General features: G+C 34.9%; 1 protein-coding gene across 3 annotated transcripts; it reads right to left on the bottom strand.

The window, feature by feature from the left end:
* Positions 1 to 25,746: 25,746 nt before the first annotated feature.
* On the bottom strand, positions 25,747 to 123,437 carry SCN7A (sodium voltage-gated channel alpha subunit 7). Of its 3 annotated transcripts, XM_054257579.2 has the most exons (26): positions 123,159 to 123,437; positions 111,568 to 111,741; positions 103,127 to 103,374; positions 99,752 to 99,869; positions 99,310 to 99,400; positions 97,857 to 97,985; positions 96,301 to 96,392; positions 90,080 to 90,286; positions 89,740 to 89,809; positions 86,909 to 87,050; positions 83,307 to 83,510; positions 73,381 to 73,477; positions 70,882 to 71,120; positions 69,633 to 69,806; positions 66,019 to 66,375; positions 57,020 to 57,454; positions 53,484 to 53,589; positions 52,102 to 52,256; positions 43,047 to 43,220; positions 40,988 to 41,095; positions 36,542 to 36,820; positions 35,226 to 35,279; positions 34,706 to 34,843; positions 32,427 to 32,531; positions 31,853 to 32,123; positions 25,747 to 28,841 (listed from the first exon to the last, which is right to left on the bottom strand). In XM_054257579.2, exons 3-26 carry the CDS (start codon positions 103,358 to 103,360, stop codon positions 27,787 to 27,789), a joined length of 5,034 nt encoding a protein of 1,677 aa, XP_054113554.2. In that variant the 5' UTR covers positions 103,361 to 103,374; positions 111,568 to 111,741; positions 123,159 to 123,437; the 3' UTR covers positions 25,747 to 27,786. The 3 variants fall into 3 exon arrangements, with proteins under 3 accessions (XP_054113554.2, XP_054113553.2, XP_078183583.1); XM_054257578.2 differs by lacking the exon at positions 111,568 to 111,741; XM_078327457.1 differs by lacking the exons at positions 96,301 to 96,392; positions 97,857 to 97,985; positions 99,310 to 99,400; positions 99,752 to 99,869; positions 111,568 to 111,741.
* Positions 123,438 to 144,179: the final 20,742 nt, after the last annotated feature.

Raw genomic sequence — 144,179 nt, 5'->3', positions numbered from 1 at the left:
CAGGTTCAGTTCACAAGAGCTGGCGCCCAACGTGGGGCGAGTCAGTTCACAACACCTGAGAGTTCATAAAATACTAAATGACGGTGTCAGATGTTGACATAAGTATATGGTGCCTTTAAAATTTAAAGGGTAGGGCCGGGTGCGGTGGCTCACACCTGTAATCCCAGCACTTTGGGAGGCCGAGGTGGGCAGATCACAAAGTCAGGAGTTCCAGACCTGTCTGGCCAATATAGTAAAACCCTATCTCTACCAAAATATAAAAAGTAGCCAGGCATGGTGAAGCGTACATGTAGTCCCAGCTATTCTGGAGGCTGAGGCAGGAGAATCACTAGAATCTGGGAGGTGGAGGTTGCAGTGAGCCGAGATCCTGCCACAGCACTCCAGCCTGGGCAACAGAGGGAGACTCCGTCTCATAAATAAATAAATAAATGGTAGGCTTGAATTAAGGGAAGCACAAGGGCTGTCTGGTTGAACAAGTCAATAACCAGTAAGTTCATAATAATATTTACAACTGACCTTCTGTAACTTGGATAGAAAAATTTGGAGCTGTTGAGTCATAGAAATTAACTGACATCATACAATCAATACCAGAATAGGAATAAGAATTTTATTTCCCTTAGTAATAAAATGGATATCCATACTTCTGTCTTTTCCCGAATTGCCACTCAATTTTCAAAACTATAGAAGTTTCTGGAAGAACAAAAAATAGTAATATTAAGACAGTAAAACTAAACAATACAGTACTGGGTACTGAGGGTTTTTTTTAATAAACAAGATTAGAAAAAAATTTTATCTTCTAATATTGGCTGCATGACAATATTATGAAGTAAGAAAAAATTATTGTGTTGTGAAAATAGAAGAATAAAGTTACAAGTTTTTGTGTATATACAGCTAAAAAGTAGGATTCAAAAGTAGAATTTCAAATTATGACTAGAAATAGAACTATAATTTTAAAAAGATGCAATATACAGTAAAGATTATCATAGATTGGAATGATGAGATGGACAAATTATGCATAATAAAATAACTGAACAAAGAGGTTTCCTAAATGTGTCAGCATCTGAGTGTTTCCTGGTCTAATTTGATATGGTCTGGAATTTTTGGACCAGAAAACTTATGTGAAAAAAAGAAAATAAATGTTTTGTCTTGCATGTAGTAGATGCTTAGTAAGTATATTGATTGGTTACTTAACCTTGAAGAATTTTTCCCACAAGATCATAGTCCTCTAATGGGTCCTTTATCCTAACAGTGGTTTTGCTGATAATGTGCTTTCTGTGGAGTTCTTTTTGATCAAAACTACTGTTATCAGCATTCTCTTGTAGAAGTCTTCCACTAGACAAAGGGACAAAATATATGAAACACTAGTTTTCAGTTCTTGGGCCACATTATCTATAACACTGTGATCCCTAGAGAAGAGGAAGTAAGTGAGCCAACCATTGTCTCTGGATACTACATGAGGTTTTTAAACAGCTCAGGAAGAGGGAAACATAAAGAGCCACAAAATAAGAGTTTAATGGACCGAGGGAGCTAGAATAGGTTTGTTAGGGACAGGATACCTAAGATAAAGGAGCTGAACAAAGAGTATACCAGAGATCTGTAGAAAAAAGACCTCAAGTTTCTGCTTGATAGCATTCTGCAACTGTGTGAGAACAGTAATACTCTAAGCCAGAGAAAGAACAACAATCATACATTGCTTAACATCAGAGATCTATACTGAGAAATGTGGCACTAGGCAATTTTATCATCATAGAGAGAGTACTTACACAAACCTAGATGGAATACCTACTACACATTGAGGCTTTATGATATATCCTGTTACTTCTAGGCTATAAATCTGTACAGCGTGTTACTGTATTGAGGCAATTGTAACACAATGGCATTTGTATGTCTAAACATATCTAAACCTAGAAAAGGTACAGTAAAAATACAGTGTTATAATCTGTGGGAATACCAATGTATATGCAGTCCGTCGTTGACTGAAGTGTTATCTGGCACATGACTGAAATGTTAAGCAGCAGGTTAAAAATTCTTGAACTTCACACAGGGATACTAATAACTTATTCTACCCAAAGTCAAAAAATCTCATAACACATGAGATATTGGGTAGACTCCATAAAAAGGTCTTGTTTTAGTAGTGGGGCTGAATTAACTTTAACTAACATTGCTCTGGATTTATCCTAACAAAGCTTAAAAGCAAGGCTTAAAAGAACCCAATTGATTTCAATGTACTTATATGTTAGCCAGAGTAAAATCTAACACATCTCAAAGATCTAACAACATAAAATTCACATTGATTGGCATCCAATAAAAAATAATGACCAGACATGCAAAGAAGAAAAATATGAGTTAGAACCTGCAGAAAAATCAATCAACAGAAACAGATCCAGAAATGATGAAGATAATGGATTTAACAAATTAGGACATTAAATTTTGTAACATTAAATGGGCTATGTATACCCAAGACTAAAGAAAAATCTGAATATGATGAGAGAAAAAGAAGATATAATATACTAAAATGGAACTTCTGCATATGAAAAATACAATATCAGAAATGAAAATTCACTGTATTATAAAGACAACACTCACTTGGAATAATATTTAAAGAATATATATATATATATATATATATATGCTTATATGTTCAAGATAGAAATCAAAGATTCCTATAATCACAAAGTTCATTCACAACCTGTTTTAACAGCTTGACTGCTATTGTTCCAGACTTTTATTTGCCTATATGAATTATACGTATTCATACAGGCAAATGTATTCATATGTATTCATAGAGGCAAATGTATTCATATAGGCAAATAAAAGTCTGGAACAATAGCAGATAGAATAATATATATTCATTAATAGCATTGGGAATAAAATATTAATGTAACATTTGCTTTATAACAATTTATAGGAAGCTGTGATCATTTTTAACTTTTAATAAGTATTTTAATATAGTCACTTAACATATTTGTATTATATTTATTAAGTTAATTCTCAAGGATCAAAAATTTTTTTCCCTCAAAGATATATACTGCCAGGTGCATTGGCTCACTGTAATCCCAGTACTTTTGGATGCTGAGGCAGGAGGACCGCTTGAGTCCAGAAGTTCAAAACCAGCTGGGACAACATAGGGAAACCCCATCTCCACAAAAAATAAAATAATTAGCTAGACATGGTGGTATGTACCTGTGTTCCCAGCTACTTGGGAGGCTGAGCTGGGACGATCAATTGAGCCTGGGAGGTCAAGGCTGCAGTGAGCTGTAATCTTGTCACTGTACTCTGGCTTGGGTGACAGAGTGAGACACTGTTTCTAAAAATAATAATAATTTTTTAAAAAGACATATAAGTAGGTCCCAAAGATAGTTCCAAAACAGAAATTTAAAAATATTTCAGCAAACCTATTGCTAATGATACAAGATGAAATTCCCAAGCTGCTACTCTAAAGGGGATAACAGCTATTTAAATTTATTTATTTCATTATCTTTACTAAATTGAAAGTTTCATTATGTACTATGAAATGGAGTTTGAAAATGTAGATGATTTTCTGGTTGTTTCGATTACCTTCAGATGGAGGATTGGCAAATTTGAATGTGTCATCTAAGATGCGGTGATAACTGATTCTTACCAGATTAGCAGCTTTTAAAATAATGATGGGGAAAGAATCAGTTTGTGGATCAAAGGTTCAGAGGATTTTAGAGGGGCTTTACAGAGGTGAGGATAGGGAGATCTACAGAAACCTAGTGGTTCCAGGATATTCAATGCAACGGTAAAGGACTTGTTCACTATTTATAGAAATCCACATTCTAAATACTAAGTTTCTTATTTAAAGATTCACACACTGCAAGTTTTTATCATAAAAGTAATAATCAGTCAGAGCAGGGGTCCAAATCAGGAACCAGGCCACACAGCAAGAGGTGAGCTGCAGGCCAGTGAGCAAAGTTTCATCTGTATTTACAGCTACTCCCCAAAGCTTGTATTACTGCCTGAGCTCCACCTCCCATCAGATCAGGGGCAGCATTAGGTTCTCATAGGAGCATGAACCCTATTGTGAACTGCACATGTAAGGGATCTAGGTGGTGTGCTCCTTATGAGAATCTGATGCCTCATGATCTCTCACTGTCTTCCATCAAACCCAGATGGGACTATCTAGTTGTAGGAAAACAAGCCAAGGGCTCCCACTAATTCTGTATTATGGTGAGTGTATACTTACTTCATTATATATTACAATGTAATAATAATAAAGTGCACAATAAATGGAATGCATTTAAATTATCCTGAAAACATCTCTCACCCCTGTCTGTGAAAAAAAAAAATGTCTTCCAGGAAACTGGTTCCTGTGCCAAAAAGGCTGGGGACTGCTGAGTTAGAGTTTATCTTTTAAGTCAAAATTAAATTATTAATTAAATTATTGATTACCATTGTTGTAGGATTTTTTTCTAACATTTCTTTCAGCCTAATTTCATTCACTATTTTTAGGTGGCTGTATTTTAAGCAATTCAGTAAGTAGACTCAAGTTTTCAAGGTAGTGAAAAAAAATAAAAAATAAAAATTGCAAAAAGCAGAGTATTTGTATAGTGTCTAATAAGATATATTATATTTAAAACTGGAGGCCTATTTTTAGCAAAGTTTGAATTTATTTACACTCCAAAAGACCTGTTGATATTCTGAAAATATATTGTCATGTGAAATATAAAGAAGACAGGTTGAATGGTAATACCATATAAAAATAATAGTGTATAATAAATGATCAGCATGACTTTATAAAATATTCAGAAAAGTCATAGATTTAACCCTTGAAATTTTGTTTCTTGCCAGTGAGATTAATAACAGTTATTGAAGTTTTACATATACCAGCCATTATATTAATAAACTTTATTTTTTGACCCATTTAATCCATGTAACAAACTTTGTGTTTGTCTTTTGAGAAAAGGTTTTACTCTGTTGTCCAGGCTGGAGTGCAGTGGCATTATCACATGTCACTGAAGCCACAACCTCCTGGGCTCAAATGATTCTCCTGCCTCACCTCCTGGGTAGCTGGGACCACAGGCATGCACTACTACACGTTGTGATATGGTTTGGCTCTGTGTTCCTACCCAAATCCCATCTTGAACTGTAATTCCCACCTGTTGAGAGTGGTAGATAATTATATCATGGGGGCAGTTTTCCCCATGCTGTTCTCCTAATAGTGAGTGAGTTCTCAGGGGATCTATGGCTTTATAAGGGGCTCTTTCCCCTTCATCTCTTCTCTCTCCTGCTGCCATGTGAAGAAGGTCCCTGCTTCCCTTTAGCCTTCTGCCATAATAGTAAGCATCCTGAGGTCTCCCCAGCCATGCAGAACAATGAGTCAATTAAATCCCCCTTTTCCAATAAGTTACCCGGTCTTGGGCAGTTATTTATAGTAGTGTGAAAACAGACTAATATGCCTGGTGAAGTTGTTTTTATTTCTTGTAGAGATATGGTCTCCCTATGTTGCCAAGGCCAGTCTTGAACTCCTGGACTCAAGCAATCCTCACAACTTGGCCTTTCAAGTGCTGAGATTACAGGAATGGGCTACATTCTTTTAGAGGTAGGCAATTTTACTATAATCCCAGTTTTTTTCAGGCTGAACAAACTGGCCCAAGGTCACACAACTAATATATGGAAGAGCCAAGGCGATAACCTAAATAAGTTGGCTCCAGAGCTGTGTGCTTAGGCACCATGCTGCACTATCTCCATAAAGAAGTGGTTCTTCTATGTCTCCAAAAGGCAACATACACATTTTGAAAACACTGGCTACCTACATTGTATTTATAAATTGAAAATAAAATTTGTTCTATGTAGAAGAACAAAATAAATATTAAACAAATAAATCTCTCTGTAATTCACTTATTTGCAAATGAACTTGTAAAGTTGAAATCAAACATGTCAAAAAAGTTAAATTGCATCGCAGTATAATGGATAGAGTATGGAAGCTTTTTTCTAATCTATCAACTACTACTGTATCTCTGGGCATGTCTCCTCATTTCTATGTATGTCGGTTTTCTCCTCTGTAAATAGGAAAGTTTGTACTAAATTATTTTTTATTCCTTTACATACACAAAATTCAAAATCAGTTTCATTCTCCCACCTTCATTTTGGCTAAGTGCCACATTTACTGCCACCTGGTGTTCAAAATAAGTAGAATGTTTTATTATAGGAAGTGATCTAAAAACCCTTTATTAGTAATTTCTTTACATTAGAAGCAATGGGGAAGTCGTGTGTGTGTGTGTGTGTGTGTGTGTGTGTGTGTTTCTGTATTTTTTAGACAGAGTCTTGCTCTGTCACCCAGGCTGGAATGCAACGGCACAACCTCGGCTCACTGCAACCTCCATCTCCTGGGTTCAGGCAATCCCTCTTCAGTCTCCTGAGTATTTGGGATTACAGGCGTATGCCACCACACCGAGCTAATTTTTGTGTTTTTGTAGGGACAGAATTTCACCATGTTTCCCAGGCCTATCTCAGACTCCTGACTTCAAGTGATCTGCCTGCCTTGGCCTCCCAAAGTGCTGGGATTACACTGTGGCTGACCCCGAAAGTACAGTTTGCTGGTGTTTAGACTTAAGATTCGTCTTTAGATAAGGTGAAGAAACCAATTCTGACTGCTTTATATATAATAATTTGCAAGGAGGTAATTTCAGTTAGTAAACTCCACAGATCTGATTCATATTATCATTTATTTTCTTTTTGTTCCTGCTGAAACATATTTTCAACAATTTATAACTGTTTAATGAAACTTTTTTTGATTACTTGATTTTTCTCCACAAATATTTATCTAGCTTTTGCAAAGGGCATGCCTGATACAGAAAAGCCTTTTTTCTAATCATATAACCTTGTGTTATATTCTCTTTTGATTTTAAACAAAAAGTAACAAAGAATGAAAATATGGTATTTCAGAAATACATATGAATTTAAAGCAAGACAAGGCAGAGGAACAGTAGAAATCGATGTAAATATTGGAATTTTTTAAAAAGTCTTCTGAAGTATTTATTATTAAATATAGCATCTCAAATAAACTTCGTTAAATTTCTGAAAATATTTTTACTCCTTCCATTACAATAAAATGGATTGGAGGAAATTCAAGATGGGACTGGTTAGAGGTAACAGAAGCACGGGCTGGACAGGTACCCAGTGAGTAGAATACAACAGGGTAGATGCGCAAAGAGGAAAAACACTGTTTGAGGAGAGTTGAGGGAAGGTAAGCGCCAGCACCAGTGCTGGAGTCACACTCTTCAGAAGAGGTGTGCTCTGGTTAGATGCAGGCCGTTGGTTGTCTTCTAAGGCCTGAAGCAGTGTTAAATGGAGATTATTCCTGAGTGTGGAAGGCTTTGAATAGACACTTGTGTAGTCTTCTAAAGTGATATGAAACGTGAATGATACCTTTAATATCCCCTCTCACTTTTTCCTACCTTCACGAGTTTATTCTCTTGAAAGAACGGAGCAGAAGAAAAGCAAGGCAGTACTAGGTAAAGGCAGATGCGGGGAGAGGTATCTGACAATGGTTTCTGCCTGTTTTGATGAAATACAGACATTCATGATATGAGTACTATGCCAGAACTTTTTTGTATTTCTTTTCTTCACAAAAAATGTAATAAAAGGAATTCTAGCACCTGTTAACAAAAGCCAAAGAGGTTGAGGGCAAGTGTTGGAGATTCAGTGGTCCCTTGGAAAGAAAAGATGATTTTATTTAAGCAAAAAAGAAATAAACAGAGAAAACTTACTTTTATCAGATATTTCTTTTTTTCTTGAAAAATTTATGCTAAAGTCTCTCAAACTTGTTTTTTTCTATTACTACTCCTGCTATTTTAGCTTGAGTCCTATGATCTTTCTTCTAGACTATAGAAACAGTCTCCATCCTGCTCTGTCAACTGCCAGAATTCCTAATTCTAATCAACTCTCTACATTCTCTTATTTAATGAGTGGTTCTCAGGATCAAGGTCAAATTCTTTAACACCCATTCTGATCTCTAGCATTAAGGCCTTTGCTTTTGCACTTTCCTTTGGCGGACCACTCTGCCCCAGCACTTATGCCCTAGCCACCTCTTTTGTCCTTCAGATCTTGGGTATTATACACTCTAAACCATGCTTGACCTGCCAACTATGTGTGAGATCCTCCTCCTCCATCCTTCCATTATGCCCTGAACATCTCCTATCAAAGTATGTGTCACATTTTATTATAATTCTTTATTTGGGCTCCAGCAAGGATTTCCCAGAACAAGTGATGCTTGAGCTGAACTTGGAAGGTTGTTCAAGGATTAATCAGATGGATGAGGTTTGAGGGTAAATTGCAGGCAGAGGAAATATGGTATGCAAGAACAAGGCCCTTTGCAAGTCTTCAGTTACTGTACCAATGAAGTTGAGGGAGCACTGGGGAGAATAAGGGAAAGTAAGCCCAGAGGAGAGGAGGCACGGATGATAAAGGTCTTGATTATGCCCTGCTGAGTTGCCTGAACTTAATGAGGAAAGGAGACGTTTTAAATGTGAATATATAAATTGTTATCATCATATTTTATTTTCAGAAGCCTTATTCCTATTTTGAAAGAAAAAAACGTATTACTCTGATAATGCTGGGAAGAAGGGTTTGAACAATGATACACAAGAGAAAAACTAAAGACCTAAAGAAACTAGAGAAGTGAAAATGGAGCAGTATGGTCAGAGGTGGTAGGTTTTTTGGTTTGTTTTCTTAAAGTAGAATTGAGAGGAAGTAAGTACTTACTGAATTTGGGCAGAAGAGTAGATAGAGGTACATAAAATAGATAAGAAGGTTTTTGACATTAGTGATAATAGATGGCAATAATTATTTCATTAACACTCCCCCCTAACTTGCAAAAGTATTATTACTGTAAGAGAAATAGATGTAATGGTGAAAGATAGTGAGTAAAGTGGTTTTTTTTTTTTTTTTTTTTTGAGACGGAGTTTTGCTCTTGTTACCAGGCTGGAGGGCAATGGCGTGATCTCGGCTCACCGCAATCTCCACCTCCTGGGTTCAGGCAATTCTCCTGCCTCAGCCTCCTGAGTAGCTAGGATTACAGGCGCGTGCCACCATGCCCAGGTAATTTTTTGTATTTTTAGTAGAGACGGGGTTTCACCATGTTGACCAGGATGGTCTCGATCTGTTGACCTCGTAATCCACCCACCTTGGCCTCCCAAAGTGCTGAGATTACAGGCTTGAGCCACCGTGCCCAGCCGAGTAAAGTTTTATACATACTGATTTTGAGACGCTGTGAGACAGCCAAGTGGAAATATTTAGTTAGAAGTTGAATGTGTAGAGATTAACATAATATTGTCATTTAAGAAAACTGGCCAAATATATTATTTAATACCTATATTACATATTTTTAAAATGTAATTTTAACACCAAAGGAGTACATAAAGAACATAATCTCTGAATAGTGTTTTTAACAGAAAAAAATTTATTTCTAAATATGTAGAGAAATAATGTTTATTTACAAAATTTAGAAGTTACAATTTTATTTTACAATATCATATTGTATGTAATTATTTTCTGGACTCACAGTTGTCATATTAGGGATCCATATTTGATAGCAATACACAGAGAAGAGAACAAATATTGAGTATATCCCAGGATCCAGTGTATGCCAGGTAATAAGATATAGAGAAAACTGTGGTGTTTTGCCCATCCCGCTTCAGGAACTATTAACAACAACTGATTCATTTCTTCAGTTGGAAAGAGTATGGGATGCAGATAGCTCATAGCTGAGATTCTCTCTGGGAATTGTCTTTAACAAAAGGAAGCAGCTGCACTCAAAGATGTGACCCATTCTCAGAGGAAGCCCACATCTGATGACTGGTTAATGTGAGTATTAAGGTACTATTCCTTTGATTGGGTGCAGGTTAGAGCTTTCCATGAGTTCATTAAGGCAGCTCTTGCAGGTGCACTGCTGTTTAGCTGTTTCTTCTGCCCAATCTTGTTCCTGCTTTCTCTCAGCTACAATTACAGAGAGTTCTTCCTAATGAACTTCCATACAAATCACTCCCCAGCTCTTCTGTATCAGAAATAAGTTTTTATTGCATAGTAATATTGAGGAAAAGGAAGTCAGTTGCTACATGCAATATCATTCTAGAAAAACTACAGGAGTTTTGCAGAAAATGGTCTCATCTTCTAGCATCTGGCACTATTTATGACTTTTTCTCATTCTATGAAAGAATGAGAATGAAAGGGTTGGAGGCCGGGGGATGAATTGACTAATGGTTAGAATTGTAAGAGCTGTGGGAAAGAAACTGGAAGTGTCCCCCCCCCCCACCGCCCTGCCCTGCCCCATAACTATGGCTGTTTATAATTATGTTGTAGACTGAAGGTATTACTCTCCAGCATGGAAAAGCCAGAATTTGAGGAGAGGTAAAAATTCCTCATTGACTAGTATCAGTCATGGGCTAGTATTGAGAACCTCTTGTCTGAAGATCTTAGTATTCCTTATATTACTCTTTACCATAGACCTTGTAGTGTGGTTAAACCATGAAGTGTACCCCAACTTAAACAATGCACAAAAATCCTGGACTTAATAACACAAACAACTTGCACTCCATGTTCTCTTCAGAGTATTCATCATCATATTCTGTATTAGTCAGTTTTCATGCTGCTGATAAAGACATACCTAAAACTGGGTAATTTATAAAGAAAAAGAGGTTTAATGGACTCACAGTTCCACGTGGCTGGGGAGGCCTCACAATCATGGTGGAAGGAGAAAGACACTTCTTACATGGTGGCAACAAGACAGAATTTGTGCAGGGAAACTCCCCCTTATAAAATCACCATATCTCGTGAGACTTACTATCAGGAGAATAGCATGGAAAAGACCCACCCCCATGATTCAATTACCTCCCACAGGTCCCTCCCATGGCACGTGGGAATTGTGGGAGCTATAATTCAAGATGAGATTTGGCTGGGGACACAGCCAAACTGTATCAAATTCAATGATTCCATTAGGTTGTTGGAAGAAAAGGGATCTGTCTAAAGGTTCAGCCGTCCATATATTCTTTAACTTTTGGACACCCTCAAAAATATATATCTGAACCAGACCCCTAGAGATGTGCCAACTGAGACCTAATTGACACAATTACCTTTTGTGACCTTTTAGGCCATTGGCATTAAAAGATGTCATCACAACCATCAGTCTCATGAGATCTGGAGAAGGAAGAGAAGGGTGATAGAAAGCTGAAATGGTGGCCACTGGCTCATTACAGCTTTAGATGATCTACTCTATAGGTTTTTGGAAGTCATCTTTATCATACATATTTGAAAAATGATCTGTATCATCAACTTGGGTTGGCAAGGACATTGTAGTTCTTGGGAATTAAATACAAAGACTCCCTTTGACTAATTTATTTTCTTTAACATTATTCCCGTAATCACTTGACTTCCTATCCTATTTTTCAGTGATTTTACTGTGAAATATGACTGATAATGAGCTGCAAAATAATGAAATATCATCTTGTCCTGTCCTACATTTAAGTTTGAAATTTCTATATTTGAACAAGTATGTTTAGAGTCAGTATTAAAGAACATCTATTTTTAGCAAGAAGATGAAACAATGCCATGAAGGGATAAAGCATACTGTAGTGTTTTAGAAGGCTAGGCTTCAGAGCAGGTGAAGCTTGTTAACTGCGTTATCATGAGAGTTATTTAAACACTCTGAGCCTTAGTTCTCTCATCATAGGAATAATAGCACCTGCCGTCTATGAGGATAAAGTAAGACTGCATTTATATAAAAACCTTAAAACTGAGCTTGGCACATAATCCTTACCTGCATACTATACTACCTTGATTATTGTAGCTGTTTAGTTGTTTCTCAAATCAGATAACAAAAGTCCTCCAACTTTGTTACTCTTTTTCAAATTTATTTTAGTTATGCTATGATCTTTGCATTTCCATACAAGTTTTATAATTGGTTTGATGATATCTACCATGATATTGATTGGGATAATGTTGAACCTGCAGATTAATTTGGAAAAAAACTTACATCTCAGCAATATTGGATTTTTCAATCCACGAGCAATGTATTATTTTTCCATTTATTTATGTCTTCTCTAAGTCTTCTAAAAAATGTTTTATAGTCTTTAGAGTACAGGTCTTACACAGAGTTTGTCAAATTTATCTCTAAGTATTTGATTTAAAAAATATTCTTGTACATTGAATTTGACATTCTAATTAAATTAAATTTTCAATAATTAAATTATATTGTAGGGAAACATTTTATGTTTATTGACCTTGTAGCTTGCTAAATTCTGTTAAGTGTAATAGTTTTTTCCTTCTAAAAAATTAGTGAGATCTTAGGTGTAGGTAATGTTTTTGCCTGCAAATAAAGATATTCTACATCTCTTCTGATTTCTTCCTTGATCTATGCATCATTTATACATAACTTTTCTCTTTTTTAAAAATAGGGGATTTTCCATATAGCTTTTATTTGTTACTTTACAGTTTGATTTTGATGGAGTCAGATAACATATTCGAATAATTTCAATGCTTTCAAGTTGGTTCACACTTGTTTTATGCACCAGCTTATTATGTCTCAGTTAATACTTTGATTGTACTTGAAAGATATGTCTTTCATTGTTAGAAGAGTGTTGTAAATATTAATAAAGTCAAGTTGGTTGTTGACATCTACATTACTTCTAACTACCTGGGTACTTGTTCTACTAATTACTGAAAGAGAAGTGTTGAAATCTCTGATTAGATTTCGGAATTGTGGGTTTTTTCTTTTATCTCCACTAGTTTTGCTTTATGAATTTTGAAGCTATGCTATTATATTTATACACACTTAGGATTGCTATTTATTCTTGTCAATTTGCCTCCTTTATTACTATAAAATACACATCTTTATCTCTGATAATATCACTTTCTTATAAATCTATGTATTTTCAATTTTAGTAAAGTCAATCTGACTTTCTTCGAATTAGTGTCCACACAGTATATTTTATCCCAATTTTATACTGCTAATCTGTTTGTATCTTCATATGTAAAGTGGGTTTTGTAATTTAAAATTTCTATTTGACAACATTGTATTTTATGTCATGTTTAGAAGTATTTAAATGATGTAATTATTAACATGTTTATCAAGATATAATGTCATTAAAGTCAATCATCTTGTTATTTGTTTTCTATTCTTCCAATCCGTTCCTTTTTGTTTTACAAATTTTTCTTTTTAAAAACAATTTGCTGTTTTTAGGATTTTAATATATTCCCTTTATTGACTTATTAGCCTTTTTCTTTGTTTTATATTTTTAACTATTAATCTATAGTTTTCAATATATTATTTCAATTTATCACAGTCTAACTTTATTTTATTTATTTATTTATTTTTTTGAGACGGAGTTTTGCTCTTGTTACCCAGGCTGGAGTGCAATGGTGCGATCTCAGCTCACTGCAACCTCCACCTCCTGGATTCGGGCAATTCTCCTGCCTCAGCCTCCTGAGTAACTGGGATTACAGGCACATGCCACCGTGCCCAGCTAATTTTTTGTATTTTTTTTTTTTAGTAGAGATGGGGTTTCACCATGTTGACCAGGATGGTCTCGATCTGTTGACCTCGTGATCCACCCGCCTCGGCCTCCCAAAGTGCAGGGATTACAGGCTTGAGCCACCGCGCCCAGCCCACAGCCTAACTTTAAATAATATTATAGCACCTCATGTGTAGTTTACAAGTCTTAATTCAGTATAAATCTATTTCATCAGTCTTGTCCTTTGTGCTATTGTTGTTAAACATTTTTCTTGTATATATGTAATATGTATTACAAAGACATTATCAACAACAGACATTTTTGTCTTTGCATTACACTATTTTTTAAAAGATATTCAAAATGATAAAATGTTTTTTACATTAATCTGCATGTTTATGCTTCTAGTGCTCTTTATCTATTGTTTACATCCACATTTCAATCTGACATCATTTGCTTTCAGCCTGAAGACATTCCTTTGGCCTTTACTGTAGTATAGCACTACTGGTAGTAAATTCAATTATTTTGTATTTGTCTTAAAAAAAATCTATTAATCTTCATTTTGGAAACATTACCCATATATTAAATTGCTAGATATTGGCCCATAGGTCACAGAAGCACTTTGTGTTTTCCTCTCTTTGTTAAATGTAGACAGTTTTTATTCCCACAACTTCAAGTTCATTGATCTCTTCTGCAGTGTCTAATCTGCATTTAAATCCATTCCGTTTATTTTTCATTTTTGATGATTTTTTTAAATCCCTAGGACTTCCATTTGAGTATTTAAAAAACATTTCTAATTTCTCTTCTTCTTATATTTGTGTGTTCCTTTATGTTTTTGTTCATAGTTATACTATATACTCTGTGGTTTCATATTCTAGTCTGCTGATTTCATAGTTTATATTGTAACTGTTTTTGGTTTTTTCCTTCTAGTTAAGAGTCATATTATCTGCTTCTTCTTTACCCTAAATATTTTCATTGGATACTAGACATTGTGAATTTTATAATGGGTTATATTTTACTATATTTCTAAAATATGCCAGGCACTTAAACTATGTTCACATTAGTTTAATGTTTTTGAGGCTTGAAGTGTACTTAAGTCAGCTCCATAGCAGCATTTCATACAGGACGGGGATCCTTAAATGTTTGTTGTCTCAGAATCCCTTCTGTTATGTTTCACAATCCTATGTTACCTATTGTTTAATGTCTAAAGACATTAGTTTCATCCTCTTACCTCGTTTTCTAGTTGTTTACAATGACACAGCAGTCCCCACAACAGTTAATCCATCCTAAATGGAAACAGAACATCCTAACTTTATTTTTAAATAAACTTAAATATATCAAATTTTCAAGGGCTAATATCCAGAATCTACAAAGAACCAAAACAGATTTATGAGAAAAAAAAAACCCATTCAAAAGTGGGTGAACGATATGAATGAACACTTTTCAAACGAAGACATCTATGAGGCCAACAAACATATTTAAAAATGCTCATCATCACTGGTCTTTAGAGAAATGCAAATCAAAACCACATTGAGATACCATCTCACACCAGTTAGAACGGAAATCATTGAAAAATCTGGAGACAACAGATGCTGGAGAGGATGTGGAGAAATAGGAACACTTTTATGTTGTCGGTGGGAATGTAAACTAGTTCAACCATTGTGGAAGACAGTGTGGTGCTTTCTCAAGGGCCTAGAAATGGAAATTCCCTTTGATCCAGCAACCCCATTACTGGGTATATACCCAAAGGATTATAAATTATTCTATTATAAAGACACATGTACACATACGTTCACTGCGACACTGTTTACAATAGCAAAGACCTGGAACCAACCCAAATGCCCATCAGTGTTAGACTGGACAAGGAAAATGTGGCACATGTATGCCATGGAATACTATGCAGCCATAAAAGCAATGAGTTTGTGTCCTTTGTAGGGACATAGATGAATCTGGAAACCATCATTCTCAGCAAACTGACACAAGAACAGAAAATCAAACACCACATGTTCTCACTCATAGGCGGGTGTTGAACAATAGAACACATGGACAAGGAGGGGAGCATCACACACTGAGGTCTGTTGGGGGAGACTAGGGGAGAGATAGCAGGTGGTAGGGAGTTGGGGAGGGATAACAGGGGGAGAAATAACATGGGGAGAAATGCCAGATGTAGGTGACAGAGATGGAGGCAGCAAACCACATTGCCATGTATGTACCTATGCAACAATCCTGGATATTCTTCACATGTACCTCAGAACCTAAAGTGCAATTAAAAAATATATATATATATATGTATATAGAAAATATACATATATATATCAAATTTTCTCAGTGATTGTGCCCCCACAATAATGACAGCCTGAAATTTCATTTTTTTCTCTTCAGCATTAGAATATTTCACTTTTATGCATTAAACCAATGAAGATGAGCAGGGATAACTAAGATATGGACCTCATAACCCTAATAGAGTAATGATTAAGTAAAACTTTTTGTAATCAACAACATAGAATCTCCAGAGCACTGACATGAAGGACTATCTGATAATCTCAGAAAGAAAAAAAAATCACATAAAATTAATATTATACAAGATGTATTAATAACAATATTCACCAAGGGAAAACAATATAAAACATACAGACAACATTATAATGTCTTAGACATGCCTACAAATGTTTACTACATAATAATTCATGATATAGTTATGATAGTATACCATATTTTCTTGTTGATTTGTGTAAAAAGTCAAGTGGCTTATATCTGCAGTATATGATCAGACCATGAGGGTCTTCCACTCTCAGTAGCAGCAATTACGTTTCGCCAATTGTGTTAATAATTTTGACTAATTGAAGTAAATGCACAAAAGCTGTTATATTGTAGGTTTAATGTATAGTCTGTGATTAGGGGAAAGATGCCCTCTATTTTTTCATCTAAAATAATAAAAAGGTAATGTGATCATACTGGAGAATAATGAATGATAGCTCTTCCAGGAAGGTGCCTGGCACCTCTTGACACTTCTCGTCATCGGTGTTAAGAAAATAGACCAGAGTGGATTCATATCCTGCAAGCTATTACATCAGTGGCACAGCAGCTCTGAATACTACATCACAAGCACTTGTCCAGTTATAAGATGGCTTCATCACAGCTGTTTTTGCTTCTTACTCTACAGTGAAATAATTTCTCTGAGTTTTCACACTTGAGGCCTTTAAATGTTTTGTATTTCTGTTTAGTGATAGAATTCTGCTTATTGCTCTAATTTATGTGAGTTTTCCGTAAAAGCACTGCAGATTAGTGCAAGCTAATGCACATGCAATCAATGCCTTGCAAGGCATTTCATCACACTTTCTTCCTGTATAGATCAATGGCTAATAAAGGTATCCAATTACTTCCCTCAGAGTGTATTTGGGAATAGCATTAAGTGAAGGAAGCTTGATATGGTCACCTGTTTATAACTGTACATAATTCATGAGACTTTCCTGTTTGCATAAAATGCTGCAGCAGCAGAGATCCCCAGCAGACCTTGGCTGGTCGTGCTTGGGTTGCAGGGCAGTGGAATCTTTGTGTACACTGGAAGGATTTAGTGCTGCTGTTATTGTGGTATTTCTGCAGAAAGCAATGTGAGGACACAGCAATATATTTAGTAATTTAAAGGTCAAGAGAAAAGCAGACATATTAGAGATAAATATTCATCACTTTTCTAATGTAAAGGAAAAATAAACCACACATCTTCCTTACTCAAACTGATGTTACTATCATGGAATCTTGTTTGTCCGAAACATGTCAGTGCTCCAACTTGATCTAAAGAAGGTTCAGTCAGTAGAGAAAACAAATCATTTTCTCGACCAGAACTATCAAGCATGATTGTTAGAACAATTAAAAAGAAATGTTTATTAAGCAAACCAAGGGGTCTCTTTCACATATGAAACAAGGTGAAACACTCAGTGATCAAAAAGGCATTCCTATTTTCATTGCACAGTTTTATGAGTTCACAATAATTTCCTTCCAGTTTGTTTTTGCTTAGGAATCTTGGAGAGATTTCTACTAAGCAAAAACGTAAAAGTCAAGGCAGACTCAGCAACTACTGCTTATTATACCTATACGGTTAATAAAGAGTCAATCATAACAGGATATTATGTTAGACAGCTATGCTACCTGATAACACTGTAAAATATATTCAGGTTTAGGCTTCAGAGAATGTGATAATCTTAATGATGATATCTAGTTAGAAAATAAAGTTTTATTCCATCTAAATCTCTTATTTATTAAGAAAAATATTGATGAGTTTTAATTGCTGTGTGTGTCCTAAATTGTTTGCAGTTTTGCTCCTCAGAGTGACACAGCATGGCACCCATTCTTATAAGAAACTCTACTGTGGTTCCAAGTTTGTGCAGCATACTCAAAAAAATACAAGCATCATAGGATACACCCTATGATAGATAGTTTCCTTCTTTCCCTCCCTTCCTTCCTTCCTTCCTTCCTTCCTTCCTTCCTTCCTTCCTTCCTTCCTTCCTTCCTTCTTTCCTTCCCTCCTCCCTTTCATCTTTCCTTCGTTTTTCTTTCTTTTTCTTTTGAGTTTAATGGAGAGAAATAAGATTTAAGTTTAAACACTACTACAGATGAAATTTGAGTTCTTTCAGTTTCGGAAACTGCTAAAGGCCAAAAGTTCAGCTGATGCACGAATCAGGGATACACAATTATTGTAGAAAGACGAAGTCACACTCCAAGGAGATCATCTAAAGGAAAATAAGCAAAGGGGCCTGTAAATACTGTAGGCAAGGTTTAAGGAGAAATCAAGGGATTCTGCATCTAAGACTGAAGGGACAAGAAGGGAATAGTTACCAAAATTTCCCTAGAGATTAGATGTCGATGTAAGAAACATTTATAAAAATTGTGACCATAGGCAAAGAATAGAAACTACACCCAGTGCCTGGGGAGGTAGTAAACACTTGGTCTAGTGCTTCCCATTGGTCAAACCCAATCAGAAGCCAGAGGTCAGGAGAACCCATTGGAGCAGCTCTTGTGAGTGAGTATCTAATAGCTTAGGGCAAGGAGAAGAGTGATAAAGAGCAGTCTGGCACAGCGAAAGGAAGGTATCCAATACAGCTGATAGTTACAAATATACCACTCTGACAAATTTCATTCATTTGTCAATCAATGTTGCTTAGTAGTGCTTTCTAAGATAATGAAAATGTAATAAATTTGTGCTGTCAAATATGGTAGACTCTAGATACAGGTTTTCATTGAATAATTGAAATGTTCCTAGTGGGAGTTAGAAACTGAACTTTTAATTTTATTTGCTAATTAATTTAAATTTGAACAGCTACATGACTGGTAGCTACTGATACAGATCTAGGTAATTTTTTCTTCTTTGCTGTGCATTAGAATCAGCTGAAGGACTTGCTAACAAAAGCCCCACTCCCATAATTTCTGATTTAATCTAGACTAGGGCCACTGAATATGCATTTCTGAAAAATTTCCAGACACATCATATTAAAATGTTAGAAACTAAAGGCAGAACAATCTGGAATGCAGCCAGAGAGAGATGGATGATACAGCCAGAGATGGATGATGGTGATAGATGCAGCTGATTCATATTTTCATTAAATCCCACATTGACTTCAAATGTACATCGAGTTGCAAATTGACACTGAAATTCAATCATAGCACATAGGTAGATCTGAGCACACAATACACTGATGTCAAGGAAATGATTCTAAATAAGAAACACAGTAATATGAAATTGTAAAACAAGAATGAGAAGCATTAGCCCCCCAAAATCCTGTACACAACATAGATGTACTTTTTAAAGAAAAATCCTCCTAGATAAATCCAGTTTTCAACTGTAAATGTGAACCCACGGAGCATAGTTTTTTTTTCAGGATTCAAGATGTACATGTGCTTCTTTATTACATGGGTATTACATGATTAATGGTGAAGAGTATGTTTCCAGTGTACCTACCACCCAAATACTGAACATTATACCCAAAAGGTAATTTGTCAATCCTCGTCTCCCTTCCACCTTCCTTGCCTTAGAGTCCCTAGAGTCCATTATCCCACTTTTAAGTGAGAACGTAAGATATTTTACATTCTCTAGTAGCCGTAATTCTTAAAGATTGGCTGAATAGAATTCTTCTATAGGAAAGATGAATAAAAGAAGTCATGGAGCATCAGGAAGGAGAAGTAATAATGCAAAAAACAGAAATTTAGGTACATACAATTAGCTTAATAAATAAGTGCTGTTTGATGATTGGAACAAAATTGTAGCATCATCTGATTCTCATAACGATATTATAAAAATGGGGAAGAAAAGGGACATAAATAGGAGTAATGTTTTCACACTTCACTCAAAAGGTTAAAATAGTGATATCAGTAGACTCATAAAGAGATAGATAGTGAGACAGATACAGTAATACTCAGAACAACAACTACCAAAAATATACAAAAAGATACACTTAAAATCACTATAATTAAACCAGATGAAATTTTAACATATGTTCCAGAAACATGTAGGAAGAAGTGAAAAGAGAAACAGAGGTCTGAGTTCAGAGGAAACAAACAGAAAACAAATAATAAATGGCAATCTTAAGTACTGGTATATCAATAATTGCCTTAAATGTAAGAGGTCTAAATACACCAACAAAAATGGATTAAAATATACACCTCAGCTAAAAGCTGCTTACAAGAAACTCCCTTCAAATTCAATGACATACATAGGTTGAAAGTAAAATAATGAAAAAAATTGCCATGCAAACCTTAATGAAAAGAAAAACAAGAATGGGCTACATTGTTATCTGATAAAGCTGACCTCAGAGGAAATCAGGAAGAATACCAGTCATATATATATATATATATATATATATATGCATCAAACAACAGAGTTTTGAAATACATGTAATAAAATCTTAGAGTGCTGAAAGGAGAAACAACGCAGAAAACTTCATAATTGTAGTTGGGAATTTCAATAGCTCCTCAGAAGGTGGTAAAACACTAGACAGAAAATCAGCAAATATTCTATATTTTTATTATCTGAACAACATAATCAATGAACAGAATCTGATAAACTTCTTGCAATATTTCATCCAACAGTTGCAAAACACATTTTCTCCAAGTGTCCATGAAGCAGTTACTAAGATAGTGTATTCTCTGACCACAATGGATTAAAATTATAAATTAACAACATAAAACAAAAGAAATATCTTCAAATTTGTAGAAATTAAACAGCCCACTTCTGAATAAGATGAAGCCTTAAAGGAAATAAAAAAATACATAGAAGTGAATGAAAAATATTATATCAAAATATGTAGAATGCAACTAAAATAGTGTCAAAAAGAAAATTTTTAATATTAAAGGATATATTGGCTATGAAGAAATGTCTCAAAACGCCCCTGATTCTCTAACTCAAGAAATTATAAACAGAAAAATAAATATAAAGTCAGCAGAAAGAATGAAATAACAAAGATAATAGCAGAAACCAATAGAACAGAAAAATGGGAAACGACAAGAAAAATCAATAAAACAAAAGGCTATTTTTAAAAAGTCAACAAAATTGATAAACTTCTTAATAAAAGTAAAATACATCCCATATTAATGAATAAGGAAAAATTAGGCAAAAATGCCCAAATGATTCCCTTTGATAGGGTTTTGATGTTTGCCCCATCAAAATCCCAGCTTACTTTTTTTGTAGAAGTTAATAAGCTTATCATAAAATGTAAGTAGAAACAGGACAGGTCCTAGAATAGCCTAACTATCTTGAAAAAAAGTAGAACAAAGTTGAAGGAGTTGTATCTTCTTATTTCCAAGCTTACTACACAACTACTGCAATCAAAACAGTTTGGTAATGGAAAAAGAATATATATATAGGTCAAAGGAACAGAGAATCCAGAAATGAACCATTACATTTATGGTCAATTGATTTCAGCAAGGGTTTCAAGACAACTGAATGGGGAAAGAACAATATTCAACAAATGGTGCTGGGACAACTGGAGAACAACATGCAAAATCATGATCTTAGATCTCTTCCTTAAACCATACACACACAAAATTAACTCAGAAGCACAAACTTAAATATAAATACTAAAAGCACAAAACTCTTAGAAGAAAACATAAGAGTAAATTATTACAAACTTGATTAGACAATAGTTTCTCAAATATCTAAAAAGTACAAGTGAAAGCTTGATAAATTGGACTTCAATAATATTAAAACTTTTGTATATCTAAAGACACAATCAAGAAAGTGAAGACAACCCATATAATGTGAGAAAAATATTTGCAAATCATATGTCTAATAAAAAACTGCTATCCCAAATGTAGGAAGAACAGCAATAAAGATAAATAATTCAATTAAAAGTAGGCAATGGATTTGAATAGGCATCCCTCCAAGGAAGATATAGAGATATCCAGTAAACTCATGAAAATCTTCTCAACATAATTAGCCATTAGAATAGTGCAAATCAAGACTACAACGAGAAACTACTTCATTCTCAGGATTGTTATAAAAAATATAGATAACAAATATTCACAAGGATGTGAAAAAATTGGCACCTAAATGTATTGCCAGTGGGAACATAAAATGGTGCAACAGTTCTGAAAACCAGTAGAGCAGTTTGTCAATAAATTAAACATAGTGGTACCAATTTCACCTCTAAGTACACAGTGAAGAGAATTGAATAATGTGTCTACCCAAAAACTTGTACACTAATGTTCACAGCAGTATTATTCATAATACGCAAAATGTGGAAACAACCCAAGTGACAAATGGATAAATAAATTATAATGTATCTACATACTTAAATATTATTCAGCAATAAAGAGAAATGAAGTATTGATATCTGCTACAACATTTAAAATATTGTGCTAAATAAAGAAGCCAGTCACAAAACAAATCACATATTTACAGTCTCACAAGCACTGTATATAAAGAAAATGTGGTTCATTATAGATCATGTAATACTATGCAGCCATAAAAAAGAACAAGTTAATGTCCTTTGCTGGGACATGGATGGAGTTGGAGGCTATTATCCTTAGAAAAGTAACACAGAAATAGAAAACCAAATACTCTATGCCCTCATTAATAAGGAGTTAAATGATGAGAACACATGGACACATAGAGGGGAACAACACACCCTGGGGTCCTATTGGGGGATAGAAGGTGGGAGGAGGGAGAGGATCAGGAAAAATAACTAATGAGTACCAGGCATACTACCTGAGTGATGAACAAATATGTACAGCAAACCCCTATGACACAAGTTTACCTGTGGAACAAACCTGCACTTGTACCCCTGAACTTAGAATAAAAGTTAAACAAAAAGAAAAAAGATCACATACTGTATATTCCATTAATACAAATGGTCTAGAACAGACAAATCTATATAGAGAGAAAGTAAATTAGTGGTTTTCTAGGGTTAGGTGGTGGTAGAATATGGAGTGACTCTCAACAGAGATAAAAATATTATAAACTTAGATTGCAGTGATGCTTGTACAGCTCTTTTAATAGACTAAACCATTTAATCATACACTTTACAAGGAGAATTTCATTGTATGTTGTGTCTCAATAAATACATTTTTAAAAGAATGATTGATAGACAATACAAGCAATTTAATGTATAAGATATATTTTGCTCAGTAATCGAGAAAGCCCACTTTAAGTGTTCTCCCTTTTTTTTTTTTTTTTTTTGAATTTTAGAGACAGGATCTCACTATGTTGCCCAGGCTGGTTTTGAACTCCGGGACTCAAGCAATCCTTCCACCTAGGCCACCCAAAGTGCTGAGATTCCAGAAATGAGCCACTGCACCCAGTCTAAGTGTTCCTTTGAGGTCATCTCAACCTTAACCCTCTTGTGTTGTCATTTTTCTTTCCCTCATATGAACACATCCTAGAATTCAACTCTACCATCTCACGCAATTTTCTGAATGCTTTTTGCATAAACATACAAGTAGAGAGACTTAGGGTTTATGGACTCTATTTTTCATACTTCTATATTAGCTGTTACTTCAGCTTAGGATGTCATTCCTCATTTTCATCATGACCCCCAATAAAATACCATTTACTTTAACACTTAGCTCAAGATTCAGCCTTTCTGCTAAGTTCAGTAAGACTTTCCACTAGCCGTTGATGAGGATTTCCATTATTGGAAGGAAGTTAACAAATGTTCCCAACATGATGTTTTACTTGTCACACTGAGAAAGGACTTTTTAAGGATAAGAACAATCTTACTTATCTCTAAATTTTTGTGTCTAATACCTAGGAGGTGCTCAGCAGATTTTTATAAAAGGAGAAAACAGAGGGAGAAAATAAGAAAAGATAATGATAAAATTGTATATAAATGTGAACTGAGTACTTATGGATCATTTGAAGGTGTGGACTTTCAAATAGCCTAGACTAGAATCCAGGAGTATAGGTTATGCCACCTGGATAGTGAGTAGAACCCAAGGCTAGAGTTGAGATTGAATTCTTTGAGCCAGTGTGTGATTATAAGTAATTGAACATAGAGGTTTCCATACAGATAAAATTATTAAGTATCTAAGCCTGAAAGTTTTAGTTTACCTAACATAAAGATGAAAATTTCCACCTGTGGAGTGAAGACTCACTCATTCACTGGAGTTCTTTATTGACCATTATGTCTAAGAATGCAGACCCAGAATTTATGGAAAGAAACTGTTAAGAGAAGAGAAATTTCGCACTTTGGGAGGCCGAGGTGGGCAGATCACGAGGTCAAGAGATCAAGACCATCCTGGCCAACATGGTGAAACTTCATCTCTACTAAAAATACAAAAAAAAAAAAAAAAAAAAGCTGGGCGTGGTGGTGCGCGCCTGTAGTCCCAGCTACTCGGCAGGCTGAGTCAAGAGAATTGCTTGAACCCGGGAGGCGAAGGTTGCAGTGAGCCAAGGTCACGCCACTACACTCCAGCCTGGTGCCTGGTGACGGAGTGAGACTCTGCCTCAAAAAAAAAAGAAAAAACAGAAAAGAAATTTCAAAACCAAAGGGAAAAATAAAGCATGCCCAGAGTAATTCTGCTCTGAAAAGGGACTCAAGATGTCCAGAGTAATTCTGTTCAGATTTTCTAGCTAATCTCGGCAATAGGAGTTTCAACACCTCCTTGGTTCGTATCTCTTTATTCTGCAGGCTGAAGAACTATTAGCTGGATTTCTAGGTCTCATCTCTGTGGTGAACTCCTCTCCTTACAAGTGCCTCTGTGTTGAATGAAATTGCCTTCTTTAATTGATAAAGTCCTCCTTTTTCTGCAGGGGCCCATGTTACTCACTTCACCTCTGATATCCAACACAGAACCCATTATTCCTGCCTGCATGTATATTACAATACAGGCCCATAGTATAAAAATTATCATGTATTATAACCAGCTGCTGCACAGTTATGTTTCCCCCCAGCAGTCAGTATGCTCTTCAGTCTCAGATATATCTTTATCTAAATAGGATCTGAGTTTACCTTTAGTATTCAGCATTCACAAAATGTTGAATTTTTCATTTCTATAATTTTATCCCTTCTGCCTTCCCTTTTTCCGGGGAATGTCTCTACTTTTAAAATTTCCTCCACCAAGTGAGGGAAAATGAGACAGAGGGAGATGGAGAGAGAGAGAGAGAGTGAGAGAGTGAGTGTGAGAGAGAGTACATTAAGGCTCTGTAACTGGACCTTGTTTAGAGTCCTCACCTTTTTACTTACAAGGTCTCTGCCATATAAAAACTTCGTATCCTTTCTAAACCTAATTTTCTTCATCTATAAACTGAGTGTGATCACTTCATGCATTTTTCTTTCCCTCATATGAACACATCCTAGAATCCAACTAATGTGCAAGAAGAGTAATCACTTCTTCATGCATGATAAATACGTAGGATAAGGCTGGGCAGAAAAGTGTGCTCAGTAAGTGGTAGCTGTTACCATTATCTTTAAAACAATTTCAAGTGTATTAAATTTGTTAATGAAGCACAGTGGAATTTTTGAAGATGTAGAAATTGATAAATAGTAGTGTACCAAAAAATGTCATTTCAGTATTATCTTCCAGAAAGTAAATTCTAATAATATGAAAATATATCTAGTAAGATTATCATTATAATTTTGATAAGGAGTACTCTTTTTACATCTTGTTAATGTATAGGAGCCTCTGGTAAGCATGCCAAAATTTATTTTACAAAATTACATGATCTAAAGAAAGTACAACTGTTTCTATTTTTAAGTCTGAATAAACAAACTTTAATGTAAACCTTATTTTTAAAAAATATACTACATAAAATTGCCAAACTGACATAAAATTAAAAACAAACATAGCTTAATGTGGTTAACAAGTTATATTTATTATTTTCTATAGTATGTAAAAAGTAAGATATGTTGTTAAGACTTCATTAAAAATAATTCTTTACACAGCTTTTGGAAGGTAACTGGCAAACACAGTTTATAAGAAAAAGATACGCTTTTCAACCTAAAATCAGCGTATCATCTTTATGCAATTAACAGAAGCAAGTTATAATTTAATTTAAGTATCTGAAGCAGTTTCCACAGTAGAGCATTCCTAAGAAATAGAAAACTGAGAAGCTTGGATGAAGCACCAGCTATCACATTGTCACCTTTTTAACACTGGTTCCTCACTGGTCCCCATAACATAACATAACAGAGAGCAGGAGGAGAAAGGGAAGGAACACTTATAGAAAAAAAAAAAAAAAACCTGAAATTACACTTGCTTAGGGCATTCCCCAAAGGCATCTTGGTTAGGTTATTTAATTTCTTAGGGGCAGAAAAAGATGATAATAGTTAAGGCTTGAGATCATGCATTCAGAATAAAATACAATTACTGATACATAAAATATACTGAATGCTATATAAAATATTAAAGGATGACATTTAAGTCAATAATACACAGATTTTCTTTCTGAATCTTTTAGGGCCTAGTAGGCACATTGAAATCAATCTTCATACAGTTGAAATAACTCTTAAAATCTCAAACAACATGGAAGTAAATGACTATATCTGTATCAATAAGTCAAAGGACAACTGTCTATGCCTATCTTTAAAAAATAATTTCAATAGTGAAAACTAATGTTTAGGATTTTAAAGTTCTTTAAATATAAAGCATTTTATAGAGTATTAATGTATGTGATGAGATTAGAAAGCTTGAAAATATAAATATATAAGGGAAAACTCACCTGTACAAACTAATGTTATAAAACAACAACCAATTTAAGCTTTTGTCTCCTAATTCATAGTTCTCATAGTTTGAGTGAACATTGTCTTTCTCTAAGTTATAAAGAATTATAAAGTAGAGTGAAAAGTACTTTAAAGTGGCCACAAAATCCTAATTAAGGGTCAAGACACTATGGAAATCCCTGTACATTATAATAATAATGCTCAACTTTTCTAATTCATATTTCAACATACATTTGTCAGATCTTACATATTCAATTTTACATTAGAAATAATTGGTAAAAATACATCAATTTCATAGTAAGGTAAAGCTTGAGTCTGTTAACCTATTACCTATTAGGTCATTTTTAGTAAATGTATACTATCTAAAAAAATAGATGTAAATAAGAAGAAAACACAAAAAATTTTAGGTCACAACTCTCCTTTATGCTTCTTCTTTTATGGATCTGTTCTGTTCAAGAGTCAGAGCTTAGGTGGAACTAGCCAAAGAGAATGAGAAACCAGGAGCCAGAGAACAGTGAAATCCTTTTCATTGCCAGTTCCAAAATAAAAAGAAAACAAGAACAAACAAAAATGAACATAGAGCTTCAACCAATCTTTTTCAAATGCAATGTTAATCACCCCAGGAATCTCTGTGATTGATCTCAAAGACACTTCTAAGTAACTGCCCTCTCCTTCTTCCAATTGGCGTTTGTCTAGGCAAGTTTATGATTTAATGGCCAGTAGCATTTCACCATCACATATCAGAAAATTATTTGCTTATTTGTAAGTAAATCTTTATAGTGGCCACTTGAAGCCCACTAAATTAGACATAAAATATAAAAAGAAAGCCCCTGCTGCTGAGTATCTATATCACCGTTTCCCTTCGTTCCCTAGAAGGTACGAATAATATAAACCACCCAAAGAAAACAAACATGAGATTGTCAAATGGCCACTTTAACCTGCTTTAAACTCACTGCAGCAATATTAAGGGTTGTCTTGATTGGTTAGATATAGTGCTAAAAAGTCAATTTTGCATGAAGTCTTGTTAATACAAGCTTAATTACCATGGGTTGTAAAGAACTGATCATTATCTCGACTTTTTTTGATTTCTTTATTTCTGGTTTAAGCTTTAAATATTTTTCAGATATGTGAAGAAAATTGCAAAGAGGTGGTAAGTGGGATTAGATCTGGCTTTAAATAGGTGATTTTTCGTTAGCTTTGTTAAAATAGGCACCTTCTTTAGTAGCAGGAACATCTCTATCACCATCTATCATATGAATATCTGATGTATTTTTGTCCTTTTGCCTCAAGCGGTAATTTTTGTAAGCACGTTGAATGATGGTTGCTGAAACTGCCTCTTGCTTTCGTTTCAAAGTAGTTGTAATTGGCTCACATGTGATCTTAAAAGGGTTAGCTAACAAAAACCCTGATTCTATCTCTGAAAGAACTTTCTCCATCCTCACATCTTGACCCATAACTCTCTTTGTAAAAGCAAGTAAGATATCAAGGCAATGAATTCTGTCCCCAACAGCCATGGGGAGGTCCAAAGCAATAAGCTGGCCCTTGTTTGGTTTTGCCATGAAAAGAGGAGGATCAAGAGCAGCTGCAAAATCTGAAAGCTTACTGGAGTCTATGTACTGGGTCCTATCAGGATCAAACCTTTTCCATACCTGAAAAAATTTCCTAAAATCATCTTCACTCAAAGTCCTGTTTTTCTTCTTAGAAGCAATAGTTAAAAACTCCATGACAACAACAATATACATATTTACAATGATTACCCATGATATGAGGATGTAACTGACAAAATACAAAATCCCAACAGAAGGGTTCCCACAATCTCCTCTAACTTGAGTCCCAGGGTTAATTTTATCAGGATCACAGTCAGACCATTTACTGTTGAAAATTGCAACAAGCATCCCATCCCAACCAGCAAATATCGCAACTTGGAAAAGACAGAGCATACTGCTGCCAAAGGTTTCAAAGTTAGACACATCATTAATTCCAGCTTCTTTTTTAACATAGGCAAAATTATACATTCCAAATATGGCATAGATGAACATGACCAGGAAGATGAGAAGAATGAGGTTCAATAATGCTGGGAGGGAGAGCATCAAAGGAAGCATGAGATTATGAAACACCTTTGGTCCTTTTCCAAGACGCAGGATGTGGATGATCCGTGAGAGAAGTATCAGTTTCACAAGTGAAGGAGGCACAAGATAGTAGCCTACTGTCATAGGCAGACATAGTCCTGGGGGTGGGAAAAGATAAGGCAGGCTATGCAATTATTCAGATACAATTATGTTTCAAAGACTATAAATTATTTTATACTTAATTGTTTTTCCCTATATTTTATTAATCCTTTAATTATTCCTTCCATTTTACTAATCATTCTCATTTAACAGTTAGCATGTTGAACGTTCAGATCAGCCAAACACCAATTGTATCAATGCTCAGGTATCTACATAAATTTCAAAAATTATTTTTCTGTAACATCATCTTAAGAGTATTATAGATCAAGTTCTTCTGGAATTACAGATGACCTGATCCTATAATCTAGGACAATAGTCATAATTTTTTTATTGCTATTGGATGAAGACATTTAGTTCCATGCAACCTTGATTGAATGCCTAATAAATTTATCACACAAATATGCAAAGATTAATTACATAATTTCTGTCTTCAGAAAACTTATAATTTAGAATTATTTTAAACTGGACATTTAAAATAATTATAAGGCAGAAAGATTTAATTGATAAATATAATTATAGAAATGTCTAGCATTCAGTAATTCATAGATTATAATTTAATTTTTTTATTTCCTAAATAGTACTGGGGCTCCAGCAACTTTAAATGTGAACTGAATAAAAAAGTCTTTGTTTAGAACTTTTTTGTAGCTGTGGTAGTTGATGAGTAAAATATGGCAGTGATTAACACAAGAAATGTAAAACAAGGTAAAATTATAATTACAAAGGTATAAGAGATATTCTCTGGAAGCATCAGAGAGAATGTAGTTTATTTTAAAGAGTTGAGACGGTAGTGGAAAGAAGAATCCCATGAGGCTTCTAAGTGATATGGTAGGTTTGTTGAATCTGGAGGAATCATGTCTCACATTTGTGTTAAACTTGGTCTCTGCCTAAGACAACATTTCCCTCTGATGTTCTATCCTTACCCTATCTCTATTCATTCCCATCACTAAATTTTTTTAACCCAATTTCTTTTTTTTTTCAAGGGTGCGTTTTTTTTTTAATTTTTTTCCTTATTTTTTCTAAAGAAACCCACCTGGATACATGTGCTGAACATGCAGTTTTTTTACACAGGTATATATGTGCCATGGTGGTTTGCTGCACCTCTCAACCAGTCCTCTAGGTTTCCTCCCCTCACTCCCCAGCCTCCAACAGGCACTCGTGTGTGTTGTTCTCCTCCCTGTGTTCTCATTGCTCAACTCCCACTTATGAGTGAGAACATGCGGTGTTTGGTTTTCTGTTCCTGTTTTAGTTTGCTGAGGATGATGGCTAAATCTGCCTCTATCTTGAACACTATTTCCCTTGCAACCTTCTCAAATGCAGGGAGCTCATTTTTCCCCACTCCACTTTCCTCGGGTCAGAAAGAAAAAAATATATATCTTTCTTTCTTTCTAAAGTGATTTCTGGTCACTTTTCCTTCCTATTATTTTTATAAAGAAAAAATAAAATAAGTTTTTGACACTTTGTGGATCATGTCATTCAATTACATCATTTCCTACCACTCCTTGGTTTTATGGTCTACTCATTCTTCATTCATTTTCATTGAAGACTTCAATAATTGACTTACTGTCTCTCATTTCACCTTAGCACCTACTGTCAACAACCCATTTAAAAGCCAGTTTCTGTCTTTGGTCTTCTCACGTTATTACACTCTTCTCCATCATTTTACAAATCCACATTTATAACCACGTTCTGGACCCAGGATACCCTGCCTTCTGAAACTTCAAACTGTTTTCTCTCTGACTGCAATTGCTTTTCCTTTCAGTTCTCTGACGAAGTTCTCTTCATTCTCATAGGACTCTATGAGAGTCCTATGGCATCAATCCTCTGCCTTCTTCCAATCAGCTCCTTCCTGTCTTCATGTACTTTTCTATCAGTTTTTTCTAATAGCTTCTTCTTTTCTGAAGCTTCTTACATTTTCTCAGTACTTAGTTGCATTGTTTCCACTATCAACTGAATGAGTGACTATTTGGAAGCACATCTGGGCAAACAGTTTATCTACATTTTCTACTACACAATACATAGGATAATAAACTCTTAAATATTGTTTCTACTCTCACGGAACTTACATCCTAATATGTGTGTTATCCCCCCTAACAGCAGAAACAGTAAACTCTTAAATATTGATGCAATAAACTCTTAAATATTGTTTCTATTCTCATGGAACTTACATCCTAATATGTGTGTTGGGGAAGCAGACAATCTTCTCTCTATCTGAAACTCTTTGACCCTAAATTCTCTGCCTGGCTATCTCCTTACCTAAAAAGTCTCTGAGTAGATTTCACATCTTGCATAAAGTTTTCTCTTACCTCTACTTACTGATGAGGTCACCTCCTTCCGCTGTGCTGCTGCAGCACCCTGTGCCTTCCCTACCAAAACCTTAATAGCATGGTATTAAAATGCACTTTTTAATTGTCTGTATCCTTTAATAGACTCCAAACTATGTGTACACAGAAATTACGCCTATCTTGTTTACTACTGAATTTTTTGCATATAGCACAATATTTATTCATATAGAAAATAATCAAGTGTATTTATTAAATAAAAGAACGAGATCTCCAAAGTAAGAGAAAACAAGCAATAAATTTATTAAAGCTTGAAACTCTAGTGTGTGTAAATTATAAATAGTTTCAGAGATTAAGGGAAGGAAATAGTAGTGAACTTGAAAGGTTACATCATTCTAAGACATAAAATCTTTCTAGTGTCATCTAGAAAACTAATGTATATTAAAACATATATTATAAAACTAACATATATATGAAGGGGTGACTAAGCAGTCACCTAGTAGCTTGTGATGCAAAGTCTTTGTTATTCAAAAAATATTTTTGAACATCTTATCTCTATCTGGCATGGGTGGTATATGTATGAATACAAATGTGAAGCATTCCTGTTGAAAATTTTTTAAAAATCCCTACCTGTTTTGCTTATTAGGAGACTATATTTCATGAGATATTTACTGTAAGAGTTTGCTTGAATAATATTATTATGAATAAAATTTGACTAAACAAAATCTTACCTGTGATGGAGAAAATAACCACCATAAAATCAAAAATGTTCCATGCAATGGTGAAATAAAAACAACGGAAAGCAATGAGCTTCAGTATACATTCCATGGTATATAAAATAACAAAAATTAAGTTAATCCAGTAGAGAGCAATTTCCATTTGTAGACTATGTTCATCAGTGTCTATCATCATGGCTATTGCTTGGAAACATATAAGAACCATAACGATGACATTAAAAACTTGGCTTGTTACCAAGTCAAAAATGAATCCTTGGAGCTTGCTCTGTGGGAAAAAACAAACAAACAAACAAACAAAAAACAGGTGTAATAGTCCTATTAATGGGATACATATGCCTATATACAGTCTTTGTAACTCTACAGCTTTCTTTTCAAAATATATAGGAGAATAAGTGTGAACCTAAATTTTTGCCAAACTATAACATATAATCAAAACAAACAAAATGACCATTAAAAGCTTTGTCAAGGGACCCCAAAATTTTGTCAAAAGCATTTGTTAGGGTTTTAAAAAGAGATTATATAAAAAACACTTCTATTGAAGTTTCAAAAAATCTAGACATTTTCTTACTCGTGGGTGAGGTATTGGTCTTTGAGAGTCCTCATACATTAGCTTCTTCAGCCTGGAGTACTGTTTCCTCTGTTTAACAGTTATAAAGATATTTGAGCCTCCCAGGTAATGAAAGGAAAGAAAAAGAAATTAAAATTACACTTAATCCAAATTTTCCCTTATGTTAATATGCCTTTTAAAGACTTGGCAATTACTGATTTAATCCTCTAAAAAAGGCTTAACTGCAATGAATGAAATCATGTTTGAACATATCTGACTTTCTGCCAAAAATCCATAAAAAGCACATACAGAATTACATGCCAATAGTGACCAAAATTCAGTAATCTCAAAGCGCACTCTCCTAGAAGATTGTCAACCCTATTTCCACATATGGTTGTATAAAGGGACAAAGGAGAAACAGCAGGAGATATGTGGAAATATTTACTAAGAAAGGTTGAGCTCAATAGCTAAAGGAAAAGTTGGTCTGTGTCTTTTAGTAAGTAGAAATAAACAGAAATAATCATATGTGATCATTTTTATATGACTGTATATTGCTTTATTTTTCAAATACTATCAGAAAATATTTTTTACTATCATTCCAAAAGTACCTTGTGCTTGCTTCTTCACAGCACATTTGAGGGCTCATTCATTTCTGTGTTTCTAGTGCTAATTTCAGTATCTTATGTAATATATGTGAAGTGAATAATGTCATGTCCTAGGAATTAGGAACTATTTCTCTAAATTAGGACCTGGTCACTTAAATTGACAGCAGTCACCAATTCAAAGCCTAGAAGCAAATCCTAGTATATTATCTTACAGGGTCGATACTTGTAGAAAGCTAAAGCATCCAAACAAAATCACATTTTATCACTCAGCTCTCTACTCCTACTTCATTAGTGGAGACTCAAGAGTGATATACAGTAGTCTCCCCTCATCTGAAGTTTCACTTTCCACAGTGCCAGTTAGCCATGGTCAACCACAGTTGGAAATTATTACATGAAGAATTCTAAAAGTAAATAGTTAAATACATTTTAAATTCAAGTGGGTCTGAGTAGTTTGGTAAAATCTTGTGCCATCCTGCTCTGCAGAGACTGGGATGTGAATCATCCTTTTGTCCAGCATAGCCACTCGGTCTATGCCACCCACACATTAGTCACTTTGCAGCCATCTCTGTTATCGCAGCGATTGTGTTCAAGTCATCCTTATTTTAATTAATAACCCCCAAATGCAAGAGAAATGATGCTGGCATTCGGATGTGCCAAAAAGAAGCTGCAAAGTGGCAAAGTGCTTCTTTAAGAGAAAAGGTGAAAATGCTGGACTTAAGGAGAAAAAAAAACAGTATGTCAAGGTTGCTAAATCTATGTTATGAATTAATCTTCTGTTCATGAAATTGTGAAGAACAAAAAACTAATTATGCTTGATTTGCTGTTGTACCTCAAACTGCAAATGACCATGGTGCATGATAAGCCTTAGTCATGGAAAGGGCATCTTAACACGAACAGAAACGTGTTCTGATTTACAGCAATCAGGTTCGGTACTACCCTGTGGTTTGAGGTTTCATTGGATAAGGACTGTACCAGATTTTACACATGCTAAGTTTGATTACATGGCTGAAGATAAAATTTCAACATTAAACTATTCTTTGCTTTGACTTTTTTGGAAGGCTTTCCAAAAGAGATTAGGTACCTGTGTACAATAAGTTGACTTAGATGTCTTTTGAATTCTTTGCATTTGTGGAGGCCCTGAAAGGAGTCTCTTTTTAGAAATGGCATGAAACGTAGTTATTAAATTCTGTCTCTGAATTCTGTCTTATTGGGTTCAAGCACTCCTACTTAGGCCATCCAATTAGGATTTCTGACTCTCTCTACTTCTAGCAGAAAGAGCTACTCTAACTTAGAAAGGTGTCCATGCTGGCTATGATTATGAAGTCTACAAATCTAACAAAGTAAAAGAGTATTTTTTTCTTGAAATCTTCACGTTTGTGAAGATACAAAATTTTATTTACTGTAATTACTTTTTAGCACATCATTATTTTCAAAACATACAGACACTTGTAATTTTTAACTTTTAAACTTGACTGTGTAGTTCCTATTTTGGATTTAGAAATCAATGTAAAGATGAACATTTTAGCAATGTTCATCAGTGTGCAAGAACATTAATCATGATTTTTAAAAATACATGTCAAATAAAATGACATTAAGCTGAATCCAAAGTCAATTATTTGAAGCAGGGCATTTACATATATATATATATGCATGATTTTCTCAGACATTAGATAAACAAATAATATTTATACTTATCTTTATTTTATGCTTGTTGAAATTATCAACAATAGCACTAATCAGCATACTCAGTGGAAGAAATACTCCAAGTATAATAAAGTTGATAAAGTAATAATACATGTAGATGTTGTCTTCAAAACGAGGCTGCATATTTATCTATACATTTAAAATAAGCAAATTATTGATATCAGCTTTTTAAAAAAGGTTTTATAAAACAATTTATAACAAGAAAACCCAACAACACTACCTAAGGAACTGTTTTCATTTTTGCTCTTTGGCAAAAGCATATCACTGCTTTGTTTATTTGAATTTTAAACTTTATCTCATTCGTCACTGGTGCAAAGTCTGATAATCTTTCAAATGGGCCTTTGGGGCCTCAATCATTGTATAATAACCATGGAAGAATTTCATTGCCAATGAAATACCCAATCTGAAATGCATTTGATTTCTATTCATTATAACTGGTGTTCTGTGCTTGAATTACAAAAGTGACTTCGCTTGTATCCTAACAATGGCTTTAAAATGATATTATACTTACTGCAACAGAATCAATTGCTGAATTCATAATAGTGATCCATCCATTAAATGTTGCCTGTAAAAATGATATGCATTTATAAGTCTTATGAAAATTTATACTTCACGGAAAATGAAAAGTAAAATCTCAATCTGTTATTAGTACACTGAAACATTTGATACAGCCTTGCCACACTTCTACATACTGTGTAATTGGGATATTTAATATTTTCATTATTATACCATCTGTTAACAACTATTTCAGGTACTTAGTTTATTTGTAGTTAGTAACAAAATATTTTAAGATAAAATGACTAGAAAAAGATAAATAGAGAAACAGATATATAAACGGTCAATAATTACATGCTGCCATGTGTCATGGTGACTTGTGGCTGCTCTCTCACATATGCTTTTCTGTGAGAGAGATCAGAGGAATTGTTCACCCCCACTTCATATCTGCTAGATATTGAGTCACTGAGTAGCAGTTCCTCAAAATACTAAAGAGATAAAAACAAGTGACTTGGATGGGACCAAAGAATTATTACCTCTGAGAGTTAATATTTAGTGTCAATTTGATTGAAGGATGCAAAGTATTGCTCCTGGGTGTGGCTGTGAGATTGTTGCCAAAGGACATTAACATTTGAGTCAGTGGGCTGGGCAAGGCAGACCTACCCTTAATCTGATGGGCACAATCTTATTAGCTGCCAGTGAATATAAAGCAGGCAGAAAAACGTGAAAAGGCTAGACTGATCTAGGCTCCCAGCCTACATCTTTCTCCCATGCTGGATGCTTCCTGCCCTTGAACATCATACTTCAAGTTCTTCAGCTTTGAGACTCAGACTGGCTCTCCTTGCTCCTCAAGCTTGGAGACAGCCTATTGTGGGACCCTGTGATCATGTAAGTTAATACTTAACAAACTCCCATATATCTATATATCTATATCTATATATATCTCCTATTAGTGTGTATGTATGTGTGCGTGTGTGTGTATATATCCTATTAATATATATACATATAATGTATATACTGTTCCTTCAGGGAATCCTGACTAATACATTACCCTATAACATGATCAGTGGTGGTAAATATCCTTTGGGCCAGTACCTGTATTTCCTCTATTAAATTTTCCTGCATCTCTACTTCTTTCTTCCAATGGGACAGGGACAATATTTTTTTGTCTCTTTAAATGATTCTAGTGTTGTATGTCCCATTACATTTATCTACTAGTTGCTAAAATGTTTTATAACTAAATGTATTAATTTTACACACTTTGTCCTTTGCATTCAACCTACAATATGGATGAATATATAATTAACAAGGAAAAGTCAAAGGTGTACTTACTAGTTGAAGCAGAGAAAGGAAACCATTTCCAACATTATCAAAGTTCAGTTTTGCATTTTCCCATGGCATGGAATCATTAAACAGAAGGCTTTCACACTGACCCTTATTCATGACTTCAGATGAAGGAAACCTTTCTCCACTTGTTGGGTCAATGCATTCATAGAACGTGCCAGCAAATAAGTGTATTCCCATGATACTAAAAGTCAGCCAGATCATCAGGCAGACAAGAAACACATTCAAAGTAGGTAAGGTTGTTTTGATCAAAGCTCTCACAACCACCTGGCATATTTAAAAAAATGTAAACTTTAGATAAGAAATGTGAAATTGATCAGACTGAAAAATACTAATTGATACAATGTCATACGTTAAAAAAAGAACCTAGAAGGCCATATCTAAAGATTTAACAGCCCACATGCTGGTACTGAAATAATCTAAATAGCAACTGAATTATTATTTTAAAAAATACTTTCAAATCTAGATATTCTTAAAATGTTTGTACTAAAAAATCATTAAATGAAAACAGAGCTGATTAGCACAAATACTAAAATACTAGAATAAGTAATTATTTCACTGGCTTAATATATATGCACATATTATATATTTTATATATAATATCTATTATTTATCAAGATATACAATATGTATGTTATATATCTATCTTATATATAAGATACATAAGATATATATCTTATACATAATATGTAAGATATAATGTATCTTAACATATATAGGATATAGATGCTTATTGATATATATTATATATTATATATATCTAATCTTATAATGTATTACATATCAATAAGATATATATCAATAAGCATCTATATCTTATATATCTTATATATGATATATAATATATAATTACATGTAAGATGTAATATGTATTATATATTATACAATATATAATGTGTAAGATACATGATATATAATATATATCAGATATATTATATAAGATATATGCTTATATATGCATATAAAAGACATATAACATGATATATATAAGATATTATATGATATATATGCTTATTGATTTCCTGTATTGTGACAGAAATGATAATTCAAGATAATTGAACTTGTGTGTATGTATGAGATTATCTTAAAATACATATATTAGATTTTAAGTGAAATATAACATGTGAATGAGAAGTCAGGGAAATAAGAAGACCAAGGGATTGCACTGTCAATGAATGGGTGGCTGTACTTCAGAAGGATTCAATCCTCACTGAACCATTTGGTGTCACTGGTGAGTCACTCCAGAGTAGGAGTAAAATTCAAATTAGACTTGTATTCTTGTTACTCCAGTGAAGCTGCTATGGCAAATGCAAATCAGTTGCTATAGCTAGTATCATAGTTTTAATATTTCCACTACTTGTGTTTCTCCTAGCTTTTTATTTTTTTTTTTTTTGAGACCACATTTTACTCTTTTTGCCCAAGCTAGAGTACAATGGCCTGATCTTGGCTCACTGTAACCTCCACCTCCTGGGTTCAAGTGATTCTCAGGCCTCAGCCTCCCAAGTAGATGAGGTTACAGGCACACACCACCATCCTAGCTTCACTTTTTTTTTTTTCTTTTTTTGTATTTTTAGTAGAGACAGGGTTTTACCACTGTTGGTCTGCCTGGTCTTGAACTCCTGACCTCAGGTGATCCACCCACCTAGGCCTCCCAAAGAGTGCTGGGATTACAGGCATGAGCCACTGTGCTCAGCCTCCTTAATTTTATACTTTTGATTTCCCTTTCCTGACCTTTCCTTTCTCACTTTATTCCTGAAGTACCATTGATTCCGTTTTCTACCATTCTGACCTTTCCTTCCGTCAACCATTACTAGATACTAATCCTTTTGCCTATACATTCTTGCTTATGTTCCATAGTTGTCTGTCTTTGAATTAGTATTTTGGCTTTTAATTGTGCTTTTAGTAACACTTTTATTTCTAAAACCAGATCACAGATCTTTTGTTAATACTTTTAAATATTTTAAAAGGTACACTGGTGGTTCTGCTGAAGAAAAGTGCCATGTGTCTTAGAAAATCCATATACATAGAATAAAAACTGTAGATATAGTTGACACATACATTTGAAAAGTAGACAGTACCTACGACCTTAAACTTATTAAAGACATAATCATTAACTGCACATGTAGCTTCCTAATATAATGATATATCTTCAGCGATCATTTACAGAAGTTCTGGAGGTTGACAGGAGGCTTCAGGTCTGAACTTAACTTTGACCTAAGCATGGCTACTGTTTTCCTGACCTTGAATTGTACACAGCCATTGTCTCATTGCCAGTCTAATAAATGTTCAACATTAAATGTTACAGTGCCTAATTTCTGACAGAGTCAGTTACCGTGGCAAATATTTTCCTGCTTTTCTCTAAATTGGGGCAGACAACTTGTTGATTTTGTTAGCTTTTTCTCTATTATGTCTAAATTTATTAAGAAAAAGAATTGGTATTGTCTTTTTTAAAAAAATAAAGAAGAGTTTATTTTATTTACATATTAATTTAGGGAGGGGTGTGTGTGTGTGTGTGTGTGTGTAAATAGGCCGTCTGTAGTTTACATATTAGAATATTCTATAATGTTTTCCGAGCACTAAACTATTTATGTATTTATACTGGAAATGTGGCTATCTTTTTTTTCTTTTTTTGAGACAGTCTCACTTTGTCACCCAGTCTGGAGTGTATTGGAGCAATCTTGGCTCACGACAGCCTCGACCTCCCAGGCTCAGGTGATCCTCTCACCTCATCTCATCGCAGCATCTCAAGTAACTGAGACTATAGGTGCACACATCACACCTGGCTAATTTTTGTAATTTCTGTAGAGACAGGATCTCATTATGTTACCCAGGCTGGTCTCAAACTCCTGAGCTCAGGCGATCTCACCCCTCGGTCTCCCAAACTGCTAGGACTACAGCTGTAAGCCACCATGCCTGGCCTGTTTTGTCATTTTAACTTCAATCTTTTCAAAACATTAAATCACCGTCTTTTCAGCTATTTTCCACTTTATTTTAGTTTAAAAGCACTGGGGAATATCACCACCTTGTGGATCTTCATGACATGGTTAATGAAGTCTGTTTCTTAAGTTATCATGTAAGTTACAATTATTATTTTACATTTTTTATTTCTGAGGTTTGTAAATGAAATTTTATCATAATTGGAATTTTTATGTATTTGCCAATGAAAATATTAACTTCCCAACATAAATAAATCAAATGTAGTTAAGAAACAGATCCGGCTTAAGTACTATTATAATGAGTCAATCAGATATTTGTATGAATTATAAGAATATTATCATCAATCATGAACTAAGTATATATACAAATATAATTAATGTACTTAAGAACTGGTACTTATACATGTATGTATGTATGCAATCATATAAAAGTAGTATTAAAATTTCTGAAATTGTAAATTAGTAGTATCTAAAATTTCTAAAATAAAATACGTATTTTAAACTATATTTCTGTATGTATTTATAGTAATCATTCAAATTTTGAGAGAAAAATAAATATTCATTTTTTTTCAAGTGAAAAGAATTTAAGTGTTATGGTTTCTCAACTAACAGTACTTTAAATGTAACATATAATGTGTCAACTATAGAGATAAAGGCTAAACATTAGTAATTTTCTCATTAGATTCTACCATTGCAATGAATATGTGATATTAGGTAGTAATCGAAGTGCCAGAATGACATGAGAAAAATCTATGTAAATAAAAATACAAAAACACATAATTGTATGATTATAAAATAAAAGGTACATTTGAACATGTTCTGCCATTTCTGTATACAATAGGTAACACTGTATAGCTACATACTTATATTACTTGTGGTGGTCACAGACTCCATTTTTTTAAAAATTATGTTGAGCCTTATGGCTCATATTTTAGGCACCAAAGACTGAACACTGGCCATTTTATAATATTCAATCTATTAATTTTTCTTACATTGTTTAGAAGAGGTTTTAACATGTGAGTGAAGAAGACAGGACAGGTAATTGTGACATTAAAAATAATAAATTTATCTTAAAATTCAAACTCTTCTTTCATTCAGTGAGTAATCACTTAGTATATACAATGTACAATTTTAAAGTTTGTTAACTGATCGAAGTCTTATTTTCTGACAAATTTTTTAGATGGAGACAATTTCATTAATATGCATATGTATATGGGGTAGAAATATAATTTTTAAGCTGTGTTTTCTCTCTCAAATACTAGTTTCCTTAACTTGTCTTTAGTAGTTTTTATACCTTATGAGCAGTAAGAACCTAAAATCTTAATAAGCGTAACTAATGTACTTATTTCTCTCTATTACTAAGTAATGAAATGTAAGGTTTTTGTTGTATTAATATAGTTAAAGGTACAAATGAGAAAACAACAAATCTTGCCAATTTGTTCAAATTTAGTATTTCCAAATAAAAATCTGTAGATTAGCTTTGAAACTTATCTCTTACCTTCATTCTTTCAAATTGAGATAGAACTCTGAGGGGCCGAAGAAATTTAATGGAAATAAGTGGTTGTAGTTCTTCCCGAGTTTTCCCTATTAAGCTAAGACAAAACACCTATATATGTATTTTTAAAAAAGAGTAAATAGGATTCCATATTAATAAAAATAACATGTAAAATAAACTTTGTATTTATCACAACAGAGCTATACAATAAAAACTTACCAGTAAATTTTGAATTATTTTTACATATATTTCAAAATACATAAAGTTATAAGAAATTTTTTCAGTGTTAAAATCACTTTAAAAAAATTAAATGATTTTCTGGTAATAAGGAACATATTTTAGTGAGATAAATAAAAGTTATACATTTTATATTCTTTATGATCAATGATTTATAGTTATATCTGTTTTTTAGTTTGAAATTAGATTAAGAATCAGTTTCATAATTGTAATACAGTAATGGTATGCAGTGTGTTCATTAAAACAAAATAGGAAATATATTTACAAATGCATTTATATACAAATATGGTTAAGACAACATTCAAGATAGGCTTTCAGAGGATAGGCATCAAGAAAGATATAAATATTGTTATGTCAAAAGTATATACATTACAAAAAAGTATAACTAGATACTAAGGTAAAATTTTAAAAGGAAACATATTTAAGATTACCTCATGTTCATTAATTGTGAGTAAGAAGGTAAGGCTAAGATTAACTTTTATTATATCTTCAGATTTTTCTATATTTTTCAAGTCAACGTATATGAAAAATTTCTTTTTCACTTAATTAAAGAGTAGGCTTTGAAGTTTGGGTATCATTTTCATAAGCATGAAGGAATCTGGACACAGAATAACAATGACTAGGAAACAGGAAGTCAAGTTGCAGATATAGTATGATTTGGCTAGAGTGGAAGGCTAATTTTAAAGAACCAACTTAGAAAAGAGAGGTCAGCTATTTTAAATCATTAATTGTAGGTTGAGGAGCTTCTATCATTGTTTATAGAATCAAAAGCCATTCATTCATTCAACAAAATTACTGAGAACCTTCTAATATGACAGAAATTGTTCTAGGCACAGGACTGAAAGGAGAGGGAAAAAGCAAGAAAAAAAATTCTACCCTAATGGAACTTACTCCTTGGGAGAAAATAGACAATAAACAAAATAAATGAACAAATGTTGTAATATTCGTAAGGGATATGGAGATGAAGTAAGCAGACAAACAGAAAGGGAATATTGGAGTGATTGCAGTTTTAAATAGGGTTGTTAAGGAAAGACTTTCAAAGGTTTCATTTTTGCTAAGGCATCAGTGCCAGCAAAGTTCCAGGTGGAAAGAAAAATAAGTGCACAGGCACTAAGATGAAAATAATCTTGGCATATCTGAGGTGCTCCATGAAGGCTGGTGCTGATGGATCAGTAAATAGACCTGGACAGGGAAAAGGGGAGAATAGCAGGGAATATGTTTGGATTACCAGAGATTTGTGGAGCACTGATTGCAAAGATTATTTATTTTACCCTGAATGAGACGGGTATTTACCATAAGGTTTCAAGAGAAGTGACATGCACTGACTTCCATTTCACAACAGTTCCTCTGGTTACCATGTGGAAAACAGAATGAAGGTGTGCAGGGCAGAAGCAGGGACACCACTTGGAATCTATTATAGAAATCTAAATGAGCAATTTGGGGAGCTTGGACCAGCCCAGTACTGGTGAACATCATAAATTGCCTAATTGTGATATATGATTTAAGAGTTGAGCCAATGGAAAAATTAAAAATTTTAGGGTGCTAATATATCTTCAGGATACCGTGCAACAAACTTATATGGTTAGCAGTATATTCAAGGTGATTATTATAATAATCCAGAGATAAAGTGTTGAACTTTTAAAATTTCAAATGAGAAGAAAGTGATCTATGTTTAAGCATTACAAACTAAGAATGATGTCATGTACCAACAATGTAAAGAAAAAGGGAAAGGAAAGATATAATAAATTGAGAGGAAGTGAAAGAGTAAGAGTGAAGAAGAAAAAGTAAATCAAATAGCCTTTTAAATTGTCTTTAAAATACGTACAATAACAACCATGAAGTCCAGCCTGTACCAGCTGTTAGAGAAATAGGCTTTAAAACCATACGCCATCCATTTTAGAAGCATTTCTAGAATGAAGATATAAGTGAAGATCATGTCAGCATATTCTAATAAAATTTTAACTGTCTTCCTCTGATCGATATATATATCTTCAAGAGCCTGTGGGTAAATAAAAAATAAGGATTAGGTGTACATGTAATTTCTAAAAACTCTTTTGATATAGAAGGGAACAAAATTTCACTTCTAATTAGCATATGGTGAGCACTGTCAGAGGCTGTAGGCTCAAGGCCTGGTTCACTCTGCTTGTATTTATTGATATAATCCATAAGTACTATTATTTGACACCATGCCTATGGCAGACATCGTTAATTAATCACAGAACTGCTTTTTATAGAGACTGAACCTGGCTTCATAATTGTTTTAAACAGTGATCCAAAAATCCCCTTCAAAATCAGTTAATCAAACTTAACATAAAAGACAAAATCTTTAGTCATGTCTGACATGGATCTTATCTGTAATTCCAGGCAGCCAACTCACAGATGTATGCCACTTACTCACAGAGAAACACATAGGTTTTTTAAATGTCTTTAGAAATTCATAAGGCTATCAGGTAAACCAGTTGAAACACTGAAGATTGCTTAAAACTATAACCGTCCCTCCAAAGCTTCTCATTTTAATGTCAACCTTAATTTTACTATGGAATATGTAAAGTCTGATCATGTCATTGAAAGGAATTTCATAAATATTATAGCATTGAAAACAGGTAGGCAGACTTTCAGTATCAATATACATAAAACAACAAAAAAGGTAAGCAAGGATTAAAATTAAAACCTACTGTTAAATGGAAGTAAATACAAAATAACAATAGATTTTGACTTTTTTTTTTTTTTTTTTTTTTATTAGATTTTTTTTTTTTTTTTTTTTTTTTTTTTTTTTTTTAATTTTTTATTGGATTATAGGTTTTGGGGTACATGAGCAGAGCATGCAAGACAGTTGCGTAGGTGCACACATGGCAGTGTGCTTTGCTTTTCTTCTCCCCTTCACCCACGTTTGGCATTTCTCCCCAGGCTATCCCTCCCCACCTCCCCCTCCCACTGGCCCTCCCCTTTTCCCCCCAATAGACCCCAGTGTTTAGTACTCCCCTTTCTGTGTCCATGTGTTCTCATTTTTCATCACCCACCTATGAGTGAGAATATGCGGTGTTTCATTTTCTGTTCTTGTGTCAGTTTGCTGAGGATGATGTTTTCCAGATTCATCCATGTCCCTACAAACGACACAAACTCATCATTTCTGATTGCTGCATAATATTCCATGGTGTATATGTGCCACATTTTTCCAATCCAGTCTATCATCAATGGGCATTTGGGCTGATTCCAGGTCTTTGCTATTGTAAACAGTGCTGCAATGAACATTCGTGTACATGTGTCCTTATAGTAGAACGATTTATAGTCTTTTGGATATATACCCAGTAATGGGATTGCTGGGTCAAATGGAATTTCTATTTCTAAGGCCTTGAGGAATCGCCACACTGTCTTCCACAATGGTTGAACTAATTTACACTCCCACCAACAGTGTAAAAGTGTTCCTTTTTCTCCACATCCTCTCCAGCATCTGTTGTCTCCAGATTTTTTAATGATCGCCATTCTAACTGGCGTGAGATGGTATCTCAATGTGGTTTTGATTTGCATCTCTCTGATGACCAGTGACGATGAGCATTTTTTCATATGATTGTTGGCCTCATATATATCTTCTTTTGTAAAGTATCTGTTCATATCCTTTGCCCACTTTTGAATGGGCTTGTTTGTTTTTTTCCTGTAAATCTGCTTGAGTTGTTTGTAAATTCTGGATATCAGCCCTTTGTCAGATGGGTAGACTGCGAAAATTTTTTCCCATTCTGTTGGTTGCCGATCCACTCTAGTGACTGTTTCTTTTGCCGTGCAGAAGCTGTGGAGTTTCATTAGGTCCCATTTGTCTATTTTGGCTTTTGTTGCCAATGCTCTTGGTGTTTTGTTCATGAAGTCCTTGCCTACTCCTATGTCCTGGATAGTTTTGCCTAGATTTCCTTCTAGGGTTTTTATGGTGCCAGGTCTTATGTTTAAGTCTTTAATCCATCTGGAGTTAATTTTAGTGTAAGGTGTCAGGAAGGGGTCCAGTTTCTGCTTTCTGCACATGGCTAGCCAGTTTTCCCAACACCATTTGTTAAACATGGAATCCTTGCCCCATTGCTTGTTTTTGTCAGGTTTATCAAAGATTGTATAGTTGTATGTATGTTGTGTTGCCTCCGGTGCCTCTGTTTTGTTCCATTGGTCTATATCTCTGTTTTGGTACCAGTACCATGCTGTTTTGATTACTGTAGCCTTGTAGTATAGTTTGAAATCCGGTAGTGTGATGCCCCCCGCTGTGTTCTTTTTGCTTAGAATTGACTTGGCTATGCGGGCTCTCTTTTGGTTCCATATGAAGTTCATGGTGGTTTTTTCCAGTTCTGTGAAGAAAGTCAATGGTAGCTTGATGGGGATAGCATTGATTCTGTAAATTACTTTGGGCAGTATAGCCATTTTCACGATATTAATTCTTCCTAACCATGAACATGGAATGTTTCTCCATCTGTTTGTGTCCTCTCTGATTTCGTTGAGCAGTGGTTTGTAGTTCTCCTTGAAGAGGTCCCTTACATTCCTTGTGAGTTGTATTCCAAGGTATTTTATTCTTTTTGTAGCAATTGCGAATGGCAGTTCGCTCTTGATTTGGCTTTCTTTAAGTCTGTTATTGGTGAAGACGAATGCTTGTGATTTTTGCACATTGATTTTATATCCTGAGACTTTGCTGAAGTTGTTTATCAGTTTCAGGAGTTTTTGGGCTGAGGCGATGGGGTCTTCTAGGTATACTATCATGTCGTCTGCAAATAGAGACAATTTGGCTTCCACCTTTCCTATTTGAATACCCTTTATTTCTTTTTCTTGCCTGATTGCTCTGGCTAGAACTTCCAGTACTATATTGAATAGGAGTGGTGAGAGAGGGCATCCTTGTCTAGTACCAGATTTCAAAGGGAATGCTTCCAGTTTTTGCCCATTCAGTATGATATTGGCTGTTGGTTTGTCATAAATAGCTTTTATTACTTTGAGATACGTTCCATCGATACCGAGTTTATTGAGGGTTTTTAGCATAAAGGGCTGTTGAATTTTGTCAAATGCCTTCTCTGCGTCAATTGAGATAATCATGTGGTTTTTGTTTTTGGTTCTGTTTATGTGGTGAATTACGTTGATAGACTTGCGTATGTTGAACCAGCCTTGCATCCCTGGGATGAATCCTACTTGATCATGATGAATAAGTTTTTTGATTTGCTGTTGCAATCGGCTTGCCAATATTTTATTGAAGATTTTTGCATCTATGTTCATCATGGATATTGGCCTGAAGTTTTCTTTTCTCGTTGGGTCTCTGCCGGGTTTTGGTATCAGGATGATGTTGGTCTCATAAAATGATTTGGGAAGGATTCCCTCTTTTTGGATTGTTTGAAATAGTTTTAGAAGGAATGGTACCAGCTCCTCCTTGTGTGTCTGGTAGAATTCGGCTGTGAACCCATCTGGACCTGGGCTTTTTTTGTGAGGTAGGCTCTTAATTGCTGCCTCAACTTCAGACCTTGTTATTGGTCTATTCATAGTTTCAGCTTCCTCCTGGTTTAGGCTTGGGAGGACACAGGAGTCCAGGAATTTATCCATTTCTTCCAGGTTTACTAGTTTATGTGCATAGAGTTGTTTGTAATATTCTCTGATGATGGTTTGAATTTCTGTGGAATCTGTGGTGATTTCCCCTTTATCATTTTTTATTGCATCTATTTGGTTGTTCTCTCTTTTATTTTTAATCAATCTGGCTAGTGGTCTGTCTATTTTGTTGATCTTTTCAAAAAACCAGCTCTTGGATTTATTGATTTTTTGAAGGGTTTTTCGTGTCTCAATCTCCTTCAGCTCAGCTCTGATCTTAGTAATTTCTTGTCTTCTGCTGGGTTTTGAGTTTTTTTGATCTTGCTCCTCTAGCTCTTTCAATTTTGACGATAGGGTGTCAATTTTGGATCTCTCCATTCTCCTCATATGGGCACTTATTGCTATATACTTTCCTCTAGAGACTGCTTTAAATGTGTCCCAGAGGTTCTGGCACGTTGTGTCTTCATTCTCATTGGTTTCGAAGAACTTCTTTATTTCTGCCTTCATTTCGTTGTTTACCCAGTCAACATTCAAGAGCCAGTTGTTCAGTTTCCATGAAGCTGTGCGGTTCTGGGTCGGTTTCTGAATTCTGAGTTCTAACTTGATTGCACTATGGTCTGAGAGGCTGTTTGTTATGATTTCAGTTGTTTTGCATTTGTTGAGCAGTGCTTTACTTCCAATTATGTGGTCAATTTTAGAGTAGGTGTGATGTGGTGCTGAGAAGAATGTGTATTCTGTGGATTTGGGGTGGAGAGTTCTGTAAATGTCCACCAGGTTTGCTTGCTCCAGGTCTGAGTTCAAGCCCTGGGTATCCTTGTTGATTTTCTGTCTGGTTGATCTGTCTAGTATTGACAGTGGAGTGTTAAAGTCTCCCACTATTATTGTGTGGGAGTCTAAGTCCTTCTGTAAGTCATTAAGAACTTGCCTTATGTATCTGGGTGCTCCTGTGTTGGGTCCATATATGTTTAGGATCGTTAGCTCTTCTTGTTGTATCGATCCTTTTACCATTATGTAATGGCCTTCTTTGTCTCTTTTGATCTTTGTTGCTTTAAAGTCTATTTTATCAGAGATGAGAATTGCAACTCCTGCTTTTTTTTGCTTTCCATTAGCTTGGTAAATCTTCCTCCATCCCTTTATTTTGAGCCTTTGTGTATCCTTGCATGTGAGATGGGTTTCCTGGATACAGCACACTGATGGGTTTTGGATTTTTATCCAATTTGCCAGTCTGTGTCTTTTGATTGGTGCATTTAGTCCATTTACATTTAGGGTTAATATTGTTATGTGTGAATTTGATACTGCCATTTTGATTCTAAGTGGCTGTTTTGCCTGTTAGTTGTTGTAGATTCTTCATTATGTTGAAGCTCTTTAGCATTCAGTGTGATTTTGGAATGGCTGGTACTGATTGATCCTTTCTATGTGTAGTGCCTCTTTTAGGAGCTCTTGTAAAGCAGGCCTGGTGGTGACAAAATCTCTGAGTACTTGCTTGTTGGCAAAGGATTTTATTTTTCCTTCACTTCTGAAGCTCAGTTTGGCTGGATATGAAATTCTGGGTTGAAAGTTCTTTTCTTTAAGAATGTTGAATATTGGCCCCCACTCTCTTCTGGCTTGTAGTGTTTCTGCCGAGAGATCTGCTGTGAGTCTGATGGGCTTCCCTTTGTGGGTGATCCGACCTTTCTCTCTGGCTGCCCTTAGTATTCTCTCCTTTATTTCAACCCTGTTGAATCTGACGATTATGTGCCTTGGGGTTGCTCTTCTTGCGGAATATCTTTGTGGTGTTCTCTGTATTTCCTGCAATTGAGTGTTGGCTTGTCTTGCTAGGTGGGGGAAATTTTCCTGGATGATGTCCTGAAGAGTATTTTCCAGCTGGGATTCATTCTCTTCGTCCCCTTCTGGTACACCTATCAAACGTAGGTTAGGTCTTTTCACATAGTCCCACATTTCTTGGAGACTTTGTTCATTCCTTTTTGCGCTTTTTTCTCTGATCTTGGTTTCTCGTTTTATTTCATTGAGTTGGTCTTCGACTTCAGATATTCTTTCTTCTGCTTGGTCAATTCGGCTATTGAAACTTGCGTTTGCTTCGCGAAGTTCTCGTATTGTGTTTTTCAGCTCCTTTAATTCATTCATATTCCTCTCTAAGGTATCCATTCTTGTTATCATTTCCTCGAATCTTTTTTCAAATCTTTTTTCAAGGTTCTTAGTTTCTTTGCATTGATTTAATACATGATCTTTTAGCTCACAAAAGTTTCTCATTATCCATCTTCTGAAGTCTAATTCCGTCATTTCGTCACAGTCATTCTCCGTCCAGCTTTGTTCCCTTGCTGGTGAGGAGTCTTGGTCCTTTCTAGGAGGTGATGTGTTCTGGTTTCGGGTGTTTTCCTCCTTTTTGCGCTGGTTTCTTCCCATCTTTGTGGATTTGTCCGCTGGTCGTCTGCGTAGTTGCTGACTTTTCGTTTGGGTCTCTGAGTGGACACCCAGAATGTTGATGATGAAGTATTTCTGTTGCTTGGTTTTCCTTCTACCAGTCTAGCCCCTTCGCTGTACGACTGTTGAGGTCCGCTCCAGACCCTGCTTGTCTGGGGTGCACCTCTAGTAGCCGTGGCACAGCGAGGGATGCTACCAGTTTCTTTTTCTGCTCTCTTTGTCCCAGAATGATGCCTGCCTAATGACAGTCTTTTGGATATAGAGGGGTCAGGGAGCTGCTTGAGGAGACAGTTTGTACTTTATAGGGGTTTAATTGCTGAGCTGTGCACTCTGTTGTTCATTCAGGGCTGTTAGGCTGCTATGTTTGATTCTGCTGCAACACAGCTCATTAAAAAACCCTTTTTTTTTTTCTCAAATGCTCTGTGTTGAGGGGTTTGGGCTTTATTTTTGGATGTCCGATCAGGTGTCCTGCCCAGCTCGAAGGCAGACTAGCCACTGTTTGGCTGCCGAGGCTCCGCCCTGCTGTTGTGTGATTCGCGCTGTTCCTGCCGGCTCTGCTGTGGTCTCCGCCACGCCCTGCGGCGGAGTCTCTTCGTTGTAGCGTGTTGCCTCAGCAACAGCAGGCTGCGTCAGCAGTGGGCGTGTATCTCAGTAGGGACGGGTTGCCTCGGCAACGGCTGGCTGCGTCAGCAGTGGGCGTGTATCTCAGTTGGGGCGGGTTGCCTCGGCAACGGCTGGCTGCGTCAGCAGTGGGCTTGTATCTCAGTTGGGGCAGGTTGCCTCCGTAGTGGTGGACGCCCCTCCCCCACAGAGCGTCTCGGACCGTCTGCCCGGGATAGTTTGAAATCGTGGTTTTGTTCGTCCCACTGGGTATCCCAAGCGATTTGTCCCTGCAATCCCCTGGGCTGGGCTACTGTGCAAGTCTCGTTCAGTCTCAAGTCCAGCCCTCTCAAGTCTCAGGTTGCCGGTTCAACAAGGCACCCGGACAAGCGCGCCCTGTGGGGATTGCTGGGTAGGGCCGGCCGCCGCCGCCCCGGCTGCCGGCTTCGCCAGGCAGACCTACTGCCTGGCGTCCCGTGTCTTTTTATACTTGGGAGTTTCCCCGTTCTGTGGGCAACAAAGATCAGTCTGGAAATGCAGCACTGACTCACCGTTTGCGAATTCAACGCGGGCTCCAATCCTGGGTTGTTCTCACAGCGCCATCTTGAGTCACATGTCTAGATTTTGACTTTTAATTGAACCAATTATGGTGTAAAAGTGTCCACAAAAATGATAAATATCAAGTTATTTAAAAAATTTATTTTGTCACATGTATTTATTCATTATTCAATTATTCAGGTACATAATGCAAAATATAACAAAAAAGATGTACAAAAGCCTCCACTTCAATGAGCATGGGTAGAGTAGACTTCACTAGACCAACGACCCTGCTGCAAAGAACTGGAAAAACAGTATACAGTTTAAAAAGCATTTGTTTTTAAAGGTATCACAGAGCTGCTGTATCAATAAAAAGCAAATGGGGCCTAACTGTAGAAAGGAGAAGGTGAAGAATATGTTCAGAACAAAAAGATTTGTCATGTAAATTCTAATAAAAATAAAGTTAAAATAAAATTAGGCAAGATACATAACTTAGGATAGTTCAGAATAATACAGAGATCAATACTACAAGTGTACATTTGTATGTCCAAAATAATGAATCATCGAAATATATCAATAAAAATGTATGCCCATAACAGAAAATTTTGGAGAAAAAAAAGCAATCATGATGGGATGATTTAACACATTCTTTCTGTAGCTAATAGAAGAAAAACATCTTTCCTATATCACTAAGGGTATAGTAGATGGGAACAATGGAAATAAGAAACTATAATTGCACCCAGGTACAGCATATGACATATGCTTTTCAAGTACACATCGAACACTGTAGTAGATGTTGGAGCTGCCCACCAAGACTCCTTTACTGGCAAATCTACCTATTCCACAGCGACTGAGTGTTGCTTGATAGCACACAACTGAAGCCCTCTTTGGAGAATTGCCTCTGCTAAACAAGGGCTACCCCACCTGAGAGGCAATGTTTCCACTCCTAGAGGGACCCAACAAAATCAATGGCTGAATGACATAGAGATATAAATGCCAGCCCCTTTGAATCACTCGAGGTGGAACTGTGTGGTGCAGTCTGGGCTCCAGAGCCTCCCTACAAGATCGAGCTGAATCGAGTCTTTTTTGAGGATTTTGAAGAGGCCTACAATAGGGTAGGTGTCTTAAAAACTCTCTTTAAGGTCTACCTCTACCTACCCTTCTGGCCATCTCATGTATAAGTAGAGTCAACTCTCTTCATACAGTGGCCTGGGAAGTACTAAGATTGCTAAGGAAAGAGAAGGATTATATACCAGAAAACCTGATACCTATGCAGGACCTAGAAACATGAACTAGCAGGAAATGGAGGAGCATCCCTGGGAATTGGATCCAGAGAGGGCTGCGTATTAGTCTCCTATTGTGACTGTAACAGATTACCGCAAATTTAGTGGCTTAAAAACAAAATTTTTAAGTAGAAGCATAATATAGTAGTTTTGGCTGTGCAAATTATTAAAACGTTTCATACATGAAACTTCATTAAAATCAGAAGAATTAAGTATCCATTCTATTTTCCCACTGTCACTCACATATTTTGAAATTCAATTATTGCAAAATAATATACTAAAAAGCAATATTAAATTTAATATTGAATGATGCACATGTAAACTTTGTAACAAAGTATAATATTTCAGTTTTAAAACTAAAATCACAGAATTTGAAATTTGGCATTTTTTGGTGCTATACTAAGTATTTTTGGAAATGTAACCCTGGTGTTGACATTCTGAATTAACAGAACTATACCACATTTGTCCCCAGCAAAGGATCAAACACCCTGGCTGCTCACTTACCAGAGTGCTGGTACTGAGCAGAGTAACAAGGCCAATAAAACACTTAAACCAATTGTTCTCTACAATCTTGCAGCAGGTTTTCCTGATGTTCCGACAGATTTTTCCTTTCTTGGATGCTCCACTGATTTGACCAAGTGAAGATGAGTGTCCATAACCTGTCAAGAATGGAATTGGTAAGAACCACAATCTAGAAAACTCATGAAAAAGTAAACACCTGAAACTTTCTATTATGTGGCATAGCAATTATTTATTTACAAATTCTAATCTAGGTAGTCTCTGATTTATAAACATTTAATTTTTACCCATGGTGTAGTGACCACTGTAATCACTGAGCAGAAAAAGGAAAACTGGACTTGTCAGTTTGGTGGTAAGGAGGGGAAAGGCATTGTGAAAAGCAGAAATGACTTGAACATCCCGTCACTCTGGGAAACAGTCTGAGAGTAGATATTCACTAATACTACAAAAAAATATGCATAAATATCCCACTTCTTCTGAATGTAACATTTTGATATAATGCCTAAAAATTTACTTTTTGAAGACTCACATGATGTAACATAGATTCCCGTTTAAAAACACAAATACTTATGAGATGTTAAGAGGCATAAAATTAATTAAATTAAATTAATTGCTTTGATTCTAGTTCTTAGGTGGCATGGAAATGGCAATTTTGATTGAGACTATTACGGAAGTAACCTGGACTGTGGGGTACCTTGTGGGTAGAGTACATGTGTATAGGGCTGCACTCTACACTCTAGCCAAAAGGGTTAGCAAAATGGAAACCTGAGGCTAGAGAAGAGGTTGATATACAGTTGATAAAACAAATAAATGGAGGTAGGTGGAGTTTAAAACCAAAACATTTTATTTTAGAATTTTGGCTCCTGTTAAATTATACTATGAGTAGCACTGTGGCAATGAAATATTATTGATAATAATGATTCCAAAACACATTTTTCTGCTGTAAGTAATATTGAGTAAAAATACATAATGTTCATATTTGATTTTATATTGGTAGCTATACCACTGTGTGCTTTAGAATAAAGGATGATTTAGAAGTAAAACAGAAAATCAGTATAGTTAAAGCAGCACTGAAATGTGTGTGTGTATACACACACACATGCACACATATACCTATATATATTGGAGTCAAATGAGGTATTCTTAGATCTAATGAAATGGGGCCAATATTTAAGTTAGTTATATAAAAGACAGCCTATAACTTTCAGAGGAAAACAAATTGTAACGGTGCCATTTACATATTTAACATGATTAAGAAACATATAAGGCTTCAGTCCATTGACTGACACACTGAATATGGAACATATACGTTTTGACAACTTATAATTCAAATTAGTTTCCCAGCAAGATTAACAAACTTTTCTTACCATTTTTAGGATGCTTTGAACTTTCATGTCCATAGACCATTTCTTCTTCTTCAGAGATAGCAATATCAACTGTACTGCATTCAGATGAGCTAGATTGCTTTATTTTCTAAAAAGTAAAGTCCCACCAGAAAAGTGTGAGTAAAGTTTCATTTATCCACTGTGGCTACAGTTTATTTCACTTTCAGAAGTAAGAAAAAAATTGTACAGAAATAATATTATTAGGTTTAAAAGACTTTAGGCCAATTTCATGACTGATATTAAAATACAAATTGGTACAAACTGAAGTTTAAAAAATATTGTATGATACTTAATTTAAGCTAAAATAACATTTTAGATTAAAACTAATATTTAGTTAATAACACTTTCTTCGTTAAAGATGTGTAGGCTGTCTCCAATTCACAAAAAGATTTGGGGTCCAAAGTTTTCTTGAAGTAAGTCACAAGCATCTCATATATACTATTTCAATTAGATAAGAAGAATCAAAACAAATCATCCCTTGATACTAAAGATAGGTAGATAATAGTGCACTTAGGTTTCATTGTAAATTCAGTCCAGATAGTCTTATGTATGTTATTATAGGATGGGACTGACGTGAATTTATCATATAGTAAAATGAGGGTAAGTCACAAGGAATAGGGACAAGGACAGGCCTTGGAAAGGGGCACAGTCATACTAAAAGTGCCCAGATGCAGAGATTGACTTTCCTTCTCACTCTGCTTTTGACTGAAATTCAAGGCTGGGTAGAATAAGGTGGTCATTGCTTTACACACGTAATAGTGCAAATGGTATTCTTTGCTTTTTTAAAAGTTATTTTCTCACAATGCTTTGTTTTACCTTATTTGAAAATAAGTATGCCATAGATCATTCTTTAAAATCACTAAAATTGGCCAGGCGCGGTGGCTCACGCCTGTAATCCCAGCACTTTGGGAGGCTGAGGCGGGTGGATCACGAGGTGAAGAGATCGAGACCATCCTGGTCAACATGGTGAAACCCCGTCTCTACTAAAAATAGAAAAACTTAGCTGGGCATGGTGGCGCGTGCCTGTAATCCCAGCTACTCAGGAGGCTGAGGCAGGAGAATTGCCTGATCCCAGGAGGCAGAGGTTGCGGTGAGCTGAGATTGCACCATTGCACTCCAGCCTGGGTAACAAGAGCGAAACTCCGTCTCAAAAAAAAAATCACTAAAATTCTAAAGTTAATAGCATGTAAGTAATATTTTCTAATTAAAACAAAAATTAAGGCAAGTGTATTTTAACATTTGGAAGAAATGAATCTTATTTCTTAAAAATTAAGAGAAAAATATTAATCTTTTTTCTTAAAAAAATTAAGAAAAAAAAGTAGAGTGCCAAAAAAAAAAAAAGAAATTATCAATATTTTCTCCTACCTCTTGGACTTATACACAGTGAGTGTCAAGGAAATATAATTAGAAAGCTTTTTATGCTTTAGTCCCTACATGGCCAATTGTCGGTAAATCATTATAGTGCTCAATTAAAGATAAAGAAAGTATCCAGCAGAATATTACTCTTAAACAGATTTTCATTAGTTTTATATATTCTTGTAACTTGTATTTTTTTGTAAAGCAGAAGTACATTGTGGTCACTTTCTCATGCCATTAAATAATCTTCTATCAAAATAAATGATTTATAATTTGAGTCTTAATTGATTTATTATTTTATTTCTAATGAAATAAAATCTATAGCAATATTTTTATTTGAGACTAGGCATTAAGTAATTTAAATGTAATATTTGGCACTCTAAAATTATACATCCTACGTTTATATTTTTAAAGAGTTGTAAAAAGCTTTGTACATAACCCAATTGATGTGATTTTTCCCAAAATTCCTGTGAGATGGTATTATTCTAATTTTAAAAATAAATCTCATGCCAATTTAATGGCATGAGAAAGTGACTATGCTGTACTTCTGCATCACAAAAAAATACAAGTTATAAAATACAATGTGAATTTTGATGTTATTTTTATGATATACACTACAGACATTTTTTTAAATAAAAATAGGCTGGAAGTACAAATACCAAAGAAACAAGAGAGTGTATGTCTAAATTGTCAGATCATTTATAATGTTTTTTGTGTTTTGTTTTTGGCTGTGGGTATATCAGCATCCTAAGCAGTCATGGGCTACATCATCTAGAAAGAACCTAACTAAATATATAAATAAATACATAAATAAATGAATAAATTTTTGTGAGTAATCAATCAACAAGACCAAAAAACTATGCAGCATAAATAACAACTGTAATTTCAATATTTACAGTTATTTTAAGTTACAGCTTTCCTATGTATTTTCATTCTCCAGAATTTCTAAGGAGACTAGCAAGAAGGTTACAGGGCCACTCCAACATGATGTGTTGTGGTAAATAGCAATTTTACCCAGAAATTGATGGTAATCAAAATCTTTAATCAATGTTGAGAAGTGTGCTGAGTAAGAATTTCTGCCTGTTTTATAGTAATGGTATTAATTTAAAAAATAAATGAATTTTAGACTATTGGGCATATGAATTGAAAATATTTCTCTAACTAAAATAAATATGGCTTTAGTAGGTGATGGAAGGACTTTGAATAACTGAAACTGAACTCCTATTAGACAATCAATTTGTGAAGTTCTTGCAGAGAGCATCTGCCAAAACAGAAGAGGTCTGGGAAACATGATGGTGCCAGAGATTATGGGAACCTGAAGAAACATTCCCTGATCCTCCAGTGCCCTTAAGTGATCTGAAATGATTCCCTAGTGTGGTCCAAAGTAAAAAGCCCTTGTGCAGATGTGATCTCTGTAGGTGTAGCTTTCTATGAAACTACACCTCCTACTAAAACACAATGCTGCTTGCAAATGGAGACAATAAAACTGTTTCCAGCAGGGTGTATATTTTAGAAGCTAAGTGAACAATAGTATCTACCTTTCTTTGAATGTGACTCTGACATTTTTATGAAGCCAGTGCATTATAAAGCTACCAACTGTTCACAATTCAAACTAGTGGTTGTTAAAATTCTTTTAATCCAACTTAACTACAATGTTGAAATATGTGCAGAAATGATCCAACTCGAATCTTAGAATTTTAGCAAGCAAGAAAGAATTGTAGCACTCTTCTAATTTAATCTCCCATTTTAAAGATGATAAAGTCCATGGAAATTTAGTGATTCCTTAAATCACACACCTTGATTTTTAAAACTTTGGTTTCCTCCATATACTTTTCAGTACCCCCAAACTGCCTGGTTATTAATTTATAGAATTTCACATTATATGATCTAATGTTTCCTAAGTGCTTAATCTTTACTAGGCATTGTTCTATGTACTATTATCCCCACTATGGAGTAAATACCATTTTAGCCTCATTTAAACATAAGAAAACTGAAACTTAGAAAGTTTAAGTAATTTGATCAAAAGCATAAAATCATAAGCTAAGAGTGATGGAGCTAGGATTGACTGGGTAATCTGACTGTGGAACTTAAGCACTGATTTACCTACTTATCAACAATACAATAAATCACCACTAATCAATAAGGATACTTAAACATCTTACCTCTTTGCTGCCTCCATCACCAGACTTACTCTGAATCTCCTTATTATCCAGATTTTCTATATCAGATTCTCCTGAAGCAATTGGTACAGTTTCTGAGACACTAGGACTGGGGATAAGCGATTGGCTCTCATTTTCAGTCATGTTTTTCTCTGTGCCACTGCTTTTCTCCTTATCCTTGAGAAAATCTTGGGTATTGCTCAATTCAGAAAGGGTATGGTCAGAAATATCCTCTTTAACATATACCTCATTTACACGGTCCATTGTCTCCTCTGGGATATTTTGTTTTTTGCATAGTATTTTAAGAAAAGCATAGTTTATTTCTTTTTTAATCTTTGCCATAGCAAGCCGGAGATTTTTTGCTTCATCATTCTCTTCAGCTGTTACATCTTTGCATGAACTAAATAAGCTCACCAATGCCAGAAACAGGTAAAGTACCTAAATAAGGAAGTAAGGTGAGGCTAAATTTATCTCATTTTGTTTCATTTTAAGCAATAAGAAGTTTGTTTACAAAACTGACCAGAGAACATTTACTATCTCCTCTCTTAGCATTTCTCAAGAATATAATTAATAACTGTAGTCACCATGCTGTACAATGCATCTTTTGAACTTATTCTTCCTATTTAATTGTAATAATATGTCCTTTAACCAACAGCACCTCAATCTCTACTTTCCCCTAACCAACCCAGTTTCTGGTAACCGCCATTATGCTCTCTACTACTAGAGCGTGGATAGTAACCCATTTATGCCTAGTATTTCATTATTGGAACCCTAAGCTTGTGGAAGTTATTTATGTCCTACTGTTTAAGGTCATTGCCAAGGTCTGATTTTTCACACAAAAAAATGGCAACTTCTGGAATAAATGGGTTAAGCATTCTCACCACAAAAAAATAATAACCATGTGAAGTAATGCATTTGATAACTAGCTATATTTAGCCATTCCACAGTGTATGTCTACTTCAAAACATTATGTTATACATAATAAATACATATGATTTTACATGTTAACTTAAAAAATAAATTTGACCACAAAAGCCTGACCTGAGATTTGAAATGAAGGATCTGAACTATAATACTATTCAGTTATCCATCTACACAATGGGTTAGGTGCTGTGCTAAGGATTTGTGTAGCAATAATTTTAAGCTCATGACATCCTATGCAATATGATTTGTTTCTCTTTTACAGGTGAAAAAGGCAAGGTTTACAGATGTCAAATATCACAGGATCAAAGGTTACATAGATTAGATAATCTCCACGTCTGCTTTATTCCAAAGCATATTTTCTCAGAGTCAAGCTATCTCACCCAAGGTGAGTATATAAATTTTTACTCCAGGAAGCTCACTTCACTTCAGTCCTGTCTCAAGAAACCATGTAATAATTCTTAAACCTAGGAAGAATTAGACAGGGAAAGAGATCTCCATGGTCCTCAATACCACATCTAATGGCTCTTGTGAGATGCAAACACGGTTGTTAGGAAGGTTCATTGATTATCTGTTGTAGTAAATTTGGTCAAACAAGAAACAGACTAGTGATGGAAGAATCATTCCTATTACTTGTAATTATCTTGAACTCAAAAAAAGTGAATATTTTGACTTTTACTATCATTTAGAAATATGATCAAGGACTGATCACTTTCTAGAGAATCAGATATTAAATTTGTTTGTAATTGTAGGGCATACATCATAATTTTGGATAACTGTATAATTTATCTATATATAAGATAAGTATGTATCTCCAAAGACTCATATTTTGAAACTTCTTTCAAAATTGTAGATCAGTGTAAACAGCTGAGTTTCTCAAACACTCTGATAATTACTGTCTTGCTCATGGACATACACACCTGGAATGATTAGAACTTCCTACCAAATAATGTTTAATTGTAATGGGTTACATTTACTTCTCTCTACCTATCTCTTCCTTCTTTTAAGGAATAGAGAAACCTCAAATAGGACTTGTATAGAAAAACCAAAGTATTTTTGCAGTGAACAAAGTCATCGAATAGATAATCTTATCCATAGTTTTGGTATAGCAATGAACTCTAGGTTACAAGATATATCAATATGGGAAATGTTTTTGGATGAGAGCATCTGAAAACCTGATGGATATTTTCTATAATCCACAATGAAAGATTCTCAGAAGATGAAAATAAAAAAAAGAAAAGACAATGATCAAATGCTAATAGCTTCAGAAATCAGTACAACTCTTCTCCTACAAGAGTCTCTTTGGCAATGAGGTTTACTTATAGATAATCTATGTAGGAGCTCCATGGTCCCCATAGGAGCCACACTATTAGCAACTCTATCATTCTCAAAAGACCACAGCTTCGTGATACAAGAGGGTAAGACCAGATGTAATTCAAGATAGTTGGATGTTTCCTTTTCTTCCATTGTTTGTCTAAGTATTTCGCACAGTGTAAAATAAGGGAAGGGTGTTAGTGTGTATCGTGACTATAGCTTCATAAAAACAAAAACCATGTTTACTGTTAGACAACCAGCACACTGCTAGGCACAAAATAAGTAATACATATTTATTTTAAAAATTAATTATAAAATGAATAAAAACAGATTTTGTGCTAGGATTTGAACAAGAAAAAGTTTATGCTATACTAATTACATATTTTAGAAAATTACATCAAGGATTTCTTATATCCTAGACACACATGCACAAAAATATATACACATACATTCATATATATATATATATATATAGACACACATATATACATATATATGTGGTGAAAATGTTAAAAACCTAAAAGTGAAGTTAATCTTAAAAGTGAAAAGTGCTCTGAAACTGTAGTATAAGAAAATAATTTTATAACACTAAAAATTTCTACAGCTTTGTTCAGATATGTTCTGAATTAAAAATAGCCTACTCTCTTTAAGTATTTAAAAGGAAAGACAGGCTGTGTAAGTGGCCCGAGTTGCAGAGAATTGATTACTACTTCTAATTTGAGCATTAACAAAAAAGAGAGTAGAAAATGCAGAGATTTGTATTATATAAACTCAGAGTAACTTTATTCTAGTCACAGAATATGTAACCAGATTTAAAAACATATATTTTTTGTGTTGAGAGAAAAGATGAAATAACGTGAATAAAACAAAATATTTTTTTAAATTTCCCTGAATTTTTTTTGCACCTCAAAGATATCCACATATTGAGTGTGAATTGAGCAACTCATAGCAAAATCAAGCAGCATAAAAGAGAAAGTTCAAAATTTAAATAACTACTTTCTGAATTATAATCAACAAATAAACATGTATTAAGGAATTCAACATGTATTGAGGATATTTAATTTTAAATTTCGCCAGATGCGGTGACTCAAGCCTGTAATCCCAGCACTTTGGGAGGCTGAGGCGGGTGGATCACGAGGTCAAGAGATCGAGACCATCCTGGTCAACATAGTGAAATCTCATCTCTACTAAAAATACAAAAAATTAGCTGGGCATGGTGGCGCGTGCCTGTAATCCCAGCTACTCAGGAGGCTGAGGCAGGAGAATTGCCTGAACCCAGGAGGTGGAGGTTGCGGTGAGCCAAGATAGCACCATTGCACTCCAGCCTGGGTAACAAGAGCGAAACTCCATCTCAAAAAAAATTTTTTTTAATTGCTTGAATTATATCTTAACACATATTTAATTTGGGATCATACAAATATATACATGGAATAACATGTATCTGTGATTAAATTTTTTATTTTGAAAAGGCAACTGAATTTTATATTGTTTTCTTTTTCTTTTATTTTCATGTTTTTATCCCTCAATGTTTGGTTTATGTACCAGAGTCAGATACTATATTTCACTTGATGACAATTACCTGAATTACAGGTAAAACACCTGGAATGACATCGTGTCTTTAAAATTTGCCTAAATAACCTTGTTAATAATATTAAATAACTAACAAAAATCTGATGGAAATATAGGGGTTAAATTTTTCTGGAGTTTAAAGAAATGAAAACAAACATTTATGAATTACTTATAGGGGGCTACATGATTACATTTAAGTTACAATAAGCCTATAAGACAAGTATTGTTATGTTCATTTCTCCACTAGGTACAGGCAGGTTTAAAGAGGCTGTGTAATATGCACAAAGTCACTTATTTATTCAGTGATTGAAATTGTTTGTCTGTGTTTCCACCCAAATCTCATATTGAGTTGCAGTTCTCGTAATTCCCACCTGTTGTGGGAGGGACCTGGTGGGAGATAACTGAATCATGGAGATGTTACCTCCATGCTCTTCTCATGATAGTGAATTCTCATGAGATCTGATGGTTTTATAAGGGTCTTTCTCCACCTTCACTCTGCACTTCTCCTTGCTGCCATAATGAGAAAGACATGCCTGCTTTCTTTTCCACCATGATTGTAAGTTATCTGAGGCTTCTCAAGCTCTGTGGAACTGTGAGTCAATTAAATCTCTTTCCTTTGTAAATTATCCAGCCTTGTATATCTTAGCAGCATGAAAATCAACTAATACAGTAAAGTGGTAATGCAGAGAGTAGGGCACTGCTGTAAAGATACCCAAAAATGTGGAGGCGATTTTGGAACTGAGTAACATGCAGATGTTGCAACAATTTGGAGGGCTCAGAAGAGGATAGCAAGATGTGGGAAAGTCAGGAACTTCTTAGAGACTTGTTGAATGGTCTTAACATGGACAATAAAGTCCACGCTAAGGCGGTCTCAGATGGAGATGAGGAACTTGTTGAGAACTGGAGCAAAAGTGATTCTTGCTGTGATTTAGCAAAGAGATTGGTGGGTTTTTGCACCTTCTCTAGAGATCTGTGGAACTTTGAACTTGAGAGAGATGATGATTCTTGGTATCAGAAATTTCCAAGCGGCAAAGTGTTCAAGAAGCAGAGCATAAAAGTTTGTAAAATTTGCAGCATAATGATGCAGTAGAAAGAAGAACCAATTTTCTGGGGAGAAATTCAAGCTGGCTGCAGAAATTTGCACAAGTAATGAGGAGCCAAATGTTAATCACCAAGGCAACAAGGAAAATGTTTCCAGGGCATGTCAGAGACCTAGGCATAGGCCTAGAAAGAAAAAATGGTCTTGTAATCCGGGCCCAGGACCTCCCTGCTATGTGTAGCATAGGGACCTGGTACCCAGTGTCCTAACTATTTCAGCTGTGGTCAAAAGGGGCCAAGGTATAGCTTAGGTCATCACTTCAGAGAGTGCAAGCTCCAAGCCTTGGCAACTTCCATGTGGGTGCTGAGCCTGCAGATGCAAGGAAGTCAAGAATCGAGGTTTGGCAATCTCCACCTAGATTAAGAGGATGTATGGAAATGCCAGGGTGTCTAGGCAGATGTTTGCTACAGGGGCAAAGCCCTCATGGAGAACCTCTGCTATGGTGATGTGAAAAAGAAATGTAAGGTTGGAGCCACCACACAGAGTCCCCACTGGGGTACTGCCTAGTGGAGCTGTGAGAAGAGGGCCACTGTCCTCCAATAATGGTAGATCCACTCACAGCTTGGACTGCTCCTGGAAAAGCTGCAGGCACTTAACACTGGTCTGTGAAGGCAGCAGGGATTGATGCTGAACCCTACAAAACCAGAGGGGTGAAACTGTCCAACGCCATGGGAGCCTACTCTTGCATCAGCATGCCCTGGATTTGAGACTTAGAGTCAAAGGAGATCATTTTGGAACTTTAAGGTTTAATGAATGCTCTATTGGATTTCTGACTTGCATGGGGCATGTTTTGGCCAATCTCTCCCATTTGGAATGGGTATATTTATCCAATGCCTTACCCACATTGTATCTAGTAAGTAATGAACTTGCTTTTGATTTTACAGGCTTATAGGTGGAAGGGTCTTGCCTTATCTCAGGTGAGACTTTGGACTTGGACTTTTGAGTTAATGCTGGGATGAATGAAGACTTTGGGGGACTTCTGAAAAGAGATTATCATGTTTTGAAATGTGAGGATATGAGATTTGGGAGGGATCAGGGATGGAATAAAATTGTTTGGCTATGTCTCCACCCAAATCTCATCTTGAATTGTAGTTTCCATAATCCTCAAATGTTATGGGAGGGACTTGGTGGGAAGTAATTGAATCATGGTGGTTACCTCCATGCTATTCTCATGATAGTGAGTGAGTTCTCAGGGTACCTGATGGTTTTATAAGGGGCTTTCCTCTGCTTTACTCTGGACTTCTCCTTGCTGCCACCGTGTGAAGAAGGGGATGCCTCCTTCCCCTTCTGCCATGATTGTAAGTTTCCTAAGGTCTCCTCAGCCCTAAGGAACTGTGAGTCAATTAAACCTCTTTTCTTAATTACCCAGTATCAGGTATGTGTTTTTAGCAGCATGAGAATGGATTAATATAGTGGTAGAACTGAAACTGAACCTCTGTTTCCTTGATTCTGAACTCTGCTTTTTTCTACAATTCAACAAGACATAGAACTATGTAAAAGCCACTTCATTTCCTTTGACATATAATAACTTTTTGTAAGATTTCTGCTTAAGGTTAAAAATCACTGCTGAATTGTCTTAGAAGAGTAAGACAAAATTAATTTTTTAAAAATGTGAAATACCTTCCTTTTATACCAATCCACATTAGAAGTATGGAGGTTAAAACAGATCAACACAATTTTAAAGATTCTCTCCGTACATTTTTTCCCCTTCTACTTATTCTACTGCCATTATCAAATGTCTCACAGTTGGATGACTGCTGAGGAAAATTAAGCTGGAAGGATTTAGTGAATCAAGAAATATGATGTCACTCAATTGGAAATAGAGGTTCATGTAACTCCATTTATCCTGGAATCCCTCTGCACATTGATTAAGTTTCTGTTTAGTAGGAACAAACAAATAAATAGAAATAGATTGGAGTTCAAAATCAAAGAAGCAGTAATGTTCAGGCAATTATATATGTTATATATTTCTATGTTATATAATATATACATTTATATTATGTATGCATATAATATAATGCCACAGTATTTCTGCTTCTTTGCCTTCGGTATGTACGCATATGTGTGTGTTGTTGTTGCTTCCCTCAACAGCCATAACTCTTCCTTTTGGAGACAGGAATACAAATTTATTTGGGAAATTACCTTTCTTCCCTTATTAGTCACATGATTTGGGTCTGACCTGATTCCATCTGCAGCTGTAAGAGATAGCTATGAACATTTTAAATATAATAAATGCATACCAAATTCTGGATAATGGCGATTAGTTACTAATGGGCATGTGATTTGGGTATTGAGACAATAGGAAAAATTGTCTGTGGCTTCTAGAAAAGAAATACTTTCCTCTATTAGACTCAATATAATACAAAGATATGAGGCTTTAGACTGCAGCAGCCATCTTGATAAACAGAGAATATTAGCTAGCAAGAAGCACAGAGAAAGACAGAACTGAAATCTACAAATACCTCTCTGTAATGATCCCATTTGATCATATGTGCCACACCAAAACTGAAGCAAATATTTTTGATATTTTGAGTTATGAGTTATATATACTGATATATATGATCATTTTTTGTTTCAGCCAGTTAGAGTGGTGTTTTATATCATGGGAGTTAAAAGTGTACTACTATAACTACAAAGGGCAGCAGATAATGAAGTATTTTTTACATGTTGGGCCCTGTTCCAGGTTTTATAATAAAGAGGAGAGTTATGGTCCTTTCCCTCATGGTGCTTACAGTTTAATAAAGAAGATAGAGAAGTACACTAACAATTAAATACGATGCCAATGTGTTAAGTGTATGACAAGGTTCTTCCCAAGGTGAAACACAAGCAATGTGGATGGGCACAAGTAAAATTGAGTCTAACCTGTGATTTTTTTCAGTCTTTTGGGAAATGTACTTGATCTTTATGACATATGAATAAAAAGCTAATACTAAGTCTTGTATTCCTGTAAGAACCATTTTCTTTTATAAGCCCTGTCTTTTCCATAGATGCAGTGAAAGCTACTTATTTAATTCATTAAAACCACTTCAGTTATTAGAAAAATTAAAAATAAAAGCTTTCTCTCTTAGTTAATGCATAACATTTTTATAGACTAGTGATTTTCAATCTTGACTACAGAATTTAATCAACTGAAAATCCTGATGACCAGGTCATGTCCATATACAAATAAAATTAGAATCTCTAAGAATGGTTCTAGGCATCAGCATATTTTTATTAATTCCCCAGGTAATTCCAATGCCAGGTAAAGACTGACAGCATTGTTATATTTAAGTGCTTCTTGAAATTTAATCGGCACACAAATCACTGGGAATTTGTTACAATGTAGAGTATGCTTGCATAGGTCTTGGATTGGGGTCTGAGAGTCTGCATTTCTAACCACTTCCCACATGATGCCAATATTACATTGAATAACAAAGTTTAAGCTAATGCTGTTCAATGGAAATATGATGTAATCACATATGTAATTTTAAGAAAGCATGAAAACAAAACAGGTAAAATTAATTTTACTAATATATTTAACAAATATATTTAGTTAAATACAACATACAATTAGTATGCAATAAATATAAACATATTTGTATTTAACTAAATATATTTAACTAAATATAGCCCAGAGAGTTACTAAATGAACAATAGGTAGCATATACAGCATGAATATGCTAGACAAATGGATGTTTCATGCCTAGGACAGGACAGATTCCATTACACTACCCAGAATGGCATTCAAATTAAAACTTATGAGTTGTTTATTTCTGGGATTTTCCACTGGATATTTTCAGACCATGTTAACCACAGGCAACTAAAACCACATATAGAACAACTGAGGATAAGGAGGGACTACTGTATTATCATTTAAAAATGCATTCCATTAAAATCATTAATGAAATAGTTTACATCATTTTATGTGTAAGACAGCAAATCTGTGCATATTTAATATTTACAACACATTTCAAATGGGACTATTCATACATGTAGGTAATGGTTACTCTATTGGATTACCACAGTTACAGATCATTAGATCCCATCCATGCACATTATGAAAACACCAAACTACCTTATACCAGTTTTCAAGGAAAATATAAAAGAATTGACTACTTACCAGTAAATTTCCAATTAAAATGACCATCAGGTAAAAAGAAATACACCAGGATTGGCCTGCGACCTGCATACAGTCCCACAAGGTCTCTATCCACTCTCCACAGATAATTCGGAACACATTCAGGAAGGAGTGGAAAAAGTCATGCATGTGCCAGCGTGGGAGTTGACAGTCTCTGTCTATGTGACAGACAAATTTTTCATAATTCTGACCAAACAGCCTCATGCCGAATGCAGCAGAAAAGAAGATGAACGTGAACAACAACAGGACCAAGTCTTTCAGGGCCACCCATGAGTTACTAAGAGACCACATTAAAATCTGGAACGTTGGCCAATACTTCCCCAACTTGAAAATTCTCAACTAACAGAACAATGTGAAAGCAAGAACAAGAAACAAATGACAAAACCTGATCAGTATTTATTACAATGTACAGCGTTATACACATAGACATATATAGCCTTTAAAAATTTAAGCATTATTAATAACAGCTACTGAACATTCATTTTATGTACAGTTCTTAATACATCTTCCATATATTCTATAATTTTGTATACTCAATCTATACATGTCCTCTTCTACTGATGTATTCATCAATTCCCATTAAACATTATACTTTTACAATTCCTCTTGCTTTATATTTTAATATCTGTTAGGATAAGATATTTGTTTTTGCTTTTCACAACATATTGAATATTTTCCCACATTTTTTTCCCATGTGTTGACATAAAAATGATATTGAAAGTCTTTCAGTATCCAAAGGATTCCAGTGGAGGGCCTATCGTGTATTTCCTTTTTAAAATAATGTATCAAAGACCAAATACAACATTCTAGGTTTAGTTTGAATAGTCCTTTTCCTTTCACTAGATATTTTTAAATTTCTGTTTATACAAAACAAGATTGCTTTAATACTTTTGGCCACTATATGATGGTAAATTTATATAAGCTACACTTTCCTGACACTTTCTTTTCAATTGTTGTTTGTTTGTTTGACAGAGTCTTTCTCTGACACCCAGATGGAAGTGCAGTAGCACTATCATGGTCCATTGCAACCTCCAACCCCTGGGCTCAAGTGATCCTCCTGCCTTAGCCTCCTGAGTAGCTAGGACTACAGACATGAACTACCACTATGACTATTTTTTGTTAAATTCTTTTAGAAAAGGAGTCTCACTATGCTGCCAAGGCTGGTTCCCAATTTCTGGCCTCGCTTACTGACTTTTTCTAGTGCACAATTATCTTTCTGGACTCAAAAGTAAGACCTTATATTTATCCCTGAAAAATTTAATCATCTTATATTCAGTCCATTACTAGCCTTTAAGATATTTTGATACTATCTTTTAGCACATATTTTTGCATTTGCCATTGTTATTTCATCCATAAATTTGGTGCCAATATCCTGTATATATTTCTCTTATTCATTAAAAAAGGTTATGAGTGAGGATTTAGACAGGACCTTCTTCACAGAACTGGAAAAAACTACCTTAAACTTCATATGGAACAAAAAAAGAGCCCAAATAGCCAAGGCAATCAAAAGCAAAAATAACAAAACTGGAGGCATCACACTATCTGATTTCAAACTATACTAAAAGGCTACAGTAATCAAAACAGCATGGTACTGGTACCAAAGCAGAGACATAGACCAATGGAGATGAACAGAGGCCTCAGAAGTAATGCCACATGCCTACAACCATCTGATCTTTGACAAACCTGACAAAAACAAAGGATTTCCTGTTTAATAAATAATGTTGGAAAAACTGGCTAGCCATGTGCAAAAAGCTGAAACTGGACCCCTTCCTTATACCTGATACAAAAATTAACTCCTGACGGATTAGAGATTTAAACATAAAACCTAACACCATAAAAACCCTAGAAGAAAACCTAGGCAATACCATCAGGACATAGACACAGGCAAGAACTTCATGGCTAAAACACAAAAAGCAATGGCAACAAAAGCCAACATAAATAAATGGGATATAATTAAACTTAAGAGCTTCTGCACAGCAAAAGAAACAATCATTAGAGTGAACTGGCAACCAACAGAATGGGAAAATATGTGTGCAAGCTACCCATCAGACAAAGGGCTAATATCCAGAACCTACAAAGAACTAAAACAAATATACAAGAAAAAAACAACCCATTCAAAAAGTGGGTGAAGAATATAAACAGACACTTTTCAAAAGAAGACATTTATGCAGCCAACAAACATGAAAAATTGTTCATCATCACTGGTCATTAGAGAAATTCAAATCAAAACCACATTGAGATACCATCTCATGCCAGTTAGAATGACAATCATCAAAAAATCTGGAGAAAATAGATGCTGGAGAGGATGTGAAGAAATAGGAATACTTTTACACTGTTGATGGGAGTGTAAGTTAGTTCAACCACTGTGGAACATTATAGAAGACGTGTGGAAATTCCTCAAGGATCTAGAAACAGAAATACCATTGGACCTAGCAATCCTATTGCTGGGTATGTACCCAAAGAATTATAAATCATTCTATCATAAAGACACACACACACATATGTTCATTGTGGCAATGTTTACAATGCCCAACCCAGATGTCCACCAACGATAGCCTGGATAAAGAAAATGTGGCACAAATGCGCTATGGAATACTATGTAGACATAAAAAAGGATGAGCTCATGTCCTTTGCAGGGACATAGATGAATCTGGAAACCATCATTCTCAGCAAACTGACACAAGAACAGAAAACCAAACACAACATGTTCTTCCTCATAAGTGGGTGTTGAACAATGAGAACACATAGACACAGGGAGGGGAACATCACACACCAGCGTCTCTTTGGGGGTGAGGTTTTAGGGGAGGGATAGCAGGAGGTGAGAGTTTGGAGAGGGATAACATTAGGAGAAATACATAATGTAGGTGATGGGGGATGGAGACAGCAAACCACCATGGCATGTGTATACCTATGTAACAATCCTTCAAGATCTGCACATGTAAAGTGAAAAAAAAAAAAGACAGGATTCTGAATGTGCTGCCCTCTAGGAAGTAACCATCAGAATAAGATCAAATGGACTTAACTGTTCTTAATTCCTTCTACATTCCTTCAACTTGTAGCCAGAATGTGATAATGTAAACTTATCTAAATCTTACCATTTAAATAAACATTATTCTAATAATATTATTCCTTTGTTTAATTTTCTGAGTCTCACCACTACCCTATCCTATAGACATACCCTACTATTGACCTAATAATTATCATAATAACGTTCTGCTGGCCTGACTGGTCTTCCTTGATATCTGACATTTAAAAATACTCACCTTATTTCAGCTTTTGGTGACATATTAGCATTCTACTTTGGAAACTCCTCCTTTTCCTGCTTTTCAAAATGTCCTCAGTTATCCTGACCTTGCTTCCTAAAACTGAATCTCAAATTTGCTGCATATATAGCATTATTTTCTTTAATGCTATGGTCAAATAACAGCATTGGAGACTGCTTACTCTTTCCTTGGCAACAGACTCTATATATGAATTAATTCATTTAATACTTCCAATGTCTCAACGAGATAGGTATTACTGTTGCCTCATTTTATGTCTACAGAAACTGAGATAAACTTTGATCAAATAAGAATTAGGTATTGAATTCTACTTACCATCCTGAATGATTGAAAAACAGCCAGTCCTTCAATATACGCTAAAAAAAGTTCTGCTAAACCAAGGAAGACTATTATGCTATCAAAAATGTTCCAACCTACTTGGAAATACCCATATGGATGCATTGCAATTATTTTTAAAATCATTTCTGCTGTGAAAATTCCAATGAAAACCTAAATTAAAACCAAACACATGGGTGAGAATATGACTCCAATAGCTGTATCAGCACCTTCACACACAAAATCTGTAACACACACTATTTACTTGTCACTGTCACGTTCTTCACAGCTCCTCTGTCAAGATCTGGTTAGTTATGGAGTCTGCATTATAAGAACAGACTCATATATTTTATTTAACAATCTAACATCAAATACTATATACAGAATCTTTTATTATTTTAATAAACTTCATCCTTGAGGAAAGCAAAAGAATATTTGAGAGTGAAGATCTTTCCATTTTGAATAGTTATTTTCAAGATATGGAGTATATGATGCAATATTTGATTTTTCAACCTCTGAAAAAACCTAGTGTAAACCTATGGAAATTGTCCTACTGTACTGGCGGAAATCACTAAATTACTCTTTTGGTTCAAATAAGTATATAATTTGAAACTGGTAGCCATTTGGCTGTTTGTATTAGTACCAAGCAACTAAACAACAAAAACAGTGAAAGCAAAGACATCTAAACAATATACATTTGCTTGAATATGACTTATTCTGAAACTCACAGAAATACGTTTTCTCTTTTGCATTGTATGTGAAAAAGGACAGGTGAATTTCAAAAATACCATGCTAAAATGATAATTTCTAATCCTGGGCAAAGATACATGGTTAGAACAGACAGGGTCAACTGTCATTTTAATCAGAATTAAGAATTCAGGTGAGAGGTGCTTGTTATTTCACCTCTTCCCTATTCTGATCTATGAGCTAATGGTACCAAGAGACTGTATACTTGGGAAGGAAGTGGCAATAAATAATTTCCATGTAATGCAACTGCTAAGCAGGTGGCTAGGAACCTCAAATTAAAATTGGAAAATTTTAAATTCTAGCTGTAAAACTATTTAATGATAATATTTACAAAGTAGGGGTTGGAGAGATAAAACATAAACATAATGAGTCATTCAATAATTATGCATATTGCAACATATTGGAGTTACAGAATAAAATAACGGGAATAATGATGAACAAAGAAAAGTTCAATGATAAATATGAAACTACAAGTGAAAATAATATGCAATGAGAGTCTTACCAGGTTTCCAGTGCTGAGAAGATTGCTAGTTTGTTCACTCATTGGATAATGCTCCAAGGCCAAAAAGCTTACGTTTAAAATTATGCATATGAAAAGGAAAAGATCAGTGAATGGTGCTGTTATAATCCTATGGACAAATTCTTTCAATTTTAACCAACAGGGAGAACAATTCCAGATCAAGAATGTTTCAGCAAACTTATACCAACATAATGGGCATATCTTCTTGGATTTTTCAAGTTCTGAAAAGAAAGAATAGAAGTTAAATATTCCAGCCAGGTGCAGTGGCTCATGCCAGTAATCCCAGCGCTTTGGCAAGCAGAGGCAACTTTAGCATGCAAAGGGAGATTTGAAGCTAGAATTCTGATAAGGAATTCAAAAACAGAAATATTCTACCCTAATAAAAACCTGAATAAAGAGAAACTCTCTCTTGGGCAACCTGCTTTCTCAGCATGAGGAAGCTTTCTCTCTCTCATTCTTCTTTTTTGTCTGTTAAACTTTTGGCTCCTTTACCCATTCCACATGTGTGTCCATGTCATTAATCATCTCAGCGCAAGACAACTCACCACAGCCTTGCATTCCTGGGATGAAACTGACTTGATCCTGGTGAATAAGCTTTTGGATGTGCTGCTGGATTCAACAAAAACAAGCAATGGGGAAAGGATTCCCTATTTAATAAATGGTGCTTGGAAAACTGGCTAGCCATAGGCAGAAAAGTGAAACTGGATCCCTTCCATACACCTTATACAAAAATTAACTCAAGATGGAATTTGACTTAAATGTGAAACCTAAAACCATAAAATCCCTAGAAGAAAACCTAGGCAATATCATTCAGGATATAGGCATGGGCAAATGTTTCATGACTAAAACACCAAAAGCAATTGTAACCAAATCCAAAATTGACAAATGGGATCTAATTAAACTAAAGAGCTTCTGCGCAGCAAAAGAAACTATCATCAGAGTGAATAGGCAACCAACAGAATGGGAGAATATTCTTGCAATCTATCCATCTGGCAAAGGTCTAATGTCAAGAATCTGTATACAAGGAACTTAAACAAATTTACAAGAAAAAAACAACCCCATCAAAAAGTGGAAGAAGGATATGAACAGACACTTCTCAAAAGAAGACATTTATGCTGCCAACAGACATATGAAAAAATGCTCATCATCACTGGTCATTAGAGAAATGCAGATCAAAACCACATAGAGATACCATCTCACAAGGTAAGAAAATGATCTTTTTAATGGCGATCATTAAAATGTCAGGAAACAACAGATGCTGGCAAGAATGTGGAGAAACAGGATGCTTTCACACTGTTGGTGGGAATGTAAATTAGTTCAAGCAATTTGGAAGACAGTGTGGTGATTCCTCAAGGATCTAGAAGCAGGAATACCATTTGACTCAGCAATCTCATTACTAGGTATATAGCCAAGGGATTATGAATCACTCTACCATAAAGATACATGCACACATATGTTCACTGCAGCACTGTTCACAATAGCAAAGACTTGGAATCGACCCAAATGCCCATCAACGATAGACTGGATAAAGAAAATGTGGTTCATATGCACCATGGATTACTATGCAGCCATAAAAAAATAGAATGAATTCATGTCCTTTGCAGGAACATGGATGAAGCTGGAACCATCATTCTCAACAAACTAAAACAGGAACAGGAAACCAAACATCACATATTCTTACTCATGGGTGGGAATTGAACAATGAGAACATCTGGAAGCAGGGAGAGGAGCATCAGACACCTGGGTCCTGTCAAGGCATGGGAGGAAGGGGGAGGGAGAGGACTGGGACAAGGGAGTAATGCATGTGGGGCTTAAGACCTGGATGATGGGTTGATAAGTGCAGCAGATCACCATGGTACATGTATACGTATGTAGGAAACCTGCACATTCTGCTCATGTATCCCAGAACTTAAAGTCTAATTAAATAAAAAATAAACTGTGGGTGAAAAAAAAAAGGTGAATGAAGTAAATTTCCTCTATTGTGTTCATGTTTGGTTAAGTTAGACGAAAGAAAATAAAGCAAATTGCATATTAGAAGAAAAATATAGGGGCATCTCTCAAGAAAAAAATATGAGAACATTGTGACTTACAATGTCTTGATTTACATGCTTTATGAATTAATGCCTTTTGATATTGTACATGATAATTTTTGGCTACATATAAAAATATAGAGATAAGTCTAGAAAGAACCTTGAGATATTAATGTTATATACCACAATCTTTATATTTAGTCAGAAGTTAATACTTCAATATGTTTTTAATGTTAAAGAAAATTACTTGGTGCTCTTCGATCACTTTTTCCGATGTTTAAAACACCATGATTCTGAAATTTTTATGCATGGTTTATCCTAATATGCTCAAATATTCCTTAAATTTTTGTTATTACCATCTAAGATTCTGAAGAAATTGCTGAATTTCTTTAAAAGTGAATTTTACGAGTAGTACATTCCATAGTGAGTGTTTAACTATTTAGTACTTTACCTTCCTTATGTCTGAGAGTAGCATCTTCCAACACATCCAACGATGTGTCCGTGGATGCTGGTGACCTTTTCTTCATTTCTATTTGTATGGCCTTGGCCTGAAAAGGAATTTCATGGTTTAATATTTGCTTCCTCTCTTTGCAGGTCCAAAACTATAAGAAGGTGTACAGCCTTGCTAAAAATGCCAGTTATTCTCCACGAGCCTTTCATTTTTATTAAGTTGATAGATAATCATTGTACCTATCTGGGGGGTGTATGTGGTATTTTCACACATGCACACAATGTACAATGATCAAGTCAGGTTAATTGGAATACATATTATCTGAAACATTTATCTTTTCTTTATATCAATAACATTCCAATTCTTCTCCTATAGCTCTTAACTATATAATAAATTGTTAACTAGACTCACCCTACCATAGTATTGAATACTAGACTTTATTCCTCCTATTTAACCATATTTTTGTACCCATTAGCTAACCTCTCTTCATATCCTCTCATACATACTCTTTGCAGCCCCTGATAACCACCAACAAACTATTTACTTCTGTAAGATACATGTTTTTAGCTCCCACGTATGACTGAAAACACATGAAGTTGGTCTTTCTATGCCTAGCTTATTTCACTTCACATAACTTCAAGTTTCATCCATGTTGCTGCAAATGACAAGGCTTTATTCTTTTTGATGGCTGAATACTATTTCATTGTGTATATACCACATTTTCCTTATCTATCCTCGGCTGTTGTGAATAGTACTGCAGTAAACACAGGAGTGCAGATATTTCTTCAATATGTTGCCTTTCTTTCTCGAGTACACACTCTGCAGTGGGATCCCTGGAACATATGGTAGCTCTATTTCTAGTTTTCTGAGGAGCCTCCATACTCTCTCCATAGTAGCTGTGCTAATTTACATTCCCACTAATACTATTCCAGAAGCATTTTTGGGTTCTATCACTTGCTAATCATTATACTCTATGCAGTATTAAACTGATTTACAAATTCTTAAAATTAAATAAAATTTTATACAGTGAGGTTTGAGGCTAAATATAAAAAGACTAAAGACCAGATTGTGATATGATCCATATTTGACAAATAATTCAGTACATAGTTTAGGATTACTGTAAAATATTTTATCAGGAAACATACTACTAAGTAATAAGAAAGTATTTTCCTAACATCTTAAATTTTATTAGGATATTTTAACTTTATAACTTTGTAAATGCTCTTGATAAAATAAAAAATTATTTGGCATTGTGATAAAATAAGTCTTGAAGAATAACAAGCAATGGAATGTATTTAAAAGGGTTATCTTAGATGATGTATAATATTAAATGAGTAGGACAGACATAATTCTGTAAGGAAATTCCTTCTTTCTGTTTATAATGTCTGCTGAATAATGGTTTTAAGAGATCTTCAGCTATACTGATCTTGCATTGGTAAGGTACTTAAAACTCCTAGGCTTTGAAGTAGATATTACAAGTTCTGTGCATTCATAACTTTGAGGAGTATGGCCATAGATATTTCTAGTGATCAGATGTAAAACCATATTTGAATTTAAATTTTAAGGACCAGACAATGGGTGGATGATATTACACTATACTGATCCCCAACTGTTTTTACATTTGACTCATGCAAAGTATGAAAATGTTTCTATATTTGTTAACTTGGGGTAAATAGGTAAAGACTGCTCTTGAATAAAGTTAACTGACATAGGGTCTGCCACTGCCCAGCACTGACGGAGTTAATTGTTGAGGCTTGCCAATAACCCAACCCGACATTCTGGTTGGCCAGTTCTGCTGTGGTATATCTGAAGTGACATAATAGTTACCATGGAAATCATGGTATTATCTCACTGTCAGTCAAGTCCCCTGTAAATTCACATATACTAAAGCTAGAGGAGGATAAAGCCAATTATACTGCATGCTGGGTTCATCAGACCAATAACAGACTGCAGGTCTACAGAGCTCCAGTCCCTCTTTTTTCTTCCAGTGGGTAAAGGACATGAACAGACACTTCCCAAAAGAAGGCATACTGCAGTCAACAAATATATGATAAAATGCTCAACCTCAGTAATCACTAGAAAAATTAAAGTCAAAACCAGAATAAGAAATCATCTCACACCCATCAGAAGGGCTATTACTAAAAAGATAAAAAATAATAATAACAGATGTTGGTGAGTTGTGGAGAAATGGGAATGCTTGTACACTGCTGGTAGGAATGTAACTTCAGCCACTGTGGAAAGCAATTTGGAGATTTCTCAGATAACTTAAAACAGAGTTACCATTAGACCCAGCCGGCCCAATCCTGAGTATATACCCAAAGGAATATAAATTATTCTACCAAAAAGACATATTCACTTGTATGTTCATCACAGCACTATTCACAACAGCAAGGACATGGAATCAACCTAGATGCCCATAAACAGTAGACTAAGTAAAGAAAGTGTAGTACCCTGGAATACTATGCCACTATAAAAAAGAACAAAATCATATCCTTTGCAGCTGGATGAACATGGATGCAGCTGGAGGCCATTATCCTAAGCCAGTTAATGCAGAAACAGAAAACCAAATACCATAAATTCTCACTTACAAGTGCAGCTAAACTTTGTGTACACACGGACAGTACAATGGGAAAAACAGATACCAGCCACTGGGGACTACTAGAGGGGAAAGGCAGGGGGCAGGTGAGGGTTGAAGGACTATCTATCAGGCACTACGCTCACTACTTGGGTGACGGGACCACTCGTACACCAAACTTCAGTGACATGCAATTTGCCCATGTAACAAACCTGCCCATGTACCCCCAAATCTAAAATAAAACTTGACCAAAAAAAAGAAATTAAAAAGAACAACAACAGTAAGCTAAAAGTTCAGGATGTGGATGGGCACAGCCTGTAATCCCAGAACTTTGGGAGGCCAAGGCGGGCAGATCACTTGAGGTCAGGAGTTTGAGATCAGCCTGGCCAACATGGTGAAACCCTGTCTCTACTAAAAATCCAAAAATTAGCCAGACGTGGTAGCACACGCCTGTAATCCCAGTTACTAGGGAGGCTAAGGCAGGAGAATTACTTGAACCCAGTGGGCGGAGGTTGCAGAGAGTGGAGATCATGCCACCACACTCCAGACTGGGAAACAGTGAGACTGGGTCTAAAAAATAAAATAAAAAAGGCTGGTGCAGTGGCTCACACCTGCAATTCCAGCACTGTGAGATCCCGAGTGCTGGAATCCTCAAGATCGAAACCATCATGGCCAAAATGGTGAGACTCCATCTCTACAAAAATACAAAATTAGCCAGGTGTGGTGGTGCACACCTGTAATCCCAGCTACTTGGGAGTCTGAGGCAGGAGAATGGTTTGAACTCAGGAGGTGGAGGTTGCAGTGAGCCAAGAACATGCCACTGCACTCCAGCCTGGCGACAGAGAGAGACTCTGTCTCAAAAAAGTTCAGGATGTAAGGTTAGAGTTTTTGTTTAAACTATTCTTATTCCAGAAACTATTTTTAGCTGAAGTGTAAGATTATATAAAATGTAAGTTAAAATTTACGCAATTCAAAATTTTCATGAGATTAGAAGTAATTATTATGTCATTAAGATCTGACAGTGAGTTACCATATGTATATCTCATAAAGATGATACTGTGTGGCATAGTGAATATTATCCTTGAGTATGTCCTTAATGGAGAGGAATTAATTACTCTTTATAGAGCTATTTCGGTTAGGAACAATATTTGATGAAACTACATTAAGAAGCAATTCAGTAAAGATAACTCTGCAGGGTGGAGAATGGGGCATAAAGTAGGTGGTAACAATGTCGTTGCTGATGTAGTCAGTGCTCAATTCTCTACTAATTTGGCTTCAACTATGGATATATTTTAGAATATAAAATTAATGAACCTTGTGTCTGTCTTGTAATATATTTACCTTGATCGAGCTTCTTATAAATGTTAAATTAATGTCCACATATTGGCCAAATACTAAGGATATAGCTATTTTACAATGAAAATTGAGAGGATTGTTACTCAACACCCTTCCTCTATTGGCTATTTAAGAGCTAATAAGGTCATATGCCTGAACTTCTGACAATCCAATATTAAAAATTAAACTGGGAAAGGAGGCTAGGACTCTTCTTCCTCAAACTAGTTTAAATATTTTTTGGAGGGAAGGCACTAAAAAGGAAAGACTTAGTCACATCTCTCGCATTTACCTATGAATATCTGACAAGTTCATCTCGGACTCAGAGTTACTCTCCTGTAGCCATGCTGGTCTTTTTAATTCTCTGACTCACCCTGCCCACTCCCTGTATTTAGCCTGGACACATTCTTCACATCTCAGCTCAAGTGTCAGTTTCTCATAGAAACCTTTTCTGACTCAGAGAATCCTTTATAAAAGGCCCTCAAAATCCTTTATAAAAGGCCCATGTCTCTCAGCTTTGTTCCACTTGCCCATTTTCTTTTATTTATTAAAGTAGAGAATAATAGAGTGAACCACCAAGTAGTCAAAATCCAGCTTCAACAATTACTAACATTCCATTCTTCCTTTATCATTTATTTTTTGCTCTACTTATTTTCTGAAATATTTATTTTAAATAAATTTTCAGGGATAAAAATTGACGTCACATTTTTCAGATAAAATATTAAAACTATAAATCACAACACCATGATCACAATTAGCAAAATTAGTAATTCCTTAATACTAGCCAATACCCAATTCATTGTTCAAAAACATCATTATAGTTGATTTAGTCTAATCAAAATATAAACAAGGCCCACACATTTTATTCACTTGGCAGTTTTATCAATTATCTTGTAATTTTATGTTTTCCATAATTTTCCATAACATAATTTATTTTTCAAAGATAAATTACTTTAAAGTCACATTCTTGATTTGTCAGATTATATTATTTCAATGTAATTTAATGTATTCCTCTCTCTCATAGTCTCCAGAAAAAAAAGCAATCAGATGAAAATGCTTATTAGAGTTAGCTCGGATTTTGAGAAGAATATATCGTATCTGGTATTTTGTGTTTCCTATTTCATAACAGCAAAAAACACATAATTTATTGTCCTTGAGATGCAATTTAGTGTTTATGATAATTTGATAGCCTATCCATTAGGCCATTAGCTTCATGAAGATAGACATTACATTTGTATTTATTAAAAGTCTTTATCTTCAGTGCTTTGTACAGTTGTCAATCAACATTTTAACTAGTTACAGAGATGAATTATGACTGTCATTTTAAATGTGGCAAATGTTTTTTAATATTTGTATAATTATCTTCCTGAGGTGCTGCCAGTAGTTGACAATCATAAGAAAGTTTCACCTGCAAACCATGTGACCAATAGAATGATACAGTTTCAGCACTGAACCTCCAGAACAAGGAAGTAAAGTGGTAAATCATGGATTCTCTTCTTCAACATTATGAAATCAGACCTCAGTGAGTATAGGTCAATCTCTGCAGCTGGAACTCCTCAATGAGGATTAAACTTGAGAATTCATCATGGTACTTAACATATGTCTGGTGCATAGTTGATGCTTAATAAACATTTTATGTGACTGCTATCATCATTTTTATTATTATTTCAATTATCCCTAAATATAGTCAAAGACAAGAATTTTATGTTGCTGGGTGTTTCTCTATTGGAACAGCGATACCTTCTTGTGCTCTCTATAATTAGCAACTGATTATTAACTTTATAACCAATGAATTAAATTTTTATAGGATAATGCTATTAAACATTTTTAATATCTTGTTTAATATTATGGCTAGTTCTACATTTCCCACTTTGGAAACTGAACCTCAAATTTTCTTTTTCTTTCTTTCTTTTTTTTTTGAGACGGAGTTTCTCTCTTGTTACCCAGGCTGGAGTGCAATGGCACCATCTCAGCTCACCACAATCTCCGCCTCCTGGGTTCAGGCAATTCTCCTCCCTCAGCCTCCTGAGTAGTTGGGATTACAGGCATGCGCCATCATGCCCAGCTAATTTTTTGTATTTTTAGTAGAGACGGGGTTTCACCATGTTGACCATGATGGTCTCTATCTCTTAACCTCATGATCCACCCGCCTCGGCCTCCCAAAGTGCTGGAATTACAGGCTTGAGCCACCGCGCCCGGCCTCTCAAATTTTCTTATATGAAATACTGAGATAATTCCAATACCTCAAAGGCTTGTTGCAGTAGAAAGGTAACAATGTATGTAAAACATTTAGCATCAAGTCTGGCACATAGTAAATAAACAATGCATGTTGCATAATATTAATGTTATTACATTGTTACGAGATAATTTATTTCTAAAATGTGACTTTATTCAATCTGATATTTTTTCCATAAAAATCAAGTGTTCTTAATATAGATTGGGAGTTTGATAATTTCTGTAAAAGCCACCTTTAACATGATGTATAATATTGACATGTCATAATAATTTTATTAATATTCTTCATAACATTTTTTCAGTTGCTTAGTATAGTGTAAGCACTGCTTGGTGCTTTACATGCATTTATTTCATTTGGACCTCACTATAACCCATAGGACAGGTTATGGGTTATATACATTTTACAGGTAAAAGAGCTGAGGTGTAGAAAAGCTAACAGACTTGGCAAATATCATTCATCTATTAAGTAGCTAAATTGGGCTGAAATCCACATTTACCTGACTACAGAGCTATGCTTTTAGCTAATATGACCTACAACTTTCCTATAATCTGAGAATATGTAGTTCTAAGCAATCTCCCAGCTATTCCATCGGAATTGGCATCTAACTAGCCTGCAAGCAGATCAGTGATCTGTAGTGTCCTCAATATGTTCCATTTGACATCATTTTTTTTTAGTTTTTGTATTTATAAATAAAAGAGGAAAAAATCTTGTAAAAATAGTCTATATTCTTACTTCCCAGAAAATTCTGCATGATAAAATGTTCTAGGACTCTTTTAGGAAAAGAAATTGGTTATAATTTAAAATGTTAATAAAAATCAGAAATGCTTTATGTGATCCAGAGCAGAAAAATGAATGGAAATATTATAAAACTGGGAAATATCCAAGTTCTTCCTAAGCAGTTAATAAAACATTTCATCTGGGATCAGAGAAGTATTTTTACATTCTTGAATACAATTGAGTGCAGCCATAAGCCCTTAAGATTGTGAAATGCCACTTCAGAACAAATTACACATTCAACATGTCATTCAAACTCTAATCACTCAGTCTGAAGGACCCTGGATTCATTTATTAGAAACAGAAAGCTTTTGAAATTTGTTTTTCTGTGACTTACTCATGGGTGATATAATGGGAATACTCAATAGCCTTTTTTATACATGTTTTCTTCACTCGGTCCACAATTGCTTCTTGTTCAATGGTATGCATGTTATAGACACAAGTGGCTATCCAGTCATTCAGTATGATCTCACATCATGTTGTTCAGATCCCACTTTTTGGTACAATAACTTTCTAAAGCTCCTTCACTGGTGATGACTTAATAAAAGGGTTATAAACAGGAAAGTAACCATTTCCCTCTTTGACATAGTAGGGGACTTTGGCATTAATGTACCTTACTATATATTCCACTTCATGGCAGAGTTTATCTCGGCCCTTTACTTTTCCCTCTTTTTATCCTGTTTATATGAGAGGGTTCTGGTCATGGCTGCTCTCTCTTTTTTGTTCTCTGGCTCAATCTGGATTTTTTTTCCCATTTACCAGAAGGGTAGTTCAAGGAAGAGATGTGAGATTGCTAGGTCCTGAGGAATATAAGAAAGCTACTTCTGGTTGCTTTCCTCCCTCTGGTTCTTTCTTTAAGCACACTTATGGCACAGTTTATATTTTTAAAGACAATTTTCCAAAACTTCCTTAATGCTACTTCTGTCAATAATTTCAAATTAATAGACCAAATTTTTTGCTCTGAGGCCAAAGAATCTAAAAAAAAAATTAAAGCATAACACTAAGATAATTGAAAATTATGGTAAAACATTATTAGGTTTTTAATCTGGTTCTAATTATTTCAGGAATAAAATAATTCCTTGTATTATGATACATAGTGCATTTCCTCTGGAAAGAACTAGAAGGCCAATAAAGTAATTTTATTTCTGTCTACAACTTCAGTACTGTACTTTTATCCATCTCTTTAGTACTTTCTAATTTCTAAATTATGGAAGGTTCTGTCACTTTGCGTTACAACCAGACATTTTTCAAAGTCAATTTTGATGAGCTGTCTGAAGTCATTTTAAATTAATAAGCTATACTTGTATTAAGAAAAGTCAAGTTCTAAAAACCCAACATAGCCATAGTTTATAAGCAGTAGAAATAGACATTTTGGAACAAAAACAACTGTATATGTTAGATAAATTTAAAGGTAGCAGTCACTCTTGCTACGGGGCATTAAGGAAGGAACGTTATGTAGCAAAAGCAAGCTCTCTTATTGAAATATTTTTTGATCTGATTAGGTACCACATACAAATATAAACAGATATTGGAAGACAATGTATTTCAAGACCTTAAAAAGACACCTCTAGCACTGTGATTCTCAGAGCATTTTAAAATAATGAAACCATGTCCTTTGCAGCAACAGGTATGCAGCTGGAGGCCATTATCCTAAGTGAATTAACACAGGAACAGAAAACTAAATACTGCATGTTGTCACTTACTAAGCAGGGGCTTGTCACTGGATACACATGGACCTAATGATGGGAACAGCAAACCTGGAGACTACTAGAGGGGGAAGACAGGGAAGAGGGCAAGAGCTGAAAAACTGCTTGCTGAGTACCATGCGCACTACCCGGGTGACGAGATCATTTGTACCCCAAGCCTCACTGTCATACAATATACCCATGTAACAAATCTAAAAGGTGAAATTTTGAGATATGTTTCATAAAAACCTAGTTTATTGAGTGTTTTTATCATGCAGGGGTATTCAATTTTATTGAAGGCCTTTGCTGCATCTATTGAGGTTATCATGCGGTTTTTTTCATTGGTTCAGTTTATGTGATAGATTATCTTTACTGATTCACATATATTGAACCAGCCTTGCATCCCAAGGATGAACCTGACCTGATCATGGTGGATAAACTTTTTAATATGCTGCTAGATTCGGTTTGCCAATATTGTTAAACTAGATAAAGAAAATGTGGCACATATACACCATGGGATACTATGCAGCTATAAAAAGAATGAGTTCATGTCCTTTGCAGGGACATGGATGAAGCTGGAAACCATCATTCTCAGCAAACTAATACCGGAACAGAAAACCAAACACCACATGTTCTCACTAATAAGTGTGGTTTGAACAATTAGAACACATGGGCACAGGGAGGGGAACATCACACGCTGGGACCGGTTGGCAGGGTAGGGGTAAGAGAAGGGATAGCATTAGGAGAAATACCTAATGTAGATGCCGGGTTGATGGATGCAGCAAACCACCATGGTGCATGTATACCTATGTAACAAACCTGCATGTTCTGCACATGTATCCCAGGACTTAAAGTATAATAATTAAAAAAAGATGCTCTAATAAAACAACTATTTAAAATTCAAAAAAGTTGAAATTATAAAAAATTTAAAACTGCATAGAAAAATAAAGAACACCACCATCACTAAGAAAAGGAACTAAAACCCAAACAAACAAATCTCCTAAGTGTGGTAGATTATTTGCAAACATGGCCACAAATTTCCTTAGGAAGTCCCTTTCCAACTTAACTCTAACCTTGGCCATGTTACTTACTTCGCCCACTGGACAATAACAAATGTGACACAAGCAGAGCCTTAAGGCACCTGGCATTGGTGCTAACTCCCCTGCTGTTTTTTGGAATCTCTGACCACCATGAGACCAGTGATGAACTGTCTCAGCTGAACCTAAGCCATAGAGTCATGAGCAAATAATAATGAATCAGTAACATAGAACCAACAACAAATAAATGATTGCTGTTTCAAGACAAGAAAAGGAAAAAGTTATACCTCAGCTGTTTCATTTCCTCCTTGGAGTTCTTTTCCAGTCTTTTGAAATTTTGGTTCAGTCTTAGTTGTTTCACCAACTCTCTGCTTTTCTTCTTCATGAGCCATGGCAAGTATGCCTAAGAACAAACTTGCCATATAAAAGGAAAACCAAAAACTTACCACAACAAAAAATATCATGTAGACCTTTCCAGAAGCATAAAGTATCTAAGGAAAGGTAGAAAGTAAAACAAAAGGGTAAAATGTTATTTATCTTCCTGTATTCTCCTATTCTAAGATAAAAGGTGAAACTTTGTTAGGAAAATAATTTAATCATAAATGCAATGTAATCACAAGACAGTTTAAAGACTGGCTCCACCAGAAGAAATAAATGAAAAGCTTTTCAACTTGAAGCATGCATGTAAGCTATAAAATATATGCTGTGAAACCCAGGGAAACTTAGTAACTCAATTAACTTAGGGTATTCGATTTTTATGTCTACATTGATAGAGAAAACATATTTGAAAGAATTGTCATCTCTCAATATAGAAGCTGGACAGCCTTAACATGGAAAGTTATTTTATTTGCAGTAGAATCTTTAAATACATGAAATTTAATGAAGGCAGATAATGGTTGGAGATTATATTCTTCTGATTACTACTTTATGGAAAAATCACAGCAAAGTGAAAAATTAGTCTTTACAAGGAATGGGGGAGCATTGCCTGTCAGAGTATCTGCTTTGGTGAAAACTTTTAGACAAGATACATGGGGAAGCCATATAATCCATTTACATGAAGGCATTACAGTGGGTGACATTTATGGATAGCAGAATGCATTTTAGATTGCCAAACTGACTAGCTTTTATTTCATAATAATTGCCTAAGACAGATCAGAAAGTTTAATTTTAAAAAATTTAAAAAATTGTAAGAATATTACAAATATAAAACATTATCCATTGATTTTACCTCATTGATCGAAAGATGATGAAATCATCTAAGCAACACATGACTGTTTATATAGCATTTACGTTGTATTAGGTATTATGAGTAACCTAGGCATAATTTAAAGTATGCAGGAAACAATTTAACGTATATAGGAATTATGTAGGTTATATGCAAATACTATGCCATTTTACATAAGGAACTTGAGCATTCATGGATTTTAGTATCCACCAGAGATCCTGGAACTGATCCCCCATGGATTCTGAAGGACAACTATACTTTATGTTTATTATCTTATTCAACACTATTTTCAATATCAGTTTCAGAAGGCAAATGAAAATTGGATAGGAAAAAAAGATCTCACAGCCTACGAGAGAATCTAAATTCGGAACTTTTGCTTTTTCCACTATATGATGCTAGTGGAGGATAAAAGCCTATGCTCTTGTTAGCATAAAAATAGTACATAATTTCTAGTTTTATTACATTTTAGCTTGAAACAGGAGCTGTACTTAGGAATTTCTCCTAATGCCATCCCTCCCCTTGCTTCCACTCACAGACAGGTCCACATGGGCACAGGGAGGGGAACATCACACAGCAGGGCCTGTTGGGGAGTGGGGGTAAGCGGTGGGATAGCATTAGGAGAAATGCCTAATGTAGATGACGGGGTGATGAGTGCAGCAAATCACCATGGCACATTATACCTATGCAACAAATCTGCAAGTTCTGCACATGTATCCTAGAACTTGAAGCATAGAAAAAAAAAAAACTTGGAGTACAATAATAAAGATCCTGAGGGCCCCAGTAGCAGGACACTTCCAGACTGGTTCTCTCTTTCTTTGGTAGAGGGAAAGAACTGTCTTTAAATAAATGCTAACAAGAAAATTAACTCATACATTTTGGGGGCAATAAGCAAAGAGCAAAACCTGTATTATTATAGCATATACTGTAAAATAGCCCATAAATATTCACTTGCATTTTTATTATAGTTCCATTAAATATTTCTATGTGTTAGATACTGAGAAAAAAAAAAACAAAATTAAAGCAAGACAAAAATATGTATTTTTTTCTCAGATAGATAAAAAGTTAGCAGGTAGTTTCTCAGACAGTTCATCTCCAAGTAAGAAAAATAGCTGGACAAGCAACTAAAACACCACAATCTGAGGAAAGTATAGTGGCCTGTGGCATTTCAGTGTAGGATGTGACTTACTCCTACACTGGGCTTGGGGAAAAGCTCAAAGAAGAAATCCTGGTTTCACAGCACAAATTCGAAGCAAGAAACTGAAGGCAAATAGGAGAAACTTAAATTTAGGGAAGGGTACACCATACATGGAAATAAGTATGAGAAACGCTTATTTAGGAAGCAGAAAACCTTTAAAGTAATTAAGCAGAGAGTATAAATTAGCATATGTTAAGAAATAAATCTGGAGATGTAGGCAGATGAGACCTTAAAGGGCACTACATATCATGCATATAGAATTAGAACTTTGGCCCATAGGAATTTGAAAAACACTGAAGCATTTTTAGAAAAAGGATAACATGATAAGATTATTTTAGAAATAAGAACCTCCTAGTGTTTTGAAGAAAACACTGAATCTTGTCAAAGAGACTGGAAATACTAATATAAGTACTAGTATAACAAAATTAGAAAAATATAGTTTGTGTAAAAATGTCACTTGCAATATTTTCATGTTTTTTATTTTTTACTAAAAATACAATTATACTGCATATATGTTTGGTCTACGTGATTTCCATTTAATATATTCTGAAACTTTGTGCCTCAAATATATTATGTTAGCCTATCATTATTAATGACCTGTATATACACATATACTGCCCACAATTTATCAACTCAACCAAAGTAAGTATGGACTGGGTGTGTATGTCTGTTTATAAAAAAAAAAAGTTCTCCTTCAACTATAAATAACTTCAGAAGTTAAAGTAACGCCACTTTGAAAATAACACTGTACTTTCTACTAAGATAGAACTTCTCTTTACAGAAACACTGAATTCCCATTTTAATGAATATCATACCTTTCTGAGAAACTATGACACATACATAATTAGTTATGAAGACAGACTCAGAATTTGAATTTCAATTCTCATTACAGTAAGTCTGCTGTTATTTTAACTGGAACATGATTGAATGGTTGAATATCAAAAAGGATAAGAAGAAATAGAAGAATAAAAAGAAATAGGACACTATATGTTCAATAAATAATTCCTTAATACATGGTAACCTCATAAATTCAAAATGTTTTAACTAAAGAATTAATACCTAGAAATGTTCTTTATTTAGTGATTATCAAATGTGTAATACCATAGGCTTTGGAAAAAGACAGTGATCTGTGATGGGGAAGGTTCAACTACTATACATTTTGGGAGGCTAGTTGACCTCTCTAAAACTTAGTGTCTTCAGATAAAAAGTATGCACACAAACATACACACACTCTCTCTTTTTCTTCTCTCTCTAACCTTGTAGAACTGTTTCAAAAATTAAAGATATAATACACCTGGCATTGTGGCCAGCACATAGTTTGACATTCAATAATTCTAGTTCTCTTTCCTTTTGTCCTCCAATTCTTCTGCACATAAAAATTTAATAAACTCTATTACATTTGACCATTATCTTAGAAGTGAGGGCATGGTGCCATTTCTAAGTACAGTACAGATTCTCTCTGTTCTTACCTGGTGATAAAGTGCTTCAGGGTAATCCTGAGTCATTAACCGAAATAGGGCAAGTAAGGCCCAGCCAAAACTGTCAAAATTTGTGAAGCCTTGATCAGGATTTATGCCAGCTTTTACACACACATATCCTTCAGGACACTGACTAAAGAAGACAAAGAAAAAGACTGCTTACTGTTAGGTGACTTTCAGATTATGGCCAAATCATAAATATAGAACATCTGTCCTGAATAATAGAGAACTCCCTCTTCCACGGGGAGAGTAGTAAGTCTCCCAAACAATTGCCTGCTAAAAAGTTGTAAGTGAGTTAGATTTTATGTTGATACAGCAAATGGTGTTAATTAAGCAAAAATAAAAAGGGGCCTCAAAAGTGTTTTTTTCCAAAGCCAATTTTTGTATTTCTTTGTTTTTTCATTGACAAAAACTGTATATATATTTGTGAAATACAACATGCTATTTTGAAATATGTGTGTATCGTGAAATGAACAAATGGGGCTAATTAACATATGCGTATCTCACATACTTATTTTTGTGTGTGTATGGTGAGAATACTTAATATCTATCATCTTACCATTTTCAAAAATAAAATGCCTTGTATTAACTGTATCTTTACTACAATATTAAAGGAGAAATATATGAACATTAGAGTGAAGGTATAACTAATGGAAAATAGTACTGATAAAAATAAAACTGCAACGATTGAGGGTATAATTTTCTAATGATTTCATCTCCAGCCCTTAGAGCCCATTATTTAAGGGTGAGAAAACATTTATCGTATCAATAATTTATATGCGGTATTTGCACATGGGGAGGCAGACCAAATTAAATATTTATTTTATTTCTTTTCAGGGAGCCCTCATACTTCTGTCTACTTAGGGGCTTTGGTGCTGTGTTCCATTATTACAGTAGCGGCCCAATAAATCAGGCCTCCTCTCGCCATGGCCTTGTGTAGTTCTCTCTCACATCATTTTGGGTTTAGTCATGATACTTGTTTTAGTTTTAAGGGAACAAGGAGAGGTTTAAAAATCATTTGTGCATGAGAGCTTACTAAATTGCCGACCCACAGTATCTGAACAAATGAAGTTTTGTTGCTGTCTTGCTGTGCTGGAATAGTTTACCATGCAGCCAGGTATGACAGCTGCAGAAGAAACACCGCATGACTTTCTCTTCTTGCCTTGAAATTTGCCATTGTATCATGAATATCCATGACCACTATCTCAAAAATGTATTTTAGGTTATATTTGATTTTGGAATGTATGTAAAGGAATTAGCTGAAATGGAATGGAACAGATACAAAGAGATGGATTCACCATTCAGATATGAGAATAGAATGGAAGCCCAGGAGGAGCTGGGCAAAAAAATATGTGCTGAGGCCAGGTGCAGGGCACAGTGGCTCACGCCTGTAATCTCAGCACTTTGGAAAGCCAAGGCAGGTGGATCCCTTGAGCTCAGGAGGTCGAGACTAGCTTGGGCAACATGGTGAAACCCTGTCTGTTCTAAAAACACAAAAATTAGCTGGGCCTGCTGGCACATGCCTGTAATCCCAACTACCTGGGAAGCAGAGGCACAAAACTCGCTTGAACCCAGGAGGCAGAGGTTGCACTGAGCAGAGATCATGCCACTGCGCTGCAGCCTGGGTGACAGAGCAAGACTCAGTCTCAAACCAACATATATATACATATACATATATATATATATTATATATACACACACACACATATATATATATATGTATATATATGCTGCACAAGTGAGAAAATATCCAAATCCCCTGAATTTAACTAAACCATATAACTAACTCATGCTCTCCTTCCCCATGTGCCTTTTGTTAATCTGGGCACCAGAATGTAAGAAAGAGCTGGGTTTACAGATGTTTGCTAAATCATCTCAGCTGAGCAAAGCAACACGAGGGAATTACGTGCATCACACACTGCTGAGAAGTGCCTTGTTTCCACTTTCTGAATTGGAATTTTCATCTGAAATTATAGGACAATGAGACATGACAGTTTTGTCATCTCACTGAAAAATGATTTTGAAATGCTGATTTTAAGAAAGAGCTTTTTATTAATGTAAATTATAGCCAGAAAAACATGTAAGATATTAAGTGAAATATCAGCATATCTTTAATATTTCTTTTCTTCCAAAGCTTCTTTCCAAAGGATAGACTTCTATTGTCTTTCTTGGTCATTTTCACTAGCTCTGGAGCCCTCTTGAAAACAAGATTCTTGTTTAAGTCCTGGCTCTGCCATTAACTAGCTTCTTGACTTGGAAGAAATCATTGAATTAGTCTGACTATTGCTTTTTCTGTAAAATTGGATGAATAGTATCCCACATTGCATACTTCTGCTATAGTCTGACTGTTTGTGTTCCCTCAACATTCATGCTGAAATTCTAACTCCCAAAGTGATTTGAAGGTGGAGCCTTTGATAGGTAATCAGGTCACAAGAGTGAAGTCCTCTTGAATGTGATCAGTATCTCCAGGGAAGAGGCATGAAAGAAACCTCTGGCCTCTTCTACCGTGTGAGGACACAGCAAAAAGGCACCATCTATGAGCCTGAGGGCAGGCCCTCACCAGACACCAAATTTGCCCAGCACCTTGATCTGGATTTCTCAGCCTCCCAGACTGTGAGTAATAAATTTCTGTTGTTTTTAAACTAACCAGTCTATGGTATTTTGTTAATGTGGCCAAAATAGACTAAGACAACTCAGTATGGTGTTGACAATGAAGTGACATAATGCAATCAAATGGGAACCAAAAATAAAAGCAATGGTCCTTCATTAAGTACCATTGACAGGTGATAATGATTTAATAGAAGAAAACTAATACCACTTACCCAGCATCTGTTCTGTTGCCACAAAGGAGAGCATATCTTTCTCCTTCCAAATAATAAAAGTTCTCTGTTTCTGAAAAATAGGCGAGAAATTATATTCTATATCTAATCATGAGTTAGCAGCACATTGGAAGTCCATTTGGATCTCTGCAGAACCTAAAATCCCTTTCCGCAGTTGAGAAGAAAAGAGAAAATATCCTGGCCTTTTTAACCTAGCATCTGATACACAAGCCAAAGCCTTTGGGAATCTAGCAAGATGTTAAATGTTCAACATTTCTGGGAAGACTGCTTTGCCTTTAACAAAAGTTTCAATCTTTGATATACAAGGCAAGGTGATTCTTACCTCGAATATAATATGGGTTTCCAGTTCTGTTGTGCAGGGTTTCATTTTCATTCTCTTGGGGCCATCGAAAACATTTATGTTTCAGGTTACCCATGAAAAGCCCCATCCCAATTAGAGAAAATATGCTCAGAAAAAACAGAGTTAGGATAATGACACCAGTAAGTTTCTTCACGCAGCAGATCAGAACCCCTACAAGGGACTTCAGACCTGGAAAGAGAAACATTTGTTTTTAACGTAATATAATACTTTGGAAAAGCACTATTGGCAAATCTCTCCCATGGCAACTGCATACTCCATTGAAATCAACAGTTTTAACTTATAATGTAATTCTAGATATTTAGGTCTCCTAAAGAAAGTGAATAATAAATGAAATGTTGAGGTTTATGTATTATTGCTAATTTATAACACCTAACGCAATAATTCAGGCACACTATTTAAAATTATTTATTTGTTACTCTTTACAAAGAAAAACAATGTCCCTCTCTTGGTTACCAAGTGTCATACCAACCTCCAATGTTTATAAGCATAAGTAAAGGTGTAAGGTTATAAATCAAAATTAAATTGTACTTGAAAAAAGAAATAGTTTGAAACATCAGTATTCTATATTATTCTTTAATCAACTTTATAAGAATTCAATTTTGTGAGCTAATTAAATAAAATTATGAAGAATTTCAATAGGCAGGAATGAGAATTACACAATGGTGATCTACGTAAACTGTATTTATATCAGAATACTAATAGAGAATTCAAACTTAAACCTGGCTTTATTTAAGGATATACATTTTTCTAATTATAAGTAACACATACTGAATTCTGAGCAGAAAACAAGAAAAAACAAAAATAACATAATCATATCTCATAGAATAAATTACTATTAACTTTGCGATGTATAAACTATTTTTCTCCCCTACCTCCCTTTCTCCTCCCTTTTCTTTTTCACTTCCTCTCTTATTTGCTGGTCTGTGTGCATTTAGTATCCTAATAACTGCTCAGCACAATATGAGTGAGAATATACTAACTCTGTGATGTTAACCAAGCAAGTAATCAACATTTTTATGCCTTAGTTTTATGATTTTTTTAAAGTGGAAATAATACCTACTTTCTATCTTATTGTGAGAATGGAAAACTATTCTTTTGAATGACTTCAAATGATTAGATTTCTTGAGTAAAATATGACAGGATTGAAATAAAGTCATTCTGTAACTACAGAAATGTGATAATCTAGATTAAATATACAATTTTAATTTGATATCATAATAAAATACATGTTTATAGCTTCCTTTTGCCACTTAGAATTATATTATTCTTTTTATTATGAGCAAGTCTTTTCAAAGTATTATACCAGACATATATTAGAATTTCTGTGTCAAATAGGCAACAGTGTTTTAGTGTTGATACATTGTTTTTGAGAGATGTTGAACTAATGTATAAACCAGACTATAAGCCTTGGCTAAAACTGGAACATTTCAAAATATTGTTGGCAGTTTATTAGAAAAAATAAAATTATTTCAATGTAATTTCTGTACTTAACTATTCTAAACTTTTAAAATAGGTATATTTGCATTGTGTAATTATTTGGTAACTATCATGAGTCGTGTGTGTGTATACATATATATAGATATATACTTTTTTTCTTTTTTTTTTTGAGATGGAGTCTCACTCTGTCACCCAGGCTGGAGTGAAATGGTGCAATCTTGGCTCACTGAAACCTCTGCCTCCCAAGTTCAAGCGATTCTCCTGCCTCTGCCTCCTGAGTAGCTAGGACTACAGATGCGTACCACCACAACTGGCTGATTTTTGTATTTTTACTAGAGAAGGGCTTTCACCATATTGATCAGGCTGATCTTAAACTCCTGACCTCATGATTAGCCCACCTTGGCCTTCCAAAGTTCTGGGATTACAGGTGTTAGCCACTGCACCAGCAGAGTCCTTTGTATATTTTTATACTGAAATTTTTTTCATATTGTGTTGGAAATGCTTTTAAGAAGAGCAATTCTTTTTTTTTAAAAAAGAGCAATTGTTAAAGAAAATAAATGTGCGTGTGCATGTGTGTGTGTATATATATATATATACACACACAGACACACACACACGTAGAGATAGATATATATTTCCATCGTATACTCAGTTTCTAGTGGAGCTTTAATTTTAGTGCTGACATTTTGTTTCATGGAAAAAATGTCACCATCAAATTTTTATAGAATTAAGTTTGTTAATAATTTTCATTATTATATCGTAATAAGATTTTGTTAGAAAGTTCTGGGCCGTAGGCCAGTTTTGATCTTAATTTTCTTATATAACTTCCTCCTTCTTTTAAATTTTAGCCTCTGTTTTCCTATAGAGTTTAATTGCATTTCTGACTTCATATTAAAGTCTCTGCCCGAAACTCTACAAGCCAGAAGAGTGTGGGGGCCAATATTCAACATCCTCAAAGAACAGAACCTTCAGCCCAGAATTTCATATCCAGCCAAACTAAGCTTCACAACTGAAGGAAAAATAATATCTTTTATGAACAAGCAAGTACTCAGAGATTTTATTACCACCAGACCTGCTTTACAAGAGCTTCTGAAAGAGGCATTACACACAGAAAGAAACAACCAGTATTAGCCTTACTAAAAATATACCAAAAAGTAAAGAGCACCAACATAAAGAAGAATTTTCATCAACGAATGGATCAAACAGCCAGTTAACATCAAATGGCAGTAACCCTAAATTTAAATCTACTAAATCCCCCAATCAAAAGACACAGCCAAAACCCAATGGTATGTTACATCCAGACCTGTTTCACATGCAAGGATACACAAAGACTCAAAACAAAGGAATGAGAAAGATTTACCAACCACATGGAGAGCAAAAATAAATAAATAAATAAATAAATAAATAAATAAAAAGCAGGAGTTGCAATTCTCGTATCGGATAAAATAGATTTTAAAGCAACAAAGATACAGTGGTAAAAGGATCAATGCAACAACAAGAGCTAACGATCCTAACACCCAGATACATAGAGACTTAGATTCAATGAGACAGAAAATTAATAAGGATATCAAGAACTCAAACTCAGATCTGGAACAAGTAAACTTATTAAATATTTATAGAGCTCTCCACATAAAATACATAAAATATACATTCTTGTCAATACCACATCACACCTACTCATAGGTTTAAATGAAACATTGATTGGCCATTATTAATACCCATATTTTTCAGAATAAAACAATATTTCCATTCACCCTCCCTCTCTCTCTTCCTTTTCTCTCCTTTACTCATTTTTTTTCTTCTTTCCTTCTAAAAAAATATAAAATAAAAAAAAATAAAGTCTCTGCCTTGATAAAAATTTTTAAACCAATTGCATTTATTTGCATAAATTAGGTTTACATTGGAATATACCTTTACTTTTGATTTCTATATTCCCCTTATTATTTACTGCATTTCTTTTCCTCTATCAACACATTTACTGTGTCTCTTTTTTTTTAGTAGTTTAGATAAAACACATGTTTTAAGAGCTTATATCCAATTTATGTTTCTATTTTGAAATAACATGCAAATCTCTACATCAATAAGACTGTATCTACTCAGTCTCATCACATAAGCAAGAAAATAACTGTATTTATTTTTCACATTTCTCTATTGTTACTTCTCAGTTTTTGTTAATAACTTTTGACCTAGTTATAATTGTTGAATTAAGTATTTTGTATCTTATATTATCTATTATGATTTATAGAAAGGATCAAATTCAAATCCTTACAAAGGCTTGCCAGGAAGTCTAAGTTCACACAAACAGAGTTGAGAGGACCTGGATGAGCTTGACTTGAAGTGGCAGCTGTTCGTCACCCACAGCAGGTTGTTGCCATTCACAGATGTAGGTGTACTATCCTGACAATTCATCCAAGTTAAATTGGATTTCAACATAAAATTATTACATTTTTATAATATTGGCATCTATTTGAAAGTTTTCTAAAATACAAATAAAATATGTCTCTAGTTCAAGAATGATCCACAGATATCCATGTGGTAACTTCTGATTTATAATATTTGCATTCTGTTTTGCAACTCACTAACAACAGTAATTTGCGTTCCATTCTCCGCTGAAATGGTTTCAGAGCTCATTGCAATTACTTTTAGAACTAAATCCTCTCATTGTGAAATATTTTATTTTCACACTTATTTTTTCAGCAGATATTCTGAAAGCACACACATCTACAGTTTCAGAATTCTTGCATAGCTGAGAATATCCATTTGTTGACTATACATACAATTGACAGTCAAGTATAGAATTCTAGTGTCTCAACTTCCCTGCCTACACTTTTCCCCAAGCTCTCAAACACCGTTAATTTTAATGTGAACATGAGGTCTAACAGTGACCTGTCCCTGATATGTTTCTCACTTTTTTGCTTGAAGAATTTATAATACTTTTATTCTTTAATATCTTAATTTATAACATTTTATAATATGTCTAAGTATATATTATAGTTTTATTTACCTACTATAAGCTGATCTCTTTCATTTGTAGGGTATTTTTCCAGTTAAAAATATTTTAATTTTTTTCTATTGTAAATATTTTAATAATATATTTATTTTGGTCCATTTTTAGGACCACCATTTATGCATAAGATGGAATTCAATTTTTTCTCCTTCATTAATCCATTCCATTTTTCAGTTCTAGTGTATGAATACAGAACTCCTCTAGTCTTTCCTTATACAAGTGTGCATGTTTGATGCATGGATAATATTATTTTGTAGCTTCCATTACCACTGAATATTCACCTAGGGTAGTATAATTTTTATCGGTTTCTTTTTTGTCTTAAAGTTAGTTATATTTACCTATATTACTATCTCATTTCATCTTCTGTTGAGAGAATCTAGGTTTTCTGCTGGGACTACAAAAATAATTTATTATGTATGCTTCTAATTTTAAGCACATTTATTTTAAAAGAGGATACTTTCTTTCTATTAAATATATGTTTCTCTTTCTATATTGCAAAATTTTTTTCTACACTCCATATTGCTGTTATGTGCTACTACTCTATTCTCCCTTGGGGGGCAAAAAATGTGAGAGCTCCCTTCTGGCCTATAGGCTTCTAACTTCTAACTCTAGTGATTAAATTCTTCTTTTATTATTATAATTTGAATTCATCTGATTTATTTAATAATTCTTACCTCTAGTCTTAAGATGAAGATGCAGGTGAAATATGTGGGGAGCAGTAAGGGAGCTAGAGCTGTGAAAATTCCCGACAGGTTAATTCTTACTACTTGATTCATTCACTAGAATTGGTAAAGCTTCCATTCAACAGACTGTTTATTAAACAGCTTTACTGAGATATAATTCACAAGACCTACAATTCACCAGCTTAATGGGTACAAATCAATGTTTTAGTATATTCACAGATTATGAATTATCATCGTATTTTCCTATCTGTTTTTCTCCTTTGTTCTGCCTGAACTACAAATACATCGCCTATGTATATCTAGCCTTCTTTCTGGTCTATGAAAGTTGCCTGTAGACTTTGTTTTTGCTTTTATTACATTCCTCCTTTGCTTTCTTGATACAGCTATATCATAACACTTCTGACTTGCAGCTAAACATTCTGGGTAGAATTGTTCCTATCTAACTGTTCTTATTTACTCACAATAACAAACTAGAAGGTGTTGGTGTGCCTCTGCTAGAATGTCTTTAGAAATGGGAGCTGTCAATTAGTCTTCAGCATGGGAGCTGTAAATTAGTCTTCAATGTGGGAAAGTTGCAACCACATTGATGGAAGATAAATTTTGTGGTATGTGAGTGAACTGCACCCTATCCGAGCACTCAAAGCAAAGGGGGATTCATCTTATTTTATATTACTTTGTTCATGTCAACTAGTTTCTTGATAAAATGAGGAGAAGAAAGAAGCAGATTAGACATCTGTCTAGACCACTATTTCTCTCAGAAATCTAAGAAGAATTCTATAAGTTCATATTTAATTTGTAAGAATTACCAATTAAAATATATTTGATTGATGCCTATGCTATGGTTTTCTAAAAATTGAGTCTACACCAAATAAATAATAGTGAATGTTTTTCTTCTCCTTCCTGGAGTGACATAAATTTAAAGATCAGATAACTCATTGGTTTCAAAGTGGAAACATTATTCAATATTTCCTCTGAACAACACTAGGGAAGTTCAAGTGAATACATGGTAGTATATAAAATACAATGAAGAAAAGACATTCAGTGCAATTTCTTACCTTGATTTAAACAAATAATTTTTAAAATTCTCAAAGTTCTTACAGTTTGAAGCATTGGAATGAAGCTTAGAGGTGAGTATCTTATAATAATCCTGTGGAATTAAATTAGAGTTATTTAAAAGTCAAATTACATCTATGCTACTTATTTTTGGCTTTTTATGGTTTTGAAACTTTTTTTTAATCCATATATGCAAACATTTCCCTTGATCATATGATTCCATATTGCAAACAGTTTTATTATTGATTGTAAGACAAAGATTGCTATGGTGGAAGGTGGCCAGGTAATTATTAATCTATAAACTTAAATTATGGGAATTTACAAAAGTTTGAGACTTAATTTCTTATCAAACATTCTAGACTATGTTCATAAATCTTTTGTTATCTAATTGCTGATAAGATAGTTACAATAAAAAATAAATATCTAGTTTTTTAAGGAATAGACTCATTTGAAGTATTTAGACTGATGATTGCTGATGATAATTATGGATGTGATATGAGAATAAAGATGAAGAGACAATGAGGATGAAGATGGTGATGATATTGACGATGATGGTGATGATGACCATGATGATGGTGATGGTGATGATGGTATAAGTCAGACTGTGTATTGATTAAGGGCACAGACTCTGAAGCCAGACGGCTCTACCATTAACTAACTGTGTGACACGAGCAAATTATTTAAATCTTTCTTCCCTCCATTTCCTTGATGGTAAAGTGGGGTTAATAACACTTCCTGATTAAGAGGGTTTTTTGAGGAATTTAATGAGTTAACTTATGTGAAGTACATAGAAGAACACCTGGAACATAGTAAGGGTTCTAAAAGTGTTAGCTAACAGCCACAGCAAAACAGCAAAGACAATGGTAACCATAATAAAACTAGTGATGGTAATAATTACAGTGATATGAGACACTATTTTAGAATGCTTGCAGTATAGCAGACACTGTTTATGCTCTTTATAAATGTTATTTTTAAAACTGATAAAAAATCTACATATAGAAAATCATTTTAAATTATTTTTAATAAGACTTTGATGCCAGTAATGATTTCCATAGCTAGAAAACAGAATACATTAAAAAGAAGTATTAAAAAACATACATGAAATTGTTAGAACTGTCTGAAGCATTCCAGAAAATCTGTGTATGGGGTGGGTGTTGAAGATACCTTATTCTGATCTCTAGCATATTCACTGGTCTTAAGCAATGTAGCTACATGTAATGTAGTTTGGGAATTGAGAATCAAATCTGCTAGGACATTCTCCTAAGTATTCAGGAGATTCTCTGCTCACTTATCACTAAAAGGCACATTTAAAATGCACTAATTCAATCATTATCAATGTTGCTCCAAATAGAAAGCAGAAAACAATCCACTCCTTTCATTTTTAGTGCATCTTCTGAGGACTAGGTCAGAGGTAGATGAAAGAACTCACTATAACTCTGAAGTATTCTTCATTTGCAGACTATTTGCAGGCAGAAATTTTGTAGACATCAACTATTTTTTATGAAAAACATTTTCTGAGCAAAACATTAAAATAGACTCAATTTAAAGAAATACTCACTCAAATACAGTTACGCTGAAATCAAGCCAGTTCCATGGATCACCAAGGAAGGAAAAAGATCCTGCCCAGACACCTCTTGCAAAGAGTTTTACAAGTATTTCAAATGTGTAAATTCCAAGCAAAGTATTTCTGCAGAAATTTTTTTCAAATAATATTAATGGTGAGAATAATACATTGTCAGCTCTGAAATACTATGTCTATGATAACTAGGTAGCCTTTAAGAATAAGTCATCAGAACGGTGAGAGCAGGTCTACTTGGTAGGCCAAAACAAACCAACCATCAATAAATTAGACAACATTCAAGAAAGCAAGTGCTCCTTGAGCCCTAGCTCAATGCTTTAAATAGGATTTCTAGGGTAGGTTGTGTCTTATGGCATATGCCGTTACATTTGACTATTAAAAGTTTTTCAATACAGCAGCCATGTAGTATAATTTGAACTCAGATAGCATGATGCCTCCAGCTTTGTTCTTTTGCTTAGGATTGCCTTGGCTATTTGGGTATTTTGGTTCCATATGAATTTTCTTTTACAGGAACATGGATGGAGCTGGAGGCCATTATCCTTATCAAACACAGACATGGAAAACTAAATACCACATGTTCTCACTTCGAAGTGGGAGCTAAATGATGGGAACACAAGGACACATAGAGGGGAACAACACACACTGGGGCCTTTTGGAGGGTAGAGAGTGGTATGAGGGAGAGGATCACAAAGAAAGTAACTAGTGGTTACTATGCTTAATACCTGGGTGATGAAAAATCTTAATACCTGGGGTGATAAAACCCCATGACACAAGTTTACCTATGCAACAAACCTGCACTTGTGCCATGAACTTAAAAGGTTTAAAAAAAAACTTTTTCAATAAAGCCTAGCTGAGAGGTGATAGTTTTAAATATTATGTAGGTAAATGATAAAAACATCGAATATCAAATTTGCTCCATATAGGGATTACACAATAAGTAATAATTATCATTAAGGGAATGCATAAGATCTAATTTTATTATATACCTATTCAAGGATTTTTATGGTGAATAATGTTATAGTTACCTTCGCAAATCAACTAGTTTTAAGAACAACATTAAAGATCAAAAGGTAACTTCAAGAAAGCCTTTTCCCCAGAAAATTTAACAGGCCTTTTCATCCTTACAGTCCAAAGCAAGTCAGACTACTGGTATGTCATAGGAAAGAGAGGAGTAGAGCAGAAAGGAAGAGAAAGTGATTTTCTTAATGAGTGGAAAGGACTGAAAGTTACTTGAGTTGGAAGCAAATCAGGAATGAGATTTCAATAGCAAAGAAGATGGGAAGGAAGCACTGAAATATTTTCTTAATCATTAACAAGTATTAAATTTATTATAATATAAAATACATAATACAATGTTATGGAAATAAAATGTAAACTACTAAAAATATATCATTATATATGATATTATGTATAATGTAATTATATAACTTACTCTACTACTGGTCTCCATTTTGGCAAATTAGTCAGGGACATAAATATGCAATCAGTCAGGACGCTAATTAGAATAAACAGCCGGAAAAGGGTAGCTTATAGTCAAGAAATAATAGATAATAAATAATATTGGAAAAGATATATTTCTATAAAATATATTGATATACAGTGAGCTAAAATATTTTCTTAAATGTTGAAAATAAATCCTGTTGAACAATGGGCATTAATATTCGTTAATATTTACTATTGTGTGTATTAGAAAATATACTTTATATGTATTTTCAAATGTGGAACACTTGATGAAGCATAATCTAGATTTCAATATGACCTAACATGAGATATAAACTCAATAAAGAAAAATATGCAGAAATAGTTGAATAATAGCATAGTTGCATTTAATGTCAGTACAGTTTAAAGTCAACAAGCCAAAAGAAAAGGATATGGATGTACCAAAACCTTGATAGTTGTTCCTCTAATACAATTGAAAGGAGACAATGTGCACAAGATGGAAGCAGCATTGAATCTGAAGATTGTTCTGTTTTTATTTAATACTATGAAAGTCTGTAAGATGAAAAGTGACCAAGTGAAATTAGAACTCAGAAACATAATCTCATCAATTATGAAACATACTGCCAATCAATAATCATTATAGTCTTGGACTCTAAAAGCTATACTTTTCTTCTTTATATGTTTTTATAGACTAAATCAAATGGAAATATTTTAGCTGTATTTGTTCATATTTAGGCTTATCTGTCTACCATTTCCACTTTTTTTTCTGCTGCTGTTACACCCATAGTAACAGTTTGTCACAAGCCACAACCTCCAGTCCTCTTAGAGAACAGAATAGGAAGAACACAAAACCCAATGGCTCACAAAGATCCTTTAAAAATGCCAAAGCCAGTGCATCTGAGAACGTAATGAATGTTAAAAAGTTAGATTTTATTTCAGAACAAATCAAATGTGGGATTATGATAGTAAAGAATATCCAATGCACTGAAATAGTATATTAATTCTGAACAATTATCTATGAAATAAAACCAAACTTGCATTATATTATTCACATAGATATATCTAACCCAGAAATTTATAACGTGTTACACACCTAATACATTGAGATATTAAAGCATTAAAATTCTAACAAAAAATAATGAAATATCAGAAATATCCTGAAATTAAAATTGAGTCATATATCTATGTATGTGTGCATTCTTGTGTATGTTCATGAATGTGTGTTTATATAGATATATACGCCTGCATATAAATAAGTTTGTATATTTTCATATTTGTGTTTATATATATATATATCTGGAAAAAATTTTATTGTGGGGTATAAAAAAATAAATAGTGAATACTTTATAGCTTATAGTCCAAAGAGTATTTTTTATAATTTATAATATATAACATACTGAGATACAATAAATTATATACTAGATTATACATTAAAGACAATCTATTAGATACTACAGTATTATATATTATACAGATGACTATTTCTATTTTTATACATATAGAAAAACAGACTACTTTGTACAAATATATATTCAACAATAGTTCATGAATAAATGTGCTAAATGGAAACTAAATTATAATATAATTCTTCTTGATAAAATATTTTTCTAACATACAATCTGTGAACACTTTGACCTATGCTATAGCTATTTTCCATCTATTATAAAAGCAAACAGAAAGTAAAAATTTTAAAAAGCCAAAGTAAGTAAATCTGATTTTTAAAAATGTGCTTTCCATGCTATTTTTCAGAACAATCTCAAACTTCACATAAGATGTAGTATCTGCCATTGCGATGAAATGAGGAATATCAGATACAATAATTTCCCAATTTTAAAAGCTGAAACAGTTTTATTAATTATAAAAGTACTTATTTTATGCCATTTTTAACAGAATAAACCAAATCCAACTCACAAGTTTAAATAACTTGTCATTTATAACAGCACTTTGTATACAAATCCATCCTTGCAGTTCTTAGTCTAATTCCCTAAGAGTAACTCTGGGCCTTGCTTTATTTTTCAAAATCTTTGGTTTTGTCTTCAGTAACACACCTAGCACTTTGCCAACCATGTCTGTACACACTGCAGGAAACTCAGAACTCTACGATATTACACCCTAAGGTTACTGTGCCATATCAATTCCTATGACATAAACATAGCAAAAACTGAATGGAGAAGTAATTGAGGAGAGGGCTTAATTTATACTTTCATTAAAATGCTCTCAAGATTAAGCATGTATTTTATGCCAATGCTGCATAATGCTCATGGAGGCTCCCAGAGATACTAGAGTCTTTTTTAAGTTAATATACACATTTCCACTGTAAAATGTCAATACTCGTCCAGTATAAGTTTTCCAAAGAATTGTAATTTATTTCAAAAAGTCACTTTGTCTTCCATCCAGAGAATCTGGTGCAATTCCTTGTCAGCCATTTGATAATATCATTGAATGCTCTACAAGAATATCCAATTACATTTGTTCACTATGAAGCTAATCATCACCTCCCCCGAACTTGATCTTCTTTCTAGTTATTACATTTTGTCAGTGGCATCACCACTCCTCCAATCTGAAAACCTTGGCATGATTAGACAGTCAAATCCTGCTTCTTCTCAGCTTTGTTCTCTCTGTCTCCTCTTGACTTCAGGCCTGGATTACTCTCTCTCTCTTATTTCGTCCTTTTTTTTGAGACAGAGTTTCGCTCTTGTTACCCAGGCTGGAGTGCAATGGTGCGATCTCGGCTCACTGCAACCTCCGCCTCCTGGGTTCAGGCAATTCTCCTGCCTCAGCCTTCTGAGTAGCTGGAATTACAGGCAAGAGCCACTATGCCCAGCTAATTTTTTGTATTTTTAGTAGAGATGGGGTTTCACCATGTTGACCAGGATGGTCTCGATCTGCTGACCTCGTGATCCACCCGCCTCAGCCTCCCAAAGTGCTGGGATTACAGGTTTGAGCCACCACGCCCGGCCTTATTTTGTCTTTCTAATCCTGTCTCTTCCATGCAGGCATCAATTACAAATCTACTGGGTCAACGCTACTTAAACATTACACTCATTGCATCAGTCCTTTGATCACCACATTAAAATCATGTTGACATCTACATTACCTCAGCTCATATCTCACAACTTGAAACAGCTAAGTTTCCAGTTATAGCATCACTTTCTCTTTTCCCCCTTCCAGAATCATTCTCTGCTCTTGCCTACACACAGGTCTTTCCTTTGCCTTATTAAAACTTTGAAGTGCTCTTTAAGCTATAACTCAAATTCTGCATCCTTATCCTTAATGATTCTATCAGATTCATTGGTTCACACCAATCTCTGATTTCTAAATATAACTATTTTCACATTTAGCATTTTGTGCTTGTACTGGGGTTGTACATATAGTAGTAGGTGCCTAAAGTCATTCTGGATATAAGGAGTAAGTATATGTATATATGAATCAATAAAAATGATAAATAACATATGGATTGTATTTACTTTTCTTCTGAGAACTCATCACGTTGAACATTTTAAGTTGTTGAGAATATTCTAGGCATTTTATAGCCATTTTAAAATTGATAACCACAAATGGACAATCATCATGCTCCTTAAAAATATTTCACATACATTAAGGCATACTAATACATATATTAAGTAAAGTAATCCAAAATATACTACCTAACTAAGATACCAGTTTCGATAAAAATCTCCAATATATGTGTTCCCAAAATGAGTTATCTTACACAGTTCTGTACAATTATCCTATCTCAATTACATTTTCTGTATGTCTAAAAATAAAACAATAAAAATGTCATCAAAATAAACTCAATTAATTCTTACATTTTTTTTCTCATGGTAGTATGGGTCCACATCTTCCAAGGGCTCTGACACCATTCCTCGAGAAAGGTTTCCATAAGTAAATGGAAGCTCTTTGCCAACTTCCAAGTCAGTATTTGGCTTTAAATCTTCTTCTTCATGTTCCTCATTATGTGTTTTAGCAATACGCTGTTGTATACGTTCAAAAGATTCTCTAGTGAAGGGAACAAGGCCCTTAGGTTCTAGTGAAGCCAACATTTCCAATTTTGTACCTGCAAAAAATTCTATATTAAAGTTGGCTCTATTAATAAAAACAAAGTACAAAAGGTTGGGTCATGAAAAATAGAGACCAGTAAACTGAATACATGCATTTGAAGAGTATATTCCTTAGTGTCATAGAAATCTAAGTTGTCCTGAGTTTTACTGTACTTAATATCAAACTTAATTTGTAATTTCATGAGTAACTCAATCTGTTTAACTTATTCATCTTTTTAACACACTTTCTTTTACTGAAATCTACATTTCAACTTCTCCATTCTAATAAGATATCGTTTTTTAGAAAGCTTTTTGCTAGAGATCTTTTTTCCTGGCAAATCCAATCATTTCCCTGTGAGATATATTTAACAATTGACTACACTCTTCTTTAAACTTATTCTTCATTGGCTCTACACCCTACTCTTCTCCGTCTATTTTTGTATCTCTGATTACTTTTCTTAAATCAATTTTAACATGTCAAATTTTAACCCAAATTTAAACTTTGATATCTCTTAAGGTTTTACCTTCTTCCTCTGATACATCTATCATTCTGATGAATGCATGGGCAAAGAGAGTTTTAATTACTCTTCATATACAAATATTTACCAAGCACATGTGAATATTTCCCAAAGGCTTTCTTCCCCCAGATGTCTATATAGTAACTTCACCAGTGGCAGCAACTTAACAGGTAAAAGTAAAATTCATTGTCTTTCTGCATGACTAGAATTACTCTTTAACCTCTGAGCCACTGTAAAAATAAAAACTCAAACTAATTACCTGAAAATTCTTCATGGCATTTTTCTCTCTGTCATCAATCCCTATACACAAAATAATTTTCTTTCAACAATTTTCTATTATGAATCTTGAATACTATGCATCTATATATGCCCTTGAATTTAATCATCTTTGTAATTCCATATATTGGAGTACTCTCATAGTTTTCACATATTTCAACTCTAGTCTTGGATATAGGATCTAGTCTTTGAAATAGGTAACTGTTTCAAATTATCCTATAGGCAATTCAAAGTGCTATTCGTTAAATATAATTTCATGCATAAACTCCCCATTCATCAACTTTACTCATTTTTCACATATGCAAATATTTTATTTTCCTAATTTGTTCCAGTCCAATTCCTGTCAAAATGTACTCTTCCAATGATTCTATTCAATGTCAAATGATTAATTTTTCTTTATTTATTTGCATAAACCCTCTTTGTAATTTTATTATTGCAATTAAAGATAACAAAGTTTGTATTTGATATTGTGGCATTTTCCATCTGTGTTTTTTCTCTCACAGTGCTGGAACTAGCTGAATTACTTCTATAAGATTTTCCCAAGACAGAAATCACCTAAACACATATATACACATACATATGTTCTACCTCAGAATTTTTCACTGTTGTGCAAAAGTGAGTTGTTTAATACTTTAACACATTATTTGTATATTAATTAAAAGTAAGCAAAAGATAAGTTATTTAATGTTATTGGGATACCACTCATCACAAGAATCAGACTTCAACTGCTAGCATAAATAAATGAAGGGCAGGATATATTTTAAACATACAAAATGCAATCTTATAGACATTCAAGGAAAGAATACATAGTACATTTCTGTGTCATAAATGTACTACAGAAAATAAAAATGAGAAGTAAAGATGAAAATAAAAATTGGGATGACTACTTATACCTTTCATGGAATCCAGTTTTCTGGGTTTTGCTTTGCTTTTCACGTCTGCAGCATTCTACTTAAAGAATGGCATCCTTTTTAACTTCTAAGAATGCAAATAGACTAAAAATATTGACACTCTTAACTTTATTTGGTTTTCAGTCTAAGTTCTGACCATATACCTATAACATATGTCTCAAAAAATAGGTAAATAAAAATATACTTTAATTGACGGAGCCCAGCCTATAGATTCATTTATACTTGGTTCAGTCATTTGTGATCAAAGACAGGAATATTTTTTGCAATAGCAGTGGCTTCTCACACCCAAGTCCTTCAACAAATGTTTCAGGGATATTGTACAAGGAAATTTTAAAGGGAAGAATATGGACTAGGAAGGGCAACATATATCTACTTATATCTGTCTTCCCAGACTAATGATATAAAAACTCACCTTAAAATTTACTTATTTCCAAATATCTTGCTCAATATCATGCACATAACTGAGACATCAAAAGTTTGCTAAGATTATTTCTATTTATACCATAAGCACACATATACCATATACAAATATGCATATGGTCACATTTTACATATTAAACTTTATTGAGGGGAGCCAAGATGTACTGAATAAGTACAATTGAGAGTATGGAGCTAGATAACTAAGTTTTCTCTTACATATGAAATCTTTTTTTCCTTTAAAATGACAGCCTGTCAAAATATTTTTTACACAGAGATCCTTGAATATATATTAAATAATTTTTAAATAACTTATTGGTTATCTTTATAAATGGTCCTTATTATATTATGATAAAATATGTGATGCTCCCAAAGGCACTGCTGAATGATCCTGTTGTGCTTTTAGACTTTTGTTTCCTGCCTTAGCAATCAACTGTGACTTGATATTGTCTTGCTATTTCTAATCTCCAAGTTCTATGTGGAAAGAGTATCTAAATTTCTGGGTGAAGAACTAAAGATTGTTGAACCTCTTCCAATAAAAAATTCATGGGCTCTGTGTTAGTTACTGGCTGCTCAGGGCCATTTTTCTCTTTACATGAACCAACCCTATTTGTGCTCTACTTTCTCACCATAAGCCTTGATTATTAAATAAGGAAAGTGAAGTAAAATATATGTAATTGAACATTAGTACATCAATTTATAAAATATCTCACAAGATAAAAAAAATATGTGCTAGACGGTATTAAAATAAGATAGGCCTATATTTTTGCCTAAAGGCTAGTGGCCAGTGATTACGACATACCCGATTTATCTATATTCTATATGACTTATTCAAAATATCAACAATTTTGGTTGTGATAGAGAAACGACCTAGTGGAAACACATTAAACAAATAAAATCATGAACTTTGAACTTAGACTTACAGTCAAATCCTAAATTCTGTTACTAATGTTCTAAGAAACCTCAGTCAAATTATTTAATAATCCTGAATGTATTTTCTCATTCATAAATTGGAATTCCTCCTCAGGTTAAATGAAGATAAATCAAAATAATATGAGTAAAAATACCTAGTACAGTGATTGACACATAATACATGAAAAATAAATATAAATTTTTAACTGTAATAAAATTTGCTGTATGAGAACGGTGAGTCAAATTTACTAGAAAAAGAATATAATAGGAATACTTGTAAAACTTCAAAAATTCAAAAATACCCATCAGCACAACTACAGCAGAGAAGAGATATGCTTTTGGAACAGAGAAAATTATCAAGCGATTTCACTTAATAGTCATTGCAATACAAATCAATACTAACTTGTGTCTGCCACAAACACTAATATAATCCCTATCTGTGTTGATGGAAGATGCAGGAAGCAGTCCTTCTCTACTGTGCTGTAATCTATGAACACCACACCTAAAAGGCACATACATAAACTGAAGGGCCTTCAAATGGAACCAACATGTTGATTAAGTAAAATAAAACCGTGTACAAATAAGCTACAAGAATGGAGAATGTATAGTTGAGGGGAAAAAACTCAAGTGCAGCCTTACTGTTTCCATGTATTCGAATGGTTCTCACGGGGAAGAGAAATTAGACTTCCGTATTGTTCAAAAGGATGAACTAGAATAAATGAGCTGAAGCCAAAAGAGCTTTAGCTCAAGAAAATAAAGATCTTCTAAATAACTGTCAAAAATGAAACATGTTGATTTGGACATTAGCCCTTCCCCTGAACTACCAACACAGAAGCACATACTTCTTGACAAGCAGAGGGATGATTTAAATAGATTGGAACATTCTAAGGTTAAGATCATTGGATCAAATTTGTTGCAGTTTCACATGATGTAAAAGTCTGACAGAAATATTAGCTTACTAAAACTACGTAGCATTGAGTTAACAAAATCAGTATGTTTTTGATATTTTTAGGGATCCATTCTGATTACTAACAAATATATTAAACTAATATAAGAATATTGATCTTAAAAGCAGACACAAAGGGAGGTTACAAACTTCTTGCATGGATGCTGCCATTAATGAAAATGGTTTAAATACCTTCCATTGAAACCGCAGACCCAATCTGCCAGGCCACCTGCCTATTGCATAGTCCTAGTATAATAACCCCTTTCTTTTTCTGATACTACTCCACAGAAAATTAATCATGGACTCTTCATTTGCCACCCACCCCCCACCTATGAGACCTCAGTAACATCACCTGACTTTTCCTCATCTGTAAAGTTTGGAATCCCTCATATATCTCACAAAGTTTTAAAGATTAAATCAAACCACAAAGAAATCCTGGTCCACAGCTCTGGTTTCATCAGTACTAATTCTGACTTCCAACCCAGTCACTTATCCCAGAAGATTGTTTTAGTGATAATTTTGATGTTGAATGAAATGGGTTGTTGACTAGATGAATGAATGAAAGGACAGCAGGCATTGCCTTCTGTGATACTGCAAAAAAAAAAAAAAAGTAAGCACTTATCAAATGGAACTGGCATGCATCCAACTTCTAGATGGTTGAGTGCAGACTGTTAAATTATTAATCATTAAATCATAATTCAGTAAAATCATTTCTGTGGGGAATTTATATAATATGGTACAGGCACTACACTTTCTGGTGAGCCATCTTAATACAGCACTAAAGTCTGAAAAGTATAGAAAGATTAATAGTTAATCCATCCATTAGACTGCTTTCGGAAAAACTGAATAGCTAAAGTAAACTTTTGGCAATAATTGTATCACAGTCAATTGTATTAAGTCAAGATCTGGACACTAAAAAATTTGTTGTACCAATATTTTATATTGTTCACTGAAGTGGAAGCCATTCCTGTTTAATGTCAGTTGAAATTTGCAGGAGCAGCAAAAGTATGTGGAAATGGGTTGAATTCTCATGGAAAAAATATTTCTCCTTGAAACAAATTTCAAATTTGAGTATGAGCCAAAATTTATTATAATCTTTATGGCAAGTATGTTTGTGGCCATGCTTAAGCAGTACCTTTTGAAGCACTGGACTAGATGTTTCTAATTAAATTACTTTATTTTCTCACACATCTTCATTATGATAATAAGAATGGGGAGACTGTGTTTGATGAGTTTCATGACTTTTCCATCATTGAATAGCTACTTAGGTGATAAAAATAAATGTTAATCTAGATGTATTTATATCTACATTTTGGTACACTTAACTAGTCTGCAAAAATACTTATAAGATGTACATTTTTGGGGCAAGTGTAAGCAATTGATACTTCAGTATGGCTACTTTAGAAACATCCGAAAATCAGTGAGCTCACTGGGACAATTTAGCCACCAACTTTTAGAATTGAGTAACTGACAGGTTGATGTAAGGTGGGACTGTCTAGTAATTTTCTTTAGGTAAATGTTGTCAAAGTAAAATGTTTTGTTTGGTAAAACCAAAGGTGAGCAAGCATAGTGGACATTAATTTGGAGGGGACATGGTACTGCCTAGCATGGTAATCCACTGTCTAGACTTAGAGAGCTCATTATTGTATGAATTGTAGTTGGAGACCTACTGCAAGAGAAGTGAAAGAAAGCATCAGATACCTTTTCTAGCCTCTTATGGATATAAGAGGTGAACACAGGACTTTGGCCAATCCAATCAATGCACCAACTCAAAATTTTTAATTTAGATATAAAGACACAAAATAAGAGGGGCAATGGATAATCCATGTTTGCAAGAGAAACAGAAGCTTCAGTAGCATTTTGGGAAGCAGTAATATCAATGGAGCCAACAGCAGTATCCACTGCCACATTTTTGGTGGTTTTAGGACGAGACGTAATTTATGTCCACTGATCTGGTTTTGCCATTTGACATTGGCTGTGGTCTTGGCTACAACTTAGTGTCCTGTCTGAGCACAGACTAGTAAGTATTAGTTTTAATCTATCACATGTTTTCATTTCTCCTATGCCAATTTTGTTACTGTGATTAAGCATAATTTGAAATATTAGTATAATATGGAATCTACATAAAAATTGAATAGTTTGTTTTAAATGTAAGTGAAGAAATAGATACTGAAGTATCAACTTATTCAATAACTGATAGTGGGAAGTTTGTAGAAAATGCTTTCTCACTGGTATATTCACATGTAAGTGGACATTCTGTCAGTCACTGAATCACTGTTAGTTCCCACCAATCACTTTTTCTCTCTTTTATGTCCCAATTCCATAAAGGCTTTGGAGCATAAGACAAAGTTCAAATTTGGGTTTACTTTTCTTTTACAGGCATTTTAAAAATTGAGTATTCTCTACATTCTAGTTATGAAAATGGCGTGGGTTTTGTTTTAGTTTGTTATATTTATTTGCATAGTTTTGTATACATATTATGTTGTATTTGTTTTTCTTATTGTACTGCACTGTTTGTGGAATACCTGTAGGAAGGTTCAGAACTTGGCAGTTCTCATTATCCCTGGCTCCGTGAACTACTTGCATTAAAATAAATTCTAGATGGCTCAATTATTTAAATACAAAATAAAATTTAAATTTAAAACAACAAAATTTATAAAAACAATTATAAGTGAATTTATTTTTAATAATTTTAAATCCTAGTTTAGTGAAGCAAAGTGCTGGCTAGGATATAAAAAAAAACACTCTGTTTTTGATCACATAAAATAGTATACTATTCTTTGTATATTGCATAAAATATGTCTAGGATAAAATCTGGTGCTGAGTTTATAAATTAAAATGTTTACACTTTATCCTAGCAATTTGAGCAACAGAAACTTGACCCTTGTGTACAAATGTCAAATAAATTTATGTACTCAAATCTGTTCATAATAGTGTAATTTTGATAGTTAAGAGAAGCAGTCAACATGGATCTCAGGTGCAGCCACTATAAAAGATTATAGTACACCCTTAAAATAAACTACTACTTTTTTTTGCCTTATAGAGTTATTCTGTTAACTATATTGAATTTTAAAGTTAAATACATATAGAATAATCCAGAAATAGAAAGAAGTATTAACTGGGAATAATATCATTCCTGTTATCTTAATTTTTAAAAAACACTGATAGTTTATTTCTAACTTTGTACATAGATAACAGGTCCTGGTAGTGAATCCTAGAAAATCTGGCTCATATGACCAACTGACTGTCATCCATATGGAGTATATGGACTATGAGAAAAGCATCAGCTTAGAAATTAGGGAAAGATACTGTCTTTTCATTTTTTGGTGGGTTTGAGGAACATCTGAAACAACTAAAAGAAAAATTCAGATATTGGAAATATAAATCTGGAGGTTAATATACATAATTAAACTGTATGGATGTGGACAGGTTTTACATGCAAATATAAATAACTATATTTACAAACATATGAGTGTGTATGTGTGTGTGTATATATATATATATATATATATAGTACATGGTTATATCATTACATGAATATATAAATAATATATGAGTAGCTGAAACCCAGAGAAATGAAAGAATTATGTGTATTTGCAAAATGTGTAAAATCCTTTGTGGAATGATTACAAGAGCAGTATATTGAAAGCACCTACCTATTAAGATTTATGATTAAAAAATCAACCCTGTAAGGCAAAAGATTTTATATATCATCACTAACACATATTTTAAGTGACATGGTTCAAATATTAGTAAGGTATATCACCATCAAATCTTGAAAGAAATTTAGAAAAAATAACACATTATAAATTAGGAAATTATGAATCAGCATAATCTCTGCCTTCTCAGCCAAATAAAAAGGAAACCAGAAGACAGTGTAACACTATCTTTAAGATGTCAAAGGAAAAAGAAATTCAAAACTGGAATTCTACATACAGCAAAAATAGGCTTCAAGAATGAAGACAAGATAAATATATTTTTGTATACATATTTTTCAGATGAAAATTCTATCTTTAAGAAGGAATAAAGAGAATGAAAAATAACAAATACATGGGAATACATATTTTTAAAAGCCCAAGTACCCAAAATTGGAAAAAGTCCAACAAGACAAGAATAGATTTATGAAAATAAAAATGGAAGTCAATACCATAGAATACAATTAGCAAAAAAATCAATGAACATAACAATGACTGAGTGACAAAACACTGTGCTGAGTGAAAAAAATCTTACATCAAAGACGACAAACTATAGGATCCAATTTTTACGAAGCGCTAGAAGAGAGCAAAGTAATCTCAGGAGTAGGGAAGGAATTGACTGCGATGCTGTGATGACCTCTCTGTGGTGATGGTAATGTTCAATAGCCTGTTAGCGTTTGCAGCACACCGGTGTGCACATCTGTCAAAACTGATAAAATAGTACTCTTCAGATTTGTGTTTTTATCTTACCTTCAAAAAACAATAAACAAATCCTGAATTCTAGTTACTTATATGAATGATCAAGTGTTTATGTGTAAGATGTACTGCAGTTTACAACATATTTTGAAAGGTATCACAAAATAAGAATTTATGCATGATTTGAGGGAAGCACACAGGGAAAGATATATGATCAAGTAAATGCAAAATAATAATTGACTCTAGTTATTGAGAATATAGATATTCTTTGCAGTTCTGCCAACTTTTCTAGGTGTTTGAAATGTTTTATTATAAATATTTGAGGAAAAAAAGTTTAATTCTGGAAGAAAATCATCTGGATTTAAATCTGGGCTTTATCAGTTTCTAACAGTAAGCCTTAGGCAAGGTATTTTTAACCTCTCCATGCCTCTGCTTCCTCCACTATAAAATGGGAATAATAAGAGTGTCTACCTCATAAAGCAACATGAAAACTGAATGAGTTAAGACATATAAAGCACTTAGGACAATGCCTACCAGGTACTATGCACTCAATAGACATTAGCTATTACTAGTCCTAATCCTTTAAAGCACTGTATTTTCATTTTACTCCTCTTTTTAATGGAAATATCATCTTCCCAGAATTTATACAGAAGATATGCAGAACTTAATTTTTTTTACTGATAACTCAAAAGAAGAATAAACTATAATGATAATCTACAATATTTTAACATTCTTAAATTATTTTTAAACTCAAAGGGCTCTGCTTTTTACTTTCTTTTTTGCTTTATATATTTGTCCTTTATCATCATTGTCAGATTTTATTCTACCTAGTTTTGAGTTGCTTCTTCATATTTACTATGTCTTCTAACAAATGTCTCTAACTTGCAACTTGTAAAGACCATAATAACAGACTGTAAGTGACATCCATGCTGTCCAACAACAACAACAACAACAACAACAACAAATCAATCACGCTGTCCAATTTTGAGCTGTTCAGAAACCTCCTCCTCCTCCTGCACACCCCAGCCCTGCCAATCTGATACTCCAGTATTTTCTTGTCCTGAGCTGTAGCATGAAGAGTCGAGATTGATGGATGATGACCGCTGGGTAAATAAGGAATAGCATGCTTCTCTCTAGATTTCCAGACTCTAGTCAGGTTTAGAAGAAACTAATGATATTTCTTTTCATTCTAAGTGTAATCCAAAACATGTCATAATTATTACTTAATGACTTAAAATCCCAAGGGCAGAATTATTTATCTGTGGGAAGACTGAGAGGCAGCCAGATGGACAGATGTAACATCTGAGAGGAAACAGTTATGTACTGCTGTGAGTACTCAAACTCTTGTCCTCAATACTGGCTCAGGCTTGAGCCTATTTGTTGCATAACTAATTTATGTTCTTGAATTATTTTTGTATTTGCATGTCTTTACTCCATTGTGGCTATCACTTTCTTTATTTCAACTGTTTTTCTTGCCACAGAGATTGTTCCACTCTTTCACAATTTAATAACTTTGAGTTACGCTTCTTATCTTTAGATTCTTTGCAATTGTGTTCTGCCCACTGTTCAGCCAGTTTTGCCTAAGGATCCTCAGTGTATCTGCCTGATCTAGGATTCATCTATTCAGGATCTGAGTTCTAGGCTTTTGGCTGGCTCTTGATTTCTAGATTACATAAGTAACTCCATCCATTCTTATCTTATATTCCTTGAAACACATCATTAGAATATTCTATCTTGCAGAAAGAAGTTATAAAGAAGTAAGCCTCTCCATAAAAAAATCATATTCATTTATTTTTATAATTATATATTTTAACATTTTTATTTAAGATATATTAAAGGAGCTATAATTTTTTAAGTGATTATTCTTAGAGGTCCTATTTGGAAATAAGCTTAAGTAAAGTTTTTATGTTTTTAACATTCATTTGTTGAACAATCATTTGTGTAACACGTAGTTATTAAGTGCCAAGTATGGTTCCAGGCAGCAATACTAGAAACATTAATAAAATATGAATATAGTCATTACATTTATGGACAACAAGATACAGACATGTAAACAAGTAAGAACCAACTCTTACCTTATTAATCTCTAAAATTGATTAGTTTCAAAAGAAACAGAGTCTGGAATTAAAATCATCCCAAACATTGGTGGATCTTGTTCTACAGATTATATGTCAAATTTTCCACTACTATGGGACAATTAGCATCTCTCTTCTTGAGGGAAGGAACAGTCTAAGACATTAAGCTTCAGAATGAGAGTCAACAGACATGATAGGATTAGAAGTCCACAAACAGTGCCAGAAAACCAAAGTCAATCACCCTGTCAGATGTGATTGCAAATATACTAAGATCAAAGAGCATAAGGAAGGCTTAATGGCAGTTGAAACACTAGAAAAGGTAACAAATCACTGGGAATAAGATATTTTTGACGGTTTCCTGCCTCACTAAGAAATGTGACTATGACAATGATAAAGGCAATAGAAAGAGAGGTTTCTAGGAATAAAAAGTGAAGCTGGTTCTGCCTGAAATGTTCCTTCTTGAAGCTTCCAAGACAACAAAGATCTTTGATTCCCTATCAGTAACCCTGGGAAAGTCGTCGAGCCCCACATGCTAAAGAACTCAATGTTCCTAATTTCTCCAGATGTTCTCCAAATTTCCACTGCTTTGCAAAACAAGCTTCTAGAATTCTAAATTATTCTTTGTTATCTCACCAAAAAGAGCAAGTTGTAAAGGAGCCAAGATTGTCCTGGAATTCTATTTCTGGTGGATCCAGTCTGTTAAATCCTTGACCAAAAATTCCTGGCTAGTGGCCACATTAGGATTTAACAAGTGAAAGAAAAGTAGACTGTGCTGCTTCTCAGAGGAATACAAAGGAGGCTCTATGATGCAACCAGGATATAACTTGCCCTTCATCCTGAGGTCCTTGATACAGTTTGTTCCCCTGAGATGCAAGACCTGATCTCATCCAAGACCTGATCTCGATTTCTGTTTAAAAAATTCCAGAACTGGAACATCCCCGGGACTCTTCAGGATCTCTCAGAACTAGCTGACCTCCTTGAGTATGCTCTTAATCTGTGGTTAGACTTAATCTGTAGATTTCCTTGACTTTTCATTATTACCCAGCTTTTCCTCAGCAGTAGAACTAAGCTAATAGATGAACAAATCATATCCTAAATCAGTGAACAGACAGAAGAGTTCTGAACCAGCGTCATATAAGGTCACTCATAAACCTCCAGCACCAAGTCTAGCTCTGTGCTAGCTTCCGATAGACACAAAAGCTTCAACAATGAACCAGACCCTGGAAGGTTGACTAGATGTGAGTTTCAGATTTGTACTTCACAAGTTCTGGAGTTTCTAAGAGATGAGAGAACATGAGAGGATGGTGACTTCTGATCAACACCCTGATACTGAAAGCCATAGAGAAAGAAAATCTCAGTACAATTGATTTCAATCATACAAGCCCTGTACTGCATATCAGAAATCTCCTGGGGCTAATATTGAAAATTTAGGAACCAGTGGCCCAATCCAGACAGACAATTTCAGAATAGCTTGTGCTGCAGCCCATTGAGATGAATCTGATGCAGACTGCTAGGGAGAAAGATACCTTGACTGGTAGCTAAGTTTCACCCAACCACGTTTATAAAGCAAGCAGATACATTATATTTTCTTGTTTATTTTTTCTCATCTGATAGCTTGAGTATGAGAGATAAAGCATAGACAGGAGTTGCTGAGGCAAATACCTATTCAGCAACAGCCCTTCTCCAGAAGATTCACAATCCTTTTACGTCTTTGGACACTGGTTTTCCCTCAGCTCTAATGACCTTGCTGTGTTGGCATTCACATGGTGGAGGACCTGTTGCAACACAGCTCTAATGTCTGAAATCAAACAAACACAATTGGGATGTTCATCTTTGCCTGCAGTTCCCACTCACCCACCTCCAGGATCTCTTTTTCCTTCTACTCTGTCTTCTCCTTTCCAACCCATCCAATCTCATGTTTATGTAATGTGGCCAAAAGTTCTAGGTTACTTGGGGGCAGTTGGGTTTATGTCTGGTTTTGAGGATTAACTATTAATTACATACCTTTACCTTTTCAAAAACAACCTGAGTTGGATGATAAATTACATGGCCACTCATTCAGTGAGCCAATGCTCTCCCTAGAGAGCCCAGTTCTCATGGAAGGAAGAGGCTGCATCAACAACATTTTGTAACAGCAACTGCAGCTGTATCTTCTCAGAAATAATGAAGGACAGGGAAGAAAAGAAATGCCAAAAGTCAGTGTTTTCCTTCTTCCCTATTCACAATTCCAAATTGTTTCCCCTCTCCCTCAGTTTTATTCCCAGAGCAGAGCCTGCCAGGAATAAACTCAAGCTCTGGAGATAGATTCCCTAACTGTAGGAGATAACTGCGCAGGGGAGTCACAATCTCTTCACTCCCATTTATTCCCATCTTAGGGAACTGAAAATGCAGCACCTAAAGAATCAATCTCTCTGCTTTCTGAGAAACTGGAGTTGATCTTAGGGGAAATAAAACAAATGTTAGGTTAGATTTGGCAAAAAGAATTGTGAAATGTTCTAGTCTATATTAAATATATATTCCTAATTCATTCCAAAAAGATTGAGGTTCACATTCAAGAATGTAGACCATAGAGCAAGATAATTTAAATTAAGAAAAATAAAACAAAAAAATAAGGACAGTGGATCAATAGACTGAGAATAATATTGCAAATGCCAATTTCATTCTGTGTGCAGCAGAAAATAAGGATAAAATGACTTCTTAGTTGTTTTCAAACTATTTTTAAAAATAATTATGCTGTGTATCGGACAAGGACAATATTTCATGTATCATGTCTATTGCACCAATGACATTCAAATTAGTGTAAAAACAAAGCAGTGATAATAATAACACTCAGTTAACTTGGGATTAGAAGGTATCATCTGCGTAAGTAAAGATACAGAGTTAATGCAACCATTGTACATAATCTATATTGTTAAGAATGTAGGAATTATACCTGCTGACCAATTTAGCAATTTAGTGACCAACTTATATTGACATTTTAGTTAATTTGGGCAACTTCACTGCACTTAATAGACATATTGTGGCTTATATTTCATCTTTCTCACATTCCACAATGACTCACAGCTAAATACTTTAATGCAGGGCTTTCCCTTGGAGCTTTCTGACTAGAATGCTTTTCCCCTCAGGGTTTACATCCCAAATGATATTAAATGCATTGCTTTTTTAATTTTTATCGAAGTCTATGAAAATTTTATCAATGACTTCTAGGAAGCAGAAACCCATGAGGAAAGATGACTAAAGCTAATGAAATTCTAAAGAATACATATAAAATTGCCTCAACCAATTATTTTCATAGTATAACTCTGTAGAGACATAATTTAGATTCATTTCAATGAGTATGACCATTTACAGGCTGGGATAAGGAGGCAACGGGTGCTACCTTCACACCGTGCAGGTGAGAAAGTACCTTGGTGCAGTTTTTTTTTAAAAGGTACTTGGCAACAGTTTCTTTTCATTTCTTTTTCTTTCTTTTTTGAGATGAAGTCTCACTGTCACCCAGGCTGCAGTGCAGTGGCGCAATGTTAGCTCATTGCAAGCTCTGCCTCCCTGGTTCAAGCTAATCTCCTGCCTCAACCTCCTGAGTAGCTAGTAGTATTACAGGCATGCACCACCATGTCTGGCTAATTTTTGTATTTTTAGAAGAGAGAGAGTTTTACTGTGTTGCATAGGATGGTATCAAACTCAGACCTCAGGTAATCTGCCCACCTCAGCTTCCCAAAGTGTTGAGATTATACGTGTGAGCCACCACTTCTGGCCAACAATTTCTTAAATAAAGTTTCATGTACTCTTTGGCCCAGCAATAAAACTGCCATATAAAAATTCCTGCTGAAGTTTGAGAAGTCACATTTGCAAGGATGTTTAATACTTTTAATTCCAAAGAGTAGAAACAAAGTGTCTACCCTAAGGAGCTAATAACAAAATATTTGAGTACATTGCTGTCATGTAATACTAGTTAGTTACAAAAAGAAATGAGAGGGATATGTCTGTGCTCATATGGAAAGTTTCACCAAATCAATTACTAAGTGAAAATGTAAAGTTGAGAACAACTTGCCTCATTGGCCTTTGAATAAAATGTTTTATAATGATTGTATACATAAAGTTTATACATTAGCATGATCATACTATTTTCCCCTCTGGAAGTGAGTAAAGTATTACATCCATGGAGAGAGTCCAAAAAGGTAACAGAAGATTCTGTTGATTTCCAGTTAATATGTCTATACTACTTGAATATAACTCACCATGTATATGTATTACTAAAGCCCAGAAATGGAAAATTTGCATGCATGCTGAAGTTTGAGGAATAAAGGACAGCTTGACTGAAATGATATCAATCCACTTGAAATTTTGCAGCCATTTGTGTGAATAAACATTCTTTAAATACCTGACTTCAACCCACTTGAATTTTGCTTTTGGATTTTTTTTTCACTTGGGTTGGTTACTTCCAATTTGGCTTTGAATATCTGATGCCTACTTTTTTAACTTGTCTGTGGCAAAATTTTATCTGTGCTGACTTAATTGACTTTTGCTGCTTTCCCCTTGGATTCTGACTGCAGCTATGTTTTCCCTCCCAGGTAAGTCCATTTTGGCTCAGGTTCTGTTCTTCAGTATGTCCACTTAATTCTGGACTCAACTTTCTCACTCTGACCATTTCAGCCAACACACTCCTAGAATATGTTATCTTGCAAAAGAAAATGGTAAATAAGCCTCAAAAGCATAAATATGCACTGCTATTTTGAAAATTATTTTATCTTTAATTGATAAATAGTAATTATATATATTTAGGAGATACAAGGTGATGTTATTTATATATATATTATATATGTATACATACACATTGTGGAATGATTAAATCAAGCTAATTAACATATCCATTATTTCACAAACATATTTCTTTGTAGTGGAAACATTTAAAATCTATTCTTTTAGTATTTTGAAATATACATTATTATTTAACTATCACCACCATGATGTGCAATGGATTACTTATGCTTATGCCTCCTCTCTAACTGAAACTTTGCACACTTTCACCAACATCTTTTCCTTTCTTCATTCACTCTTGTATCATGTTTTTGAGATGGAGTCTCACTCTGTTTCCCAAGCTGGAGTGCAGTGGTGCAATCTAGGCTCACTGCCACCTCCATCTCCCTGGTTCAAGCTACTCTCCTGCCTCAGCCTCTCAAGTAGCTAGGTTTACAGGCATGCACCATCATGCCTGCCTAATTTTTGTATTTTTAGTAGAGACGGGATTTCACCACATTGGCCAGGCTGGTCTCAAATGCCTGACCTCAGGTGACCCGCCTGCCTCAGCCTCCCAAGGTGCTGAGGTTTCCCCAGCCTCTGGAAAGCACCATTCTGCTCTCTACCTCTAAGAATTTATCTTTCTTAGATTTCACATATATATGAGATCATGCAGTATTTGTCTTTCAATGCCTGGAATATTTCACTTGGCATTATGTCCTCCAGGTTTATTCATGTTGTCACAAATGATGTGTATCCAAAAGAATTGAAATTAGTTTGTCAGAGAGATATCTGCTCTCTCATATTCGCTGCAGTATTATTTACAATAGCCAAGATATGGAAGAAACCTAAGTATCTGTCACATATGAATAGATAAAGAAAATGTGGTGTATATATACACAACAGAATGCTCTTCAGACTTTTAAAAAAGGACACCATCATTTGCATTGCCATTTTGTTTGGATTATAATTCTTAAAAATTTTTGAACCAGGCATTTCTCTGAATTAAAAAAAAATCTAGAACTGTCACATTTACTGAAACCCTGGAAGCTTCTTAGAAGTAGCTATTTATCTCTGCTTCTGGTAACTCTGAAAATGTCTGTTTTTCCAGGGTTCTAACCCACCCTCCCCAAAACCCTCCCCAAAGCTCCTTTAGCCTTTCAAATGAAGAACCAAACATATAGAATCCATCCCCTTCTCAAATTGGAGAGACTAGAGAAGTGCCTTGAAGCGTATTAAGATTTAGTTTTTGTCTCACTCTGAGTTGGGCAACAGTGTCCAACATAGAGGCCCAGAGCCAGAGAAAGAGAGTAGATGTGGGAAAGAGCCTGTAATCAAGTGCTTAGACCATGCGGCCTCTAGGAGAACTCAGAGAGTGAGCAGCTGGTGGACTGGAAGCCTCACCTTAGGATTTAAAGTAGAAAAGACAGACTGTTCTACTCAACACAATATATTCACCCAGGGTCTATGGTGCCCAAATCAGCATCACCCTCATTCTAGTTTAAAACAAAATGTTCTGTCATAATATCAGACCTTTCGAATCAGAATTTCCATGAGTGGAGCCCCCAGCTTCTGCATTTTCTTTTTTCTTTTTCTTTTTCTTTTTTTTTTTTTTTTTGAGACGGAGTTTCGCTCTTGTTACCCAGGCTGGAGTGCAATGGCACGATCTCGGCTCACCGCAACCTCCACCTCCTGGGTTCAAGCAATTCTCCTGCCTCAGCCTCCCAAGTAGCTGGGACTACAGGCATGTGCCACCATGCCCAGCTAATTTTTGTATTTTTAGTGGAGACGGGGTTTCACCATGTTGACCAGGATGGTCTCGATCTCTTGACCTCATGATCCACCCCCCTCGCCTTCCCAAAGTGCTGGGATTACAGGCTTTAGCCACCGCACCCGGCCACTTCAGCATTTTCATCAAGCTCACTGATGCCTATGCAGTCAGTGTGGCACCTGACTCAAACTATCATCAGAACCACCAACTGAGCTAGTTATCCTTAGCCAACACCAGGCCGAATCAATCCAATTATAATTACTGCAGAGACAACAGGGATACCTGTTTGCTAGGGATTCCAGGATGCAATATGAGAAGATGGAGCCTCATTTATAATAAGCAGTAATTGAACAAATGTATGTAAATCATAATCTTAGCTGAGTCAAGAGATAGGCACCAATTGAAAAACATCCCCTGAAGCCTTCAGATGAAATCTTATCTTTAACCTCAAAGGTTCCCTCTTTTCAATGTTGCTGCAATGAAACCTCAATTGTTTGGTAGGTTAGTCCTCACCAATAGAAGAGAAGGAACCAATGCAGGAGAAGAAAAGTGAGATCTGTTTGTACAAGATTTTCTCATGTGATAACGGGTGCATTGATAGCTGGGGTGGGGGTGAGGGTGGGCAAAGGTTGTAGATGTTCTTCTCACACTGACAAATACTGGTAATGGTTAGTGGAAGTAATTGGATCAGACTCCCAGAAATCAAGACTGTCCCTTTTACTCCAATGTCTCCATTATAAGCTTTCAGGAGGGAGCCTAAGGTGATAGATGGTGAATACCACAGTTGTGATGCATCTCTCAGCCCAATGAGATCTAGGGTGGGAGTGTATTCAGATTCTTCTTCCCTGAGAAAGGGATTGGGGAAAATACTGTTATTTTTATTTCTAGTATGCTTTGGGCAGGTATTTATCCTACTCTCGGAAAATCAGTGAGAGTGTATATCCCCTACCACACCCTCTACCACTGGATACTATGGAGACATAATGTCCAGTTGTGAAGTGCTTGACTCTGGCTTCAGTTCTCCAATGGAGACTGACATGCAGCAGAAGGACCAAGGGTCATGTGCCATCTGGGATCTGTTGACCCCTTTCCTAAGCCCATGTTCAGATTGAGGTCTTTCTTCTATTACTTTAAACATATCCATGGGAAAGAAGGGACTCACAGTTCCTAACCCCCAGGTGTAAGACTTTAATGGATCTCTGCTGTCAAGAGTAAAGCATTTATGCCTAAACTTTGATTTCCTCTATGTTAAATAATGGACCAAATACATTCAGCAACATCCAATATGTGTGATGGCTTCATCTCCAGGAAACAGGACTACACATCTAAAATGAAATTTAAAACTAAAAACAGAAAGCAGGTAAAGCATATTTGAAGAATATGACAAGGTGTTTAAATATTCATAGCTAGCCAAAGCACACACTTTTCACTTTTTTGAGGATGGAGGCTTTCCGATTAGAATATGTTTTAAACAGCAAAGGTGGCAAGAAATGGATTTGAATTTCACTTCCTCTAGTGCATTCTAGAGATGCATGTCAAAGCCCTCCATATGTTTATATTCAACCAGACTTAGAAGGAAAACCAGAATAGTGAAGTAGATAAAAACACAGAATAATTCCTTATGAAATCAACAGTTACACATATTACTTTCAAAAACCTTCATATCATTTCTGTTCATTAGTTTTTATCAGGAATTTTTGGAGTGTCATTTATAAATAAAGAAGATAAAGCTTACTCAAGTTAAATAACGGGCTTAATTTGTACAAAAATTGAAATTAAGTTTTATGGCTCTAAATCCCAAAGATTTCTTCATTGGACTTCCCGCTCAATCACTGATTTGGCAGGTAGCCTCAGCAAATTATTCCTTATAGGTCTTACTTGTAAAACAGCAGCTGGATTATAGCATCTTTAATTAACACTAGTCATAGCAGGTATGGTGCCCAGGATTGTGTTTATTACAGGACCCAGTTTCCTTCTACTTTGCCATAAACTGCTCTCCTGAATGAAGAAGTATCTTCATTCAGGAGAGCAGTTTATGGCAAAGTAGAAGGAAACTTTACCATGGGGGGAAGTATCCTCAAGAAACGCCATCTAAACTCTTTCCCATTTCAAGATATTTTTCAGTCCAATATCCAAACTGGAACTCATCATTTTCATTAATGAAAGGGGCCCACTGATGCGTCATTCCACATGGGTTTATCATTTGTCTTGTTTTGACCAGTGTCCTAAGTTTTGAAGGTAATACAATCAGTCACATTATCACTTCTAAAGGCAAACCTCCAGAAGGTAGGCATTTTACAGAACTAAACAATGCAACAACAACAAAAACTCTGTTGATCTAGTCAATACCAAAATGCCTAGCTGACTGAACTGAGCACACCACTTCCAATCATATCAATTTCTCTACATTTATACTGACTATTCCTCTGTGAAAATCAATCTTGAAATCTCTGTTATTTAGAATAAGAGGCAGGATTCCTAGAGGTGTACACCAATCTGCATAACCTCTCCTCCATTTTATACTGTCACAATATCGTGTAATATAAGTCACTGTCATATAGGGTTACTAGAATTTTACACCAACAGAGAATGTTGGTTTCAGAAGCTTACCTGATGGAATCAGAAAACTAATCGCACATGCAAACGCCCACAGACCACGGCTGCTGTTTAGAATACTCTTGAAGTAACTCTATTAATGCACGTTCAAAATTTTAAATCTCCATCCTCCTGCTGGGTACCCTAAGGGTGTGTATGGGGTGGGGCAGGTAGGAGTGGGTGGGATACGCTGGCGGCAGATAGTGACTATCATTCTGGGACTGGACACAACAGTAAGAAAAAGGCACTTACTTGCTACGAAGTGACTCGTCTCCACCAGCACCTGAGGGAACCCTCAGGAGCAGGGCTCCCTGGGGCACTTTCCTCCTCCTGAGCTTCTCTTTCTCCACGGATCTCTCGGGTTTTCTGAGCTCTAGTTGTACAGAAGGTGTTAGACTGGCGTCTACCCTCATCAGCTGTGGCTCTGCAGTAAATGGGCCCCACTCAATTGGCAGTTAGACACCGACTCACTGGGGCGGCTCTCCAGCCGCTGACCCAGAGACCCCTCCTGCCCAGATGTCCAGTGTAGCCGCGCCCGCTGCTTGGAAGCTGTTTTTGTCTCCTTTCCACTCCTCCCTCCCCTCTTCCAGCCACTCCACTCTCTCCCCCGCCCTCATCTCCAGGCCAGTGCGCGACTTCAGCATCCAGATCGGGCGTGGGCGGGTGATATTGACAGAGACCTGCTGCAGAGGCAGTTAACAGCAGCAGCTGTGGCGTCTCCACCAGCAGCTGCCGAGGAAGGGAGGAAGGGAGGGAGGAAGAGGAGCACGGGTTGGTGAGGAGGGGAAGAGAGGAGAGGGCCTCGAGGGCCTGAAGGAACGAACCGGCTAGGGAGCAGCCGGTAGGGAGAGGAAAAAGAAGAGCGTGGTGCAGCTAAATTGGGGGGAGGGGAGAGTGAAAATGAGGAAGGGGAGAGTGAAAATGAGGAAGAGGAGAGGAAGGCAGCAAACTCTGGTTCTTTAACCTCCAGCTGTATTCTCTCTCCCCTTGCCTAGGTGCCTCAGCAGAACTTGCAGGGGGAATTGTCAGCCTGCAGCATCCAAATCTGGACATTGCTGTAGTTAAAAGTTTGTAATGTTGTTGTGTGAGCAGCTGTGTAGTTGTTTTTAGGAAAGAATCAAGAGTCCACTAGGGCGGCTATGAACCTTTTTACTCTGGATCACTTTCCCACTCTAGTGATTTGAAACACGAGGGACAGAGGGAAAATTATGTCTATTTCAGAAAACCGCGGCGACACAGTGTAATTTGGGAGTGAAGGCAAGAAGTGTCATACTTCTTCCCAAAGGCCACGCCAAAGAACCTTCATTTTGTAACCCTATTTTGTGTACACATCACATCACTTCAAAAACATATTAGCATATGTCTCTGAATGGTAAGAACTTTTTTGTTTGTTTTTCATTTTTTATTATACTTTAAGTTCTGAGGTACATGTGCAGAACATGCAGGTTTTTTATATAGGTATACAAGTGCCACGGTGGTTTGCTGCATCCATTCCGACATCATCTACATTCGGTTTTAATTCAACACCCTGGTCACATGTAAAAATTAACAATAATTATTTTGTAGCACCAAACATCCACTTGATTTCTTTTTAATGGACTATTTACTAACTGCAAGCTTCTCTTCTCCACACTCTGGTGATGATGCAAATAAATTTTCTAGTGCATAAACCTTTCCCTTAGAGCCGTCTGACACAGGTATCGCTTTTCACCCAGTAAAATTCTACACACCTTTGAGTACATTCAAACACAATATAAATTTAATAAACTCAATAATATCAAATATATTAAACTTAAAATATGATATTTTGAATGAATAAAAAGAGTACTGCTTTTTATAATGTGTAATGAACAGGAAGTTGATCCCAAGATACTGTACAAACTACTCATATAAACAAGAGACGGAAAACCAATGGTACTGGTTTTAGATTCTGAGTAGCCTAGCCATTTTCTTGTTTGTTTTGGTTATGTAATATTACCAGGTTGGATCTGAAAAGGTTTGGCAATTGTGTTCCCAATGATGAGCTGAGGATCCTTCCTCCCCCACTGAACTTCTCAGCAGGAGGAACTATGTAGTGAAGGAGTCTGTTTTCCACATTTCTGCCTTAAGAATTTTATAAGCATATTTCTAACCTCTGCTTTCTAACTGTGTATTCAGCAGGTGGGAGCTACAGACCCACATACTCTCCCAGGTCCCAGGAGAGAAACTTGCACTTGAACCAGATACGCCACTGTAGGCATTAGCTTCCTTTCAGTCTGTTTAAATGGGAGCTGTTTACTGTAACCTAAGAGATGTCAGTGTCAGAAGTGTGGATGGACCGGATGTTTTAATTCTCAAACCACATCTCTACATCCAGAGTTGACGAAATCCTGTATGAAAAAAAAGACAAGCAAACAACTGTCCCAAAACACACATACACACAAACCCCAGACTCTTTTTTTGAAGAGATATTCTACAGTTCTATCATATTTTCCTCTTCTGGTAGCCATCAGACACACAATTAAGTACCATACAGCCTTTGCAAAGAAGGAAATTCTGTCATTCAAGACAATGTAATACTAGTGTACATTATGTTATATTAAATGATCTAGGCACAGAATAATAAATACCATATGATTTCACTTATATGTGGAACTAAAAATATCAATCTCATATAAGCAGAGAGTAGAAAGGTGATCTCCAGAGGCTTGGTTGCAAAGGGGAGAAATAAGGAAAGAGAAAATGTTGATCAAAAAGTACAAAGTCTTAGAATGGAGGAATAAATGTTAGTGATCTCTTGCATTGTATAATGACTACAGTTAACAGTAACATATCATGTATTTTAAAATTGCTTAAAGAATAGATTTTTAACATTCTCCCGACAAAAAAAAAAAAAAAAAGATAAGCTGGTGAGGCAATGGATATGTTAATTGCTTGATTAGATTTGTTACAATGTGTACTCAAATCAAAACACTGCAGTATACCCCATAAATGTACACAATTATTTATTAATTTAACATAAAATAAAATAAAATACAAAAAAAATGAGTTGTGCTTCTTTGAATGCCTTCAGAGGGTGGAAGATCTAGACCCAGATGTTCTGCCTTGTCAAGAGTGAAACCTCGTCTATCACACTACACTTGAACCAGGTAGGCCCCTGGGAGACATTACTTGCCTTTCAGCCCATTTAATAAAGGTGGTGTATTCTTACCTCAAACACATCAGTGTCAAGAGTGTGAATGGATACTTTCCATAGCCTTATTATAGAATAATATAAAATAGAGACTGATTTTGGATTGCTGTCACAGTCCAAGCCTAGATTTACTGAAAGATGAATATAATGTAAATCATATTGAAGAATCATGTCTTTATGAATCATTTGAATTTTTGATTTTTTTTTCTTTGAGACAGAGCCTGGCTCTGTCACCCAGGCTGGATTGTAGTAGTGCAATCTTGGCTCACTGCAACCTCCGCCTCCTGGGTTCAAGCAATTTTCCTGCCTCTACCTCCCGAGTAGCTGGGATTACAGGCATGTGCCACCATGACCAGCTAATTTTTGTATTTTTATTAGAGGCAGAGTTTCGCTATGTTGACCAGGCTGATCTTGAATTCCTGATCTCAAGTAATCTGTTCTCCTCAGCCTCCCAAAGTGCTGTGATTACAGGTGTGAGCCACCATGCCCAGCCTTTTATGATTCTTAATACATCATATATTCTTTCACAAATGCAAGCTATCTTTCCAAGTGTCACGGAATGTCGCTGGCAAATACCTACTATCTTTTATTTAACTTGTAAAAAATAATGCATTTAGGGGCTACAAGTCCACATGTCTTCTATGGACTGTGGTGAAGTCTGGAATTTTAGTGTCCCCATCACCTGAGGCAATTTTCATCCCTTGCTCCTTCCCACATTCCCACCTTTTGTAGGCTCCAGTGTCTCTTTTTCCACTCTGTCTGTATGTACCCATTGCTTAGTTCCCACTCATAAGAACATGAAGAAATACATGTTTGCTCCTTTCAGCTTATCATTCTTACCTACCTGTGCAAAGACAGTGCTGCCCAGAATCAGTTTCTTGTCATCGTTTATATGTGTAGAAAAGTCAACTTATGATTCTGTCTATTAATATTTATGTTTCAGTTCCTTGAAATTGCTCCTAGAACTTCAAGGAAGAAGTGGCTTCCTTGCCACTATCTTCAACCCTGTCCTAAGTTCCAGAACTATAAGAATTTGTATCTGATCAGTGAAAAAACTGTAAAGAGCTATTTGACAATCACAGAGGAGCAAAATATACAACTTGTTTCTTAGGGATTCTCAAAAAGGAAGGAACACATTATAGATGATAAGAGTCACTTGGAACTCTCTACAAAGACAAAATCCCTTTTAGATCATTGATAGCTAGGTGATAAATTTCTAAACTGTTTCCAATTTTTCTAAGATGTGTGCATAAACAAATAGTCACAGTTCTACTTTTCAAATATGTTCCAAAGTCAGTCATACTCAATAAAAACATTAGAAACAAAATCAATTTAGCATTAGAAATTGGCAGAGAAAATATGTCAAACATCTCATTGAGAAAACACAGTCATAATATTAGTTGGACATTTAATATCTATATTATTTAAGAGATTTTAAGAGATTTTGGAACCCTAAAACAGATTCCAAAAATGTCATAGGAACATCTGGAGTTTGTGGTCAAAATGTTTCTGACCATAATACATTCCATTCCCAATTTCATGTCCAAAATTATCTCGCAAGTAATTCTCAGCCAGGCTTGGCAGAAGACCAAGATAGTACATTTTCAAGTGACAAAATAAAATGCAGTTACGCAGATAATTAAAAAGTTGTAACTTTATCTGGAAGTTGTCATTTATCTGGAAGTCCCATTGTTACTTGTATGCTTATACATGAAATAGTTGAATATGTGCATGCCATGTGCAAAAGTCATAATTAACTGCTGTAATAAAAAAAGTAAAATAACAGTGGCTTAAATGCAACAGAAGTGTATTTCTCTCAAACCTATCATTCCAGGTATAAGTGGTCCAGGGCTACAAGATACAAAGAAATTAGGACATTTTCAATCTTGTTGATTTTTCTGTCTCTAGTGTACAACCCTCGCTTGCATGATTGAGGATGGATTGACAACACTTTTATATTCCAGGCAGTGGAAAAATAGATTATAGGAAACCAGAAGCATTAATTAATACCTTCTTGAGTTCATAACTCATTGGCCAGAACTTAACCCCATAAACACAACTGGTTGCAAATAAAGGTGAGGAATATCATGTTTATTTTGGTTCCCATTTCAAGAGCTAAAAATTGAGGTTTCTAACAAGGTAGACAAAGGGGACAATAAGTTTGCATGGATGGTTAACACTTCTGTCATGCCATATCTGTGTCTGCAGTTGACCTTCTATTTGGACTGGATGTCCCTGCTAAATTAGGAAAAAAATGTGACTTTCAAAGTTTTTAAAACTTAACAAAAGCATAATCAAATTTACCAATAGGCCATTCCCCCAACCTAAATTAGAATTATCAGGCAAGGAATTTATATTGAAGCACAACCAATTGAATAGTATAGTAATAGATTCCAGTTTATTTCTTCAATTTCACTAGGTTTCACAGTTATTTCATTCATTTCTACCACTTTGTGTTTGGTTTGATAGGAAGACAACAGCTCAAAAAGTTTGCTCACATACTTTTCCCTTCCTCAATTATTTAAGACAAGGAGAACACCACCCAGAAATTCCTAACTACATTTTCAGTGAAACTATGAAACATCTATAACATCAAAACATACAGTATTAAATAGAATGCAGATGGAAAAATTATAAATGATTTAGTAAAATAAAACAAATAAACTTTAACTTAATTGTCTGTGAAAAGCAAAATGGGTGAGAATCAAGCTAATTATATCTACAGACAAATATGACAACTCAGTTCTTGAAGAGACCTGATTGTTTTGCAGCTGGACAAGGTTGGATGCCAAAAACAGAAAGTTGTTTGAAAATCTTTAGGCCACCAGAAGGTCAGCTCCAAATCACCCTGACTACTGCTCTCATCCTCAACTTAAGGTGAGAAGTACATTCTCTAGAAAATTTGCATTATTGAGTCTTGAAATCTGAGGTATTAAACACAGAAGGAGATGAAGAGGAGTGCTGCCCTGGAAACAGAAACATTTTTTAAAGTTTAGATTCTAAATTATGAGAGTTTTCCCCTCACTCCAAGTACTTTCCATTACTCAGAACCCAGAAATCTGGTTTCCACATTTTATATTTCAGAAGGGCTGTTCAAAAGTCTTCCTCTGAAAAACCTGGCGTGACCATCAGGGTAGACCCACTGATATTGGTTGGCATTTTGGTGCCCTCAACAAAAAGTTAACTCATTACTGGCTTATCCTAGAATAAAGCCTCTGGGCTTGAAGATTTACTTCCACAACTCCCAAACATATGCATACATGCATAGAGTATCCAATTGGTTTCTTAGTGATCACTAAATAAGAATCATTGGATATTTTGAGTAATGCCTTCAGCATGGCAGAGAAAAACTGAAACAAACTTATTGAAAGAAGTGATTCAGTGGAGATAGAGATAGTGAGGTACAGAAGAAAATTCAAACAAATATGATTAATAAGATATATTTATGGAACAAGAAGAGGATGCCATATTTTAAAGCAACAGAATAGACAAATACTGTATGATCTCACTTTTATGAGGAATCTAAAAGTACTCCATCCACCTCTTTGAAGCAGAGTATAAAAATGTGGTTTCCAAAGGCTGGGATATAGGAGAAATCAGGAGAAGAGATGTTGATAAAAGGGCACAAACTTTCAGTTATAAGATGAACAAATTCTAGGCATCTTGTGTAGAGCACAAGTCAGGAATTCTTCTTTTGTGTGTGTGAGAATTTGCTAAGAAAGTATATCTTAAGTATCCTCATTACACATGCCCACCCAAACAAATGGTAATTATTTATGATGATGAATGTGTTGATTAATTTGACAGTGGTAATTATTATAAAATATATACATATGTTAAATTATCTCTTTGTACACCTTGAATATATGTAACTTTTAGTTATCAATTAAACCTCAATAAAGCTAAAAAAAAAAAAACAGTACGTGAAAGAGCTCTTGGAAATTTAACTTATGATAGCTTATAATTGTTATTAAAGAGTTTGGTAATAAAATTTTGGAAAGTATCAAGAATGTATGGGGGAAAGGACAAAGAGACGAACAGTTAATTTTAAAGTGAAGAAAGAAATTCTTCCTGCCAGGTGATCAAGGTCAGCATCAACAGTCATAAATAGTGTTGATTGTTTGTACCTTTGATATGTGATATCATAAAAATGGCACTTTACCTCTGTGATATTCCCCCAAAAGCCCATATCCCCAGACAAATAATGAGAAAAACATCGGACAAATTCCAGTAGAAGAACAACCTACAATATACCCAGTACACTCCAAAACTGTTAAAGACATCAAAACAAGGAAAGTTCCATGTCCAAAGGAGCCTAAGGGTATGACAACTAAATGTGATATGGCAAGCTAAATAGGACCCTAAAACAGAGAAAGGACATCAAGCAAAACAAAGAAATCTGAATTAACCATGTACTTTAGTTAATAATTATGTATCAACATTGTTTTATTGATTGTAACAAATATAATCCATTAATATAAAATGTTAACAATAGAATAAATTGTGTGTATATCTTGGAAATATATGGGTACTCTTTGTATTACTGTCTCAACTTTTTGCTAAATTTAAAACTTATTTTACCTTGACTTTCTTCACAGAACTAGAAAAAACCACCATGAACTTCATATGGAACCAAAAGAGAGCCCACATAGCCAAGTCAATTCTAAGCAAAAAGAACACAGCGGGGGGCATCACACTACCGGATTTCAAACTATACTACAAGGCTACAGTAATCAAAACAGCATGGTACTGGTACCAAAACAGAGATATAGACCAATGGAACAAAACAGAGGCACCGGAGGCAACACAACATATCTACAACTATACAATCTTTGGTAAACCTGACAAAAACAAGCAATGGGGAAAGGATTCCCTGTTTAACAAATGGTGTTGGGAAAACTGGCTAGCCACGTGCAGAAAGCAGAAACTGGACCCCTTCCTGACACCTTACACTAAAATTAACTCCAGATGGATTAAAGACTTAAACATAAGACCTGGCACGATAAAAACCCTAGAAGGAAATCTAGCAAAACTATCCAGGACATAGGAGTAGGCAAGGACTTCATGAACAAAACACCAAAAGCATTGGCAACAAAAGCCAAAATAGACAAATGGGACCTAATCAAACTCCACAGCTTCTGCACGGCAAAAGAAACAGTCACTAGAGTGAATCAGCAACCAACAGAATGGGAAAAAATTTTTGCAATTTACCCATTTGACAAAGGGCTGATATCCAGAATTTACAAAGAACTCAAACAGATTTACAGGAAAAAAACAAGCCCATTCAAACCTGGGCAAAGGATATGAACAGACACTTTACGAAAGAAGACATATATGAGGCCAACAATCATATGAAAAAATGCTCATCGTCACTGGTCATCAGAGAGATGCAAATCAAAACCACATTGAGATACCATCTCACGCCAGTCAGAATGGAAATCATTAAAAAATCTGGAGACAACAGATGCTGGAGAGGATGCGGAGAAAAAGGAACACTTTTACACTGTTGGTGGGAGTGTAAATTAGTTCAACCATTGTGGAAGACAGTGTGGCGATTCCTCAAGGTCTTAGAAATAGAAATTCCATTTGACCCAGCAATCCCATTATTGGGATTACCAAAGGACTATAAGTCGTTCTACTATAAGGACACACGTACACGAATGTTCATTGCAGCACTGTTTACAATAGCAAAGACCTGGAATCAACCAAAATGCCCATTGATGATAGACTGGATTGGGAAAATGTGGCACATATACACCATGGAATATTATGCAGCAATCAGAAATGATGAGTTTGTGTCGTTTTTAGGAACATGGATGAATCTGGAGAACATCATCCTCAGCAAACTGACACAAGAACAGAAAATGAAACACCGCATATTCTCACTCATAGGTGGGTGATGAAAAATGAGAACACATGAACACAGGGAGGGGAGTACTAAACACTGGGGTCTATTGGGGGAAAAGGGGAGGGCCAGTGGGAGGGGGAGGTGGGAAGGGATAGCCTGGGGAGAAATGCCAAATGTGGGTGAAGGGGAGAAAGGAAGCAAAACACACTGCCATGTGTGTAGCTATGCAACTGTCTTGCATGTTCTGCTCATGTACCCCAAAACCTAAAATGTAATAAAAAATTTAAAAAAAAAGTAAAGTCTATTATTTAAAATTTTTTAAGAAATCCTGTTAGTGTAGGCAAGACTCACTGATGGATGCTAAGATTAGTGAAAGAAAGTATTTGCACAATCACAGAATCCAGTTATAGGATAGGTATTAATTACAAAGAGAAAATTGTAACTTTATAGTGGAGTGTCCTAGCAAAGGCCAACATAATCAAATGACCAAAGTTACTGTCACCAATAATAAGATTTCAGGTGTCATGTTTCTCCTGATATAATTCACTGTAAATGCATCAAGATCATTTATGTGGTATTTTGCCAAATAGGCATAAATTAAATACAATTAGGAGAATACATAAGAGAAACTCAAATAAAGGAATATTTTACAAAATAATTGGTCAATACTCTTCAAAGGTGTCAAGGTCATGAAAGGCAAAGAAAGACCAAGGAATAGTCATGGATTATAGGAGACTAAGGCAATATAACAATTGAATATAATATGGAACTCTGAAAGGGATCCTTTTTTTTTTTCATTGCTCTATTCTATCAAACATTTAGTTTATTTTATTTTTAATTTTACTTTAAGTTCTGGGATATATGTGCAGTATGTGAAGGTTTGTTGGATAGATATACATGTGCCATGGTAGTTGGCTGCACCTGTCAACCATCTAGGTTTTAAGCCCCTCATGCATTAGTATTTGTCCTAATACTCTCCTTCTCTTTGCCCCTCAACCCCAACAGGCTCCAGAGTATGATGTTCCCCTCCCAGTATCCATGTGTTCTCATTTTTCAACTCCCACTTATGAGTGAGAACATGCAGTGTTTGGTTTTCTGTTCCTCTGTTAGTTTGATGAGAATGATGACTTCCATCTCATCCATGTCCCTGCAAAGGACATGAACTCATCCTTTTTGTGGCTGCATAGTATTCCATAGCATATATGTGCTACATTTTCTTTATCCAGTCTATCATTGATGGGCATTGGGTTATTCCAAGTCTTTGTTATCGTAAATAGTGCTGCAATAAACATACATGTGCATGGGTCTTTATATTAGAATGACTTATAATCCTGTGGGTATACACCCAGTTAATTGGATTGCTGAGTTAAATGGTACTTCTGGTTCTAGATCCTTGAGGAATCGTCACACTGTCTGGACAATGGTTGAACTAATTTATATCCCCACCAACAGTGTAAAAGCGTTCCTAATTCTCCATAGTCTTGCCAGCTTCTCTTGCTTCCTGACTTATTAATGATCACCCTTCCAACTGGCATAAGATGGTATTTCACTGTGATTTTGATTTGCATTTCTCTAATGACCAGTGATGATGAGCTTCTAGATTTTCTGTTTTATTTTCATAGAGGTGTTTATAGTATTCTCAGATGGTGGTTTTGTATTTCTATGGGATGGGTGGTGATGTCACTTTTTTCATTTTTTATTGCATCTATTTGATTTTTCCCTCCTTTCTTCTTTATTAGTCTGGCTAGCGGTCTATGTCTTTTTGTTAATCTTTTAAAAAATCAGCTCCTGGATTTATTGATTTTTTGAAGGGTTTTTGTGTCTCTATCTCCTTTAGCTCTGCTCCGATCTTAGTTATTTATTGTCTTCTGCTAGCTATTGAATTGGTTTGCTCTTACTTTTCTAGTTCTTTTAATTGTGATGTTCCAGTGTCAATTTCAGATCTTTCCAGCTTCCTGATGTGGGCGCTTAGTGCTCTAAATTTCCCTCTTAACACTGCTTTAGCTGTCTTTCAGGGATTCTGGTACCTTGTCTCTTCGGTCTCATTGGTTTCAAATAATTTTTTTATTTCTGTCTTAATTTTATTTACCCAATAGTCTTTGAGGAGCACATTGTTCAATTTCCATGCAGTTGTGCCTTTTTGAGTGAGTTTTTTAATCCTGAATTCTAATTTGTTTGCACTGTGGTCTAAGAGATTGTTTGTTATGATTTCTGTTATTTTGCATTTGCTGAGGAGTGTTTTACTTCCAATTATGTGGTCGCTTTTAGAATAAGTGCCATGGGTGCTGAGAAAAATGTATCTTCTATTGATTTGTTGTGGAGTTCTGTACATGTCTATTAGGTCCACTCGGTCCAGAACTGAGTTCATGTTCTGAATATCCTTGTTAATTTTCTGTCTCTTTGATCTGTCTTATATAGACAGTGGGGTGTTAAAGTCTCCCACTATTATTGTATGGGAGTCTAAGTCTCTTTGTAGGTCTCTAAGAACTTGTTTTATGAATCTGGGTGCTTCTGTGTTGTGTGCATATATATTCAGGATAGTTAATTCTTCTCATTGCATTGATCCCTTTACCATTATGGAATGCCCTTCTCTGTCTTTTTTGATCTTTGTTGTGTTGGTTAAAATCTGTTTTATCAGAGACTAGGATTGCAACCCATGCTTTTTTGTTTGTTTGTTTTTGCTTTTCATTTGCCTGGTAAATACTCCTCCAGCTCTTTATTTTGAGCCTATGTGTGTCTTTGCCTTTGCACATGAGATGGGTGTCCTGAATACAGCACACCAGCAGATTTTGCCTCTTTATCCAATGTCCCAGTCTGTGTTTTAAATTGGGGAATTTAGCCTATTTACATTTAAGGTTAATACTGTTATGTATGAATTTGATCTTGTTATCATGATGCTAGCTGGTTATGTTGCACATTAGTTAATGCAGTTTCTTCATAGTGTCATTGGTCTTTATATTTTGGTGTGTTTTTGCAGTGGCTGGTACTGCTTTTTACTTCCTATATTTAGTGCTTCTTTCAAGAGCTCTTGTAAGGCAGGTCTGGTGGTAACAAAAATCCCTCAGTATTTGCTTGTCTGCAAAGGATTTTATTTTTTCTTCACTTAAGAAGCTTAGTTTGGCTGAATATGAAATTCTGGCTTGAAAATTCTTTCCTTTAGGAATGTTGAATACTTGCCCCCACTCTCTTTTGGCTTGTAGAGTTTCTGCAGTGAGATCCACTGTTAGTCTGATGGGCTTCCCTTTGTAGGTAACCTAACCTTTCACTCTGACTGCCCTTAACATTTTTTCTTTCATTTCAACCTTGGAGAACCTGACAATTATGTATCTTGGGGTTGCCCTTCTTGAGGAGTATCTTTGTGGTGTTCTCTGTATTTCCTGAATTTGAATGTTGGCCTCTCTTGCTAGGTTGGGAAGTTCTCCTGGATAATATCCTGAATAGTGTTTTCCAAACACTGTTATGTCCTACAATTTAGCACACCTCATTTGCTACAATTATATTATCTTTCTGGAAAACCAGGATGTCATGTTAGGATCCTGGGATTTGAGAAGCACTGTATAAAGCTATTTAAGAGATTCCCGAAACACCAGAATCAATGAATGCTTTTCCTTTTCCAGCCACCTAACACCCCTGTTGTATTATTTCCTTCTTGAAACTTTATTTTCCTTTGTGTTTGCTGACACTTCATTTTTCTGGCTCAATTTCTCTGGCACATCTTCTCAAGAGATCTGGCTTTCTTCCAGCTGTTTCTCTAGTTTAGCACTGTTTTAGGAACTTTATAAAATAATCTGCATGGCAAGCACTGGTGACAAGGGTTTACCTGTATAACAAATCTCCAAATATACTGTTGAACCTAAAATAAAGGTTTAAAAAATTATATGCAATTTTACATGTAACGTATATACAAAGGGCCTGGTAGTAGATAGTACTTAATGTATGCTAGTTATTATTATTATTATTATTGAATTAAAGGAGCAAAAATTTATCCAGCATTGACTGCTCTTGCAGTAACAGCAGCAAAGAATATGAAATGATAAAAGGCTATTGCAGTAGTGGCTATAGTAATGAAGATGGGGGAGTAGATTTAAAAAATAATCCAAAGAAGGCTACAGATAAAGCACTATTTTACATTGGAATTAGGCAATGTAATTAAACAAATTATAATGTGGGTGAGATAAATGTATATTTTTTTAAAAAAGGAAAACAACTTTATGCAAAGAGGAAGACATTTGGTATCTGTCTGATTAATGCAGTAGTCACTAGTCATATGTAGCTATACTGAACACTTGCAGTGAAATTGAGAAATTGCATTTTAAAATTTTATTTTATTGTAATTTAAACTTAAATAGAAACGTTGCTAATCACTATATTGGACAATGTAGCACTTGAAAATAGTGTGATACTAGGAAGATACTTCTCTTCTTAGCTGCTTCATCTGCAAAATAAGGAGGTACAAAAAGTTGGTTTCCATGATCTGTTCTGCTTTCTAGATCTACAATTTTGCTTCTATTTTTCACATGAAGAAAAAAAGTGATATTTTTGGAAACTATGATGTGAAGCAGGCTGAATACTGGATAAGAGAATTGAATTCGCACTAATTTAGTTATTATTGAATCAGAAAGAATTTGGACAAAGAAAGTAGAATGCCACTCAGTAAATTATAGTCTGATGCTAGAAGTGGCATGAGCATTAGTAACTTTGGTTTTAACTGACTTAGGAAACATTGACTTAAATAACATAACAAAGGTTCTATGGTGGATTTAAAAGTTATTGCATTTTAAATTTTATGAGTTCTATATATTATTTCTTAAGAAATTTCTTCAAAATATTATTCAAGGGTCTGCACTCAGTGGCCATTCAGTAAATGAGGCTGATTTCAAATGTTTTCTTTACAGGAAGAATTTAGACACGTTTTTTCAAGGGAGAAAATGCCCTACTGCCCCCTGGTGTTCAAATTTAGCCTTGTATGCCACATAGTTTTGGTTTAGCAAGCAGGTCGATTTTTATTCTGGCTAACCCTTTGGTGATATTAGTAACTGTATTTGACACGTTTAAGTTGATTCAATTGGTATATCTGAAATAATTCCAGCCTGTAATACAAAATTCAGAGTTTGTATCAGCTCTCTTTTTTTCTCACCTTCTTTCCCACCCTTGCTCCTTTCCTCTTCTCTCCTTCTTATTAATTGCTTGGTGTTTTAGTCTCTGTTCTCCTATACTTACTGATATTTTGTAAATATTTTCTCTCATGATAACATATATAATTTTATAATACATATATAGCATATATATAACATATAGTTATAATACATATATATTTAATGGAATTATAGAGGCTGAGAGGTCCCGAGATTGGCCCTCAGACACATATTATGCTAGGCACAAGGCCGACAGTTTCTATTGTCTAATAAAGGATACAGATAAATAAGTAGGATTTATAGTGTAACATGATAAGTGCATTAAAAAATAAATAGAGTTATGGAAGATCAAGAAGAATTGTTCTGAATAGAGATGACAGAAATTAAGAAGAAACTTCTCATAAGAAGTTATGGCTAAGCTTTGACCAATGTAGCAATTTCAAGCACAAAACCATAACAGTTGGCTTGGTTGTATCTGCAAGAAATTTGACCAAGAGGCATACGAGCAAGGGACTAATATTTCCAGAGACCATATTTGTTTGGAAATAGTGAGGGATTTGTAAATGAAAAAAAAATAAAACCTGGAAATTATTATCTTCCCACTAAATAGCTGAGTCTCCCCTAAACTAGGCCGAGGGGGACATGAGGCAAGCAGAGAAAGAAAGAAGTTGGCAGGCAGGACAATAGAAGGTTTTTAAATCATTTCAACAAAGCATAATAGCGCTAAAGTGCTTTTGGGAAAGGATCACATGTGAAATTCTAGCAGACTAGGGAATTTATACAAAATTAATGCTCAAACTTTATTTTAATAAGAAATTTGTTTAAAGAACTCAGAATGCCAGGAAATTCTTGCTATACTTTGGGGGAAGGGGTGAATGGGATCTTAAAAAACCATTTTTATGTTGGAATCGAGAAAAAAAAGAACGTCATCTTGGAAGTCAAAATTAGACTTTAAGTTCCCAATCTTTTTTAAAAAATGTTTGCTTCAGAAAAATCTTCTTTTGTATTTTACTGATAATTGAGAATTTATCATCCAAGACATCTACAATTTCAGATTTTGAAATTTCTACAAATGCTATAATTGTGATTTAAAGAACTTTCTGCATATAATTGATTGTCATAGCTTTTTGGCTTCCACACACAAAGTCATTAAGAATAAATGTCAGTATTTGTAATGGCACAAAAATTAGTCCTGCTGCAATGGTAATGATTTTCAATAGTCCAAGAGCAGGGAAGAAAAACTGAAAATGCATTTAGATACTGAGGATAATGTAAGAAATGGATTACTGCTCCAGCAGTTTCTCTGAGTATAGGGGACTTGAGACCAAGAAGACAGTAATGTCTAGCTGAAAACTCACAATTTTATGTGGAGCACGATCACTTCATTTTACCTAAAATCAATTATTTAAAAATTTTATTTAAAAAAATTTTTATTAATGACATTAGATATATATATATATGTATATATGTGACATTCGTTTCATGGAGGGTTATTCTTGAAGTCAGAGGCAGAATGAAGTGTGTAAATAATGCAGTATGTTGTACTCAAAGAATTTCTTTCTATGAAAATAGCCCAGATTCACTTTTCAGTGGGATTCCTTTCTCCTCACCTAGTTCCTTTATTCCTTGTCCATCTGAGATCTATTCCTCCCTTGGTTTCAGACTGTAAATAATCCTGAATTGCTTACCCACATGTCAGTTACTTGGGGGCAACTCAGCCTGTGCTTCTCTGACATTGAACACAACTGGACAAAGATGTTTCTGTTTAAAGAACTCTCGGCTTTCTCACGTGTGGGGACATAACCAGATCATAAGAAAGAAGCCCCTGGCCTCTGAAAAAAATGCATGATGCTTATTTTTTCAATTAAAAATACGCACCTAATTCTGTAGGTTTGAAATCTAGTGAAAATGATCATTTGGAGCATTCTTAAAGGGGAAATGAGTTTATTAAAAGTTAGCACCCAAGGAGCAAAGGCATTGGAACTACAGAGCTTTGACCTGACGATTGTCACTGCAGCCAGCATTCATTGAGCACACATCCTATGCTATGTTAAAGCACGTAAGAGAAATAAGATTATCATCCCAACATAAGCACTGAGTCTATGCTCTTAACTTCTAGAAGACGACATCTTAACCTTTAGATTTCAAGCCAACCTTATTACCCAAACTTCAGTTTTTATTAAAATAGCTTGAAGAACTAATTAAAAACCTAGTAAATATTGAGTGGGAGAGTGGGGTTCAGGGAGCTCCATTTTAAGTTTAGAACAGATCACAAGTTTAGACACACCAGAGTGCTATGCTGTACTGGTTTGGCAAGGATCATGAATATAATAAAGGAGTAACTTTGTACCCTGAGCTGAAGGTATCTGTTCGTGAGTAGCAGAAGGAGCTGCCTCTTTACATATCTCCCCCTCCTGCCTGAGCTGCCTCCCTGCACTACTGTCCAGCACCAGCTAAGCAACTTCCTAGAGGCTGCTCTGTTTACTTGAGAAAAGTGCCCCTGCTTCTTCCAAATGTTCATTTTCCTAATGTAACTGCTTTTAAGCATTGATATATTCTTAGAACGCTATGCCAAGAGTCAGAAGAATGTAATACTCCTCTCACCCCCACTGGGACCTGCTTAGTGGAGAGTTGCAAAGTAACTCATTCCAAGTTTTACTAAGAGCCATGAGTGGCAAGTTAAATTTGAATCCATTTTCTAAAAGCAATTAAATGGAGATGCTGAAAGGAAGTAGTCATTGTTTATGGCAATAACACAATTTCCAATCTTATCATAACTTGAGTATAAAAGAAGTGTTAAACAACGTGTAAAACCAATTAGCATTATTGGTCATTTTTATTCCTTATTTCTAACCACCCTCTTTCCACTTTCACTGATATCTACATGTACTTATAAATTTATTTTGCAGTGAATATTATTATTACCATCTAAAAGGCATCCAGGTTTAGTCATCACACCAAGCTTTGGAATGTCTGAGAAGTGCATGGTGCACTCAAGAAATGTTAACGGAAATAATGACCGTACTATAAGTACTATAAAATATGAAAAATACGTGTTTGGATAAAGTTGTTGGTTTTGATAAAGTTTGGCCTTAGCACTAATCTTATTAATGTATTCAGAATTTCAGTTTACAATTTATTATCTGAAAGATTCATTATTTGAAGATGCTAACCTGGTATCTTCTGTGAGTCTGAGTGAAGATATGCCCCAAATATTAAACATATAGTGGTATGAAATTTTTAAAAAAGTCAGAAAGTCAATCTAACAGTATTCTTGAATACCAAATTTAAAACCAGCAAATAATTTTGTTTATTAAAAATGCAACATTCAGTTTAAAAATTAGCTGGGCATGTGTCACATGCCTGTAACCCCAGCTATTCGGGAGGCTGAGGCAGGAGAATCATTTGAACCAGGAGATGCAGGTTGCAGGGAGCTGAGATCATGCCACTGCACTCCAGCCTGGTTGGCAAGGTGAAACTCTTTCTCAAAAAAAAAATTAATAAACCAACACTGTAGAAATATGGAATGTCTTTCTAAAGTATAACAGGCAAACTTGGGCTACATGAGTACATCTGTCCCCACTCATGGCCACCAGAGACACCAATTCTATGGTCCTAGCTGCCATCAATCTACCAACTTTACGTAAAGTTTGTCCTAACTGTTGCAACATTACCTAAGGCCAAATTTTGTAACCCTTGGTCTTCCCATCACTACCTATCCAGAGAAAGTTCCACATAGCAGTTGGAAGGATTTGGCTTCACTTACCAAAGATAAAATGGTCAGGTGAGACACCTGGAAGTAAAAGAAAGTTGATCTTTCATTGGGAAAATTTTGAAGTAGGAGATCAGTGGTAATCAGAATAAATTATCACTCAATATATCCTCCTGGTTTGTACTATTTGAAATGCCATAGTTCCATATATTCTATGAAAATATACTGTGAGACACAGCAAAAACTCATCTTTGCTACAAAGTTGTGGCCACTTTATTAATGAACTCCTGTAAATCTGTTCTCCCTCACACCCTTTAAAAAAAAGAAAAAAGAAAGAAGGAAATCAGAACCTGAAGCATAAGCTTATTTGCCTGTGTCTTCTGTTGATTGTCGTCCCTCAGACCTGTTCCTGTGGTTTGCAATCATCAGTAGGGACATAACCTTCTACCTCATATTCTCTTTTCTGTGTAATTCCACCTACCACAATGTGGCTGACTGGGTAATGTTTGATTAAATAAATTCAGTCCTAATGCAAGTTTCAATGGGTGCAGCAGTTTGTTCAGCTCCCACTGGAGGGAGCATGGAAAGCTCTCCGAAAATGTGCTTCACCAGAGAAACGGCAGTCAGAGAACTCAGAAACTGATCTAACAGGAAGAGTCGTATGCTGGACGCTGTTTGCTCAAGGCTGCCTGAGTATTGTTAGCGTGAGATTGGAATTGTGATGGGCAGATACCACAATTCAGGACTAGAAAGACTTTCAAAGGGCAATGGAAAGAAAAATACAATAATATAAATAATGAAGTTGAGGCTGCTGTTTGAGCCCAGGCACTGAGGCTGCAGTAAGCCATGATTGTACCACTGTACCCCAGCTTGGGCAACAGAATGAGACCCTGTCTCAAAATAAGAAGAAAATAATATTAAAAATAAAGTTGAGGCCAGGTGCGGTGGCTCGTGCCTGTAATCTCAGCATTTAGAGGGGGCCAAGGCAGGCAGATCACGAGGTCAGGAGTTTGAGACCAGCATGGCCAATTTGGTGAAACATCATCTCTATTAAAAAAAATACAAGAATTAGCCAGGCGTGGTGGTATGTACGTGTAGTCCCTGTTACTTGGCAGGCTGGGGCAGGGAAATCGCTGGAACCCAGGAGATGGAAGTTGCAGTGAGCAGCGATTTCACCACTGCACTCCAGCCTGGGCAACAGAGTGACAATCCATCTCAAAAATAATATTAATAATAATAATAAAACAAAGTTGAGAAAATCAAGAAGCAAAAGATATGTTTAGAAAAATTCACTCGTGAAATCATCTGGACCTGGTATTTTGTAGAGTATAATGGTTTAATGTTTTATTTAATTTTAAAATAGAAATAGAACTATTTATATTTGTATTGGTTCTCATTTTTAATTTTGAAAATTACATGTTAAATAATTTTGTTCATTTTAGTATAAAGTTGTCCATTATACCCTCTACTTATCATCTTATACCTATAGAATATGTAGTAATGACCCTTGTTTAAATTACTGATTTAGTAATTTATCTTCTTGTTTCTTGATTAGTTTTCTTTTTCTTTCAATTTTCTTTAAGAACTAAATTTGGTTTTATTGAATCTATTGCTTATTACTTTTCTATTTCATTGTGCACTTATATGTGTTATTTATTTTATTTTCTTCCACTTGGAATGAATTTGCTGATATTTTCCATCTTCTTGAGATGGATTCTTCAATTATTAATGTTCACACTTTCTTTTTTTCCACAATATACATTTATGTCTATCAACTTTACTTAGAGCACTGCTTTAGCTACATTTTGCAAGTCTCTGTTTTCTTTTCATGTTCATTTAGCTCTAACTATAATCTAAGTTCCTTGAGAACTTGTTTATCCAATCAGCTAGCCAGAAGTGCTTTATATAATTGCTAAACAGTTGAAGATTATTTTATTCTTTGTTGTTATTTACTACTAGCTTAACTCCACTGTGGTCAGAGAAATATTCAGTGTGCTTTTCAAACCTTGGGTTATGGCCCAAGACGTGGTCTATTTTGTTAAATGTTTCCTAGCCCTTGGACAAAGGTGTATTCTATTATTGGGTAGAATGATCTTATGTAGTGAGGTCATTTTTGTTAATGGTGCTGTTCAAATATTTTGTATGATTCCTGATTGTTTGCCACTTTTTTATAAGTTACTGAAAGAGGTATGGTAACATATCTTAGTGTGATTTATGTATTTTTCACTTAATTCAGTCAATATTGGGCCTTCTATTTGAAGCTACATTTGGGGTACACAAAAATATAATATTGTGTCATTTTATCACTGTGTTTAACCTTTTATCGTTACGAAATGCCACCTTTTTTTCCAGTGATGTTTCTTGCTCTAAGTCTCTTTGTATTTTAGAAAGGCTGTTCATTCTTTGGTTAATATTGCATGGCATATCATTATATATCCTTTTATTTTCATCCTTTCTTATATTTAAGGTATGGCTAACTTCCTCTTAATCAGCAATTAAGGTTGTAATCAACAAATAGGCGTGGTTGTCATTTAGACTGGAAAATCTTCATCTGTTAATATTATCATTGGCATATTTGGGTCTAGCACTATCTGCATACCCTTTTAGCCATCTTTCCTTTTTGTTTCTGTTTCCTTTCTTGTTTTTCTTGACATAAATTAAAAATATTTTTAAATATTTTTATGTTTCTTTTATAATAACTTGTTGACTATAGATTGTGTTATTACTGGGGAGGGGAGAATGAGTTTTCTAGAGAATACAAAATGAACCCATAATTTTTAAAATCTATTTTTATTAGCATTTTACTTCTTCTAAGAAGTACAAATCTCCTATAACACTTTAACTCAGTTTACTGTATTTCCAATTTCTGAGCTATCTTTATCCTGTATTTTAAATGTACATATTGTTATTATTGTTTTAAAACACTAATATTTTATTGTTATTTAAAACAATTATTATTGTTAATTTTTATAACAATAAATTGTTTTAAATATGTTCATTTACATTTGCTAACATATTTATATAATGTATTTCGATTAACCAATATAACTACATCTTCCAAAAATTATAGTAATTCAGTAAATACATGAGAACCAGAAGAAAATAATAACTTTAATATTATTTGTTTGTTAGAAGGAAATTAAACTCTAGAATGTAACAGATTACAATAACCTTGATCATGCAGTATAAAGGGATTAGTACTAGTAAAAGCATAAAGCAGTAATAATATTTAACACAAAAATTAAAAGGCACTATAGATTTGATGAATAAAATGAAAATCAAAATAACATAAATAAACTACTAGCCTATAAAAGAAAAAAGAAGGTACAATGAAACTAGAGTAAGGATGAGCTATAATTTCAATTGCAGAGAATGCTAAAAACTATGAAGTAACTAGTGTCAAGTC

This window comes from Callithrix jacchus, chromosome 6 (genome assembly GCF_049354715.1).
Source record: "Callithrix jacchus isolate 240 chromosome 6, calJac240_pri, whole genome shotgun sequence".
Taxonomy (NCBI): domain Eukaryota; kingdom Metazoa; phylum Chordata; class Mammalia; order Primates; family Cebidae; genus Callithrix; species Callithrix jacchus.
This window is presented reverse-complemented; position numbering and strand designations above follow the sequence as displayed.

What these genes read in the sequence shown, in the direction of transcription:
- SCN7A (XM_054257579.2), bottom strand. Translation starts at nt 103,360, where the DNA reads ATGTTGGCTTCACTAGAACCTAAGGGCCTTGTTCCCTTCACTAGAGAA. An exon ending in GGCAACAGAACAGATGCTGG is followed by an intron (nt 87,051 to 89,739) that starts GTAAGTGGTATT and finishes TGTCTTCTTTAG; the next exon opens with TCAGTGTCCTGAAGGATATG. An exon ending in TACTCTCAGACATAAGGAAG is followed by an intron (nt 71,121 to 73,380) that starts GTAAAGTACTAA and finishes CTTTCTTTTCAG; the next exon opens with AACTTGAAAAATCCAAGAAG.